The following is a 144,179-nucleotide window of genomic DNA, read 5'->3' as shown; positions in this document are numbered from 1 at the left end:
CCCCCACCCTCCCTGTAGTTTCCCCAATCGCACGAATTACTTGCTTTTACATTAATTCATCTGGGAAAAATTGCTTCTGTTTACAAACTTTTCTACATAAGAACCTGGTCACAGAACGAATTAAGTTCGTAAGCAGAGGAACCACTGTATTAGATTATCTCATAATTCCTATCACCCATCTCTTCCCACTTATGACTGTATGATTGTAACTTGTTGCTTGTATCCTTACCATTTATATTAATATTGATTGTTTCCTTGCTTATTTGTACCCTATGACAATCGTTAAGCGTTGTATCTCATGATTCTTGACAAATGTATCTTTTCTTTTATGTACACTGAGAGCATATGAACCAAAGACAAATTCCTTATGTGTCCAATCCCACTTGGTCAATAAAGAATTCTATTCCATTCCATTCCATTCCATTCTATTTTATTCTATTTAAAAGCTGCTGCAAAAAATCAATGCCACCAGATAAAGACTGAGTTCACCAATTATCACATTAATTATGAAGATAACCTGCTGAGCACGAAATCCAACCACACCTTCTATAACTTTGTAAATAACCAACCCAAAGTTCTGAGATCCATCCCACCCTTCAAAGGACCAAATGGTAAAGACTATAACGATGAAGCCATTAAAGCCAACCTCTTTAACATATTCTTCAGCTCAATCTTTGTAAACAGCAATGGCTCATGCCCGGACTTTTTGTTTTTCTCTCTCACTTTTCCTTTTAATAAAAAATATACTGTAACAGAATCATTTATAATCTGTATTGTAGCACCCTCTTGTGGCAAAATGACATAATGCCAATTCTTCAGCTCGGCTCACTAAAAATAACAAATGCAGGATTGTGTTTAATACAGCGATGGTGAACCTTTTTCTTCAGCTCAATCTTTGTAAACAGCAATGGCTCATGCCTGGACTTTTTGTCTTTCTCTCTCACTTTTCCTTTAAAAAAAAAAGTACTGTAACAGAATCATTTATAATCTGTATTGTAGCACCCTCTTGTGGCAAAATGACATAATGCCAATTCTTCAGCTCGGCTCACTTAATACAGTGATGGTGAACCTTTTTCTTCCTTGGGTGCCGAAAGAGCGTGGGCCTGTGCTAAACCCAAATACATCCGATACCACCACCAAACTATCAGCCCCAGGCCTGTTTTTAAAGCCTTTCGAAAGGCCGGGAGAGTGGTGGGAATCTCTGAGGGGAGTTGATTCCAGAGGACCGGAGCCACCCCAGAGAAGGCCCTTCCCCTTGGCACCGCAAGTTGGCATTGCTTGGCTGACAAGTTGTCAGAGAGCTGGTCATAAAGGGAACATGAGGCTCTGCCCACCTCTGTGCATAAGCAAAGCATTCTGTGCACGCATAAAGGGTAAAAGGACCCAAATGGCGGCATCTGAGCAGGGGGCGGAGCCTTGCGTGCCCTTCGCGCCTGGCTTTCTGACAAATAAATAAATTGAATTAGTGGGCTTCTTTGGAGCCTCAATCCCCATGGAGCTAGTACGGGAGCCACGAGTGGAAGGCAGCCTTTTCTACAGCATCCCCTTCTCCTCTTTGGATCACTCTGTGGGGGAGGGCTCTGCCTTTGTAGAAACTAGGTGGGCGGTTTGTACAGAGGATTGGTAGATGGGATGCATGGCCCTCTAGGATGGAGAGTGGGGCAAGAGAATGCTCCAAGTTTCGCTTGTCAAATCAAGCCAGATGGCAGAAGGAAACTCAAAGCATTGAGGGCTTCAGAAGGGCACAATGTGCTTCAGAATGTGCTGTTCCTGTCTCTAACAGTGAGTTATGTCAAGTTGGCGATGCCCAAGATTGGGTTCTGTATTCTTTTGCTGCCGTTTTTCTCAGGGTTGCACCATGGGCGTGCATGCACTTTGCAATCAAAAAAATAGTGTAAGCCTATAGTAATAATAATAATAATAATAATAATAATAATAATAATAATAATAATAATAATAATAATAAGCAGCTGTGGCGAGGGGGCCATTTGCCAGGTTTGCCTGGTGCACCAGTTGCGGCCCTATTTGGACCGGGAGTCACTGCTCACAGTCACTCATGCCCTCATCACCTCGAGGCTCAACTACTGTAATGCTCTCTACATGGGGCTACCTTTGAAGAGTGTTCGGAAACTTCAGATCGTGCAGAATGCAGCTGCGAGAGCTATCATGGGCTTTCCCAAATATGCTCATGTTACTCCAACACTCCGCAGTCTGCATTGGTTGCTGATCAGTTTCCAGTCACAATTCAAAGTGTTGGTAATCACCTATAAAGCGCTTCATGGCACCGGACCAGGTTATCTATGAGACCGCCTTCTGCCGCACGAATCCCAGCGACCGGTTAGGTCCCACAGAGTTGGCCTCCTCCAGGTCCTGTCAACTAAACAATGTCGTTTGGCAGGACCCAGAGGAAGAGCCTTCTCTGTGGCAGCTCTGACCCTCTGGAGTCAGCTCCCTCCAGAGATTAGAACTGCCCCCACCCTCCTTGCCTTTCGCAAACTCCTTAAAACCCACTTCTGTCGTCAAGCGTGGGGGAACTGAAACATCTCCCCCTGCCTATGTAGGGTTTGTGTGTGTGTGTGTGTGTGTGTGTATGATATGACTGTATGTATGTTTTTTATATATTGGGGTTTCTTGTTTTTTAGACTTTTTAAAATGTATTATTGTTATTTTAGATTCTAACTATTAGATTTGTCATTGTATATTGTTTTTACCATTGCTGTGAGCCGCCCCGAGTCTACGGAGAGGGGCGGCATACAAATCTAATAAATAACAACAACAACAATAACAACAACAACAACAGTAACAGTAACAGTAACAATAACAATAACAATAACAATTTATTAGACTTGTATGCCGCCCCTCTCTGAAGACCCGGGGTGGCATACATGTGTAAAAACAAAAAATAGCTTATGCGCAGAAGCAAAAATTAACCTATGCGCATGTGCAGAAGCAAAATCCAAGATGGCAGCGCCCACAGAGACACCGACAGAACTGACTCCATGACATCATTGTTAGGTTGCTAATGGTTCTAAAGAACTAGTTAGAACCGGCAGGAACCCACCTCTGGCCATGCCCACATAGTCACATGACCTCCCACCAAGGCACCCCCACCAAGCCATGCCCACAGAACTGGTGGCAAATTTTTTTAGATTTCACCACTGAAATTCCAGGCTATGGAATTGGGAAAGTCAGAGATAGAAAATATAAGCAATCCTGTTCCTATAAAAGCAAGCTCTTGGTGTGCCTAGCCCCAAGAAATATAATTTTACTAATGTTTAGACCAACAGATATATACACGCCAGTGTCCAAAGGAAATTATTTTCATTTCTAGGAATTCTTCCTTAGACAAGATGGTTCAAAACCCAGATAATTATAGGCTACAGAAAAATATTGCAGCTGTTATATGCTGACACTGTAAGGTATTTTAAGGATAGAAATACATGGGGTTTTTAAACTTACCTATTGGATTGTCAATAATGCACAAGGACTTTGGAAAATCCTTGACATAGCTAAATATTGTGCTTCAAATATTTGGCTGATTATTTTGTAGGGAAACATGTATGTACATATAAGAATGTGAATATAAACTATTCTGATCTGCACATGTTTCTGAATTGTAATTCCCTGGTAAACAGTGTGATCCTGGAGGACCTTATTAATCCACGAATAGCCTCCTAAGGGATTCACTGGAAGAAAATAAATGATTAATGAAGAATACAGTTAACCAATGTGCTTAACCCAGATGCAGTCTGTTTCTGGAAGTGATAGGACAACCTTTATGCCAATAGGTCTTTTGACAGCTGCCTCAATTTGAACCAGGGCGATTAGGGAACTGGAGACTAATGTCAGGATCAGGGCCCATCTGATATAATATTCCTAATTACAGAGAGAAGAATTGTAATCATTGTAATGACTTTAACAATGTAAAACTGCTTAGTCACAGTGAATATGCAGATTGTAATGTAATCTGATTGGCTGGCAAAAGTATATATACACAATGCACCTTTGTGTGGCTTGGTTTGAAGGTATGGTGGCTTAGTATGGCTTCAGGGCCGCCATCAGGAATTTTGGGGCCCCATACAGCCTAAGTGTCTGGGCCCCCCCGCCATTTTAAAACTATTTTAAGTCGCCAAGCCACTCCATCCCCCGGGGATCATTTTCCGCTTCACGCCAAGCGAGGCGGTCCCATAGGCCAGTGTTTCCCAACCTTGGCAACTTGAAGATATCTGGACTTCAACTCCCAGAATTCCCCAGCCAGCGAACGCTGGCTGGGGAATTCTGGGAGTTGAAATCCAGATATCTTCAAGTTGTCAAGGTTGGGAAGCACTGCCATAGGCTATTTCAGGAACTGGGTTAAGCCGATTGTGTGGACTCGTCCAGGAGAAAGAAAGAAGCGGGAGTGGCGAGGGAAAGAAAGAGCCTCCTGGCATCGGTCAGGCGGAGCGAGGCTTATTTACGGCTCCTTGGCACTTCTCCCTTCTTGGAAGAGGCCTTGTTGACAAAACTATGTGCTTTCTAGCGAGGGGAAAGGGGAGGGGGATCCCACACTCGGCAGCCACCGGCGAGGAGCTGGAAAGGACGAGGGGAGAGAAAAAGCAGGGTACCAGCAGTTGGGCGGGTGTCTTGAGGGGGCACTCCCATCTGGAAGGAAGGGAAGAAAGGCGAGGGCAAGCTATGAAGGAAGGAAGGAGGAAGGAAGGAAGGAAGGAAGGAAGGAATGGTAAAAGGGGCAATCAAGAGAGGAATGGGTGAATGAATGGACAGAGGGTGGGAAGGAAGGAAGGAAAGAGGGAAGGGACAGGAACAGAGGAAGGGTGCAAAGGAAGCAAGGAAAGGTGTGAAAGGGGAGAGTAAGAGAGGAAGGAGTGAAAGAAGGGAGTGAGGGAGGAAAGAAGGGAGGAAGGAGAAGGAAAGCAAGAAATGAAGGGAGGGAAGGAAGGAAAGAAAGAAAGAATGGGGGAAGGGACAAGAACAGAGGAAGGAAGCACAGAAACTTATGAAAGGGGAGAGTAAGAGAGGAAGGACTGAAGGAAGGGAGGGAAGGAAGAAGGTGGGAAGGAGAAAGAAAAGAAGAAATAGAGGAAGGGGAGGTAAAAGAGAGCAAGAAAAAGAGCAAGAAAGAAAGCAAGAAAGAAATAATGAAAGAGAAATAAAAAGAGAGAGGGGGAATGAAAGACATGGAAGGAGGGAAGGAAGGAGAGGAAGAAAGAGGAAGAAAGAAAGCAAGAGAAAGAAAAAAAGAATGAAAGAGCAAGTGAGAAAGAGAGAAAGAGAGAAAGAAAGAAAAAGAAACAAAAGAAAGAAGGAAAGAAGGAAAGAAAGAGAAAAGAAAGAAAGAGAATGAAAGAGCAATAAAAATAGAGAGGGGGAATGAAAGAAATAGAAGGAGGGAAGGAAGGAGAGAAAGCAAGAGAAAGAAAGAAAGCAAGAGAAAGAAAAAAAGAATGAAAGAGCAAGAGAGAAAGAGAGAAAGAAAAAGAAATGAAAGAAAGAAAGAAGGAAAGAAAGAAAGAAAGAGAAAAGAAAGAAAGAGAAAGAAAGAGAAATAAAAAAGAGAGGGGGAATGAAAGAAATGGAAGGAGGGAAGGAAGGAGAGAAAGAAAGAGAAAGAAAGAAAAAAGAATGAAAGAGCAAGAAAGAGAGAAAGAAAGAAAAAGAAAGAAAAGAAAGAAGGAAAGAAAGAAGGAAAGAGAAAAGAAAGAATGAATGAAAGAAAGAGAAATAAAAATAGAGAGCGGGAATGAAAGAAATGGAAGGGGGAAGGAAGGAGAGAAAGCAAGAGAAAGGAAGAAAGCAAGAGAAAGAAAAAAAGAATGAAAGAGCAAGAAAGAAAGAAAGAAAAAAAGAAAAAAAAGAATGAAAGAGCAAGAGAGCAAGAAAGAAAGAAAGAAAGAAAGAAAAAAAGAAAGAAAAAAAGAAAGGCAACTCCAAAGAAAGGCTCACTGAGCATGAAAAGAGGGTCCGAGATCTCCACTTGCCTCCCCCTCGTGCCTTGCCCTTCCCACCCGCCCGCCCGCGCGCACTTACCTGCTCCCAGCGCCAGCAGCAGGAATTCGAGTGAGTAAGCCCAAAAGAAGCCATTGGCTCCGGGTGGCGGGCGGTGTTCACGGCCCCCCCGAACCCCTGGCCCAGCACCTCCGGGGGCCTGCTGGCGGAGGTTGTGGACTCCCCAACTTTGGACATTTTCAAGAGGAGATTGGACTGTCATTTGGCTGGGGTGCTGTAGGATTTCCTGCTCAGGCAGGGGGTTGAACTTGATGACCTGTAAGGTCCCTTTCAACTAATAATAAATAAATAAATAAATAAAAATTATCTTCAAGACAACAGTTCCTGATATCCTGTCTGAGGCAGGCTGGCAAGCTGCTTTGGCTATTTGGGTGGGCTAGCTTTGGCAAAACGTTACTCCAACAGTTAAAACATATGAAGAATGGTTGCAGGAACTGGGCAAGGCTAGGCTAGTGAAAAGAAGGACCAGGGGAGACATGACAGAAGTGTCCCGATATTTGAAGGGCTGCCACAGAGAGGAAAACGTCAAGCTATTTTCCAAGGCACCTGAAGACCAGACAAGGAATAATGGATGGACCAAGGAGAGATTCAACCTAGAAATAAGGAAGAACTTTCCGTCAGTGACAACAATCAATCAATTCAATAGCTTTCCCTCAGAAGTTGTGGAGGCTTCACCACTGGAGGCTTTCAAGAAGAGATTGGACTGCCGTTTGTCAGAAATGGTGTAGGGCCATGATGGTGAACCTATGGCACGTGTGTCAGCTCCAGCGCTCAAGCACATGCTGGCCAACTGATTTTCAGCCCTGGGAAAGGCCGTTTCAGCTTTTGGATGCTTCAGGAAGCTTCCTTGAACCCTCTGGAGCAGTGTTTCCCAACCTTGGCCACTTGAAGATATTTGGACTTCAACTCCCAGAATTCTGCTGGCTAGGGAATTCTGGGAGTTGAAGTCCAAATATCTTCAAGTGGCCAAGGTTGGGAAACACTGCTCTGGAGTGCAAACCGGAAGTGCATTTTCTGAATTTTCTGAACTTCTGATTTGCTATTTTTTCATTGTCCCAGGCTTTAGTGAGGCCTTTGTGCATGTGTGCGGGGGGGGGGGAGGGAAGGGTTATGGGCATGTGTACAAATGCTAGCATACCAACACACACCCTTTTGTCATGCAAACCAAAAAAGGTTCGCCATCACTGCTGTAGGATCTCCTACTTGGGTGGGGGTTGGACTAGTTGACCTATAAGGTCCCTTCCAACTCTGTTGATCTGTACAATCTGAGATTCACTGGTCTGTCCTAATCCGAATCTGAACTTTGCAGGAGTATTTTTGATGAAAACAAAGCAAAAGGAATAAGTGGCATAAGTAGAACAATAATCCCAAATTAAATCAGGAACAGTTGACTACTGATAATAATAATAATAATAATAATAATAATAATAATAATAATAATAATAATAATAATAAATTTATTGTCATTGTCAAAACAACGAATTGTCATTGGCAACGAAAGTCGTGTGACACCCAAAGACCAGTCCCACCATACATAAAATCAGAATAGGTAAATTTAAAAATAGAATAAAAAATAGAATAAAATGTCCCACCACTACAAATTCCCCACCCTGATCCACTCAACCATCTACATGACAAACCGAGTAATATTGTCCAACAGTTCGCTGATGGTGACCCTTTAGTTCGTTGTTAAGTGCGAGTATAGCTCTGGGATAAAAACTATTCAGGAAACGTGTGGTCCGAGTTCTAATTGTTCTGTATCTTCTGCCAGAAGGCAACAGTTCAAAATGATTGTAGGCAGGATGAGAAGAGTCTTTGAGAATGTTATGCACCTTCCTAGAACAGCGAGATGTGAAGATGTCATCCAGGGTGGGTAGCTGGAACCCAATGATGTTCTGGGCAGTTTTAATAGTTCTCTGTAGAGTTTTTTTGTTCGCTACAGAGCTGCTCCCATACCAAGCTAGAATGCCGTATATCAAGACTCAGGAAGCACAGCCTCTTTTGTGCCTTCTTCACAAGCATGTTAACATTCATAGTCCATGAGAGGTCCTCTGAGATATAAGTGCCCAGAAATTTGAAACTACCAACCCTCTCCACCTCCTCGCCATTTATGTGCAATGGTGAATATACATCTTTCTACAACAAACTACAACAAACTTACAATGACTCCCCCCCATCTCCCTCCCCAAAGAAAGAGAGAGCAAAAAAACAGATCTAAATTGAACAAAGTTGTAAGAATTATAGCATTAGAAGCCAAGATAATTGGAAGTAATGATGGGGAACATTTTCATCATAGGGGAAATTAGTGAAAAATGTCTCACTGCATTTCAGTGTGCAAGTGATCTACATTTTTTCTTTTCTTTTAAAATATTTGTATTACTTTTCCACTTTTTAAAAAAGAAAACACAATAGTAAGTACGAAAGAAAATCAAAGAAAATTAAATTAATAATAGTATATATAGATATTAGCATTATATTAGCATTAAAGTCACTATATTTATATTATATTAATTATACACTAGACTATAATTTGTCTCAAGTACATAAATTAATACATGCTTTTTTCCATTAACAAAATAATTTCATATATACTTCAATGATTTATCATGCAGGCTACATTGCGCCCCCCACCCCAATTGTAAAGTCTAGATTTTATTTATTACATACTTCAAAATATTTAAGAAAGTAAAAATAATAAACAAATTAACATTATTAAAACAACTGTAAAGTGATTTACATTTTTAAAGGCATAGAGAATTTTGGGTTAAGATGTTTATATTCTCTTTGGTGGAGAGGAAACTGCTTGCCAAATTCTTTCCAATGTACCACTTATTTTACAATTGAGTCTGTCTATTATAGCTTCAATATATTCATTATCACAATAAATAAATAAACCCTATGGCAATGAAAAATGTTATTTTGGAGGGCAGAACACTATTAGATCATTGTTCTTTCCAAGCGACCATAGAGAACACATAAGGAATAGTCTTGATCTCATGGTCTGCTTTAGCCAAATGATTAATTTCAAAAAATTTAAACTATTTCAAAACATAGTTGAAGAAAAGCTGCTTTCTGTGGCCAGAAAATCCAATGGTGGGTTTCTACCGGTTCTACCTGGAAACAGGGTAGGTTTGCCATCACTGTCGTAAATGAAAGGGGTTGGCTTGACCTGCTCAAATAGTAAAAACTGTGTAATGAGTCCTAAGTACCAAATAGGAATCCAAATATCCATAAGAAAGAATATTAAGGAAGAGACAGAGTAGGGATTGACAGGTTGTTCTGTCGGGCTCTCTGGTAGACTCCTCCCGAAAAGTCACAGGTACAAATTTCAGACACACACACGTTTGAAAATTCAAAACAATGTTCTTTATAATGAAGATTCACTTAAACTAAGCCCTCTTTTGGTATAGCAAAGAGCCTCATCTCCAAACAAACTGGTAATTGGTACAAGTCCCTTATCAGTTGTGTGATACTTAGCTTGCAGCTGTGAGGTAATTCACAGTCCTTCTTCTTTCACAAAATGAAACACACTTTGCTCTGGTTTAGTTTCAAAGCGGGGAAAAAGCAGCACACAAAAGGTCAAACACAGCAAAGCAGGCACGAAACACAACAATCAGATAATCCTCCTCAATGGCCAAACCCACACACTGCTCTTTATAGCAGCCTCACTAATTACCACAGCCCCACCCAATCACAGGTGGCCTCATTTTTTTTGATAATAATCTCTCAGTTGTTGTTGCCTATGCATCGCTCTCCGCATGCGTGGCTGTATCATTAACTCTTGTTCTGAATCCAAGGAGGAGCTAGATAATTGATCTCCTTCTGAGCTGTCTGCCACACTCTCCTAATCCCTGTCACTCATGTCTTCTTGATCAGAGGAGCCTTCATCAGCAGATTCCACCGGGGGGGTGCAAAACAGGCCTGCAGCATGTGGATGTCTCCCCCATATCCACAGTCCTTGGGGCAGGAGCTGGGCCAGAGCTAACCACAACACAGGTGAATATATTATTTATATGCCATCAAGTTGATTTAAACTCCCAGCAAGCACATAGATACATTATTTTTTTCAATCTATGCAGAAGTCCAGGTTGGTCCCTAATGTGGTCATACATGCCTTGTCATTCATGAGGTAGTCATCATTCCTATACCTGAGTCTGTCCACCTTGTTACTGGTTCTCCTCCTTATGTCTTTTGTTTCACCTTCCCCAGCAGAAGAGCCTTCTCCAGAGAGCCACATCTTTGCATAATGTGTCTTGAGTAGGGGAATTTGAGCTCAGTCATTTCATTGCCAAGTGAAAATTGAGGTTGGTTAGTTCAATGATCCATCATTTGGAGCAGGAATACTTGTTAGTTATTCTTAGTTATTCTGTGAGTCTCCTGAATGAGAAAGTGGGTCAGGTCAGACTAGATGGCCACCAAGGTCCCTTCCCTCTCTATCATTCTGTAAGTCTCCTGAATGAGAAGGGGGTCAGATTAGATGGCCACCAAGGTCCCTTCCCTCTCTATCATTCTGTAAGTCTCCTGAATGAGAAGGGGGTCAGATTAGATGGCCACCAAGGTCCCTTCCCTCTCTATCATTCAATGTGTGTGTTTGTGTATGAAAGAGCAAACTGTCCCATTCTTTCCTTCCAAAGGTAGCATTTTGTAACAACCGTTCTGATTGGATGGTGGCGAAGTGTCCCATGTGGCCAAAAGGCTGTGGCTGAATTTAGATTTTTGTGGCCAAAGGGCTGGGGCCAAGAGCTAGGGGCCTTTGGGCGAGGGAGTGAAGGCAGCGGCCGATCAGCTGCTGCGGAGGAAAGAGCTTCATCCAACTGGCGGAGGCAAAAAGTCCCATTCCCTTCTTAGCCATAGCTCTAGATCCCCACCTTGCAGTATTGTCTCCAGGATTCATGAAGCTCATCACACCACATTAATCCTGAAGTTGTCAGCCAAGGCCACCTTCTCCCAAGATCACTTTGCATAGCAGTGGGGGGGAAATGTACAAAGGAAGCTTCTTTTTGCATATGCTCCATACAATTTTCTGGCGGGTATTATGGAATTGGTTTGCCATTGATTCTTCTTAGATATTTTTTTTCCCTTTCAACTTCCCAGTCTACAGTATCCTACATCCTTGGTAATTCCTAGTGGATTTATCTGGGTATGAATCAAGCTATTTGTTTGTTTGTTTGTTTGTTTGTTTGTTTGTTTGTTTGTTTAGTTAGTTAGTTAGTTAGTTAGTTAGTTAGTTAGTCAAACATGTATAGGATAGTAGTTTGTATAAACATAACATAAGTAAAAAGTAATGATAAAAAAGGACAATAGAACAATAGGACAAGAACAGTAGGCACAATGATGTGCTTATGCATGCTCCTTACAGACCTCTTAGAAACGGGGAGAGGTCAACTGTAGACAGTCTAAGGTTAAAGTTTTTGGAGTTTGGGGAAGAAACCATAGAGTCAGGTAGTGCATTCCAGGCATAGATCTCTCTATTGTTGAAGTCGTATTTTCTGCAGTTGAGTTTAGAATGGTTTACATTTAGTTTGAATCTATTATGTGCTTATGTATTGCTGTGGTTAAAGGTGATGTAGTCATTAACAGGAAGGATGTTTTCATGTATGATTTTATGAACTACAATTAGATCAGATCGGAGGCGACGAAGTTGTAAATTTTCTAATTGCAGTAGTGCAAGTCTGGTGGAATAAGATATTTTGTTGCGAGCGGAGGAGTGAAGGATTCTTCTTGTGAAATATTTCTGGACTCTCTTGATTGTATTAATATATCATATTCAATGGAGGCTCCAGACAGGTGAGCTGTATTCCAGAACTGGTCTGACAAATGTTTTATGCTTAGCTTTGTATGATCAGCAACATTTGGCTAACGTCAATTTTCCTGGTGAAGAGAACTCAGCTTTCATCTATGGTTATATGTATGCGCTTGTAGCCATACGGTGCTGGCTTGCAAAATTTATTCATATCTCATTTCTGAAAAGCAATTACTCAAGGTCTTTATATCCTGATGTATCCACACTGCAATTATGTTTCTCTTAGTTAATGGAGTCACTCTGGGAACGTTTGAGACAGAACGTAAGTTTCAGTAAAACGTGCTAAGTACACAGGGAAACACTTAGCTCAGAGATGTGATGGAAAGAACCATGTTGGATTTCACTGGGAAAAAAAGGCAGATAATTTATTTATTTTATTTATTTTGTCCAATGCACAATGAGGGCTTTAGTGGGTATATACATAGAAAAATACATGATGAAGGTTATAGAGGATATACTCATAGTAAAATATGTCTAAGAAATAATAGAAAAGAAGATATAGTAATAGAACATATCAATGAAAGAATAGAAAAAGAGATATAGGAATAGAAGAAAGGTATAGGAGATATAGGAGAGCAATAGGACAGGGAACGGAAGGCACTCTAGTGCACTTGTACTCGCCCCATACTGACTTCTTAGGAATCTTGATAGATCAACCATGGATAATCTAAGGGTAAAGTGTTGGGGGTTTGGGGATGACACTATGGAGTCCGGTAATGAGTTCCACGCTTCGACAACTCAGTTACTGAAGTCATATTTTTTACAGTCAAGTTTGGAGCGCTTAATATTACGTTTAAATCTGCTGTGTGCTCTTGTGTTGTTGTGGTTGAAGCTGAAGTAATCTCCGACAGGCAGGACGTTGCAGCATATGATCTTGTGGGCAATACTTAGATCATGTTTAAGGCGTCTTAGTTCTAAGCTTTCTTGGCCCAGGATTGAAAGTCTAATCTCGTAGGGTATTCTGTTTCGAGTGGAGGAATGAAGGGCTCTTCTGGTGAAATATCTTTGGACATTTTCAAGGGTGTTAATGGCTGAGATGCGATATGGGTTCCAAACAGATGAGCTGTATTCGAGGATGGGTCTGGCGAAAGTTTTGTAAGCTCTGGCAAGTAGTGAGAGATTGCCAGAGCAGAAGCTTTGTAGGATTAGGTTTACAACTCTTGAAGCCTTCTTGGCTATGTTGTTGCAGTGGGCTTTGGCACTTAAATCTTTTGTTATTAGTATACAGAGGTCTTTAACCGAGTGGGGGTTATCTGTGATAATTTGATTATTCAGTTCATATTTGGAGTTCAGATTCTTTTTCCCAATGTGTAGGACAGAGCATTTGCTAGTTGAGATTTGGAGTTGCCATGTGTTAGACCACTCAGAAACAGAGTTCAGGTCTTTTTGCAACACTCTGAATCTCTTGGAGCAGCAAAGAGACAAAGACAAATTTAAAACATGAAAAGAAAAAAAAGCCAATATTAAGATATAAATGAATTAGGTTGACCTGTGTAAAAAGACCCAGTGACAACCCTTCTTTTATAAGAATATTAAAAGCTGTTTTCTTGGTTGGTGCTGTTGGTGCTGTTTTCTTCCTCCAGGTACATTCTATTTCAGTGATGGCAAACCTACGGCACACGTGCCACAGGTAGCTCATGGAGCCATATCTCCAGCACACAAGTTGTTGCCCTAGCTCAGCTCCAGCAGGCATGTGCATGCTGGCCACCTGATTTTCGGCTTGTGTGGAGGCTCTAGGACAGTGATGGCAAACCTATTGCATGGGTGCCACAGGTGGCACGCGGAGCCATATCTACTGGCCCAAGAGCCATTGCCCTAGCTCAGCTCCAATGTGCATGTGTGTGACGGTCAGCTGAGTTTTGGCTCACACAGAGGCTCTGGGAGGGTGTTTTGACTTCCAGAGAGCCTCCGGGAGGATGGGGAGGGCGCTTTTATCCTCCCCTGGTCCCAGAGAAGCCTTTGGAGCCTGGGGAGGGCGAAACACGAGCCTACTGGGCCCACCAGAAGTTGGGAAATAGGCTGTTTCTGGCTTCTAGAGGGCCGCTGGGGAGCAGGGGAAGCTGCTTTCATCCTCCCCAGGCATTGGATTATGGGTGTGGGCACTCGTGCATGTGCAATAATATGCATACACACACTCTTTCGACAACTGAGGAAAAAAAGGTTCGCCATCACTGCTCTAGGAGGATGTTTTTGGCCTCTGGAAAACCTCAGGGGGGGCATTTCCTCCCCCCTCCTAAGGCTCCAAAAAAGCCTCTAGAATCTCCGGAGGGTAAAAAAATAGGCCTACCTGGCCCACCAGAAGTCATGAAATGGGGGCATGGGAGGCTCTTTTGTACATGACAGGGCATGGGCAGCAGATGTGTGTGTTTTGTGCACGTGTGTAGGTTTGAATTATGTGGTGCATTGAATTATATGTGCATTTAATTATGGGTTGGGCACTTATGCATATGCAATAATGCATGTGCGTGCGCTTTTGGAACCCATCACTGTTCTATTTGTATAGAATTGTGTACAAGTCTCAAATGATTTCTCCTACTGAAAGAAACCAGACTTCTGGCTGGTGCCCTTCAGTGGCGGGCAGCACCCGTTGCACCCAGGTGCGCGACTCTGGTAGGTTGGTGGCTGTTCATGTGTGCAACCAGTGAGATACCGGCAATTTTTGCCTTTTTTTTTTGCTTTCGCACATGCGCAGAAAAAAAGAAATAAGCGAAAATCACCCAAACCTCATGTGTGTGAGCGTCCTGATGCAAGCGAAATTTGGGCAAATTTCACCGCTTTTTTCTTTCCATGTATGCGCAGAAGCAAAAAATCAGCAAAAATTGCCAAAATCTTGCACGAGGATGCTCGTGCGCATGAAATGTAGGTGATTTTCGCCTATTTCTTGGCTTCTGCGCATTCATCCAAATTTATTTATTTGTTTATTTGTTTATTTGTTTATTTGTTTATTTGTTTATTGGTTTATTAGTTTATTGGTTTATTGGTTTATTGGTTTATTGGTTTATTGGTTTGTTTATTTATTGGTTTGTTTGTTTGTTTGTTTGTTATTCATTCATTCATTCGTTTGTTTGTTTGTTATTCATTCAGTTGTTCATTTGTTCGTTCATTTGTTCATTCTTTTGTTCATTCATTCATTCATTCATTCATTCATTCATTCATTTATTTGGATTCGTATGCCGCCCCTCTCTGAGAACTCGGGGTGGCTCACAGCATATATAGTAGACATAAAAATACAATAAATCCAATTAATACAATTAAAATGTTTTAAAAATTCTAAAACATTTTAAGAAAAACATTCATTAACATTCACCCAAAAAGTTACACTAAAAACATTCATTGGTCGGGGGAAGATCTAATTACCCCAGGCCTGGTGACAAAGATGAGTTTTTAAACTCTTTCGGAAGACAAGGAGGGTGGGGGCAGTGCGAATCTCCAGGGAGAGCTGATTCCAGAGGGCTGGGGCCCCCACAGAGAAGGCCCTTCCCCTAGGTCGCGCCAGCCAACATTGTCCCAACTCTGTGGGACTTGACCGGATGCTGGGATTTGTGCGGCAGAAGGTGGTCTCAGAGATAATCTCTTTCACGCATGGATGCTCACACGAGATTTCAGCAGGCAAATCTCATGCTAGCGTGCATGGAGCACACAGTCAGCACCGGTGGCTGGCAGGACATCACTGATGCCCTTGTGTTGGTACCTGAAAGTAGTAAAGTTTCCTTCAGTTCTGTGAGAAAGAGAGAGAGAGAGATTATTAAATCAACTGACCATGTCAAATATATAAAACTGATACAAAAATTCAAATAAACATAAAGGAAACAATATGACATGTTCATAAGAAGTCATCTTCCCTATAGTTAACCTCAATATGATCTAGATCAGTGTTTTTCAACCAGTGTGCCGTGGCACACTAGTGTGCCGCGAGACATGGTCAGGTGTGCCGCAAAGCTCAGAGAGAGAAAGAAAACAAGAGAAAGAAAAAGAAAAAAAGAGCAAGAGAGAGAGAAAGAAAACGAGAGAAAGCAAGCAAGAGAGAGAAAGCAAGCAAGAGAGAGAAAGCAAGCAAGAGAGAGAGAGAGAAAGAAAGAAAGCAAGAGAGAGAGAGAGAGAACAAGAGAGAAAGAAAGAAAGATAGAGAAAGAAAGAAAGCAAGAGAAAGAGAGAGAAAGACATAGAGGGAAGTAGGGAGGGAGAGAGAAAGGGCAAAAAAGAGGAAAGAAGGAAGAAAGAAAGAAAGAAAGAGGGATGGAGAGAGGAAAAAAAGAGGGAGAGAAAGAGGGAGAGAGAAATAGAGCGAAAGGGAGGAAGAGAGAGAATTTTTTTGTCCAAACTTTTTTAGCCCCCCCCCCCCCCTCAATGTGCCCCATGGCTTTGTAAATGTAAAAAATGTGCCGAGGCTCAAAAAAGGTTGAAAATCACTGATCTAGATCACTGTTTCCCAATCTTGGCAACTTGGCGATACCTGGACTTTAACTCCCAGAGTTGAACAGAGCCTTAACCATGATCTTAGTATTGCCCACAAGATCATATGCTGCAACATCCTGCCTGTCAACAACTACTTCAGCTTCAACCGCAATAACACAAGAGCACGCAACAGGTTCAAACTTAATATCAACCGCTCCAAACTTGACTGTAAAAAATATGACTTTAGCAATGGAGTTGTTGAAGCATGGAACTCATTACCAGACTCCGTGGTGTCAACCCCCAACATTTTTCCCTTAGACTTTCCACGGTTGACCTCTCCAGATTCCTTAGAGGTCAGTAAGGGGCGAGCATAAGTGCACTAGTGTGCCTTCCTTCCCCTGTCCAATTGTCTCTCCTATATTTTATATATCTTTTCTCCCATCCATATATCCTTCCTCTATTCTTCATTGATGTATTCTATTCTCATATCTCTTCTTCTATCCCTTCCCTGATATTTACTACTACACGTTTTTATTCTCCTTAACTTTCAATTTGTATTGGACAAAATAAATAAATAAAAATAAAATAAATAAAGTCCAAATATCTTCAAGTTGCCAAGGTTGGGAAACACTGATCTAGATGTTATGCCCTTTTCACAATGACTTTTAAAACGAAGAGTGAAGTCTTACTAGTGATTTGCAGGTTCATTGCCTGCAGGCGATAAAGTTATTGGATTGTGCCCCAAGTACCAATGATTATTAGAACATAACCAATATTGGATACAGTTAGGAATTCGGCAAGAATCAATGCTTTTTTTAAAAAGAAAGATAAGTTATTTTCTAATTCACTAAAGAGACATTGGCGTCCTAGACATAATTGCTTGGTCCCCTTGGAATTGCCTCTCTGTAAACATGCAGAGGCTTGCCCCAGAGAAGAGTCCATGGAGGAAGGGAGATTAGGTTTTCCCCTTGACGCGTGATTCCTTTTTTTTTTCCAAATCAACAAGTTGTATAATAGGTTGTGTAAGATCCAAAGATTCTGCCATGAAATGTAACGATTTCTGTATATTTTCTGCACTTGGCTTTGTAGGAAGTCGTATAGGTGCCACAAATCCCTTATGAAATGTTTTGCAAGAGCTTTGGAAGACAAGGTAAACAGTGTGTGTGTGTGTGTGTGTGTGTGTGTGTGTGACATATTGGGACACGGGAGAGATTACACAACGTTTTTATATAGAGAAGGAACATAGATGTCTGGCATCCACAGAGCAACAAGTGGAAAATAAGCTCTGCACTCATAGGAAAACAAAAGGCGGATCGGTTGATCGTTTCCTGAGGTCTGTTTGGAAAAGTTCTCCTAATATCAGTATTGCACATTCAGTCATCTTGACAAGTCATGTCTATAATCTTGTAAAGGTTTTATGTCATTTTCTATTGACTATATTTATTTATTTTTCCAGGTATATTATCTTGGTTGTGTGATGTACATTAGTCAACTATGTAGCTATTGATTATAAGAAGCAGGACCCTCAAAATAGCAATATCTATCTATCTATCTATCTATCTATCTATCTATCTATCTATCTATCTATCTATCTATCTATCTATCTATCTATTAGATTTGTATGCCACCCCTCTCCATAAACTTATATACCGCTTCATAGTGCTTTTATAGCCCTCTCTAAGAGATTTACAGAATCAGCCTATTGCCCCCAACAATATGGATCCTCATTTTGCCCAAGGATGAAAGGTTGAGGCAACCTTGAGCAGGCGCTGAGATTTGAACTACTGAACTACAGCCAGCAGTTAGCTGAAGTAGCCTGCAGTGCTGCACTCTAACCACTGGGCCACCCCGGCTCAAAGAAACAGCGACCCTCATTCAACCCAAGAAACATTATTCAGTATGGATTTAGACTGCTGAGATGGATAAATTATTGGATGGGCAGGCTTCATTACAATTATAAGTTGAGAACTGTAAAGTAGGATAGCAGATAACAGATCAACAGAGTAGGAAGGGACCTTGTAGGTGATCTAGTCCAACCCCCCTTACCCCGCTCAAGCAAGGCTGCCTGCGTTTCTTATCTAGATTGCCTGGCATCTAAGTCCACAGAGAAACCAAATAGCAATAGTGATTCCTAGTAGGCACAGAGCAGACAGTCCAGATTAATAACATTTGTTAATGTCAGCTCAAAACAAATATATGCATCTGGCATAAATATATGGATCTGGCCCTGATTTGGTTAAACCACCCCGGGTCTTTGGAGAAGGGTGGCATACAAATCTTAATAATAATAATAATAATAATAATAATAATAATAATAATAATAATATGCAGACTCTGTAAAGAAACAGATGAAACAATCGATCACATACTCAGCTGCTGCAAAAAGATTGCACAGTGACTACAAGCATAGACATGATGCTGTGGCACAGATGATCCACTGGAACTTGTGCCTGAACTACCATTTCCCAGTGGCAAAGAACTGGTGGGATCATAAGCCCGAAAAAGTGGTCGAAAATAAGCAAGCAAAACTACTGTGGGACTTCCGACTTCAGACTGACTGAATTCTGAAGCATAACACACCATACATCCTGATTGTGGAGAAAAAGAAAGTATGGATCATCGACATCGCAATCCCAGGGGACAGCAGAATTGAGGAGAAGCAGCTAGAGAAATTAGTGAAATATGAAGATCTAAAAATCGAGCTGCAACGACTCTGGCATAAGCCAGTGAAAGTGGTCCCAGTGGTACTTGGCACGCTGCGCGCAGTGCCAAAGGATCTCAGCGGACATTTGAAAACCATCGGAATTGACAAAATCTCCATCTGTCAATTGCAAAAGGCCGCTTTACTGGGATCGGCAAACATAATTCGCCGCTACGTCACTCAGTCTTAGGTGCTTGGGAAGAGCCCGACTGGTGATGAAATACGAAATCCAGCATAGTGATCTCGTTTGCTGTGTTGTATTGACATAATAATAATAATAATAATAATAATAATAATAATAATAATAATAATAATAATATTCAGCTTGCAATTTTATAATCTGTTGAGCCAAGAATGAGTCTTACTAAACTGAGTGATACTTTATATTTACTTACAAGATTATGTGGTACATTATCCTGGGTTTTGAAGGGTTTTTTTGCCCATATCATGGTAATAAGCTATTCTGACCTCTAATGTAATATTTATCTTGCAAGAAGTCGTTTCTTTTGCACTGATAGGTCTACAAAAATACGTACTTGACAAAACAAACACTGGACCAGAATATCTCTGAGACCGCCTGCTGCCGCACGAATCCCAGCGACCGATTAGGTCCCACAGGGTCCCGTCAACTAAATAATGTCGGCTGGCGGGCCCCAGGGGAAGAGCCTTCTCTGTGGCGGCCCTAGCCCTCTGGAATCAACTCCCCCCGGAGATTAGGACTGCCCCTACTCTCCTTGCCTTTCGTAAGCTCCTTAAGACCCACCTGTGTCGTCAGGCATGGGGGAACTGAGACATCTCCCCCGGGCATATACAATTTATGAATGGTATGTTTGTATGCATGTGTGTTTAGAAAATGGGGTCTTTTAAATATTTTTAAACAGAAATTTAGATTTGTTGTACATTGTTTTTTCACTTTGTTGTGAGCCGCCCCGAGTCTGTGGAGAGGGGTGGCATACAAATCTAAATAATAAATAATAAATAATAAAATAAATAATAAATATAATAACTGATTATGTTGCAAATAACCATAATCTGTATTTGAACAATCACATCTGAACACAAGGAAAGGAGAAATTCTTGCTGTTTGAAAGCAGCATCAAGAAGCCATATAAAGGCATTCTTCACAAATTCACACTAACCCTTATTAGTAAAAAACCATACAAAGGCGAAACATCTCTTTCCAGAATGCATTCTGCTCAGATTATAGGAATTATTTGAAAGGCGCCTTTTCCTCCTCCATAAGAACCAGCTTGCCACATTTTATTAAATCCTGCCCCTGGGTCTCCAATTATTTGCAAGAGTGAGCAAGCCAGCATTTATCTCCGTGTTGCCAAAAAAGGTTCACAGGCTGACCTTTGTAGACCAAGTCATCGATAAAAACAGCCTGGATCATTACGGTCCTGCTCTGTTGGCAACGTCACAAAAGCCTTTCAAAAACATCCCTCAAACATCTTAAAGAAATTCATCACAATGGCAAAGGCAAAATGTACACCCAGCCTCCCCCACTGACATTCTCCTCTAGCTGTCATGGTAGATTGTTACGTGAATTTCAAGAGAGAGAATTTCTAACATGCTGACCTAGTAGCCATGGCAACTATAGTGCTTATGATTATAAGTTATCCCAATGCTTTTTTGCATTGGCCACAGGGCCCTGATAATTTATATGACTCAGCTGCGTGGCTCAATGGAATGCACAGAAAATACTGCTTGAAGTTCCTGTCCCTTTATCTACCTATCTGTCTGTCTGTCTGTCTGTCTGTCTGTCTGTCTGTCTGTCTGTCTGTGTGCGTGTGTGTGTGTGTGTGTGTGTGTTTTCGTAGATTTTCATGGGTACAGGTATGACGGTCTTGGTATATTCGGGTTTCTTCCCGTGTAGGATTTAGAAATTTCTGGCAACGTTTCGACGAGGTCCCACTCGTCATCTTCAGGCTGGTGTTTCTGTCCTTGTTCTAGGGCGAACACAGCGAGACCTGAGCTGCCTTCCTTCTATAAATACTGGTGGCTGGGTGTGGTTTGATGGCTCAGCAATTGCCTGCTGTGTAGAAACTTCCTGGTGAGTCAGTGGGGTAACACCTGGGGTCGTTGATGTAACTGAGGTATGCTGATTAGTTAATGGTTGTGGATTAGGCGTGATATCCTGAGTAGTTGGAGCTTGCAGGCTACTTGATTGTTTTGCAATGTGTGTTCTGAGTCTGGTTTCAGTTTCTATGGCTGGGATATGTTTGAGGGTTGGTTTCCAGGTGTCTGGTAGGCGGGAGGTATCATCCCGCTTGTTCATATTTTGGGGAAGTTTCTATACAGCAGGCAATTGCTGAGCCATCAAACCACACCCAGCCACCAGTATTAGTAAAAATTTTGGTAGCCCTTCACTGTTAAAACCCATTGTGAATATTGGCCTAACCCAGTTAGGTCAGGAATGAGTAATCCAAGGTCTGCATGAGCCATCTGTATATGCTTTGTAGGTTAAGGCATCCATTTTATCTCCCAAGCTCTTTCTGCTCTATTGATATCAAGATGTCTCCGATTAGATCCTTCTGACTCACAGGAAGGGCACAAAGGAACAGTAGGCGCTTCTTGAAACATGTTGCTCACAATGACATTAGGTCACTTCTCCCCAACTATGAGTTTTTTTTATAGTTACTGGAATTGCAACTGTCAACTTTTTCAATCCAGAATTTCTGTGTATCTGTAGGCTGCCACATTGCAAAAGCTTGTCAAGGTCATTCCCAGACAGCCACTCCGGTTAAATCTCTGGTGCATTTCAGTGCTGGCGTCTTGAATAAAAAGTCTGGCTTATCAAAATTAAAATTCAACTTATTTTTAGAAAGGAGCTAAAATATTTTTTAGTCAGTCGCTTCTAGAAATACCTCATCCACATACAATATATATAAACTATAACTTATATGCAATATGCATTATATTCCACAATTTGTAATTGTATCTATAAGCGTGTGTGTGTGTTGCAACCTGGTATCATAAGGGAGGTGCTCCATTTCCTTTGCTATTCTTGTTGCCCTTTTTTTGCACCTTGAGGCCATGAGTGTTGAGATTGTCTCCAGCCAATATTATGAATGATTGAATTGGATGAATGTGTATAATTGTATTGGTTTTCTAACATTTTTAGTAATTGTGTATAATTATTTTTAAAGTAATTTAGATTTCTTTATATATATTGTTGCATTTATAACGTTGTACGGCACCCTGAGTCGTCTCGAGAAGGGTGGCATAGAAATCTTATATATATATATATATATATACATGTATGTATGTATGTATGTATGTATGTATGTATGTATGTATGTATGTATGTTTTCGTAGATTTTCACGGGTACAGGTATGACGGTCTTGGTATATTCGGGTTTCTTCCCATGTACGATTTAGACATTTCTGGCGACGTTTCGACGAGGTCCCACTCGTCATCTTCAGGCTGGTGTTTTTTTTTAAAAAAAGTGATTTTCAGGAACCACTTGAAAAATTGAGTTAGTTGCTTAATGCTCCCCCACTCCCCCACTCACCCAAAAAAGAATAAACTGTGGAAGCAGATGAAAATAAGATTTATTGTATCAGGCTTGTGGTGGTTATAAAAGGACAAGAGAAGAATATGGAGAATATGGGGGGTTAATTTTTTTTAAAAAATTCTGGGTCTTTTTTTCTTCTGTGCATGTGCAAAAGTTGAGTTTCCATCAGGTATAGCCATTTTTAATCCTCTACTCTCAGAATGGGGATTGGAAACTATCTAAATGCTGGATTGTAATTCCATAATTCCACCCATTGATCCAGACAATGGAAATTTAGGCCGTACCACAATTTCTGAGGAGCATAGATTTCTCATTTTTCATTTAACAGAGCAATTGGCAGAGCATTCTCTTTCCATTTCAGTTTTTCGTCAAACAATTGGAAACAAATTTCAGAATTCTGACAGCCCATGTCCTGATAATGATTTGAGATTGTGAAAGTTTAAAGGAATGAATATATACAGTATAAGCATAGATATCTGAGGGGTGATCAAAATTTACAAGATGGCTGACAAGGCATCAGAATGAAACGATGTCATCTTGCATATTTGACACCCTGCTGTCCTCTGCAGTGACTATTCTATTTGCATTTTGTATATATGTACATATAAATAGATATGTGTAGAATGCATTTCATATTAAATATTATTTCCTATTTCCTTCAATATTTTTATCTATTAAGAGTTAGCCTTAGGATAATTGTTGAACAGGAAATTCTTTCTGATGATTTCATCAATTCCAAATCTACTTAGAAAACAATTTTGACAGAGTATAATCAATCTTCTGTTCCTTATGCGATCAAATATAGAACACAGTAATCAAAACAAGCTGTTTTAAAACAGGTCATCTGCATTTTATTAAATTCAACATGGACATTAAATAATGGCTCCTTTCCAAGTATCTTTTCAAATAACATGAGGCATTTTCAATTTTATTGAATGCATAGTCCCAACCTATACAGAACAGCATAAACTTGAATGAATTAAAGGTTGTGTTTACTATCCTTAAAAGGCAAAGTGGCTAATTGTGGTGCATAAATCATTCATAAAATATGATGCGTAAAATACATTAATGCAGAGAGCTAGAAGACAATTTGACAAAGCCTTAGAACATCCAGTGAAAACTTCCTGATTAACTTACATCTGATTTAAGATGAACTTCACTCTCTATCAAATTTATATCTATTTTATAAGTCAGAGCTAACTCATTTTGACATTCAATTTCAAAAACTTTTACATACTTCTTTTTTTCTCTCTTAAGCAACTATTTTGAATATGTTTTCTTCATCAAGTATATTCCTTCTCTTTCCACAATGCATCATTAAAATATGTTTTATTCTGATGAAATTCCAAATATAGTTTATATGGAATATGAACCCCTGGTCATATTAGTTTGAACCAAGAACTTGTTACAAAATTTAGGACCACATAATTGGGTTTCTCTCTGAGCAGAAATGGGCAATTTGAGAAGTTGGAGAACTGCATTAGGCTCTGTTAACAACTTTATAGAATCACACAACTTCATGAGTGATGGATGAAGCCTCAACACATACCATAGATATACACAAGCTCAGTACCTTTCTCATCAAATTTTTAAAGGCATAGGGGCACAGTTGAAGTCTTTTAAAGTGCAGCTAAGGTTCCATACATAATTCCTATGTCTGGTGAATGATTCAGTTAATGGGAAATGTAAGAAAATAGCCATGGCTGTAAAAAAAATAAAATAATGATAGCTCATATTGTTGACTCGGGCCCCGAAGACACAGTGCAGATGGCTCCCCTTGCTTCAGGTACTCACAGACTCAGGGATTCAGAGTCATGAGAAGTACCAGGAAAAACACCAAAGATCCCAGGCAGGCAGTGAAGGTTTCCTACAGATATGGTCAGGTACAAAGAACTGGTAGAAAAATTTTGGTCAGGTACACAGAACCGGTAGAAAGATTTTGATTTTTTTTCTTCTTTTTTTCCCTTCTGGGCTCTGAGTATGTTTTTCCTATTGCAGTAAATGAGGTTGAATGTATATAATTTTAGAAGAGCTGTGTGTGTGTATGTGTTTACGTACACTTTATATAGTAAGTAAAATATATTTTTGTGTGCCTGTGTGTAATACGTATGGTATGTACACATATGGCAAAAAAACCATAGAATTAAATAGTATATTTTGGATGTTCAGTAATAGTAAATAGATAGGGAAATTGTATCTGATGTGAGGAGAGACCCGGCACCCTGACTCCAACCCAAACCCTTGACATGAGTGACATCAAGTTGACTACTTTTAACACAATCACATGACCTTTAAGCCACTCCAGTCACATGATCGTCAAGCCACTCCCACTTCATCACATGGTTGGCAAGCCACACCCACAAAATAAGCTATGCCCACAACGTGGTAGCAAATTTTTTTGTAGCCCTCACTGCAGGCAGGTCTTCTGACAACATGTAATATCTTTAGGGAAGCACCAAAAGGAACATCTTTAGCTACTTCTAGCAATCTTTACTTCCTCTTATCTTGTCTATGATGCACCAGCCTTTCTTTTTAAAAGGGCCCGTTTTTGTTCAGCTGAATAAATACGTAACCTTAAAGCAGTGGTGGGATTCAATTTTTTTTTATTACCAGTTCTGTAGGCATGACTAATTTGATTTGAGTCTGATTTAAATGATGTCCAGCTTAGGGGAGGATTACTTTATTATGGTGGACTTAGTGGTTGTTTTTATAATTTGATGTGTTTGCTGTTGTGTTTGTAATTTTAAATGCACGTAGCCTGCCCAGAATCTTTGCAGGTAGGTGAATGATAAAAATGTGTTTGGATTTAATTGATGTCCAGCTTAGGGGAGGGTTACTTTATTATGGTGGACTTAGCAGTTGCTTTTATAATTTGATGTGAGTTTGATTTAATTGGTGTCCAGCTTAGGGGAGGGTTACTTTATTATGGTGGACTTAGCAGTTGCTTTTATAATTTGATGTGCATTTGATTTAATTGATGTCCAGTTTAGGGGAGAGTTACTTTATTATGGTGGACTTATTGGTTGTTTTTATAATTTGATGTGAGTTTGATAATTGATGTCCAGTTTAGGGGAGAGTTACTTTATTATGGTGGACTTAGTGGTTGCTTTTATAATTTATGTGAGTTTGTTTTAATTGATGTCCAGCTTAGGGGAGGGTTACTTTATTATGGTGGACTCAGTGGGTTTTTTTTTAATTTGATGTGTTTGCTGTTGTGTTTGTAATTTTAAATGCCCAAAGTCTTTGGAGGTGGGTGAATGATAAAAGTGTAGAATAAATAAATCACCAAGGAAGGAAGAATGGCAACTTTTTATCCCAGATGGATGAATTAAAACAAATCAACAACAGCAACACCATTTCTTCTCCTATTCTAGAACTCCATTCATAACAACCTCCAGGAAGCTAATAAATGATGCTAGGGAGGATGAAGGAACTCCAGTCCACCTGGAAGGCATTAACAGCAGGCGGGGAAAACCTCAATTTCAACCAGTCTTTGACAAACAGCCAACCTGGTCCAAACCTACCTCACCACGCTGGTGCTTCTTTTGTTTTGCTCTGAGCAGGTTGCCAGTTTCCACAACGCGCTGCATCTGATGGCACCCCCCCCCCCCCAATCGCTCCCTCCTCCCGCACCTGCTCTTCTTCTGCTTCGGGGCTAATTAAACCAAAGGGTGCCCAAAGGGAGCTCCCTTTCTCTCTCTCCAGGCTTGCGCCCGCGCCAAAGAGCGGCGCTTAGGAAACTCCGCTCGGAGCTGGGGCGGCCCGAGGCTCCAAAAGGCCGCTCCAGCGGACAAGGACGAGCGACTTCCACCCTTTGCTTTGGCTCTTCTCCCCCCCCCCTCCCCAGTTTCCCTCCGCCTCGCTCGGTTGCCTCCGCCGGTCTTTTGTGTGCGAAAAATCAAGACGGCGAGGTGCCATCTGGGCTCCGGAGCGCCCTCCGTTTGGCGAGGCTGGAGATGGAACTCTACGGCAAGGTAAGAGCTCTTTTCCCCTCTGTTTAAAGGGAGGTCGAGGGGGGTCCAGCATCGATGAAACTACCCGAATTCCCACCCACCCTTCCCCGCATCAAGGGGCTGCCTCGATAGGTCGACGCTAAGCGAAGGAACGCGTTGATCTCTGCCGGCGGCAGCTTGCCTATCCAATGAAGCGTCTTCCCACCCCGAAGGCGCACGAATCGCAGGAAATCTTAATGGAGAAATGCAAGTTTGAATTAAGATTTTTTTTATAAAAGGGAGTTTGTCACCGCTTATATTGATGCAATGTAATATATTTGTGTAAGGTGGAGAAACGTTTTTTATTTAGAGGCTTATGAATCGATGGCGTTGTATAAGTTTTATAGAATGTTTTCTTAAGGGAAGAGAGATAAGAGCCTTCATTGAATGATCAACAGAAACATTTAAAAAAGTTATATATGTTTTATAATAAAACATACATAATTTTTTTCTTTTTCTGTTGATAATTCAATGGAGGCTCTTATCTCTTTTCCCTTAAGAAAACCTTGTTTTAGGGTTTGTAATTATGTATTGTTTTTAATGTTATGTTGGAGAAAAATAATAAAAATATATACCAAAGAATGGAAGGAAACCCATTTGGGGAATGATGGAGGTTTAATATCTGGCTTGAAAATGTGGGGAGTGGGCGAGGTCCACTTCACCTCCGGCTAGTCTAATGGAGAAACCCCGGGGGGGGGTGTTTCTCTCTCTTTCTCTCTCTCTGTGTGTGTGTGAGTGTGTGTGTGAAGGCCTTCCCACCACTACCACCACCTTCCGCAGAAAGTTCAGCCGTTAGTAGGCCAAGCAAAGACTTGCCCAACAGCTGGGAAACTAGAAAGCCGAGGAGACCCTTGTTTCCGTTTCCATGGAGCGATGGAACATTTGGAGAGGGAAGGAAAGGCCCGCGCGCGTCCCTGGGAGGCGTAGTTGCGGGGAAGCGAGGTTCCTCTTCGATTGGGTGGCAGCCCCAGCCGGGCTCCGACTACAATTCCCACAAATCGTTGCGATGGGGCGGAGAGTGTGGGGGGAGGGGGGGGTTGAGGAAGAACACCGTGGACAGCTCCCGTGCTGATCGGTCTGCTCCGGATCCCTTGACGGAGCGGCGGCGGAGCGCGTCGCTCGCTTGCTGTTGCTCCCGCCTTGAAGCCGGGCTTGCAGGCTTGGCTGGGCTTGTGGGCTCCGTCTGCTGCTTGGCTCCTAGCGGTAGTTAAATCCGCGAGGTTGGAAAGAAAGCAGAGAGAAAGAGAGAGAGAGAGAGAGAGAAAGAGAGAGAGGAAGAAAAGACGCGTGGTTGACCATGAGGCACGAAGCTGCTATGCAGGTGAGTGGCGCGTCAAAGGGGACATTCCTAAAATAATAATAATAATAATAATAATAATAATAATAATAATAATAATAATAATAATAATAATAATATATTAGATTTGTATGCCGCCCCTCTACGAAGGGGGGGGGGACTCGGGGCGCCTAACATTCACACGATCGGGGCGCGAGAAGACGGCGGAGGGGAGGGAAGGACTGCTGCGCGCAAAACAGGAACCCGCGGTTGAGTAATTCGGAGATCCCGTTTGCAAACAGGAGGGAGAGAAAAGGACGGACGGTACTCGCGCAAACATCGCGTGTTAAATGCCCATCGCAAACGTCGTGTGTTGGTTTTTTTCCCTGGTGTCTTTCTTCCTTCATTTGTTCTCTTTGGCTGACCGAGGGAGAGCGAGGCATTAACTCGGAGATTACTGAGGAATTCGGTAGCATTGAGGACTAATTGTAATTTGACAGAAGTGTCTTTTCAGCTGGCAACTCCATTTGCAAAGGCTGATTCAGGGCAAGAACCGAACGCCGCCGGTTGGCGTTTTAAAACCATAGAGAAAGAGGCTTCTACTCTTATTCTTTGTATATTGATCCTTTCCTCCCTCCCTCCCTCCCTTCCTACGTGAAGTCTCCGAATTCAGGTAGCCATCCTAAACCATTGCCTAGGAAGTCACACTTGAACGTAATAGGTCTAATTTCTGACTATATGTTATGCAAGATGCAGTCAGTTATACGTGTAGCCAAAAGGAAATCCAATCGGGCTGAATAGGCAAGTATAGTTTGCTGCCTTAATATTTTGTTAACATTATATATTGATGGACCTTTGATGAGTGATGGATCTGCTGCCAAATCTTGGCTGGGAAATTCTGGATGGCCACTAGATGGGAAAATAGTGTTAAAAGTTCCCATTATGTCTTTACTACTATCTAGTGGTCATTTGAATATTGCAGCCCAGCTCTGTGCTACTTAAGGTAAATCTTCCTAGAAGTCACTCTGACATTTGAATTATTAAATTTTCAAAACCTTATCTTTAATCATAGCTGCATTGAGGTAGGGAAAATTAAAATCTAATAAATATGGAGAAAGGGTATCTATTTTTAAATAATCATTGCTACTCTTGAAGTAAATAGCTTATTAAAATTGAGAATTAGCTTGATTATCCTTCCCAGGGAAGTCTTGTTTTACTTTTAAGCATGAAATTAAGCTCCATTTTTTAAAATTAATAAGACTGAGCATTTCTGCAGCCCAAAGATAAACTACATAATCTACATTCTATCTACTCCCATTTGGAAGTAAAATCCACTGGGACGTCAATGTAGACGTGCATAGGGATGTTTTGTTAATTTGTGTATTTTTATTGTATGGCTTACCTTAGTAGAGCATTGATTTTCAACCTTTTTTGAACCGCGGCACATTTTTTACATTTACAAAACCATGGGGCACATTGAGTGGAGGGGGGGGGGGGGCGGCTAAAAAAAGTTTGGACAAAAAAAAATCTCTCTTTTCCTCCCTTTCGCTCTATTTCTCTCTCCCTCCCTCTTTCTCTCCCTTCCTCTTTTTTCTCTCTCCATCCCTCTTTCTTTCTCTCTTCCTTCCTTCCTCTTTTTTGCTCTCTTTCTCTCTTCCTCCCTACCTCCCTCTGTCTTTCTCTCTCCCACCTTCCCTCCCTCTCTTTCTCTCGTTCTTTCTTTTTCTCTCCCTTTCTTTCTTTCTCTCTCTCTCTTGCTTTCTTTCTCTCCCTCTTTTGCTTTCTTTCTCTCTCTCTTGTTTTTTTCTATCTCTCTTGCTTGCTTGCCTTCTCTCTCTCTTGCTCTTTCTTTCTCTCTTGCTCTTTCTCTCTCTCTCGCTTTCTTTCTCTCTCTCTTTCTCTCTCTCTTGTTTTTTCCTCTCTCTGAGCTTTGCGGCACACCTGACCATGTCTCATGGCACACTGGTTGAAAAACACTGTAGTAGAGGTATCATATCTATTGACAAATATTGCTGTCTAGTAGACATTTTGCAACCAGATTAACAAAATATTACCAACTGCAGAATATTTACAAGATTTTAATTTGGCAAATGTGTTTCCCTAGGGACTGTTAATCTAAGGTCAAAATTCAATTTTTGTAACATAATTATTTCTTGTTTCCTGTCCCCCATACATAAGGTCTCTCTGTAGGGTGTGTTTGACTTAGAATTTGAACTGCAATAATTCACTCAGATTGATTGCTAGTGTTACATAATGAAATCTGTTTACCCCAGAAGTAATTATAAATATATCCATCTGTAAGAATTCAAAAGAACATGAACTCTTTATAAATGTGTGTGTATATATAAAATACATCTTCATAATATTAGGCTTTAAAAAAAAAAGGATTAGAATCCCAAATAAAATCATTACATATTTTAATAGTAAAAATGAAAGTTATAGGTTTATTTTGCTTCTGGATCAGTTACAAGAATTGCATTTATTCAGAAAACACATTGTTACATTATGATTTAGCTTTGAATAAATTTTGTAAGCTTGGGTTCTAAACAAAATTGTGGAGTTAATGTAGAACAAGAACATGGGTTTCATATGTCATTGAGTCTTCAGAGAAGGGCGGCATACAAATCTAAACACTAACACTAACACTAACACTAACACTAACACTAACACTAACAATAACAATAACAATAACAATAACAATAACAATAACAATAACAACATTGCTTTAAATATATACAGTGGAGTTTATCTCTATATCCTATAGCAGTGATGGGAAACCTTTTTTTGGCTCAGGGACAATAGTGTGAGTGCGTGTGCCCACACCCAAAATGCAATGCTCTCCCCCCACACATGCACATAACATCCACACTGCCCCCCTGTGCATGAGCTCAGGTTTCACTGAAGCCTCCAGACTTCCGATAGGCTTGTTGAGCCATTTTCACAGGCCCAAGGTTCGGGAAAACCTTCTGAAACCTGGGGAAAGCAAAAAAAGGCCCAACATGAACTTCCGGTTGGCCCGTTGACCTGTTTTTTGCCATTCCCAGGCTTAAGGAGGCTTTCCTGAAGGCTGGGGAGAGCAAAAACAGTCGAAAATCAGCTGGCCAGTATGCGCGTACCTGCTTGAGCTTATATTGGGCAACACCTCACATGCCCTCAGATATGGCTCTGCGTGCCATCTGTGGCACGCATGCCATAGGTTTGCCTTCACTGTCCTATAGGCTTAAAAGTCCCAAGTAAATTCATTGAAAATGGGAGAGAATCAAACAAGGTTAAGTAAAGAAGGATTCCATTGTGAGTAATTTAATTTGGTTTAGCTACAGTAAGTATTGGGATGAGACTATCAAGTAAAAGCCTTCAAAGGGGGGGCGGGCAGCTTTAAGGTATCTTTAAAAAATAATAATAATTTTTTAAAATTAGACATACACAAACAAAAACAAACATAAAAGAACATACATTTGGGATACTTACATCCCCATTTCTATCAGAAATTCAATCGGAGATAAATACATTTTTTAACCTTACAGTATTTCTGTTTTACGGTATCTTTCAAAGCAGGGACCTCCAACATTGGCAACTTTATGACTTGTGGACTTCAATTCCCAGAATTCTTCAGTCACCATGTACTTAATGACTGCCTGAGGAATTCTGGGAGTTGAAATCTACAAGTCATAAAATTGCTAAGGGTGGAGACTCCTGCTTTAAAGGAAATATGGAAATAAATCAAGATTTAGAAGCAGCAACACTAGGGAATAGTTTTTCGCTGAGCAGGATTGCTTTGGACCGCTAATTACAGCAAAATTGAATAAACAATAGATACTAAAGAAAACCAAAGAAGGATTTAGGAAGTGAAATCATACTGATGTTGCAATAATTTTACCTCTGAAGCTTCCACCACTAGTTAGAAATTAAATAGTACACCTTATTTATATTCAACATTGAAATCAACAATCTTATGGTAGTATCTTTTTCAAAAAAAACCCCAATTCTTCTGTTTTTGAAGATCCATCTGTTGGTTTTGATGAAGGGGATCTTTTTCTTCTGCAGACACGTATTGCTGCCATGACATTATGCAAAAAAAGTTTTTGCTGCTTCTCGAAGATGTACAAGTGCTGATTTTATATAAACCAGATGCAACAGAACTGTCAAAGCAAAGCTGCAAAAGGAAAGAGACTAATAATACAAATTTGCATGTCTGCTATGTAATTATAATTAGAGAGTATCAAGGATTCTCAGAAATACAAAAAAAATGTGCAATCATGCAAAGTACTTCTGATTAGCATCAAAACCCTCTCCCTCCTCCCAGTCCTTCTGCTGAAAATTAGACCTATCAAAACAGCACAGATACAATTCAGGACTATCTAGACCCATAACTTGAAAAATTGAGTCAATCTTCCTCAGAGTCCCAAAATAAAATACAGTGGCACCTCTACCTATGAATGCCTCTACTTGGGAACTTTTCTAGATAAGAACCAGGTGTTTAAGATTTTCCACTTACAAACCTGAGCCTCCGAAACTGTAACCAGAAAAGGCAGGGAGAAGCCTCTATGAGGCCTCTCTAGGAATCTCCTGGAGGAAACAGGGCCAGAAAAGGCAGGGAGAAGCCTCCATGGGGCCTCCGTAGGAATCTCTACCCTCTACCCTCCCTGTGGTTTCCCCAATCGCACGTATTATTTGCTTTTACATTGATTCCTATGGGAAAAATTGCTTCTTCTTACAAACTTTTCTACTTAAGAATCTGGTCACGGAATGAATTAAGTTCGTAAGTAGAGGTACCACTGTACCTCTACCACTTGAAGCCACTTGAAGTGGGCTGAATCAATCTGGCCAATTGCTTTGATTTACAAGGTTTTCCTCTGCGTGCACAAAGGGTGTGCGGAGGTCATTAAAATGTCCACTTTGATTTGACAATCTGCTTTGATAGTATTATTTGTAGTGTTATCAAACACTCTCTTGAAGATCTATCTAGCCATACTGAATTTGTTGATAATCATTCAAGCCTCAAGCTATTCCAGACTGTATTATGAGTTTGGACCAACAAGCACTTCTTTTCTTTAGTTCTGATGAAGGAGTAGCTACCTCAAATAGCTCATACCAGGCATTCATTAAAAAATATAGATGAGGAAAATCATTATCTGGGAGGCCCAGTTTTCACGAATGAGATCAGTATAATACTCTGAAACTTTCAGAATTGATTAGATAAATTTGCCTGCATTCATCTTTCTTTTTATCAGAAATTTTATATGTTCAAAATACACAGGGGATGACAGAACTAAAATGATCTGAGCTTTTCTCTCTCTGTGTTGCCAAGCTCATTCAAACATCTTCAGTCGGGATTTAAGCAGATCCAGAAATATGGAGAAGCAACATCACAAAAAAATCTATTGTACAAGTCATCAGGGATAAGCACCATTCTAATAATTTGGCATCACTGTCCTCATTGTGATCTTCTGGTGCTTAGAAAAGGAGGAGCTGAAGATGAATTGTCCTTCAGAAAAAAACTTGGAATACTGTGAATTATTGAATATGATGGGTGGAACTCAGGAAGTATAATGGTATGAGGGAAAGGCTTTGAGAGGTGGGGTGAGGAAGTGTTGCCTAGGGAATGGCCAGATAAGAGATGGCATAACCCACAACTGTGTAATGGACACAGAAAGATTTGGAAGCTAATATCTTGGGCTGTTATGGGAGTGGCAGGAGATTCGTACTTTCAGACTTACAAAATACTATTAATGTCGCTGTCAAATTTGTGCCTAATTGAAGAGGCCAGCACACCAGGGATGCTGTGTAGTAAGTATTCCATCATGCTCTGGAACAAACCTGGGGCCACACTGACTCCCAAATTGCAGAGGGTTGCATTTAAACGCTCCCAGGTATGTCTCTTTTGTTTGGGCTTCTGATGTGGCTTCATCCACAAGCAACTGCTGATATGCTTGGGCCAAATCAAGTTTGCAAAAAAAATTCCCATTTCCCAGAGAGTGCAATAGATGTTGCACAACAGGCATATGGTACACATTGGGCTGTAAGGCTTTGTTTGTGGTCCCTTTGTAGTCCATGCAGACTCAAATCAACCCACCCAGCTTCATTTGAGGTTACAATGGGGGTCTCCCACGTGGCATGCTCAACTGGTTCCAAGACTCCTTGGGTGATTAGTTTGTCCAGTTTTTTGTCCATTTTCGGTCAGAGAGTTAATGGGACTCTTCGGGGTTTAAGTCTAATATGGGTAAGTCGGGGATCTAGGTTAAATGATATGGGCTTGCCCTTATATTTGCCTAGACTCTCAAGTCACCCAAAAAATTGCCCTATCTGTCCCCCATGATGTGATGCAGCCCAATGATGCCAATGTTGAGTGTTTGAGCCATTCCACTCCCAACAGGATTGGTCTCTGTCCTTTAATGGTTAAGGGTAGCTTCCCTCTGAAGTCTTTGAAGCTAATCAGGACTTTGGCCGAGCACTCAAATGAGATTTCCCTGGAAATCATTTGGGGTTTAAGTTGCTTACTTGTGATGGTTGGCATAAATTGCTCCAGGGTTCCCCAGGCCATAATGGTGAATATGGAGCCAGTATCTAGCTCCATGTCGCATGGGAGTCCCTCAATGGCCACTGTGATATGAAAGTTCACCCCTTGTCTGGAGTCAGATTGACCCACAGTGGTTTGTTAGATTCCCTTGGTGTCTTGAGGGGTTTGGTCATCTCTTCAACTGTACTATTGTCCCCCTGGATGGTTCTGACTTTATCTCCCTGGTCCCTATGGGTAGTCTGGGTAGGAATGGAGCAGGCTGGTATAGGGATGGTGGTATGTCTCTTCAAGACTCTAACTATGTGGCCCTGCTTTTGGCAGCAGTGGCTAATGGCTTCTTTGAATTTGCAGGCTGCCCTGTTGTGACTCCCTAGGCAGCTGGAACACTTTGGCTGCCTTTGTTCAAAATCTCTGGGGCTCACCTGTCATCCTTGTTGGATGCAGTGCACATGATCATCATCCTCTCATTCCTCCTCTGCATCTGGAACCTCAGTCATCCAATCAGTCTGGGTGATGGGTGTGATGGATTCTGTTGGTTCTCTGGGTGTCATCTGCAGAGTTGTCCGATGATTCAGTGACTCTTGCTTCTTCAACCATATCTTTAAAAGTTGCTCCCCCTCCAGATCAGCAATTTCTTCTGTACATTGAGATCCCTCATACCTTACATAATCATATCCTTCATCATCTCCTCTGGATTTATGAACTTGCACTTGAATGCAATTTCCCAGAGTTTAGCCATGAAGTCATTGATTATTCACCTCTGTGTTGGCACAGATGGTAAAACTCATTTCTGCTGACCATCAGAAGGGCTGAAGGTTCATAGTGTTCTTGTAGCTTGGCTTGTAGGCTTGTCCAAGAGATGGACTTGATATCCGTTGGTGCCACCAAGGTCTGTGCCATCTTTTATGTTTGTAGCCTGTGATAGGTGAGGAATAGGTGAGCCCTCTTTTTGTTGTCCAGTAGATCCTGGAAGCCCTTTGCCTCCAGGAACATGAAAAAATGAGACATGTAGGTTCAACATTCTTCTGTCTTTGGATTGAAGAAGGCTCAAGATGGAGATGTTTGTGTAGTCATCCTCTAGTTTAGCTGGGCAAGTCAGTCCTTGCTTCTAAAATGGCTGCAGATGCCATGAGGTGACTTTGTCCTGAGTCCTTCGGGACTGGGTCGTATTAAATGAATGAATGAATGAATGAATGAATGGATAAATGGATAAATGAATAAATGAATAAATGACTAAATGAATGAATGAATGAATGAATAAATAAATAAATAAATAAATAAATAAATAAATAAATAATAAACAAATAAATAAATAATCTTCTTCAACCACATTAGTCGCCAGTGTTAAATTCTCACATAATTAAAGAGGTGAGTCACAAGAATAGTTCAACACTTTCATTGTCTATTAGCTATAACGATACAGATTGCCAGCAAGTTGCAAGGAAGCCACTTTTAAGGGCTTCCATGAAACCTGTTGGCCACTGACAGCAGTTTATTTCTCCCATCACTGGCTTAGGCAATCAGTGGCAGCTATGCAAATTTGTACTCTTTACATCAGTACGTAACAGTAGCCTTATAGTAAAGTAGAGTTGGAACATCTGGTTGTGTTTCATGTCTGTCTAGTTTACATGGGAAAGCTGACAGGAAGCTGCTTTTGATTAGGCATTGGCCAGGCTGAAAAGAGAAATAATGATTTGTATGAAGAGTCACAGTGATGTCACAAAAGTTTCCTTGGAGTCAGGAAATTTCACCACAATTAGCATTAGTTTCTGCATAATGAAGATTATGTAGGGGAGAATTTATGGGCTTTCAGAGATCAAAGATGCTCAGTATGAACCATGCAGCTATTAAAATTCAGAGGAAAATTGTTTTAATGAAAATGAACGGTGGATAAATAGTCTTCTGTGTGGCCTCTTTAATTCATAATGGCCACTTTGAAGAGAGCAGATATTGGTATAAGCCAGCATGCTTGCACTGGCCTCTTTGTGTGTGATAGAAGCTGACAGTCAGTGCAGTAGAACAACTGTCTCACTTGCCATATGAATACAGAATGTCTCCTTAGCAAAGTCAGCAACAAATGTTTTGTTCATTATCTACATTAGCTCAGACCTCTGGTGTATCTGGTAAGTACCTTCTACACCTTTGCCATCTACTTTTATTTATGAATGTTATGCGTGACTAAAAGATTATTCCTGTGGTAAAGAGTGTCCTAGGTCATAGAAGAATCTCTGGTTATGTTACAGAGAGTTCAGAGCAGTGGAACAATTACCAAAGTTGTACTACTGCTTGGAGGAACAATGGGTTACAAATGCATGGCAGTATTTGGCTCAAGTGACCAGATGTCCCGCTTTTGGTGGGACAGTCCCGCTTTTGAGCAATATGTCCCACACCCCACATTGTTTTTAAAAAGTCCTGATTTTTTAAAAATGGGACGTCTGGTCACCTTAAGCAAGGGGGAAGGGTCAGGTCAATCCATGACAGGCTTGGGCTTGGAGACGTTGGCCAGAGGAACACCACCTCCGATGTCCGATGGCCAAAGTCTGGCTGCGAGGAGGCAGCTCCAGGCTCCGCTGGTGACCGAGCGTGCTCCCTGAGTGAGAGGGGCCAGACCGTAAGAAAGACTGATGCCGAGCAGCTCTCCCACCACCGCAGATAGTGTGGCATTGGCTGGTGGCTCGGGTGCCTCCTCCTCACTTGGTTCCTGCCTCCTCTGCCGGCGCCGATCTCAGGAAGGTAGACGAAGCTCCACTAAACAAGTAGCAATCTCTCTCTCTTGTAAGTTTGGGGACCAACCAATCTGACCTCCAAGTTTGTTTCCCCCCCCCCACCTCTCTCCCAGCAATTGTTTCACCTAAGCATCAGTTGTTTTTGCAAGCTGGTTTCATTCAGAAGGGATCAGCTCCCCTTCTGGGATCCCTTAAATGCTCGGCACTTTCCAGAGCGTTTTTGCAGCCGGTTTGCATCTGGCAACCCCTTTGCCTTCTGCAGTAGGGATTGCCTGTAGTCTGCTGAAGAAACCTCTGGAGTTTAGATCTTCCTTTCCATGATCTTCACCTTCAAATTTGAGTAGCAGCTGGAGAAGAGGAGGAGGAGCCTCAGCCGGACATTACAACTTGCAGCTGGCAGGCGAGCACTGCATTCACAGTTTCGCTGCCACTCTGCTGTGCTTTGCTCCCACCGCCACCCTCCACATTGATGTCCCGCTTTACCAAGGTTATAATCTGGTCACTTTATATTTGGTGCTTTATTCCAACATATAGATATGAATTGAAACCTAAGCAGTAGGATCTCCATGCTAGAGGCACCAAGGGTGTCCAGAGATTTACAGTATTTCTTTTTATTTTTAAAAAATTCTCTAGTGATAAATCTAAGGGGACGAGGGACATCACTAATAAAGAAAGGAATAGTACACTAACTAAATATTGTGGGAGTATTTTCATGTAAACCTGGGTGGATCAGTGTTTTGTAATACAAAGAGTAGAATCCATGCAAAGGAATCCAGGTAGACCAGGGAATTCCAAATATTTGTAGAGGGGAGAGTAGAGGGGGAAAAACATTGCAAAGTGCCCTAGTGGGAACAATAACAGAAATATCTGACAATGGCTAAAAACAGGGGAATTAAAGAGAAATAGGGATTGATTCTAGTTGCACAAGACCAAACCTTAAGAACAAATACACACAAGTCTAGAATTGAGAAGAGAGTGACAAATAGAGAGAGAAGAGAGCAACCAAGATGATAAGGGGACTGGAAACTAAAACATACAAAGAGAGGTTGCAGGAACTGGGCATGGATAGTCTAGCAATTCAATTCAATTCAATTCAATTTATTAGATTTATATGCCACCCCTCTCCATAGACTCGGGGTGGCTCACAACAATAATAACACAATATATAACAAATCTAATAATTAAAAATAATTAAAAGTTGAAGTAGACCCAGAGACAGGGTTTGAGCAATCGGTACTTTTATTCAGCTCAGAGAATAAGTGACAGCTCAGCAAGGTAAAGTGACGATTCAGCGAGTACCGACTGGCTCTGCAGGGAGAAGCCGCTTCTTTTATACTTTTGCGGTTCCCGCCAAAGCGAGAGCCGGCCGCGTCTGAGCCAATCAGGAGCGACTTCCTGCTTGGGCTCAGACAGCGCTGGAAAAGAGGAACAAACTATTTACAGCGTTACAAGGTAGCCATTTCAGGATACAACACCCCTCCCCTCATAGTTGGACCCATCCATCAAGAAAGCCACGTGACGAAGTCGTCCAATCGGTGAGGCCTTCGAGACTCTCGCGCTGACCTGCGCAGTCCATTTTCTCCTTCGCCACTGACTGTGGAGGATGGCTCGCCGCTGTTCTCCCGGTGCGGCGGACTAGGCCTGGCGGGCCCAACGAAGGCCTCGGAGGACGAGGATGGCTCGGCGTCGCTGGATGGTTCCCCCTGGCCCGATAAGTCTCTCTGCGTGTTTCTTAGTTCGGGCAATGTATAAAAGTCTGTTGAGGGGGGAGAGTCCGAGTCAGCGGGTTGTTGTAATTGGTTTTCAGTTCGTTTCCGAATGTGGTCTATGTGTCGTTTCCACAAACGACCATCCTCCAGTTTAACAATATAAGTCTTGGGTGCATTTTGCTTAACAATAATTCCCTTCATCCAGTTTACATTTCCATCAAAGCATTTTACATATACATTTTGACCCAAATACATTTCTCTTTCTGGTTTTATGCACATTTGGTTATTATTCAAACAGAACCTTGGGTTTAACCTGTCTAGTGGTGACCTCAACTTTCTCCCCATCAATAACTCTGCAGGGCTTACATGTGTGTGCGAGTTAGGGGTAATGTGCTGGGTTAATAAGAATTGGTCCAAGTTCTGTTGCACATCTCCAGGGCCTGACCTGTGCAATGCCTCTTTTGCCACCCTTACGTAACGTTCTGCCAACCCGTTAGCCCAGGGCGAGTAAGGCGAGATGAGGGCATGTCTGACCCCCAGGCCATCTAGGAATAATTCGAATTGCCTGGCTGTTAGTTGTGGTCCATTGTCAGACACCAATAGATCAGGGCAACCATGGGATGCAAACAGTCTGCTCAATACCTTGATAGTGGCACTTGTGGTTATGTTGTTCATTGCTATTATTTCCAACCATTTGGAGAAAGCATCAACCACTATTAGGAAATACTGAGACCCCACTGGGCCAGCAAAATCAATGTGGATCCTAGACCAAGGGCCAGCAGGCTGTTCCCACTCAGCCGGAGTTGTTTTGGGGGGATTGGGCCTAGACTCTTGGCACGGGTCACACTTTGAAACCCAACTTTCAATATCAGCATCAAGCCCTGGCCACCATAAATGCCCCCTTGCTAGGCTCTTCATCCTGACAATCCCAGGATGGCCCACGTGTAACATTCTGAGTACCTTTTCCCTTAGGCGTTTGGGGATGATCACTCTATCCCCCCACAGCAAACAACCTTTTACATATGACAATTCAAGCCTTTTGTTCTTAAAATCACACAATTCAGGTTTAACAATATCATTTTGCCATCCCTTTAGAACACAGTTCACTACTTGTTTCAGGATTTGGTCTTGCTGCGTGTGTGCAGCTACCTCTTTTGCTGTGGTTAGTGGGTTTTCCTCGAGTTCTATCATTAGCACGTCTGTGGTTGGAACAGGGTCTTCTACCAAGTCTGCTATGGGGCATCTGCTGAGGCCGTCTGCATGATTGATTTCCTTCCCCCCCTTGTGGGTGAGCTCATACTGATACCCAGAGAGGAAAAGGGCCCATCTGATTAGTCTTGGAGACATAAAAGGTGGAGTGGGCTTGTTGGGGGCTAGCAGGCCTAGTAGGGGTTTGTGGTCAGTGACTAGCTCAAAATTTCTTCCAAAAATGTAATTGTGAAACTTCTTTACCCCTGCCACTAATGCCAGAGCCTCCTTGTCTAACTGGCTATAATTTCTCTCCGTGCTGGTCATGGTTCTTGAAAAAAATGCTATTGGGGCCTCTGTCTGATTAGGTAGAACGTGAGCTAGGACTCCTCCTATGCCGTACGGCGAAGCGTCGCACGTGAGCCTAATGGGTAGTGAGGCACTATATTGGACTACTACACTTTTAGAAGTTAGTAAATTTTTTATTTGAGCAAAGGCTTCACGTTCAATTTTCCCCCATGTCCAGCGGGCTTCCTTCTGGAGTAAACGATGGAGAGGCTCTGCTACTGTTGCCTTCTGCTTTAAAAAAACGGAATAAAAATTAAGGAGGCCCAAAAATGCTTGCAACTCACTCTTATCTCGTGGCTCTGGGGCTTCTCTAATTGCTCTCAGCTTCTCAGTTGTGGGGTGGATACCTTCCTTATCTATTTTATATCCTAGGAATTCAATACTGTTAGTTCCCCAGACACATTTATCAGGCTTGATTCGTAACCCTTTGTCCTGTAGCCTCTTAAGTACTTCCCTTATTCTTTTGTTCACTTGTTCCTGGTTTTCCCCTGCAATTAAGATGTCATCAAAATATGGGATGGCCCCATTTACCCCTGACAATAGGCGTTCCATGATGCTCTGGAATATCCCTGGGGCTATGCTCACCCCAAACTGTAACCTCGTGCATTTGAAAGCCCCCCTGTGCGTTACAATTGTTTGAGCGTTTGCTGTTTGTTCATCGACCGGAAGTTGCTGGTAAGCCTGCGCCAGGTCGATCTTTGCGAACCTTTTCCCCTCCCCCAGGGAGTGTAAGAGTTGTTGCACAACCGGAATGGGGTAGGGGTGGTGTTGGAGTGCCTTATTCAGGGTTGATTTGTAATCAGCGCAAACTCTTAAGGAGCCATCTGGCTTCAGGGGTGTCACTATGGGAGTTTCCCATGGCCCCTGTTCCACAGGGACCAAGATACCTTGACTAATGAGTTTGTCCAGCTGTAAGTCTAGCTTGGGGAGAAGCGGGAGGGGAACCCTGCGAGGTTTCAGTCTAACTGGTGGGACCTTGGGGTCAATAGAGAAAGATATGGGGGTTCCCTTATACAATCCTAAGGTGGGGCTGAACACTTCAGGGAACTCTTTCACAAAGTTAGGCATAATATCACAGTTTACATTACACACACCCGAAATTTCAATCCCCAACGGTTCCATCCATGCTAGCCCTAGCAGGGAGTGTTTGGCCCCCGTCACAATAAGCATGGGAAGGGTACATTTGACATTCTTAAATACAATAGGTACATTTGCAGTTCCCAGGACCGAGATTACCCCCCCTTGGAAGTCTCTGATCACCAAAGAGGTTTGAATTAGGTCAGCCTCAGACACATTAGGCATATATAGCTTAAATTTTTCCCAGGGCATGATGGTATATCTCGAACCCGTATCTAGCTCCATTGAGCAAGGCTGGTTATTTAGCAACAACGAGATAACAATTTTAGCCCCCTTTTTGGTTGCCGTGTTATTCACGGAATATTGAGAGTTACCTCTATTGTAGTCTCGGTTAGCGGTGGGGTAATTCCTTTGACCCGAGTTGCGGAACGGTCTCCTTTCTCGCGATTGGGGGTGGTGGTTTTGGGGTCGCTGGTATTGTTGTGTGGCAAAAGTTTCTTCTGGTGCCGTTGCCCTGCATGCGATGGCGATGTGGCCTCTCCGGTTGCAACGGCGGCAAGTGGTGTCGCGGAACGGGCATCGATGGCGCTGGTGATTTCCCCGGCAGCCCGCGCAGGGGGCTGGATGAGTAGCTCTAGGGTGTCTCGGTTGGTCTTGCAGGAGGAGGCAGTCGTCCCCGTTGCTAGTTAGCTGGCCGCGGACGTCTGTTCCCATGGCGCTGGGAGACTCGGCGTCGATTTTGGCAATGGTTTCTCGCCTTCCGTGCTCTTTTAATTCTCTTGCCGCTGCGTCGGCTGCTTCCGCGGTTTGCGCTAATTTGATTACGGTTTGTAGAGTCGGCTCATCTTCGGTGAGGAGTTTACTTCTCACTGTGTGGTTCTTCATGCCGAAAATCAAGGCGTCGGTGAGGCGAGCTTCCGGATCTTGAAACTTGCATTGAGCGAGTACCGTTCGAAGCCGCGTTGTGAATTGGCTTATCGACTCGGTTTCTCTCTGAGCCATCATGTGAAATTGATGCCGGTAAACCACGGCTGGTCTGGTTGGTTTAAAATGGCTCGCTAGTTTCTGTTGAAGGACGTCCCACGCTGTGGCTCTTGCTTGTTCTGGTTCGGTGAGAGTTTGGGCAAGTCTACGGATCTCTGCGCCGCAGTAGTTTAGAAAAATAGCCCGTCTGCGATCGGCTCCGGCGTCCTGCATTCCCGCCGCCTCGAGGAATATCTCGAAGGTGGCCATGTACTCGTCCCAAGTCATTTTCTCGGCATCGAAAAGTTCTGGAGCCTGGCCGATCTGGATTTTGTCCATGTTGCACGCGAAGTTCTTCCGTTCGTTCGTCGCCAGTGAAGTAGACCCAGAGACAGGGTTTGAGCAATCGGTACTTTTATTCAGCTCAGAGAATAAGTGACAGCTCAGCAAGGTAAAGTGACGATTCAGCGAGTACCGACTGGCTCTGCAGGGAGAAGCCGCTTCTTTTATACTTTTGCGGTTCCCGCCAAAGCGAGAGCCGGCCGCGTCTGAGCCAATCAGGAGCGACTTCCTGCTTGGGCTCAGACAGCGCTGGAAAAGAGGAACAAACTATTTACAGCGTTACAAGGTAGCCATTTCAGGATACAACAAAAGTCATTAAAAACCCCTTATTAAAAGAAAACATACACTCAAACATACCATACATAAACTGTATAGGCCCGGGGGAGATGTCTCCGTTCCCCCATGCCTGGTGGCAGAGGTGGGTTTTAAGAAGTTTACGAGAGACAAGGAGGGTGGGGGCTTCTCTAGCAAAGAGAAGGACCAGGGGAGACATGACAGCAGTGTTCCAATACTTGAGGAGGGGCTCAAGGCTGTTTTCCAAAGTACCAGAAGGCCAAACTAAGAATAATGGTTGGAACCAAACAGAGGTTCAACCTGGAAATAAGGAGGAACTTTCTGAGAGTAAGAGCGATCAACCAGTGGAACAGCTTGCCTATGGAGGTTGTGAGTGATCAAACAGTTGAGACTTTCAAGGGGAGATTGGACTGCCATTTGTCTGAAATGGTATGGGGACTCCTGCCTGAGCAGGGGTTGGACCAGATGACCTACAAGGTCCCTTGCAACTCTAGTAAAATAAATAAATAAACAAACAAACAAACAAACAAACAAACAAACAAATAAATAAATAAATAAATAAAAATAGTTTAATTACAAATAAAAATCTGGAACATGACATGTGGTAGACCAATGCATTAACAAGGAAACTTCTCTGTGCTCAACAAATCCCAAAACAAAATAAGTAATTGATGACCATTTTCAAAATATTGTCCTTTTCCAGCATTGAAAAAGAAGCTGAGGGATATAGAACATTTCAGGGATCCAGAAAAAATGGAAAATATTCTCAACTGACCATTCTGATCAATATTTGTTTAATGGTTAGGCATATCAATCATGTAAGTCACTTAATGAACAGCCCATTCTAATTACCTCAATGAAAAATATTCTTTGCAACATCCTAAATATCACTTCTAGATTCTGATTGTGGCTTATAGATTTTGAAATGGGTTTATAGATAACCATCCAATCATCCATAATTGTGTAGTCAGTTTCTGTCCAGGCATATAAAAGTCCAAACATAATTCAAACAGGCAAATGGATAGTTAATGCTTATTATTATAATTCAGCTCCATCCTGATATTCCCAAAACAGCTGTTAATCATTGGGAAAAATGCGTGAACATCACTCCTTTAAAATGAGAATAGTGTAGTTACAGTCCATGAATGAGAAGGAGTGTATTTCAGTGTAGTGATAACAATAGTAATTCCTGAATCTTGATATATAGAGAGAATTTTGCACTTGTCTGCAAGTAAAAGTCAAGCACCCCAATTTTGCAACAGTGAAAGCAGATGCTGCCAGTTAAGAACTGTTTTGAAAAAGGAGGCCGGGGGGATAAATTACACATAGAAGGACTGAAAAGCCTCAATAGCATTCTAAAAATATCACCACCTTGAAATTGTGCTTTATGTTGTAGCATTTGTACTGTAATAGCAGAAAAAGTCTGGTTTAAAGGCTGACAACAGGATACTTCATATCATTATCAATTATTCATCCTCATAAGTACAGTGATATTCTATTAGCTTTCTGCTGGACTGTGTTGTGGTTAGCTCTGGCCCAGCTCCTGCCCCAAGCAATGTGGAGGTGGATGTGGGGGAGACATCCACATGCCGCAGGCCTGTTTTGCTTCCAGTAGAATCTGTCTCCTCTGACCAAGGAAGCGCGAGTGACAGGGAAGGGGAGTTTGGCAGACAGCCCAGGAGGAGATCAATCATCTGTATCATCCCTGGATTCTGAACAAGAATTAATGACACATCCACGCAAGCGTAGAGTGATGCATAGGAGACAACAACTGAAGGATTATTACAAGAGAAAATGAGGCCACCTGTTGTTGGGTGGGGCTGCTGTAATTAGTGCTAGAGATAAAAGTGCAGCCTGGTGTGTTAGCCTCATGGCAGTTTATCTGATTCATTATTTCGTCAACATCATGGTTTTTTGCTGTTCAGGATTGTGTGTGTGGACTCTCTGGACTTTAGAATTGGACTCAATTTCCCAGTTATTGGGTGAGCAATTGGATTGCATTTCACCTGTGCCTTGTGTGTTCCAGAAAATCCCTTTGACATTTAAAAAGGGAGCTGTTTCTGTTTTTCTGTTTATAAAAACTTTTGGGTTTTCCTTTTATCGTTTGGTGTGTATCTTCCTGGACTAATTACCCTGTAATTATGGGCGATTGAAACACGCCAGCAGAACAAGGTTAAAATCTTCATTGGCGTAGGCAAGTTTAAGTCAGTTGCATCCATTCAGTTCAACTACCTTCCAAGGGTGTTACGAAGATAAAATGAGAGTAAAGAATAAACTATGGCTCCTAGGGCTACATGGAAGAAAGAAGGATATGAACGCTTTTAAGTTAATATGTTTTCTAAAATGCTGCTCAGAATTCCCACCTACCCTTTTCAAGGGCTGTGTTCTGTGTCAGGTTCAGTTCAGCCAGCTGCTTCAGAGAACAATGTAGCCCTGTCTGAAACTCAGCTGCCATATCATCTTTTAACTATTAATCATCTAATAATCCCTTACAGGGTGGAGTCTGAGCAACTGAATGGAGCTAGCAGAGGGTTTAATGGTCAGATGCCCTTCCTGTTGGCAATGCAGAGTTTTGTTCAGCAGATATTTATTTGTTTGTTTGTTTATTAGACTTCTATGTCACTTTTTCTTCAGACTCAGGGCGGCTCACAACAAGAATAGATACAGAACATATAGAAATCTAAGTCTAAAAACATTCTAAAACCCCAATATCTTAAGACCAGTCACTCACATTCATACATGTAAATTCATTCATCAGCTGAGGCTAGATATTAGACTTAGCGGTCCCAAGCCTGTCGGCAGAGATGAGTCTTGAACCTAGTGAAAGGCAAAGAGGGTGGGGGCGGTACAAATCTCTGGAGGGAGATGATGCTGCCACAGAGAAGGCTCTTCCCCTAGGCCCCGCCAGATGACATTGTCTAGATGGTGGGACCTGGAGAATGCACACTCTGTGGGACCTAATCAGCTGCTGGGATACATGAGGCAGAACACGGTCCCACTAGTATTCTGGTCCGATGCCATATAGGGCTTTATAGGTCATAACCAACACTTTGAATTGTGTCCAGAGACCAAGCGGCAGCCAATGCAACTCACAGAGTGCTGGAGAAACATGGTCATATCTCAAAAGGCCCATGACTGCTTGTGTGGTTGCATTTTGCACCACCTGAAATCTCTGAAAGTTCTTCAAAGGTAGCCCCGTGTAGAGAACATTGCAGTAGTCGAATCTCGAGGAGATATATACTCATTGTACCCAGACAGAGAAATATCTGTCTCTACTTAGGATCAAACTCACAGCCTTCTGATTTGCGAGGCAAGAACTCCACCTCTAGGCCACTGCAGCACTCTTTAAAGTAGCTGCCACATGATTCTGCTAAAAGATACAAATGCGGGATGCTCACACTCTAATGTGGTCCTTAGGTCTTTTGGATTAAATCCAAACCACTGGGCAGCCTATGACTTTATTTTATGAGCTTGTATGGCAGACCTATTCTTACCTAGACCTCCTCTATTTGAGTCTGTTTTGGCATTTGTACAAGGTGAAGTAGTCATCCTGTGTTGCTATACCACTTCTCCTTTGGTACAATATTAGCTGGATAACTGATATTAAGGAGGATGCATTTGATTTAGAAAAGAAACTATCTCCTTCAATACTTCCAACAGCTTTCTGAATTGTCAAGTCAGACTGACATTTGGATTCAGTCTAGTTTGTACACTCTTAATGGAGATCAAATTCCCTGACTGCCCATATTCCTGAACTGAAAAAAGCACCATGGGAGGTGTTTCTTATTATGTTTTCATTTAGGACTATTGATTGATATGTCAGAGTTGCGTTTAGAAGCTTCCTGCCCAGAAGTAGAAAGGATATCAGGAACTGGAGAGCTTTCAGAATGAAGACACTACAGCAGGAATTCTTCAGAAGACTTTTATTTCTTTTTAGTATCAAAACTATGCTCTTTATTCTATATTACACAACACCAAACAATCTTACTAGACAACTCTACCGCTACTAACCATAAACTACAACAAGTCACCACTGACCACAAGCCACACCTATCCAAAGGTTCATTACAGTATATACAGATCTTGACCAATCAGGTTGTAGGACATCCTGCTGATCCATCATGACTCAGCATTCTTTTTACTTTACACTAATTACAACTTTTTTCACTGCAACTGGAATATTATCTCAGGTACTAATCCTGACATGATATGTCGGAAGCCAAAGAAGATATAGATCATCATTGGGGGGAAAAATAAAAGACAGGAAGACATCTGACACCTGTAGCAACTGCAAGAAGTCCACATATCATCCATTAGAAAATAGTGTTTCTCAACCTTAATTAGCAGCTTTAAGATAGCTAGACTTCAACTTCCTGAATTTTCCAGTCAGTTAGAGGTTTACCACAATGTTCTGCTGCTTTTTAAAAAACATAAAACCAAATTCATTTCCATTATGGTGAAGAAGTTATTAGGATATTTTTCCCCCAACAGAGCAGAAATTCACATATTTAATGTGTAAGCTCAACAGTGGCAGGAATTAACCAAAGTTGAGTGAACATTCAGCAAGATCACATCAAAATACATGCTTTGAAGTTTCTATTGGCCAAGTTAGAATTCAGAATCTTTTGTCCTGGCAGATGTATACATTTATACATATTTACACAAATTTAAACCCTAAATATTCAGAGGCCATCTATTAGAAAGATTCATTTAACAATGGCAGCTATTTTTCTTAGTTGCACTTGGTAGCAATTTTCTAAATATAATTCTTCATTTGAACACATTTCATATATTTATTAACTGTATCAACAACAACTATAACGTACTATTTATTTATTTATTTATTCATTCAATTCATTCATTTCTATTTATATGCCATTCTGTGTCTTTGGAAATAGAAAGGCATATAAACTAAAGGTAAAAAAATAACGCAAGAATAAAATGCAATTGTAATCAACTGAAATTATGCTATATATAGCTATTGTGCCATACTTTCTCACCCTCCTGACCTTGCCCACTTTAAAAATTGCAACCCCAATACATTACTCAAAGCCAGCCCCCACAACCACACACACAAAAAATGCTGTGGTATGCATAGCATAGAGGGGAAGGCAGGATATCAATTTGATATACACTAATCCCTCATTTTTCATGGGGATGCGTTCCAAGACCACCCGTGAAAAATGAATTTCCGTGAAGTAGAGGAAATATATATTTTAATGTATCTAATGAGTATTTGGACTTTTAAAATCCACCCTTTGCATTAAACAGTCATTCTATAATGTTTCTCAGTTGGAACTACATGTGAGATCTACCACTTTTTAAATAGATTACAGTAGTACTGTAGAAGAATTTTATGATTTTTTAAATGGATTTAAAATTTTCAATGGATTTAATGGATTTAAGCCCCCTTTGAAAACCCATGAAGTACCGAATCCGCAAAAGATGAACCACGATGTAGCAAGGGATTACTGTAGTAAGATCATAATACAAGAGAAAATTCAGAAAATTCAGAAAATTTTCAAAGATTTCCCTCCCTGCTTTTTCAATTGCTTTGCCATTCCTTCTACTTTGGCCTAGGCACTAGAATTCTTCTCCTTTTCATAGCAATTGATTTTGATGGTTGTGCTCTATTTTAGGAATGCTTAAAAACACTTCTGTGAATATACACAATCATGGCCATTTGGACAACAGAATTAATTACCTTTGAAGAGTGTTCGGAAACTTCAGATCGTGCAGAATGCAGCTGCGAGAGCAATCATGGGCTTCCCTAGGTATGCCCATGTTACACCAACACTCCACAGTCTGCATTTGTTGCCGATCCAGTCACAATTCAAAGTGTTGGTTATGACCTATAAAGCCTTTCATGGCACCAGACCAGAATATCTGTGAGACCGCCTTCTGCAGCACGAATCCCAGCGGCCGGTTAGGTCCCACAGAGTTGGCCTTCTCCGGTTCCCATCGACTAAACAATGTCAGCTGGCGGGACCCAGGGGAAGAGCCTTCTCTGTGGCGGCTCCGACCCTCTGGAACCAGCTCCTCCCAGAGATTAGGATTGCCCCCACCTTCCTTGCCTTTCGTAAACTTCTTAAAACCCACCTCTGCCGTCAGGCATGGGGGAACTGAGACATCTCCCCTTGCCTATGTAGTTTTATGTATGGTATGTTTGTGTGTATGCTTTTTAAATAATGGGGCTTTTAGACTTTGTAATGTTAAATTGTTATTTTAGACTTTTAATATTAGATTTGTTATTGCATATTGTTTTATCACTGCTGTGAGCTGCCCCGAGCCTGCAGAGAGGGGCGGCATGCAAATGTATTAAATAATAATAATAATAATAATAATAATAATAATAATAATAATAATAATTAGCTCTGCTCCCTTGTGGAGGGGAAGGTTTCCACTGAAACCAAAATGTTCACTATAGTTATTGGTATTATAGTAAGATCTCCTTCAATTTATATGTAAATATCTGGGCACCTAGTGCTGAGAAGGCTGGTGAAAATATAAGTACTTTGGAGTTACGTGAAGCCAACATAACATTTAATCTAAAAAAAATTTCTCTCTTTCCTCATCTGCAATCTATAGATGGCATCTGCGCAAGATACCCGATATGGCCAAAAGGAAACATCAGATCAGAACTTTGATTATATGTTCAAACTTCTCATCATTGGTAACAGCAGCGTTGGAAAAACCTCCTTCTTATTCCGTTATGCTGATGATTCTTTTACCTCGGCTTTTGTAAGCACTGTTGGGATCGATTTCAAAGTGAAAACAGTCTTCAAAAATGAAAAAAGAATTAAGCTACAGATTTGGGTAAGCAAGCTTACTGTATATATGTATGTGCATGGTATATCTCTGCTACTCAGGTTTGTATATTAAATGTTAAAGGCAAGTTACTCTATTTCAGTGTTTCTTGGCAACTTTAAGACATCTGGACTTTAAATCCCAACATTCATACTAGATGGGGAATTCTGGGAGTTGATATCCACATTTCTTAAAGTTCCCAAGATTGAGAAACACATCTCTATTTTGATCTTTCTTCACAACTGGATTAATTACGTTGATCTTGATTATCCTTCCATTTTGCATTTGACCAGTCCAATCCCACCATTTGGTAGAGCGATGTGGGATGTGGTTGCTCTGAGCAAGGAATGAGGAGGGAAATAAGGAAATATAGAAGGATACATACCATATAGTTTGCCCAGTAAATGATGTCTTGTCCTCAGATGCTGGATGATTTTGCCCTAATAGCTACCTTAATGGAGGATTTATGAATTACTTGACCTACAGATAGAATGGAAAGCTACCATTTACTTTGTTCAGGAGCACTGTCTTCAAATAGCATTGAATCTGCCTTAGTTTGCTTCCATCTTAATTTCCATCTTCTGGAACCCATCCTTTTCTGATGGATGGGACAATCTGATGTTGATTACATATATATGACTCTGCTTTTAAAGGATTGGTGTTTGAGTGGCTCTGCTTATAGCTGCACAGAGCAAGGAAAATGAGTTTGAAGGAAATATTTGGGAATTATTACCTAAGGAAAAAGGGCTGAAGCATTTTATAAGTCCACAAATAAGATAACATTCAGATATTATTCAGGTAAACATTATCTAATTCATTGAAGTATAAGAAGAAAGAGGAAGTACAGCATGATCTGACTTGCAAGATTTTACAAATGTTTACTAGCATATTGCTAGATTTCCTAATAATATGAAGTAGGAGCCAGTAATCCTTCAGTTCCTGTTCTAGTCTTTAAATGGTGATGATCATGATGCCTGATATTATTCCTTTTCTTTTACTATTTAGGAAGAAAGAGAGCATATTTAACTCATATTGACTGGTTTACAGTTTTAGAGGTTTCGGTTTTTCATGACTTTCTCGTCTCACTGCTTTGAGACATTAGTTGTGGAAGTCATTAATATTTGTTTCCTGCAAATACACAAGCACATTAGAATGTAAAAGCTGGAACCTAGTCTTCCTATCTTACAGAATACCCTCTCTATTAACATGTGATGCTGTTGGCCCATCTTTAAAAATATCTCCTTCTCCCTAATCATCTGAAGGTAGAGTTCCAAAGCTAGAATTCTAAATATACAATACGAAGTTCGATTTATTTATATATGCACTTGAAATAAATGCTACAAATGAAACAATGGTGGGTTTCAGGTTTTTTTTTACTACTGGTTCTGTGACTGTGGTTTGGTGGGCATGACTTGATGGGCGTGGTAAGGGAAGGACACCGCAAAATCCCCATTTTCTCCCAATCAGCTGGGAATCAGGAGGCAGAGAATAGATTTGGGCGGGGCCAGTCAGAGATATACAGTGATACCTCGTCTTACAAAATGTGACAGCCAGGCGGCGGTGCTTCTTGGCGGCCTCCCGAACCCAAATGTCGAACCAGAACTTTTGCCGAACTTCCAGGTTCGGTGTTCGCGGCGGCGGGTTTGTAAGGTGAAAAAAGTTCATAAGAAGAGGCAAAAAAATTCCGAACCCCGGGTTCGTATCTCGAAAAGTTCGTATGACAAGGGGTTTGTATGACGAGGTACTACTGTATTGGATTGTCCATTTAATTTAATCAGAGTTGTTTAGAACTAAAAAGCTTAACAGGCATTTTCAGATAAATTGGTCAATTATTAGTTAATTAATATCCTAGTGTCTGGTCCTTCTTACTGCATCGTCCTGTGGGTTGCATGTAGTGATAGGCTGCCAAATTTTTTACTGCCACACTGTGGGTGTGGCTTATTTTTGGGGTGTGGCTTGATGGTCATGTGACTGGGTAGGAGTGGCTTGCATGCTATGTGACCAGGTGGGAGTGGCTCGACAATCATGTGACCAGGGTGGCTTAAAGGTCATGTCCCTGAGTGGGGGTGGCTTACCAACCAAGATAAATGTTCAAATAGGTGCTTGGACTCTTTCAGTTGATTAAGTCACATTATTTGAATAGCCACAAAAAGGACAAATGATAGACAGCATTATTTGTTGAGGAGCACAGTAACATTTTAAGGTTTTGTACTGAACCCACAACGTTCAGTATGATAACAGATTAGGAAAATAGCTCAATTTTCTTTAATTGCTATAAAAGTCCAGTTCTAGATAATGATTAAAATGATTAAAGCATTTATGTGTAAAAACATACTATTTAATTATTTCCTATTTTAACAGTAATTAGGGATCATACTATTAGAGAAAAAAGGACAATAAAAAACTATTAAGTATTCAATAAATAGTGCATAAACTTACTACCTCCCCCTACCTCACCCCAATTGGGGCAGGAGCCCACCACTGCTGCTGGGATGGGGTTGCATCCCAAAATGTGCCCAACAATTTGGTTGGAAGCAACAGGAAGATTCTGGTAGAGAAAATCAGTTGTTCTGCTCCTTTCTTGTGATACATAAGCACAGGCTAGCATTACATGTTGTACCATTCCTGATCTCTCTGTTCCTATCACTCCTGTATTCTGACTCATTAAGAACCACAACATTTATTATAAATTGGTGAAACATTTATTATAAATTGGTGAGTCTTTCTGACATTCTTTAAAGCCTCAGTGACTCATCAGGAGCTTTGCTGTATAGTCTTTTGGGAGGAAAAACAAGAAATTAAACATCAATAGACAGCATTGAGACACCATTGAAGTAAATAAGATTTCTAACAGCAATCAGGGCAAAAAAACATTGACTGTCCATTCAAGGAAATTTAAAACAATAAGCAATAATAAACTGAAGTTGCTATATACCTCATTAAAAACACCAGAATATTCACCAAGGGTTTCTGGACAAACAGAATTACAACTAGACCAGTGATGACGAACCTATTGGCATGGGTGCCACAGGTGGCACATGGAGCCATATCTGCTGGTACATGAGGTGTTGCCCTAGCTCAGCTCCAAGGTGCATATGTGTGCCGGCCAGCTGATTTTTGGCTCACACAGAAGCATTGGAGAGGGCATTTTTGGCTTCCAGAGAGCCTCCCGGGAGGATGGGGGAGAGCATTTTTACCTTCCCTGGCTCCAAGGAAGTCTTTGGAGTGCGAAACACAAGCCTGCTGGGCCCACCAGAAGTTGGGAAACAGGCCGTTTCTGGCCTCCAGAGGGCCTCCGGCTGGCAGAGGCAGCTGTTTTTGCCATCCCCAGGCATTGAATTATGGGTGTGGGGACTTGTGAATGTGCAATAGTGTGCGCACATGCTCTTTTGGCACCTGAGGAAAAAAATATTCGCCATCACTGACCTGGACCATGAAGCAGAAAATCTGTGTTGACTCAAATGATTCAGTTGAACAGCAATCTGTCCTGTAAATAGGGGTGGCTGACTTCATTCACTTTCACACAAATAGACCTAGCAGTCTTGAAAGTCTGCAAGTTCTTTTATAGCTCATCAAAGAGCTAAGGTAAAGAGAAAGGCATCAGTTTGATATGTCTGAAGTGGATGTATCAAACTGATACATTTATAAGACTGCCAGTGATGAAATTACCTATTCAAACCCAAAAGCTAGGGAGCAATTGCTTAATGTTTTATTTAATTTTTGAAGGGCATCCCGTGGCAAAATATTCTGGAAGTCCCATCCCAATGCATTCTGCTGGATCTTTCCTCTCCTAATTTTTTTCTATCCCCAACTTTCCACTGCCCTTACTCTTTCTGATTCTTTCTTTCTTCACCACTTACCTCTAGTGATGGGCGAACTGAACCCGCACAATTCAGGTCTGTACCAAATTTTGCGGTGTTCGGTATGCCGAACACGAACCCGAAATTTTTCCAAAGTTTGGGCAAAGTTCGGAGTCGTGTTCAGCATTTGGAGCTTTGACGTCACTGGCAGGTTGCTAAGGATGCCAAGGTGATTACTTCCTGGATTCCATGGAACCCAAACCCAAACCCGAACTTTTGCTGAACTTCTGGGTTCGGCATTCGGGAGAACGCCGAGAAGCCCCCCGCCTGTTTCAGAAGGTGACAGGTGGGCGGTGGTGCTTCTCGGTGGCCTCCTGAACCCGAAAAGTTCAGCAAAAGTTCGGGTTTGGGTTCGGGTTTGGGAGAATGCCGAGAAGCCCCCCGGCTGTTTTAAAAGGTGACAGCCGGGCGGCGGCACCCAGAGGAGCGCCATTTTGCGATCTGCGGCAGTTTCGTAAGTCGAAAAAAGTTCGTAAGAAGAGGCAAAAAATTTCCAAACCCCGGGTTCGTATCTTGAAATGTTCGTATCACGGGGGGTTCGTATCACGAGTTACCACTGTATCTCCATTTATTTTCATTTCATTTCATTTCATTTATTGGATTTATATGCCGCCCCTCTCCGAAAACTCGGGGCGGCTAACAACAGTCATGAACAATGTACGCACAGTGTTAGTTCCATTTTTCTTTTTTGATAATATTAATATTTTTGTTGTTCTTTCTGTGGAGCCGAGGGGGAGAATAATCAGCAAGAATAGACTGGCTCAGGCAGTTGTGGAAGTATTTAAGGAGAGAAAGAGAGAAATCCTTAACAAAAATATGTTGCAGAGGGGTTTTGCATTAGACTTTCCCCTTTCAGGAGAGGGAGGGAGAATGAAGCAAGATCTTTATGCAAGAATTGTGACTTCTAATTAAATTCACTCTTCAATTTATCTCTGGAAATATCCCATGGGAATACCATGTTGTGAAACCATTATGATTGTCAGGAAATGTTACTTTATTGATTGCAAAGAAATCTCAAAGCAAACTCTATTCCTTAATTTTTATGAAATGTCTATCCATTGCCCCGGAAGCAGAATAACGACGCGGAGACAGTAGCTGGAGTTTAATATAGGGTCACTTTATTAAATTAGCATAAATTTGAATATGTAATTTAAATAATGTAAATTTAAATAACGTAAAGGTAACCAAAGGACCTGCAGGGGCCAATAAACTAATGGGGCAGAAATTGCCTGTCAAAACATACATAGGCAACTATTGGGCATAACTCCTTGCTGAACTAGGTGAAGATAGCCACCTGCACCTGGATACGAGCCACGCCCATAAGCATGTGGGAGGAGCTCACCCTCCAATCCCGACGGGAAATTGGATAAGGTGAGTCCCATGGGCATCCCCCCTCCAATCCCCAGAGTTGCACCAACCTATAGTTCATGGGGAGAGGCGGCCCATCATCTTTGAAAAAAATGCCCAAAAGGAGAATGCACAGTTGCTCCTACTGCCCCTTTCCGCCCCTAACCTGCCAACCTCAGTGACCAAAAAGAAGCAAATTGATCAAAATGTATATCTACATCGTGCTGCACCCCCCTAACCAGTCCGTCCCTAACATCAGTATGGAATAGGTGAAAAAACGGCTGCACCCATAGGAGAGACCACAAAAAATTCTTATTCAGGCACGAGGCAACCCCATTAAGGCACACTGTATGATAGAGGAGGGCGGGCGGATGTTCGCATTCAGGATAGCCAAGGGAAAAGGAGGAAGTCACTTTGAGCTGCCCAGGAGGCAGTGCACCGACTTGGCATGCTGCCAAAAGCCGAACTTTCGATCCCAGCCCGAAGCCGGAGAACGTGGAAGGGCAAAGACGCATCTCTCCGCTCTGGGGCAGTTTTGGCCGGTGTTTACAACGCTGGCTATACATTTCTTGCTCTCTGAATTGTAATCTGCTGATTTTGGCTGCAGTAATCCAAGAAAGTGACAATACTATCCTTACTATCCTTAATTCAAAGAGAATAGTTTGACTGGGCTTGAGGTTGCTTACACGTAAATAAAAGGATGAGGCATCAAAGCTAAGCCTTGTTATAATAATTCTCAATATCTGAAGATGGAAACTGTATATACAATGATTTTTCAATCTTACCACTGCAGCTTACACCTGAAAGGGATTTAAGACATTGTAGTTATTTCATACAACAAGTTCAAGATCTTTATACTACAAATCCTAGACGTTCCTTGTAAAGTGACAATTAAGGTGTTTATAATACATTCATTTTATAAAGTATGGATAAAAGATGTTGGGATCACATTTCTCTAAATTCTTCTGTTTGTAGTGATGTTGCACAGTCTATGTAAATGCTAGCTTTGGAGTACGAAATAATTTTGTGATGCATAATAGCCATGGGTTAAATCTAAATCTTTAAAAACATACTTTTTCAGTGTTTACAAAATATAGAGATGTGTGGGGTCTATATTTATCAGACCTTACTAAAAAGCACTTGATAAAATTTCATAACAAGGATCATGTATTTCCTTCTTCCCATCTTTGCCCATGGAAAATATTGGCGATTGGACCTAATGTCACCCAGAGAATTTCCCTAGTTAAGATGGCATTAAAATTGAGTCATCCCATTGCCAGTCCAACATCTTGACTACTACAATATTAGAACAATACAGTATTGTTTTAATTACAAGTACATTGATGAATTGGACAAAGTCTTACCTTTCGTTTTATAGAATTATCTTTGTCCCTCTTCAGCCTTCCTTGATTTCAGAGTCAAATTAAATCCAACAGGAAAACATCATGAGAAAATTTATCTCATGGCTATTTTTGAAATTAAGAAGCATTGACAGAGAAACTGCAGAAGGATGTAGACAGAAGGAGTGCCTTAGGCTATCAATGCCCTCTCTTCACAAAAACCCAGTTCAAAGGATCTATGGCAGATGGAATAATTTATCATAGATATACAGTGATACCTCGTCTTACAAACGTCTCGTCATACGAACTTTTTAAGATACAAACCCGGGGTTTAATTTATTTATTTATTTATTTATTTATTATTTGGATTTGTATGCCGCCCCTCTCCGAAAACTCGGGGCGGCTCACAACAAGTGAAAAGACAATCCAATACATTAATCCAATTAATTAAAATATTATAAATTTAAGAAAAAACCCCTATACTAACATACACACACACACAAGCATACCATATATAAATTCAACGTGCCCAGGGGAAGATGTTTAGTTTCCCCATGCCTGACGGCAAAGGTGGGTTTTGAGGAGTTTACGGAAGGCAGGAAGAGTAGGGGCAGTCCTGATCTCCGGGGGGAGTTGGTTCCAGAGAGCCGGTGCCGCCACAGAGAAGGCTCTCCCCCTGGGGCCCGCCAACCGGCATTGTTTAGTTGACGGGACCCGGAGGAGGCCCACTCTGTGGGACCTAATCGGTCGCTGGGATTCGGATTAATATTTTTTTGCCTCTTCTTACAAACTATTTTCACCTTACAAACCCACCGCCGCCGCCAGGATGCCCCACCTCCAGACTTCCGTTGCCAGCGAAGCACCCGTTTTTGCGCTGCTGGGATTCCCCTGAGGCTCCCCTCCATGGGAAACATCACCTATGGACTTCCATGTTTTTGTGATGCTGCAGGGGAATCCCAGCAGAGGAATCCCAGCATTGCAAAAAGGAGCACTTTGCTGGCAACGGAAGTCTCGAGGTGGGGTTTCCCATGGAGGGGAGCCTCAGGAGAATCCCAGCAGCGCAAAAACGGGTGCTTCGGCTGGCAAAAGGGGTGGATTTTGGGCTTGCACGCATTAATCACTTTACCATTGATTCCTATGGGAAACATTGTTTCGTCTTACAAACTTTTCACCTTAAGAACCTCGTCCTGGAACCAATTAAGTTTGTAAGACACGGTACCACTGTATTCAGTAAAAGGGAGCCCACTAACTTTCCAGATAATTGACTTCAATTTTGAAATGCTCTTACTTTTAGGAAGTCCCCCCCCCCCCCCAATTTTCAGTGGACTCCCTTCAAATATTTGAAAAGTATTATCGTATTTTCCCTGCAATCTCCTCTTTCTCAAGATAAATATTTGTCTTTCTAAGTATCAGATTCGTGTTCCCTGAACCTGTTACAATTTCTCTGAATCCATACTGTATAGTGTCCAGAAGTGGATGCAGTACTTCAGAGAGGAACATTTAATGCAACCTAAAATTGAATTTGTTTCTTTGCAACCTCATCATACTGGTGGCATATAATTAATTTGCAATCACTTCTAGAATATTTTCTTCACAAGAACTATTACCAAATAGGGTATCTCCTGAACCATTTTGCATTTTCCACTTAAAATTCATTCTGTTATTTTCATTAAATTTCTCTAAATTGATTTGCATTTTTATGGCTTTAATATTGCTATGTATTTTATTTATGACTTTTAGGTAATTAATTAATCCACCAATATATGAATTAGCCATACATTTCATAAGTAATCACCCTAGGCATTAATAAAATTACTGAAGAGTAGAGTTTTGGCAGGACACTAGATACCTAAGACCCATTGGATGAGAAATGATTTATGAACAGATTTTGGATATCATTTATGAGCCAGCTATGCATTCATTTACTTATCATGCATTCAGCAAATACAATTAGATTGCTAAATATCATGATATACTTTGTCAAATGTATTACTGAGATGAAGATATAGCTATAGCATTTCCACAATCTATTACGAAACATATCCAATCCAATAAAAGAAAAATCAGGCAAATCCATTCTGATGTCTATTGTTTTCAATGTACTTACAGATCCATCTTTTTCAGTGGTGGATTGCTGCTGATTTGGACCAGTTTGCCTAAACCGGTGGCAGAAATGTCATCAGTCTGAAAACTATGAGATGTGTTAGGATAAGAAACAAGGAAAGGGGAAAGAGGGTCAAAGAGGAAATAGAAAGGGAGAGGAGAAGCAGCGGAGAGAAGTAGGAGGAATAGAGAAGTAGTAAGAAGGTAAAAGCAGGAGATTGAGATAGAGGAAGGGGGATGTAATGAAATGAAGAAAAACAGACTGATGAATAGGAGTTGAAAATAGGTGCACAATAGGATATTGACTTTTGGCTGAATAAAAATGTATAAATATGTATGTTATTGATATATTGTGGATATGTACATTGATATATAAATGTGAATTATGGAGAAAAAATGGCAAAAAATTACAAAAAAAGAGTCTCTATTCCCTCCCCACACCAGGGGAAGGATATTGCAAAATCCTAATTTCCTGCCTATCAGCTGGGACTCAGAAGGCAGAGAATAGATGGGGGTGGAGCCAGTGAGAGGTGGTATTTGCCGGTTCTCCAAACTACTCAGAATTTCCACAACCGCTTCTCCAGAATAGGTCAGAACTTGCTTAAACCCACCTCTGCTAAAATTGCATCTCTTCCTCAAGGAATCTCAAGGATCCCCATAGTATCCAAGTCTGACACATAGGCTTTAATACAAGTAGATACAAGTGGGGTGTTTTGGAGCCAAAGCTGCAAAGTGACATTTTAATGAGTCCGTGTTTTTATTAATAGATGTCAATTGCTCAAACAATGAACGTGACCAAACTGTAAGAAGAAATTTTGGCTACAGTTTAACCATAAAGGCAGCTCACAAACTCTATGAAAATAATCTCAAGAGTCTTACTTCTGCATTGCCTTATTTTTTGTGGAAACAATAAGTGAATTAGCCTGGCTGCGAGTTAGACTATTATTTATTATTATTATTATTTATTAGATTTATATGCCGCCCCTCTCCGAAGACTCGGGGCGGCTCACAGCAATAATAAAAACAATGTAAGACAAATCTAATAATTAAAAGTCAGTAAAAAAAAACCTTATTAAAAAGCAAAAATGAAGTTAAATACTAGTTAAATTGTCTGTAAAAGAAGCTGAGACTTCCAGCAACTGTTCTTTTTCTACTTCTCTTTGAAGTTCCCATTCAGGCGCCTGAGACCTATTAAGAGTCGAAGCGCGAAATGATTTCCTTATAGCTGGACTGGTTCTATGGTGTTTCTTTTTACATAGGGAGAGTTCTTCACTCAACTTTTGATTCTTCGCTTTTTCTCCCTCCCTCCTTGGAAGCTTGCAGCTACATTTTACTTTATTTAAATATGTTATTTTATTTATTTAAATTTAAATGGTGCATAAGCGCACCAGCGTACCTTACCGTTTCCTGTCCTAATGTTTCTCTCTTACTAGTATCATGTATACAAACATTGTTACAGCATTGTATACCACCAATACATTCTTGACTAAATAAATAAATAAATAAATAAATGAATGAATGAATAAATAAATAAATAAACATTTATGTAGCCACCCATCCTTCAGCTATTCTGTTGGATATTTGATGTGGTCTGTAGTATTGCCTCTTAAGAAATAGAAAAGCAGAGGCATAGCAGACAGTTCAGGAAAGTTCTTGCTGACATAACATCCTTGAAACCATTAAGTCTACATTTATTAGACCTATCCTTGCAGTTCCAAGATGCATTTAAAGTTGTACAGTGGTACCTCATCTTACGAATGCCTCTTCTAACGAACTTTTCATGATACGAACCCGGTGTTTAAGATTTTTTTGCCTCTTCTTCTGAACTATTTTCACCTTACGAACCCAAGCCGCTGCTACTGGTCTGAAGGGGTTTCTTTTCCCCCCCTTTTTTGAAGAAAGAAAAGGGAGGGGCGGCTTGGAGGGGGAAAGACTTTGCAATAACAAAAGTAGGAGAACAGTGTGCTTGCAGAGGCACTGAAAGGGTGTCTTTTGAAGAAAGAAAAGGGAGGGGCGCCCCCCTTGCCTTTCTTCCTTCCCACTCACCCTTTAGCCTAGCCTTGCTTCTTCCACCCGCCCCCTTTAGCTGCTCCTCCCTGCCCTCTGTTCACCTCCCTTCTAAAGTTTGGGATTTTCCTGAAGGATTTGCACACATTATTTGCTTTTACATTGATTCCTATGGGAAACATTGTTTCATCTTGCAAACTTTTCACCTTACGAACCTCCTCCTGGAACCAATTAAGTTCGTATCATGAGGTACCACTGTACTTCATTTAGAGATAGGTTTACTCTTGATTGATGTTCCAGTTTGATACCATCTCTTTAAATTTTGGAAAAATTATGCCCCCACCCATTATACTTCAGTGATTCACAGTGGCATCTGCCTTCACTGGTTCCAAATGTTATGCTGTTTCTCATAGCTTAAACATGTTTCTGCTTTCAGTAGGAATTGTACTTAGGAAGAATGACATCTTGACAGCCAGGGATCTCTAAGTTCTTAGCAATCTCGCTCTGACAGACACACACAGGTAAAACAAATCTATATAACAAAACTGTGTGTGAAGGGGCAAGATAGCAATTTTTCCCATTCCGCGTAGAGTGAAAACCAAGATATTTTTTCATTGCACATGTCCTTTGAGATCACAGACTGAATCAAAAGAGGGGGATTTCAGGAAACAGAACTACTTTTAAAAGCCACAGTCCCCATTAATCACAATGCGGTCTTAACCCATAATTGGAGGCTAGCTCCACCCATCTTGGAGAAGGAGCAAGATAGTCATTTTCCCCATTCTGCATAGAGTGAAACCCAATATATTTTTCCATTGCATGCCTCCTTTGAGGTCATGGACTGAATCAAAAGAAGGAGATTTCAGTAAACAGAACTACTTTTAAAAGCTACAGATTCAGTCCCCATTAATCACAATGCGGTCCTAACCCATACTTGAAGGCTAGCTCCACCCACCTTGGAGAAGGGGCAAGATAGCCATTTTCCCCATTCTGCATAGAGTGAAAACCAGGATATTTTTCCATTTCCAGAGACTGCTACAGTTCAGAGAAGAGAGGAATGAGTAAATATTTTCTGTAATTGCTTCTTGATAAGCTGGAAGGCGCATTGATCTTGATGTTCATTACCTGACCTCATCTTTTCAAGGCCATCAGAAGTAAATATGACTTCAAAATATTTTGGAGGCCTTTGAGAGTGGATACTGTCTGGGGTGAAAGTACTTTGGGCCCAGTGACTAGACCACTTTTCAGTTTAGAATTTGCTGAGTCATTTCTCTCGCTAGGAGAGACGATGGGAGGAAATGATTCAGTGGAAGAGCATCATATTAGGTAACAGATGCAATTTTCCAACATCCATTGGGTTTTTTCCCTTTGTTCTGCCTATTTGCTTAAATGGAAATAATTAGTTTTGTCCTCTTGATAGAGTGGAGCTACTATTTTCTGCCAGTTTACCATCTACAAAAAGTGATTTATTCTGCTAGGGCCACCTCAATTAAAGAAACTAATAATATTTTGTTCTAATTAAGGGTGGCTGTTCTGAGAAAACTCAACCCAGATAAGACGGAGTGGCTGTGGGTTTTGCCTCCCAGGGACAATTCCATCTGTCCGGCCATCACCCTGGGGGAGGAATTATTGACCCCCTCAGAGAGGGTCCGCAACTTGGGCGTCCTCCTCGATCCACAGCTCACATTAGAGAACCATCTTTCAGCTGTGGCGAGGGGGACGTTTGTCCAGGTTCGCCTGGTGCACCAGTTGCGGCCCTATTTGGACCGGGAGTCACTGCTCACAGTCACTCATGCCCTCATCACCTCGAGGTTTGACTACTGTAATGCTCTCTACATGGGGCTATCTTTGAAGAGTGTTCGGAAACTTCAGATCGTGCAGAATGCAGCTGCGAGAGCAATCATGGGCTTCCCTAGGTATACCCATGTTACACCAACACTCCACAGTCTGAACTGGTTGCTGGTCAGTTTCTGGTCACAATTCAAAGTGTTGGTTATGACCTATAAAGCCCTTCATGGCATCGGACCAGAATATGTCCGATACCGCCTTCTGCCGCATGAATCCCAGCGACCAGTTAGGTCCCACAGAGTTGGCCTTCTCCGGGTCCCAGCGACTAAACAATGTCATCTGGTGGGACTCAGGGGAAGAGCCTTCTCTGTGGCGGCCCCGACCCTCTGGAACCAGCTCCTCTGGAGATTAGGACTGCCCCCCCCTCCTTGCCTTTCGCAAACTGCTTAAAACCCACCTCTGCCATCAGGTATGGGGGAATTAAGACATCTCCCCCAGGCTTATATAGTTTTATGTATGGTATGCTTGTGTTGTATGTTTTTAAATAATGGGGTTTTTTTAGATATTTTTTAAATATTAGATTTGTTCATTGTACACTGTTTTATTATTGTTGTCAGCTGCCCCAATTCTGCGGAGAGGGGCGGCATACAAATCAAATCAAATCAAATCAATAAAAGAAAAAGATACATTTGTCAAGAATGATTGTCATAGGGGTCAAATAAGCAATGAAGAAACAATCAATATTGATAAAAATCTTAAGGATACAAGTAACAAGTTACAGTCATACAGTCATAAGTGGGAGGAAATGGGTGATAGGAATGATGAGAAAATACTGCTAGTAATAGTAGTGCAAACATAGTAAATAATTTGACAGTGTTGAAGGAATTATTTGTTTAGCAGAGTGATGGTGTTCGGGGGGAAACTGTTCTTGTGTCTAGTTGACTTGGTAAAGAATTCTAAATGGTGTCTGTAGTCTGCTATTTTTCTGGAAATCCATTCATATTCCCACACCATTCATCCCAAAGTGCATAGCCAAAAGCTTATGAAGATTCTCAGCTGTCCTGGTTCTGGTTGTCCGAAAGGTGCTTTTTCGGGAGCAACTGGACTTTTTTTTTCTTTGAAGACATTTCACCTCATCCAAGGAGCTTCTTCAGGGTCTTCAAAGAAACATAGAAACATAGAAGTCTGATGGCAGAAAAAGACCTCATGGTCCATCTAGTCTGCCCTTATACTATTTCCTGTATTTTATCTTACAATGGATATATCTTTATCCCAGGCATGTTTAAATTCAGTTACTGTGGATTTACCAACCACGTCTGCTGGAAGTTTGTTCCAAGGATCTACTACTCTTTCAGTAAAATAATATTTTCTCATGTTGCTTTTGATCTTTCCCCCAACTAACTTCAGATTGTGTCCCCTTGTTTGTGTGTTCACTTTCCTATTAAAAACACTTCCCTCCTGGCCCTTATTTAACCCTTTAACATATTTAAATGTTTCGATCATGTCCCCCCTTTTCCTTCTGAAAAATGAGAAAGTTCAGTTGCCCCCTGAAAAAGCACCTTTTGGACAACCATGACCTGGACGATTGAGAATCTCCATAGATATTTAGTGCTTTAGATTTAGCTGCTAAGTATAACTCATTATTTGTACAATAGAAGCTTCAATGGATCGTGCTGGAAAGCAGCCAGATCTCAAAATGATAAAAGGCCCACAAGGATTTGTGATATCTATCCTGTCGACTAAAAGGAAACAAAGCCTGAAACGGCTAAATTGTGATGAGCTCCCACTGGCACGCTACCCAAGCAGAGAGGCAATCAGGAGATCTGGAAAGAAAATGATCCACAGAAGAACTGAAAAATTCATTCATGTTTACACTGAATGGAGTTTCCTCTGGCAAACTTGCTCCCATCTCCTCTAGTTCTATTTGCTTATTATAATTTCCTTTGATTTCCAAAACCCATCCCTGAGTGACGCCAAGATTTCCTTCTAGTGCTGCTGCGCGCATGATTCATTTGACAATTAACTAATTGTAGATTTAGATGGAGAAAATTAACTGGACCAAACGGAAGATGTTGGCTGCTTTTCATCAATCTCAATTCCCAGCTTTGCAACAGAGAAGGAAAAAAAAACAGATTATTTATAAGTCTCTTAGGGACAATTTACCAAGTAATAAACAGGCATCAGTTTTTATATTGATGTTTTTGCATTTATTGTAGAATTTGGGGGTGGGTGGGTGATGAACCTATCTCCAGAAACCTAAGAAATATCCCTATATTTATTATTTATATTTATGCTATATTTATTTCTCAAACTTAGACATTCACCCAGTTCCATAAAGACTCTATATCAACCAGGTTTCTCAACCATGGCAGTAAGAAGTTCTAGGGACTTCAACTCCGAGTCTACGGAGAGGGGCGGCATACAAATCTAATAAATGAATGAATGAATGAATGAATGAATGAATGAATGAATGAATGATTGAATGAATGAACTCTCAGAATTATCCAAGCAATCATCGTGCCAAGATTGGAAACACTGCTCTACACACAGCACCAAACCTATATCAAGCATCTACTAAGATTGATAGAAAGGCTAACTATTAAGAAAGAAGTAAGATAGTACTCTTCTTTTAGGATGATTTAGAAGGCATTGTACTAAAATTTTCAACTATCTCAGAGTATTTAGTTTTATTATTCACAGAGAGAAGCTGAATGTTTCAAGATAGTCCCAACACCAGAATCATTGTGGTCAAAGTAGGGAAGGAATAATGGGAGAGATCTTAAGAAACTAGTGCAAATATGATGGAGCTTGCAGAAAAAATATAGTCATTTATTTATTTATTATTTGTTTTTGTCAAGTACACATTGGTAGTATACTAAGATATAACAATGTTTATCTACACGATACTAGTAAGAGAGAAACATTAGCATAGGGGACGGAAGGCACGCTGGTGCACTTATGCATGCCCCTTACTGACCTCTTAGGGAACGGGAGAGGTCAACAGTGGATAGTCTAAGGGTAAAGTTTTGGGGGTTAGGTGATCATACTACAGAATCAGGTAGTGAGTTCCATGCATCAACTATTTGGTTACTAAAGTCATATTTCCTGAGGTCGAGTTTGGTGTGGTTTACTTTAAGTTTGTATCTGTTGTGTGCTTGTGTGTTATTATTGAAGCTGAAGTAGTCATTGACAGGAAATAGTAGGTAGTAAGTAGTAGGAGGTAAGTATTAGTTAGCGTTGTGGTGAGCTCTGGCCCAGCTCCTGCCCCAAGGAATGTGGAGGTGGATGCAGGGGAGACATCCACATGCCGCAGGCCTGTTTTTCTCCCAGTAGAATCTGCCGACGAAGTCTCCTCTGACCAAGGAAGCATGAGTGACAGGGAAGAGGGGAGTTTGGCAGACAGCCCAGGAGGAGATCAGTCATCTGTATCATCCCTGGAGTTCTGAACAAGAACTAATGACATATCCATGCATGCGTAGAGTGATGCATAGGAGACAACAACTGAAGGATTATTACAAGAGAAAATGAGGCCACCTGTGGTTGGGTGGGGCTGCTGTAATTAGTGCTACAGATAAAAGTGCAGCCTGGTGTTTTAGCCTCATGGCAGTTTATCTGATTCGTCAAGATCGTGTTTTTTTGCTGTTCAGGATTGTGTGTGTGGACTCTCTGGACTTTAGAATTGGACTCAATTTCCCAGTTATTGGGTGAGCAATTGGACTGCATTTAACCTGTGCCTTGTGTGTACCAGAAAATCCCTTTGACATTTAAAAAGGGAGCTATTTCTTTTTTTTCTTTTTATAAAAACTTTTGGGTTTTCCTTTTATCATGTGGTGCGTGTCTTCCTGGACTAATTACCCTGTAATTACGGACGGTTGAGACACACCGGCAGAACAGTTAGTAGGTAGTAAGTAAATAGTAGGTAGTAATAGTAGGTAGTAAGTAGTCATTGAACATACAAAGGAAATTGAAGAAGGTGCGCCTGTATGAGGCAGTCATCAGAAATTGTACGGATTGTGTCAGAAAGGCTAAAACTCAGAATGTGATGAGGCATGCAAAAAATGCTCAAAGCAACAATGATTAGCCAGGGGGTAGCAAAGAAAAGCCAAGAAGTCTGCTGCCAAGAAGAAAGAGTGGATTAATGGCTAATGGCAAGAAATGTCTTAATTCAAATTTTACATCTGTCTTTTCTCAAAGGGAAACAAAGCCCTAACTGACCAGGGATGTAGCCCTAGTGAGTGAAGAGAAATACAGCTTGGACTAAAGTAGGAGACAGTAAAAGAACATCAAGCTCTATATCAGCAGCCCAAATAGCATCTGAGAAATAAATCAGATTCCAGTCCAATTATCTCATGCAAGGTTCGATTTATTATAGAAACATAGAAACATAGAAGACTGGTGGCAGAAAAAGACCTCATGGTCCATCTAGTCTGCCCTTATACTATTTTTGTATTTTATCTTAGGATGGATTTATGTTTATCCCAGGCATGTTTAAATTCAGTTACTGTGGATTTACCAACCATGTCTGCTGGAAGTTTGTTCCAAGCATCTACTAACTACTCTTTCAGTAAAATAATATTTTCTCATGTTGCTTTTGATCTTTTCCCCAACTAACTTCAGATTGTGTCCCCTTGTTCTTGTGTTCACTTTCCTATTAAAAGCACTTCCCTCCTGAACCTTATTTAACCCTTTGACATATTTAAATGTTTTGATCATGTCCCCCCTTTTCCTTCTGTCCGCCAGACTATACAGATCGAGTTCATTATCAGCCATGTTGGTCACACTGTTGCCATCCCAATACTAACATCCTTCCAGTACCCCACCCAGGTTAAGGTTCATCCCCCATCCTCACACCCACAAGTTCATCACGAGGACCAGTCCGAGTTCAGGGATTTCACCGACCACCTCCTTACATCCGCTGGTGCAGAACAAAGGATGACCTTGGACTCTAAGAAAGGAATTTGTTGTGGCTAGTAACTTTCCCTCTCATTCAACTACCCCTCCCAGTTCCCATGATACTATTCTACTGTGGCAGGCCAAAGTCTCTAACTCCAACTGATGGCTTAAGCCTGACACTCCAATTCAAAGGCAATCAGAGCAATGGTGGGTTCAATTTTTTTTTTACTACTGGTTTTATGGGCGTGGCTTGGTGGGCATGGCATGGCTTGGTGGGTGTGGCTTAGTGGGCGTAGCAGATAAAGGATTCTGTAAAATCTCCATTCCCACACTGCTCCAGGAGAAGTTTACTGCAAAATCCCTATTTCCTCCAAATCAGCTAAGACTCAGGAGGTCGAGAATAGATGAAGGCAGGGCTGGTCAAAGGTGGTATTTACTAGTTCTCAAAATTTCTGCTACTGGTTCGCCATCTGTTGAATCTCACCTCTGAATGAGAGGTATCCACAACTCAGGGTGGAGTGGAACCAAACACTAGGCGCAACTGTGCATCAAAGCTCTGCCTTTTCTATATGCATAAAGTCATATGCACACATAGATACAAGGAGGTGGAGAATATTCCTGATCCATAGCCTGATGGAGCCAATAATCCTTAAAAAAAGAAGGCAAAATCATTAATTGTAATATTTTTTTAGAACTGTTGGAAAACCAATCAAGTTCCAGGAGACAGACAACAGTAAATGTCCTTATCTCCAAGAAAGCAGAGACTAATATTAAACTGTTCATTATCAAATCTGTAGAAGACACAAAACCTAGAAGGGTGGCTTTAGAAGAAAATGGAAACGTTCAAAAAGATCAAGATAGACTTGACCATTAGACTGAAACAGGATGGAATTTACCAGGGAAAATGGTAATGTCCTGCATTTGGAGAGGAAACAAAAATTGAAAGACATAAGTGTGGGATAAAGCAGGCAAGGTTTCACAGTACAGTGAATGTTTTTGTAACTTGCAGGTTAGACAGAGCTACCAATATGATTATAACTTTTAAAAAGCAAATATTATTTTTGAAAAGTATTTATTTATTATTTATTATTTGTTATTTGTTATTTGTTATTTGTTATTTGTTATTTGTTATTTGTTATTTGTTGTTTGTTGTTTGTTGTTTGTTGTTTGTTGTTTATTATTTATTATTTATTATTTATTATTTATTATTTATTATTTATTATTTATTATTTATTATTTATTATTTATTATTTATTATTTATTATTTATTATTTATTATTTATTATTTATTATTTATTATTTATTATTTATTATTTATTATTTATTATTTATTATTTATTATTTATTATTTATTATTTATTTATTCATTCATTCATTCATTCATTCATTCATTCATTCATTCATTCATTCATTTATTCGATTTGTATGCCGCCCCTCTCCGTAGACTCGGGGTGGCTCACAACAATGACAAAGACAATGTAAGAACAAATCTAATAATTTAAAAATAAAAACCCCATTATTAAAAGCAAACAAACACACAAACATACCATGTATAAACTGTATAGGCCTGGGGGAGATGTCTCAGTTCCCCCATGCCTGATGGCAGAGATGAGTCTTAAGAACTTTACGAAAGGCAAGGAGGGTGGGGGCAGTTCTAATCTCCGGGGAGAGCTGGTTCCAGAGGGTCGGGGCTGCCACAGAGAAGGCTCTTTCCCTGGGTCCCGCCAAACGACATTGTTTAGTCGACGTGACCCGAAGAAGGCCAACTCTGTGGAACCTAACCAGTCGCTGGGATTCGTGCGACAGAAGGCGGTCCCCGGGTTATTCTGGTCCGATGCCATGAAGAGCTTTATAGGTCATAACTAACACTTTGAATTGTGACCGGAAATTGATCAGCAACCAATGCAGACTGCAGAGTGTTGGTGTAACATGGGCATGCCTAGGGCATACCCAGTATTAGCTGCAAGAGCATATAATTCAGATCACAGTAAGTAATAATCCCACCCTATGCTACCATGGTCTGTTCCCTTCACTGACAGTCTTTAAACGGAGACAGAATTTAGATCAGGGGTCTCCAACTTTGGCAACTTTAAGACTTGTGAACTTCAACTCCCAGAATTCTCCAGCCAGCTTTGTTATAAAACTGGCAAAATGCATAAATATGGATGCATTTCAAAATAGATTGTTTTAAACTGTTCCAGAACAAGGAAGAAATGAGGGAGATTGATACCCTTCCATTCTAATAATGAAAGCCCAGCCGTGAACAATCTGGGGAGGTTATTTGCTCTGCAGGCAGAACAATGTTGTGCAGGACTGAAAGGCAAATATGCAAGATGGGAGAAATTCCTCAGGGAAGGAAGGCAGACTCATACTTAAAATTCAGCCTCATTTCAGATGCAACATATAAATATAGCACAAGCACTAATCAAAACAAGGTCCTGAATCTCTTGAACAACAGTATAAGCAAGCTCTGAATGTTCCAGAGCTGTAATGAATGATAACAATAGTCCCTGCCTCAACAAGGTCAGGAAAAAGTCCCAAATTCAATTACTCAGATTGGTTTTTATGGATTATGCTAAAAGAGTTTTAGTGCACTTAATCAATATACGGTTCGAGTTGTGTGTGTTTTTTAAAGTCCTCGATTGATAAGATTCTTTTTATTTTATATGAGTTTTTAAATTAAGTGGGGAAAAAGGGGTAACTGCAAATCATTTGGACGCAAGATTTGGATTAAAAAGGGAGCAGCTGCCCAGTTTGGAGGGGAGGAAGGTGGCTGAGAATTATAAACAAGTCCTCTTGCAGCTTAAGCAAGATAAATTGAGGGGGACCACATCACGGCTGGCAGGATTTTCCTTTCCCCAGGGCAACTGGCAGAGAAATATAAAATAAGATAGAAATGTCAATAAATCATGTGACTCAAGAAACAAAGAGTAAGCAGACAGATTACCAGCCATCTTTACTGGAAGCAGATATAACCGAGGCAGGCCATTGCCATCACCAGCAGTGACCCTTCCAAAATTAGAAGCAATTATTCCTGCTTCTAATACTATGTACTGACTTTGACCAAAACCAGATTTCAGAACTAAGTAGATAGTTTTCTGTCTTTGTTCTAACATTGGATTATCATTATGTTTCTGACCTCTTCTTTTGAAGCATATAAAGCTGGTTTACAATTTTTTATGGAAGCGAAGACCAGGGACTTTGTCCTTTATGTTTGTGTAACAATCAGATCCTAGCGCTACCCCTTAAAAAGATCACTGGCTTTTTATCTGAAACATGGTATGAATATTTCCACAAAAAGATGTATCATCACTACAAATTGTGTTATTAGAATGAATATAATACAGTGGTACCTCTACCTAAGAACGCCTCTACTTACAAACTTTTCTAGATGGGAACTGAGTTTTCACAATTTCTTTGCCTCTTCTCAGTAGCCATTTTCCACTTACAAACCTGAGCCTCTGAAACTGTAACCGGAAAAGGCAGGGAGAAACCTCTGTGGAGCCTCTCTAGGAATCTCCTGGGAGGAAACAGTGCTGGAATAGGCAGGGAGAAGCCTCCATGGGGCCTCTCTAGGAATCTCCTGGGAGGAAACAGGGCCTCCACCCTCCCTGTGGTTTCCCCAATCGCATGCATTGTTTGCTTTTACATTGATTCCTATGAGAAAAATTGCTGCTTCTTAGAAATTTTTCCTACTTAAGAACCTGGTCATGGAACGAATTAAGTTTGTAAGTAGAGGTACCACTTTATTAAGCAATATTTAAAAACCAAAAGATTTAAAGCAGTGGATTCTGAACCTTGGAGTCGAGACCCCTTTGGGGGTCGAATGACCACTTCACAGGGGTTGCCTTGCATTGGCATTCTTCAATCTCAAAAGACCATGGTATCATGTTCTGGATTCCCCAGTGCATGAAGCCTGGGTAGCTTAGTATGGGTAGGTAGAGATCACCTAAGACCATGGGAAAAGACAAATTTCACATTAGGAACTAAAGCTTCTATTCTAGCACCTTGGAGCATATTTTTACAATCTGACCAATCAGGCATTTACAGTAGGGGCATCCCTCTGACCTTCCTGCCAACCAGCTTAAAGCTCTGTTGGGAGAATTGGCGCTAGACTTATGGTTGGGGATCACCACAACATGAGGAACTGTATTAAGGGGTCACAGCATTAGAAAGGTTGAGAACCACTGATTTAAAAGAACCAAAAATTAAACATATAGTAATGTCTATGTTTTTTGGAGGGGTGGGTGGGTTGAGAACATGTTTCTTCATCTAAATAGCTGTAGCTTGTTGGCAATCATCTCTTTACACTGAAACATTAGAAAATTGCAACCCTTTCAGGCATTTTGAAGGAGAAAGCTATTGTAAACTTCTCAGTATTCAGGAGTGGTATCCAATGGGACTACCTCCAGAACAATTCCAACCAAGCTATTTCTAGAGCTCTGCAAAGGGCATGGAGGTGGTTTGAATAGCCTATGGACTTATTATTATTATTATTATTATTATTATTATTATTATTATTATTATTATTTATTAGATTTGTATGCCGCCCCTCTCTGTAGACTCGGAGCGGCTCACAACAGTGATAAAAACAATACATGGTAACAAATCTAATAATTAAAATCTAAAATAAGAGTTTTATATTACAAAGTCTAAAAAAGAAACCCCCAATAGATAAAATACATACACACAGTCATATCATACACAAAATTACATAGGCAAGGGGGGGATGTCTCAGTTCCCCCAAGCCTGGCGACAGAGGTGGGTTTTAAGGAGTTTACAAAAGGCAAGGAGGGTGGGGGCAGTCCTAATCTCTGGGAGGAGTCGATTCCAGAGGGTCGGAGCCACCACAAAGAAGGCTCTTCCCCTGAGTCCCTCCAGATGACATTGTTTAGTCGACGGGACCCGGAGAAGACCAACTCTGTGGGACGTAACTGGCGGCTGGGATTCTTGCGGCAGAAGGCGGTCTCGCAGATATCCTGGTCCGGTGCCATGAAGGGCTTTATAGGCCATAACCAACACTTTGAATTGTGACCGAAAACTGATCGGCAACCAATGCAGACTGCGGAGTGTTGGTGTAACATAGGCATACTTAGGAAAGCCCATGATTGCTTTCGCAGCTGCATTCTGCACGATCTGAAGTTTCCGAACACTTTTCAAAGGTAGCCCCATGTAGAGAGCGTTACAATAGTCGAACCTCGAGGTGATGAGGGCATGAGTGACTGTGAGCAATGACTTCCAGTCCAGATAGGGCCGCAACTGGTGCACCAGGCGAACCTGGGCAAATGCCCCCCTCACCACAGCTGAAAGTGAGGACTTCCATACACTGTGAGCAAGACTTTGCTCAATGTCAGATACTAGATGACATTGAAAATGGATAGATCCACTGTTAATCTTAAACCCTGAGATGAGCCCCCAATGCATCTTTTGCAAAGAAACTTAGGGCTGGAATTATTTGATGCTCTTATTAGCTGGGGCATGAAAGAATCTAATGCATAATTGGTGCCGTAAATAGAATCAAGAATCTTAACTGCTACCTTAGGTGACAAGCAATAGACTGATTCAAAAAGATATTATTAGATAGTGTGATAAACACCCTAGACACAACAATTCCCAAAGTGATACTGACCCTATATGAATCTGAGCAATTTTATGTCTGAAGAATTGTACAACATTGTACAATTCATAACATAGTTGAACACCGGTGGTATCAAAGCATTGCTCAAAGAATTAGCGACTTGGTTATCTATAAAACAGCTCTAAACGTTTCCTGGGATGGTTTTCTATTAACACAATGATGGAAGAAATATGTTTTCTCCTCTCTGATTCTTGTAATGTCGACCTTATTAATAAACCCACTAATAAGCCTTATTCTGTACTACTACTGCATTATATTTACAATGTGCCTTGTTCCAAATGTTCCATGACTAAGCAAATTGCCTGTCCTCATGTTTTCTCCACAGCCATAACAATATCCCGAAACATTATAGGCGCCAAGATAGCACAGAGGTTGCTAAGGAGCTATTATATTAACTATTTGGGATAATTCGTTGTTCCTATTTCAACAGGTCAGTCATTGTAATGTAAAGGCAATGTCAGATATGAGAAATCTCAGCCCACAAAACAGAAACAGAATTTGAGAAAGCATTTCAGATGTGACCTTCCCTACTTCTTTTGAGGATAAAGACAAGGAGGGGAGGGGAACATTGAGAGTTGCAAGGTTGATGTCAACACTTCAAAGTAGACTAGACCATTACAACTACTTTTATTATAGAATAGAATAGAATTCTTTTTGGCCAAATGTGATTGGACACACAAGGAATTTGTCATTGGTGCATATGCTCTCAGTGTACATAAAAGAAAGGATACATTGGTCATGAGGTACAATGATTGTCATAGGGTACAAATAAGCAATCAGGAAGCAATCAGTATTAACATAAATCATAAGGATACAAGGAGCAAGTTACAGTCATACAGACATAAGTGGGAGGAGATGGGTGATAGGAACAATGAGAAGACTAATAGTAATACCCTGTTTCCCCGATAGTAAGACACCCCCGATTGTAAGACATATCAGGGATTTCAGGGGGGTCGGCTAATATAAGCCGTACCCCGAAAGTAAGACATATGTCTTACTTTCGGGGAAACACGGGGGTATTGCTGGGGGGGAGCCCGATGACGTCGCTTCCAAGCTCCCCGCATGCCCCTCACCTTCGCCTCGCCACGGCGCCACCGCCTCTTCCCCGGCTTGGCAAAGCAAAGGACGGCGCTGGTCCGAAGCGAGCCGAGCGGGCGGCGGCTTGCAGCGAAGGCCGACCAGCTCCGAGGCGAGCGGCCGGAGCTGCACCCTCCTTCGCCCGCCTCCTTTCCGGCAGGCAGGTGGGGCTGCCCAACTGCGCAGAGTGGCTCCTCCCCTCCAGACACACGCTTCCCCGACACGCATCTGTGGCTCCACGTGTGCACGCCGCTTGGAGCCTTGAGGTTGAACTTGGAAAAGGGCTCACGAGGCTCCTGTCCCGCGGCTGCCCTTCTGGACTCTGGGGAGATGCCTTCGGGAACGCGACCCTTTCAATTTTTTTCCAATGTAAGACATACCCCGAAAGTAAGACATAGTGGGGCTTTTGGGGGTAAAAAGAAAGTAAGACACTGTCTTACTTTCGGGGAAACACGGTAGTAATGCAGCCTTAGTGAATAGTTTGACAGTAGTGAGGGGATTATTTGTTTAGCAGCGTGATGGCATTCAGGAAAAAAATATTCTTGTATCTAGTTGTTGTTCTGTCGGGCTCTCTGGTAGACTCCTCCCAAAATTTCACAGGTACAAATTTCAGACACACACACGTTTGAAAATTCAAAACAATGTTCTTTATAATGAAAATTCACTTAACCGAGCACTCATCTCCACACAAACTGGTAATTTGTACAAGTCCCTTATCAGTTCTGTGATACTTAGCTTGCAGCTGTGAGGCAATTCACAGTTCTTCTTCTTTCACAAAGTGACAGACACTTTGCTCTGGTTTAGTTTCAAAGCGGGGGAAAAGCAGCACACAAAAGGTCAAAGTCAGTAAAGCAGTCACGAAACACAACGATCAGATAATCCTCCACAATGGCCAAACCCACAGGCTGCTATTTATAGCAACCTCACTAATTACCACAGCCCCACCCAACCACAGGTGGCCTCATTTTCTTTGATAATAATATCTCCGTTGTTGTTGCCTATGCATCGCTCTCCGCATGCATGGCTGTATCATTAACTCTTATTCTGAATCCAAGGAGGAGCTAGATAATTGATCTCCTTCTGAGCTGTCTGCCACACTCTCCTCCTCCCTGTCACTCATGTCTTCTTGGTCAGAGGAGCCTTCCTCAGCAGATTCCACTGGGGGCAAAACAGGCCTGTAGCATATCGATGTCTCCCCTACATCCACAGTCCTTGGGGCAGGAGCTGGGCCAGAGCTAACCACAACAGTTGTCTTAGTTGCTTTGCTGGCTGAGGAATTCTGGGAGTTGAAATCCAGAAGTCTTAAAGTTACCAAGTTTGGAGAGCCCTGTTCTATAACATCATTTTGGGAGTGGGATTTGAAACAATTTATGTCCAGGATATGAAGGGTTCTGGTAATACAATTTTGTATCTTCATGAAGCTACCCCCAAAAATTATTTCATAGAAATTACAGAAATGCCATCCTGCATGTAGTTCTATGATTGCTTGTGAATCTTTTCTGTTGCTATGGCACAAACAGAAATAGAGTGTTGGAGAGATACATGCCTGGGCAAGCCCATGACTGCTCGCGCGGCTGCGTTCTGCACAATTTGCGTTTCCGAATGCTCTTCAGAGGTAGCCACATGTAGAGAGCATTGTAGTAGTCAAACCTCGATGTGATAAGGGCATGAGTGACTGTGAGTAGAGACTCCCTGTCCAAATAGGGCCATAACTGGTGTACCAGGCAAACCTAGGCAAATGCCCTCCTTGCCACAGCCGAAAGATGATGGTCCAAAGTCAGTTGTGGATCGAGGAGGATGCCCAAGTTGTGAACCCTCTCTGAGGGGTCAGAAGTCCCCCCCCCCCCAGGTGATGGACAGACAGATGGAAGTGTCCTTGGGAGGCAGCACCCACAGCAACTCCATCTTTCGGGGTTGAGTTTGAGCCTGTTAGCCCCCATCCAGAGGAACAGATTTATCTCCTAGGTTACTGTATATTTCAGAGAACTAGAGCATAAAGTTTCTTATCTGCTTCTTCAGAAAGCAGAAGTGGACTTTAAATTAGAGATTAGATTCCAATTTAACACTATGAGAGACTTCTTAATTCTGAAAATAATCAGTGTGAAAATGGGATTATTATTAGTCGAAGGTGAGCACTGCATTTCTTTGGATTTTTATTTTAATTTTATTGTAGATAAGCCTAGTGTTAGATAGGGCGAACAGAAGAGAGCGGACTCAGAGCCCTTTATTCGACAACTCTGTACAATCTATCAGTCGGCTTGTCTGACAGTTTGCCTTTTTATAGAGAACTGTCAGACTGCTCCTCCAATCAGGTTGGCTTATTTTCATGCCGGAACGGTGGACCTGATTGACACCTTTTTAACTGACTCTGAATATCTAACAGCTAGCATATTATATCTGTTGTTATAGATTGCTGTAACGTTTGATTTCCTGCACCAAGCTTTGGGAATTGGGATAACCAATAATCCAAAATTGCATGACTGGATCCCAGGAACATGCTCACATATGATGTGGTTTGTTCAACTTTGGCTAAATGCCAATAATAATAATAATAATAATAATAATAATAATAATAATAGAACAAAGCATTACATGGACAGTTCTTGGAGAAGATTGAAGGCAAAGTGGATGGAAAAGACCTGGTCATGGCTTACAAGTGGAACACTCAAAAAGGAGACAGAAGGACTAATACTGGCGGCACAAGAACAGGCCATTAGAACAAATGCTCTCAAAGCCAGGATTGAAAAATCAACAGACGATCCAAAGTGCAGACTCTGTAAAGAAATAGATGAAACAATTGATCACATACTCAGCTGCTGCAAAAAGATTGCACAGACTGACTACAAGCATAGACATGATGCTGTGGCACAGATGATCCACTGGAACTTGTGCCGGAACTACCATTTACCAGTGGCAAAGAACTGGTGGGATCATAAGCCCGAAAAAGTGGTCAAAAATGAGCAAGCAAAACTACTGTGGGACTTCCAACTTCAGACTGACCGAATTCCGAAGCATAACACACCAGACATTGTGATCATGGAGAAAAAGAAAGTATGGATCATCGACATCGCAATCCCAGGAGACAGCAGAATTGAGGAGAAGCAGCTAGAGAAATTATTGAAATATGAAGATCTAAAAATCGAGTTGCAACGATTCTGGCATAACCCCATGAAAGTGGTCCCAGTGGTACTTGGCACACTGGGCGCAGTACCAAAGGATCTCAGCGGACATTTGAAAACCATTGGAATTGACAAAATCTCCATCTGTCAAATTGCAAAAGGCTGCTTTACTGGGATTGGCAAACATAATTCGCCGCTACATCACGCAGTCCTAGGTGCTTGGGAAGCGCCCAACTGGTGATGAAATACGAAATCCAGCATAGTGATCTCGTTTGCTGAGTTGTACTGACATACTGCTGATAATGATGATAATAATAATAATAATAATAATAATAATAATAATAATAATAATAATAATAATAATAATAATAGAATTGGAAGGGACCTTGGAAGTCTTCTAGTCCAACCCCCTGCTTGGGCAGGAAACCCTACACTACTTCAGACAGATGGTTTTCTTCTTAAAACATGAATCCAACCATTAATGTTTCCTACTTATCAATATGAGAAACTGGGTCTTGTGCCATAAAACTGTCAGTAAATCTTGACTAAACGCTTTCTGTTAACTAAGGATTTTAAGCAAAGCATGAAATATTTTGGAATTGGCAAATTATTAAACCAAGGAGTAATTGCTGATACACAAACCTGTTGTTGATAGGGATGCTGGTGCCTTGTGAGCAGTTTTGGTCTTGAGAGGAATTTGCTTATGAGCAAGCTTTCTTGAGGTTGAATTATCAGGCTGTAGTCCTATATACTGTATATTTATAATCAAATTGTCAGGCTCTAGATCTATATTTGTTTATAAGAAAACTCACTAGTGCAGCAAAACCTACAGACTTACATTTGAGTAAACAACCATCTGATTTAGGGTAAAGATTAGATTCTTCTAGCTTTTTATTTGAACATGAATCATCACTACATACCTAACAGTCACCATTATCAAAGGATATTTTATTATGCACTTTCTGTATAGCGTATATCTATAGCTACAATTATAATAACTGACTGGCTGACTGGTACCAAAGCAAAGAAAAAGCTCTTCCAAAAACCTTTATGCATTTTCACCACTCAACCAGGAAAAAGACGGATTGCCATGGTAACATCATAATGGAAAAATAGGGCACGTTTTTATCAATATTTGTCAGGCTTACTGTATGACGTTAGATTTTTGCTCAGAAAATCACTCTGAAAGTAGAAAGAGACCATTTCCGAGTTAGGATAATCTGATCAGTGGGTAAATTAGCATCAATGAACAAGCAAGATTGAATTGATAACCTAACTGGTTTTCCATAGAAACCTATGTCAAGATTTAATGAAAAAAAATCAGGATAAATTTTTAGTAAGAAATATGGAATTAATTATTCTGAATGGTCTATTAGCATAATAGCTAGACATGCAACATGCAACAAAAGGACTACGAAGTTCACTGAGCAGGGAAATTGATGGGAAAATGTTAGCATAGTAAATGAAGTCATGTTTAATTGCATTAATGTTCACACTAGTTCTCAACATGGTTCTAATAAATTATGAATATATCAGTTGTCATTACGGCATTTTGTCATAAATGAAATTTAAGTACTTAGTTATTTTTTTCAGAAATACTTGTGTATGGACTATCTACTATGAAGTTTCCCCACGTTCATCAATTGTAATGAACTTGTCATTCATGACAATGGACTCTGCAATATAGTGGACATTTTCTTCTTATGATTACATTTGTTTAATGTTGTAGCAACAATTCATGCATATGAATGCAATAATTGGGACAGAGAGGATATATAATCCATAAAGCCTATTTAAATGTGCATCAAGGAAAAATGAATGTAAAGCCTATTGAACAGATTTATATAAGCAATGCTGTATTTTGGGGGAGTCTTTATTCTGTAACTAGATAAAACTGCAGTTAGACAAAACTGCCTCAAGACAAACCAAAGTCATTTGTTTATTCTGTACCATCCAGATGTTTGGATTACAATTCCTTCATCCTCCAGTAACGTAGCCCTGGGTGCAAAACACAGCTTCCCATACAGTACTTTATTTTTAAAAAATTCAACTGACCTCTTTATGTAAAAAGAAATTCTATAAAGAGTGAACTGCAGCTAAGATATCTTTTACACAGCATCTAAAGTTTGTATGTTGGAATCAGGTCAATCCGTGATTTGTCTCATCATGTGAGATCCTCCAACCAAGTATCTCTCTCACCAACCAGTGTGACAGTATAAACCAGCATCCAACTATGGCCGCTCATCATATTCCTTGGGGCTTTACAGAGTCATCACAGCATCATCCTTCTGAACATAAATTAAAAGAAATGTGACTGATGACCAAGTAACACGATGCTCCAAAGCTGGAAGATGGGCATTCCACCCAGTGGGAACAATGTGCTACACCAAATTATTTTCCTCTATCACACAATACTAGGATGAGGGGGCACTCCCTAAAGCTTATAGGTTTGTGAGGACAAATAAAAGGAAATATTTCTTCACCCAGAGGGTTGTTGGTTTATGGAATTCACTTCCAGAAAAGGTTGTGACAGCTGTCAGCTTGGATAGCTTCAAGGCAGGATTAGACAGATTCATGGATGCCAAGTGTATCGATGGTTATTGAAACGGATGTCCAAGTGCTGCCTCTATGTTGGTTGAGGCAGGTAGGATTCCCTTGGGTAACATTTGTTGGGGGTCAAGGGAAAGGGAGGGTTTTGCCTTCTCTTTCTGCTCAAGATCCCCATGGACAATTGGTGGGCCACTGTGTGACACAGAATGCTGGACTCCATGGGCTTTGATTCAGCATAGCTCTTCTTATGTTCTTATGTTCTTCCCTCCAGGGGACGAACATAAGAACGTTTGCTTCAATGGAGAAGCAAATGCCTTTGCCAACACTCTATTTGTAATTTGCCCCAAAATTCAGTCAACATCAAATATGTTGATAGATAAATATGGCTGGAAGCCTATTTTCTAATGGGCATTTGAGCATATTTGGGCTTATCATTTCATGTTGAAATTCACCTTTTATTTATCGGTTGAAAATAAATAACAGTTGAAGCAATGGAAGCTAACAATGGTTTCAAGATCCACGATCTGAAGTAACTTAGTTCCAGCATTTGCCCAGATATTAGATTAGATTAGATTAGATTTATTGGATTTATATGCTGCCCCTCTCCGCAGACTCGGGGCGGCTCACAACAATAGCAAAAAACAGTACATAGTGACAAATCCAATGCCCACCAATCCAATTACAATTTTAAGTTAAGAAATTCATAAAACAATCCCAATATATATAAAAACCAAGCACACGATCAATCAAACAGCAAAACAACATGGGCAAGGGGGAGATGTTTTAGTTCCCCATGCCTGACGGCAGAGGTGGGTTTTAAGGAGTTTACAAAAGGCAAGGAGGGTGGGGGCAATCCTAATCTCAGGGGGGAGCTGGTTCCAAAGGGTCGGAGCCACCACAGAGAAGGCTCTTCCCCTGGGTCCCGCCAGACGACATTGTTTAGTCGACGGGACCCGAAGAAGGCCGACTCTGTGGGACCTAACCGGTCGCTGGGATTCGTGCGGCAGAAGGTGGTCCCGAAGATATTCTGGTCCGGTGCCATGAAGAGCTTTATAACCAACACTTTGAATTGTGACCGGAAACTGATCAGCAACCAATGCAGACTGTGGAGTGTTGGAGTGATATAACTATCAAACAGTGGAAAATGTTTTGGGCCCCTGAAATGTTATGGGACTGCTGTAAATGTTAAATTTCACTGACATTAACTATTGATGTTTCATGGTTTTAGGATACAGCAGGTCAAGAGAGGTATAGGACAATTACTACAGCCTATTATCGGGGCGCTATGGGCTTCATTTTAATGTATGACATCACCAATGAAGAATCTTTCAATGCTGTACAAGACTGGTAAGTAAAATTTATTTATTTAGGAATACATTGGAAATAAAGGATAGTTGACCTGACTAACCATACAGTATTTCGACTATTGTTATAATAACAACAAGTTGGTTTGGGTAAAGGTGCCTTTCTTTATTAACTCAAATCTGATTTTGAGAATGATTTATTCTGGATTAAGCTGTGCTTCATGCCAACTGCAAAACTTTAAAAGTTTCTACCCCTTATTAGTGACCAATTCAAATGTCTTCATAACAATGTAAGAAGTGCTCTGCTGGATTGGACCTTTGACTCAACTAGTCCAAGCAGTGTATTCTCACAGCAGTCAATCAACTACACAAGGAAGCCTATTAGTTTTCTAGCAAAGGATCTTCAGAGGTAATCACAGTGCCATTGAGGCTAACAGACCTTGATTCCATGACTTTCATGAAGTGGTGCCACCCCTTTTTTTTAAGCCAGGGAAGCAGGTAGCCAGCATCACATCTTGTAGTAGCGATTTCAAAAGTTTAATTGTTCATTTAAGATTGAAAAACATCCTTTTGTCCTCATCCTCCCAAGATTCTGTTTCACTGAGTTCTAATTCTTTGGGAAGAGGGAAAGGAAATAGCTTTTCCTTGTCCACTTTGTTTGTTTGTATCCCTCCTTTATTGTTTTTGCAAATAACTCAAGGTGATTAACAGATCCAACACATCTTCCTCCTCCTGTTTTTGCCATGATAACAGCCCTGTGAAGTGAGTTGGGCTGGGAGAGAGTGAATGACCTAATTATTTTCTGTTACACCCTTCCCCCCAGGAAGAAGTAAACATTTTGGGCACTCCAAACTCTCCACCAGGATGATTGTTTACAATATCTGGCACATTTTTGCTGAAAAATTTCAAGCGGCTTATTAGCGTGATTGGGGTGTAATGTGTTTAAGTGACGCCTTATTTATTTGGCTTCATGTGTCCACTGCCAACATTTTCAGACACAGTAAACACTCCGGTCTTGCCTCGTCTCTCACCGTAGTCACAATGAAGACAAGTACTACATACACTTCATCATATTTCCTCATCTTAGCTTTCGGGAGACTTAACATTTGTCTCATTATCTCCGTCTCTCTCCTCCTTTCTTTTCATCCCTGTTAAATATTTTTCCATGGTGCCTCTTAATGATTTGTTATATGCATGTCACATGTCCTACTCTATGTGCTATTGTTCTCTGCAAAACCTCCTACTCTCTGTGGCAACAAAAGCATGTGCCTCAGGATCATGTGTCCCCTTGGCATTGCTCTGCACCCCCTCGGGGGTCCACCCCACTATTTGAGAAACAGTGGCCTAAGGGTGGAAGGCTCCGCCCACCTGCCCAGCATGCTTCTGCACAAAAGCGTCACATGCATGCGAAGCGGTAGCAAAGAGTTTTAGAACCCACTACTGATGGATACCCACTGATTCCTGGAAAATTCCTAACTAAAATCTCATAGGGCTTTTGGCAAAAAAATTCAGAAGAGGTTTGCCCTTGATGTTTTTCCTTCTGGGTTATTATATGATTTTCAACCTACAGCAGATATTTTCCAAGGACAGAAATTCCACCTTCAGCTCAGCACTATAGGATGTTGTCCAGTTCAGGTACTGTAAATCCAGATTTATTTGTCAACCTGCCAATGGTGACATTGTTGCTTCCATCATTTAGAAGAGATGTCACAAAATCAAGCTTTAATATAGGAACTTTCTAACCCAGCTTCTTTGTTGTCATTCTACCTCCCAAACCATCTTCTATACAGTGGAACCCCGACATAAGAGCTGCTCTACTTAAGAGCAACTCGAGATAAGAGCTGGGAGGGGAGAGATATTTTTGTTCTACTTACAAGCCCAAATTCGAGATACAAGCGCCAAGGAGCTGTCTCCTGAAGCCAAATGCTAACTTCCGCGTTCGGCTTCAGGAGACAGCTGCGAAGCGGCGCGCGTGTTTTAAAAGGTTGCAGCCGGCCTGGGGGGCTCGGGGGGGGGCTTGCAGCTTTCTTTCTTGCTCTTTTTCTTTCTCTCTTTTACCTTCCCTTCCTCTATTTCTTCTTTTCTTTCTCCTTCCCACCTTCTTCCCTCCCTCCCTCCCTTCACTCATTCCTCTCTTACTCTCCCCTTTCATAAGTTTCCTTGCTTCCTTCCTCTGTTCCTGTCCCTTCCCCCTTTCTTTCTTTCTTTCTTTCTTTCTTTCTTTCTTGCTCTTTTTCTTTCTCTCTTTTACCTTCCCTTCCTCTATTTCTTCTTTTCTTTCTCCTTCCCACCTTCTTCCCTCCCTCCCTTCACTCATTCCGCTCTTACTCTCCCCTTTCATAAGTTTCCTTGCTTCCTTCCTCTGTTCCTGTCCCTTCCCTCTTTCCTTCCTTCCTTCCCACCCTCCGTCCATTCATTCACCCATTCCTCTCTTGATCGCTTAAAGCCGGTCCCTGGTGCAAAAAGGGTTGGGGACCTCTGTCCTACAGGATTGGGTGGCAGAGAAGTTGAACATATGTAAATTTAAAAGTTTAAGAAAGTTTACAAGTTAAGTGAAAGAAACTTCATTATTCATTTATATGTACATGTACATTTCTTCATTAAAAACATATCTTTCTGCATAATTTAGACTAACTTTGTGAGTTTTTTGAGGGCTGGAACCAATTAAAATTATTTACATTAATTCCTATGGGGAAAAGTCGTTCGAGATAAGAGCTGCTCGACTTAAGAGCCCAGGTCCGGGACGAATTAAACTCGTATCTTGAGGTACCACTGTACTTCAAATTTAGTTTTCAAATGACAATATTTAAAACTTGTCTTTTGATTAGATACCCTTTCGCTTATTTTATTAAAAGCATGTGTACCCCAGAAGACATTTTCCTATGCTGGGAAAAAAGCACTCTCGGCTTTATAACTATCAATCACAGAACATTCTTGTTCCATTAATATTTTAAGATTTACATCTTTGCTTCCCATTGATTATTTATAGAATTGAATCCAATGCTTCACGAGTACAGAGCAACAAGGTAGACTATTCTGTGATTGTGGAAAACTTGGAAAAAACTATCATAGTACTTGAAGAGGCCCTTGGTTTTATTTCTGACAGATCTTATTCATAGAGATCAGGGGTGGGCTACTACCCAGAATGACAAGAGCGCTGTTCTGGCAGCAGCAACGGAGTGCATAGGCCTGCTCCGTTACTGTTGGGTATGCACATGCCGTGCACATGCAGCTGGCTCAATTCCGGTAAAAATTACCAGTATTTTGCTTCTGCACATGCTGGTAGCATGGCGAGTGGATGGGAGCCGGCAGCTCCCATCGCTCGTGCTGGCACAGGGGGTGGTGTGGCTATGGCTGACAGTGTGGCATGTGGCTCAGGGGTGGCAGGCCTGGGGGCGGCGCAGCACGGTGGTTTTTACCTTATTTTGTCGGTCGCGAGCAACCAGCAGCTCTTATCTCCAATTTCTGGGGTTTTTTGCTTCTATGCATGCGCAGAAGCAAAAAAAAAAAAACCCTGGAAATTATGTGTGTGTGTGTGTGTTTGTGCAAGATTTGGCTTCTGTGCATGCACAGAAGTTGAATCCCATGCCAAGTACAGGCGCATGCACAGGGGTGCGCTCCCGGCGTGTTCCGGTAAGGCTAAAATTGGTAGCCTGCCCCTGATAGATAGATCCTTATTTTTAAAGAAAACCTTGGAAGTCATCAAATCCAATCTAGTCCAACCTAAAGTTCAATCCAGAAAATCTAGAAGCTATGGGCAATTTTCACTAGAGGTCTGCCTGGTCTTTGTCGGAAGACCTTTTGTAATCAGCAGCTAACAGTTGCACAGAATACAGAATAACAGAATTAGAAGGGACACTGGAGATCTTCTAGTACAATCCTCTACCCAAGCAAGAGCCCCTCCCTTGTTTAAATCTGGAATAATGGCTATCCAATCTCCTCTTGAAAATCTTCAGTGTTGAAGCACCCACAACTTCTGAAAGCCAACCATTCCATTGATTAATTGTTCTCACTGTCAAGAAATTTCTTCTAAGTTTTAGGTTGGATCTCTTTTTGACAAATTGCTATCCACTACATCTTGTCTTACCCCCAAGTGCTTTGGAGAATAGATTGTCACCCTCTTTCTTCCAATACCCTTTCAAATATTGAAAGATTACTATCATATCACAAACACACACACAGTCTTCTCTTCATTCCAGCAGACGTGGTTGTTAAATCCACAGTAACTGAATTTAAACATGCCCGGGATAAACATATATCCATCCTAAGATAAAATACAGAAAAAAGTATAAGGGCAGACTAGAGGTATCATGAGGTCTTTTTCTGCCGTCAGTCTTCTATGTTTCTATGTTTCTATTAGACTAGAAAGAGTCAATTCCTGAAACAAACCATTCTATGTTTTAGACGCAAATCCCTTAATTATCTTTTTTCACTCTTTTCTGCATTTTTTCTAGAGTCTTAACATCATTATTGTATCATGATAACCAGAACTGGATGCAGCATTACAGTTTTGGTCTTACCAAGACAGTATATGCCTTGTTTCCCCCAAAATAAACATCCCCTGATAATAAGCCCAATTGGGCTTTTGAGTACATGGCAATAAGGTTAAGTGCTTATTTCAGGGTTCAAAAAAGATATAAGACAGTGTCTTATTTTGGGGGAAAAATGGTACTGATAGTAACACTTCACATGATTGTGATGCTATTTCTCTCTTGATACCTAGTGCTGAATTATACATTAATGATTCAAAAGAAGATACTTGCCCTGAAGCATTTCCTCCAAGAATTGTCAATCCACTTGTTCCATCTCATTCTCATCTTTTAAAAAAATTGTTGGATTTTTTTTCTTGTTAAAAAAAGAGAGAAGACACAAACAGTACTACTGTACTAAAGTGTGCAACATTTTCATCGTGTAATCAAGAAAATGTTTTATAGCAAATGGGGGTGGTCATTACAAGTTATATCAATTTTTAATACCGGTTCAATGTTTCGTCCAAATATTTTAGCATAGTTGCTATATTTATTTCACATATGCAAGGAGGAAAATGTATGAGATTGTTTAAATTGTTTTTAACTATTGGATTTGTATTGTTTTGTTGTTGTAAGCCGCTCCGAGTCTCCGGAGAGGGACGGCATACAAAACTATTTATGTTTGTTTGTTTGTTTGTTTGTTTGTTTGTTTGTTTGTTTGTTTGTTTGTTTATTTATTTATTTATTTATTTATTTATTTATTTATTTATTTATTTATTTATTTATTTATTAGATTTGTACGGCGCCCCTCTCCGTAGACTCGGGGCGGCTAACAACAATAATAAGACAATATAAACAAATCTAATATTTAAGTTAATTTAAAAAACCCTAATTTAAGAGACCAATCATACATACAGACATACCATGCATAAATTTTATAAGCCAAGGGGGAAGGGAATATCTCAGTTCCCCCATGCCTGACAACAGAGGTGGGTTTTAAGGTGCTTACGAAAGGCAAGGAGGGTGAGGGCAACTCTGATCTCTGGGGGGAGTTGGTTCCAGAGGGTCAGGGCCACCACAGAGAAGGCTTCTCCCCTGGGTCCCGCCAAACGGCATTGTTTACTCGATGGGACCCGGAGAAGGCCAACTCTGTGGGACTTAACTGGTCGCTGGGATTCATGCGGCAGAAGACGGTCCCAGAGATATTCTGGTCCGATGCCATGAAAGGCTTTGTAGGTCATAACCAACACTTTGAATTGTGACTGGAAACCGATCGGCAACCAATGCAGACTGCGGAGTGTTGGTGTGACATGGGCATATTTAGGAAAGCCCATGATGGCTCTCGCAGCTGCATTCTGCACGATCTGAAGTTTCTGAACACTTTTCAAAGGTAGCCTCATGTAGAGAATTAATAATGATGATGATGATGATGATGATGATGATTACATAATGTATACTAGGGTAAGTTTCATTTCTTTTTCTTTTCTCCCATCTTTCATTTCTCTTCATTTCTTCTGCTCAATACCTATCACTCCTTTTCTGTACTTTGCCTAAATTGTTTATCCTAAAAGGAAAGAATGGTCATGACTGTGTGTGAAATATCAAGTCAAACAAAACCAAACAAAAAGCAAAACAGCGTCTTGGTTTCAAAGTCACGCAAGCTGTTTGTGCCTTTCTAACCCTCAGATACAATTTGATTGTATCTTCTGAAGTTCTTAATTCTGCATCTAAATTATAGCTAAGCTTCATTCTTATGGTTCCATTACTTTCTACTTAATTTCTCATTGTCTTTACTGTCTAAAAACGGGCCTAGGTTATCACAATTAAAACACCATTTGTGGCCTATTCTATCTTGGCTTGTAATTGTTAGCTCCCATTAGAGCAATGTGATTCCCCCCCCCCCTTCCTCTTTTAGTAGATATGCAAAAGTGCTGGGGGCGGGGGACTCACATTTTTTTAGCATTGCCTCAAGTACATTTTAAGCTTCAAACTTCCATGCTGCTGAGTCCTATATATAACGTCTGCAAGCACCATATAATTGGAACTGCTGGATTTGATTTACTTCCACTAATTACTTTAACCAAATTCAAACATGAAATAAATGAATGCCAAGAGCCATTTCATGCTGCTCTCGTGTACATTATTGAATTAGTTCTGGCGTAGATGACATGGCAGCTGTTAACTCTTTACATGCTGCTCTGCACTGTGTACATTTGCCTGTGTTCTGTATTGTCTTGAGAAAATTGATAGAATAGAATAGAAATTTTTATTGGCCAAGTGTGATTGGACACACAAGGAATTTGTCTTGGTGCATATGCTCTCTCAGCGTACATAAAATAAAATATACATTTGTCAAGAATCATGTGGTACAACACTTAATGATTGTCATAGGGGTCAAATAAGCAACGAAGAAGCAATATTAATAAAAATCTTAGGATATAAGCAACAAGTTACAGTCATACAGTCAACATGGGAGGAAATGGGTGAAAGGAATGATGAGAAAAACTAATAGAATAGAAGTGCAGATTTAATAGAAAGTCTGACAGTGTTGAGGGAATTATTTGTTTAGTAGAATGATAGCGTTTGGAAAAAAAACTGTTCTTGTGTCTAGTTGTCTTGGTGTGCAGTGCTCTGTAGTGACGTTTTGAGGGTAGGAGTTGATGTTGCTGCTTATTAACTTGGTGGCTCGGCACATCTGACCCGCCTTTTCAGAAAGTTGCATATGAGATGGTTACAAGCAGGCAGGGAAGATGCTTGAAAAAAAATCTCCTACTTTGCGTTTCCAGCTTGTGAGAAAACAATTTCTATACTCACATTGTTCTTAGTTGCAAAGTCGTGTCAGACCCATTGTGTGACCCCATAGACAATGTTCCTTCAGTCCTTCCTGTTCTCTACCATCCTCTAGAGCAGTGTTTCCCAACCTTGGCAACTGGAAGATATCTGGACTTCAACTCCCAGAATTCCCCAGCCAGCATTTGCTGGCTGGGGAATTCTGGGAGTTGAAGTCCAAATATCTTCCAGTTGCCAAGGTTTGGAAACACTGCTCTAGAGCAGTGTTTCCCAACCTTTTTTTGGCCATGTCCCACCCTAGCATCTCTAAAATCCTGATGCCCCCCCCCATGACATATAATTCTAACTATTCAAAAGGCAAATTACTACGCATGCAGAGGAAGCCTAAAAGGCCATTAACTTGGTTTAAAAATTAAATTGCCCCCCTCTGAAGCATGGGAACCAGGGCTCTAGAGTCTATTTAAGCTCACACCTACTGCTTCAGTGACTCCATCCAGCCAACTATTCTCTGCCATCTTCTTCTTCTTTTGCCCCCAGTCTTTCCCAGCATTCGACTCTTCTCCAGTGAGTCCTTCCTTCTCATTAGGTGGCCAAAGCATTTGAATTTCATCTTCAGGATCTGGCCTTTCCAAGAGCAGACAGGGCTGATCTCCTCTAAAACTGACCAATTTGATTGCCTTGCAGTTCAAGGGACTCACAAGAGTCTTCTCCAGACCTCCTTCAAAGGTCTCAATTCTTTTAGCTCTCTGTCTTTCTTATGGTCCAACTTTCACCGCCATACACTGCAACTGGAAATTCCCAGTTACAATACTCACATATGATTCTATTTTATAGAATAGCTATATGTCAATGTAATATAGCTATACAGACAAAATGTAAATGTATATAGCTATACAAACATTTTTTTAAAGAAAAAAATTGAAATACTGTAGTGTTTCTAAGGGTGAATCCTGGGAAGGGGGAGGGAGGATACTATAGATCAGTGATGGCGAACCTATGGCATGGGTGCCACAAGTGGCACATGGAGCTATATCTGCTGGCACGCGAGCCATTACCCTAGCTCAGCTCCAAAATGCATGTGTGTGCCAGCCAGCTGGAATTTGGCTCACACAGAGGCTCTGGGAGGTCATTTTTGGCTTCCAGTGAGCCCCCAGGGGGATGGGAGAGGGCGTTTTTACCCTCTTGGCTCCAGGGAAGCTTTTGGAGCCTGGGGAGGGCGAAACATGATCCTACTGGGCCCACCAGTTGGGAAAGAGGCCATTTCTGGCTCCCCAGAGGGCCTCTGGGGGTGAAGGAAGCTGTTTTCACCCTCCACAGGCATTGAGTTATGGGTGTGGGCACTCACGCATGCACAATAGTGCACCTGCGTACCCTTTCGGCATCCAAGAAAACAAAGGTTCACCATCACTGCTTTAGATGCACACAATCAGCTTCACAACTGGCTGTAAATTATATCAGTCCTTATGTAAACTAATTGTAAAACAGTTTTTGAATGAAAGCACTTAAGAGTGTCTAGATTGTTTTCGGAAGCTTGAGCATGAGATCAGTAGGCAAAAGCAGTTTACTAGCCCATAAACTGATTGTTTTAAGAGAAATTACTCTGGTATTTAGCACCTTTCTCCTTAGACTCAGGGCGGCTTACAACATGTTAGCAATAGCACTTTTTAACAGAGCCAGCATATTGCCCCCACAATCCAGGTCCTCTTTTTACCCACCTCGGAAGGATGGAAGGCTGAGTCAACCTTGAGCCGGTGATGAGATTTGAACCGCTGACCTCTTTGCTAAACCAACCATTGGCATGGCCAGCCTTTGACACATCCATCCCTGATCTTTATGAACAGTCAAGAAATCTGTAATGTAGAAATATAAAGACACTTCAAGCCATGATCCTGCTAACCTGGAGTTATCTGTAACTAATTTCAAGAGCATGTATATTCAAACAGGCACACAGAAAACGCAGGTGGACCTTTCTTGTGTCAAGATAGAACATTATGTACTGAAAACAATTGTGATTTTTTTTTCTCCATCTGACAGAGACATAGACAGATGGAGATTGGTTTTGTTGAGCAACTAAAGAGGTTAAAAACCAACCCCACATTTACTTTCATGATTCATTCTAGGCATATTGCAAGGTCTAAAACAGCTTCTGCTGCTGCTAATTGACCATTAAATAAAGTCTGATAGTCTTTATCAACTGTTCTACCCAATTAAAGCAAAAAGACCAGATTTTAGGTTGCTGGTTTGGTTTTGCTATTTTGCATTTTGCATGCTATTAAATTGTAGTTGTGGTATTCAGTGTTGTAAAATATATATATATAATAAAATTTAAATTTCAGAAGTAACTATTTCCATATGAATCTTCATGGAAAGCATCATGAGAATTTTTTTTATATCCATGCCAATTCCTTTCCTAAATCCCCTAAGCCTAAATCCATGTAAAATGTAAATTTTTGCATTATGGCTTTCTAGCCTAAATTATATTTGGAATATGTGCAACCGCTATCCTGAAGGGAAAGTCTGTGTAGTGTGTTAAGCAAATGATTGTAAGTTGAGGACTACCTGTAGACAATATTGTGAAGAGGGACGTCCTGGAGAATAATAAAGTACAGCAGATGGAAAGAAAACTCTACGTGTTCAATGATGAAGAACGGTTGAAAAACATTGTGGAAACATTGGAGCAACGGGTTGAGGCGCAACCCAATCTTTAAAGATTATATGTTAAATTACTAACATAGATTGGGGGAGGTTGGGGGGGGGGCTATAGATTAATTTTTTTGTATTGGATTTTAAACAAAATTGTTGTAGCACTAGGAAATTTAAAAGAAACCTCTATTTGTCAATAGTTATTTAGCAAACTAGATATACTATATTCTTGAGTTTAAAGTAAAAAATATAATCTAAAAATATGAAAAAAGTAACTCCAAATAGACTTATGGCAAGAATTCCTAGTTTATTACACTAAGTAGGAGGGCTGTGTAGAATATTAATTCATTAGCCAATACTTTTTCTATTAGTTTTTTAAATTGTTATATTTAGTATATTTCTCATTAACATTTCATCCTGATTAGGCAAATATTCTGAGCTACCTTCCTCAACCTGATGCTTTCCCATAGTGTGATTAGAAGAGTTGTGGACTATGAAAAGCTATTCTTACAGGATAATTAAACCTGCATTTCTTGCTTTTAATAATGGGGGTTTTAGTGTTTTTTAAATTATTAGATTTGTTCTTACATTGTCTTTGTTATTGTTGTGAGCTGCCCTGAGTCTATGGAGAGGGGCGGCATACAAATCTAATAAATAATAATAATAATAATAATAATAATAATATTCTCAGTTATGGTATAGGAATCATAAGGGTAAGCTGGTAGTATTCCAGAGAATGTAGAACAGGAGTATTTTTCCATTCCAATAAATTCATCTCTGGGGAAAGCTTTACAGTCTGATTAATGTAGACTAGGTCATTTCATTGCTAGGTCAAACATGACTCCATTGTGAAATACTTTAGCAGCCTCTGGGAAATTTTTCATATTAAAACTGTCATGCTGCAGTAACTATGATTACAAGCTATGAAAGAGTGCTTTGTTTTACATTTGTTTTATATCTTGTAATAAAAGCTGTAGCTGTAAGAGCTCCAGTAAAGAAAAAATATGTAGATTTCTAATTTTCTGCAGCCAGAGTTCTTTACTGAAAGAGATCACATAAACTTTGCAAACTTGGCTGCATCGTAAGAAAAGATATCAGCTTTAAATATAAAGCTCTGATTGAAAGGAAATTTTGAAGGCTATTCTAAAAGTTCCATTTCTAGATCCAAGATTAATATAAAATATATGAAGAGTGGCATGAGTGCATATCCCACCTGGCAATTTATGTGCATTCATTTTGGAAAATTATGATTTGCTGAATCTTCATATCTGTTCTGCCGGCGTGTTTCAACCACCCGTAATTACAGGGTAATTAGTCCAGGAAGACACACACCACACAATAAAAGGAAAACCTAAAAGTTTTTATAAACAGAAAAACAGAAACAGCTCCCTTTTTAAATGTCAAAGGGATTTTCTGGTACACAGAAAGCACAGGTTAAATGCAATCCATTTGCTCACCCAATAACTGAGAAATTGAGTCCAATTCTAAAGTCCAGAGAGTCCACACACAATCTTGAACAGCACACAAACCACGATCTTGACGAAACAATGAATCAGATAAACTGCCACAAGGGTAAACCAGCACGCTATTCTTTTTATCTGTAGCATTAATTACAGCAGCCCCACCCAACCACAGGTGGCCTCATTTTCTCTTGTAATAATCCTTCAGTTGTTGTCTCCAATTCATCACTCTATGCACACGTGGATGTGTCATTAATTCTTGTTCAGAATCCAAGGATGATACAGATGATTGATCTCCTCCTGGGCTGTCTGCCAAATTACCCTCTTCCCTGTCACTCACGCTTCCTTGATCAGAGGAGGCTTCGTCGGCAGATTCCGTCGGGAGCAAAACAGGCCTGCAGCATGTGGATGTTTCCCCCACATTCACCTGCACATTCCTTGGGGCAGGAGCTGGTCCAGAGCTAACCACAACACATATCTAAGGCCTGCATGCACATAAACACAACACACAGCATTTAGGACACATTTTCTCCCTCTTAGTGATGTGTGATATTTTCAGCCTTTTGAAAGTAAGGATTAGGGTTAAACTAATAGACAGTTTTTCACGGCAAACTCTAGTTTCCAAGATTTAGTTTGTGTGTCAATCAAAATTATAAGCATTGACAACCTTGAGTGGGCATTTCATAATAAACCATTTCCAGACAGTTTCAGATCCCCCTTTACTTACTTATTTAAATAAGGTTGAACTGAGTGTGCGATAATCATCAAGAATGTTTTCAGAAAATGTTCCCTAATTAACAGTTGGAAAAAAAAAGGTATGATGAGGGGACTCAGAGGATTCTATCATTTCCAGCAGTGTCTAGCACAATAAAATTAGCATTTCCAGGTTTGCAGCACGGATAATCAGGGAAGGGGGGAAATGCCTTTACCGAAAATATATGAACTCTCAATTGAACTTGCAGGTTTCTGAAGGACTACAGAAATCTCAGAGAGACATTTTTGTTTTTAAATAGAGATAGCACTTAACACTTAGGCTTATATGTACTGTCCACAGTGCTTTTTAGAACTCTTTGAGTGGTTTACAATGTCATTATATTCAGGGGCAGATTCCCAGCTTTGTTTTTCCTGCGTGAGTACGCATACATACATCCCAGTGTGTTTTTGCTTCTGCACATGTGAGGAAGCAAAATCTCATGAGGGGACATGCGTGCGTGTGAGATTTCAGCGGCTTTTTGCTTCCATGCATGCGCAGAAGCAAAAAACCACCAAAATCTCACATGCTTGTGTTCCACTGATGAGATTTTGCTTCCTACACATGTGCAAAAGCAAAAACACACTGGGATGTGTGTACGCGCATGCACGCAGGAAAAGGAAAAGCATGCTGAGATATGCACATGTGTGTACAGGAGAACAGAAGCTGTGTGTGCAACACGGCTTTTGCTACCGGTGTGCCATCCTTATCTGTACCGGTAGCAACCCAATACTGATTATATTGCCCACCCCTCCAACAATCTGGGTCCTCATTTCACCAACCTCAGAAGAGTGGAAGGCTGAGTATTATTATTATTATTATTATTATTATTATTATTATTATCATCATCATCATCATCATCATCATCATCATCATCATCATGTCAATACAACACAGCAAATGAGATCACTATGCTGGATTTCGTATTTCATCACCAGTCGGGCATTTCCCAAGCACCTAGGACTGCGTGATGTAGCAGCGAATTATGTTTGCCGATCCCAGTAAAGCGGCCTTTTGCAATTGACAGATGGAGATTTTGTCAATTCCAATGGTTTTCAAATGTCCGCTGAGATCCTTTGGCACTGCGCCCAGCGTGCCAAGTTGTTGTTGTTGTTGTTGTTGTTGTTATTATTATTATTATTATTATTATTATTATTATTATTAATTAGATTTGTATGCCGCCCCTTTCCGCAGACTCGGGGCGGCTGACAACAATAATAAAGAACAATGTACAGTACAAATCTAATACTTAAAAATATCTAAAAACCCATAATTTAAAAAACATACACACAGCATACCAAGCATAAATTATATAGGCCTGGGGGAGATGTCTCAGTTCCCCCATACCTGACGGCAGAGGTGGGTCGATGGGACCCGGAGAAGGCCCACTCTGTGGGACCTAACTGGTCGCTGGGATTCGTGCAGCAGAAGGCGGTCCCGGAGATATTCTGGTCCGGTGCCATGAAGGGCTATATAGATCATAACCAACACTTTGAATTGTGATCGGCAACCAATGCAGACTGCGGAGTGTTGGTGAAACATGGGCATGCCTAGGGAAGCCCATGATTGCTCTCGCAGCTGCATTCTGCACGGTCTGAAGTTTCCAAACACTCTTCAAAGGTAGCCTCATGTAGAGAACGTTACAGTAGTCGAACCTCAAGGTGATGAGGGCATGAGTGACTGTGAGCAGTGACTCCCAGTCCAAATAGGGCCGCAGCTGGTGCACCAGTTCATAATAAACCTTGAGCCCATCAGAATTGAACTCCAGGCTAACTCCAGAGTGCATTTTAACTACTGCGCCACCAGGATTATTCTTCTTTTATTTAGAGATGAGAGTGAAACAAGGAAACAGGTATAAACATTGCAATTAATGATTAATATATTTATTCAAGTTGCTTCTCTGCAAAATCTAGTGCCCATTTCAAGTTCTAAGCCTTTCACAAAAGGACATTTGTAATGAACACTTTTCAAATAGAGTAAATTGATGCACATACAAAACAATAACTGTCATGCTTGCAGGAAACATTAATAAGTGTACAGTGCTTCCCACAAAAGAAAGAAACATAAAAATGGTGGCATTGGTTATATAGATGAATGAATGAATGAATGAATGAATGAATGAATGAATGAATGAATGAGTTTGTTTGTTTGTTATTTTATTTCTATGCCACCCTTCTCCTGAGTCTCAGGGTGGCTTACAACAAGACAAATACAAATATGTAAGAAATCTAACATTTAAAAATTCTAAAGAGAGAAAAACATCAAACTTAAAAGACATATAAAATCTAAATAATTCCTATTCTAAAACCCCAGATCATATAAAAACCAATCATCAACATTCATCTTAACATACATAATAGACTCAATCATGGGCCAGGATAGATGTTAAAATTCAAAATTAAATAGTTCAGTGTTCAGATTTTTAAAAATTACACTCTGGCTCTACAAAGTATAAATTGATTTATAAAGGCAACTATCAGCTAACGTTTTAGTGTGCATTGCCTTAGATCCATAAAAATAAAGCTTGGGGCATTATGACATTAGTATTTATAGAATATTTAAGGAAGAACAACCAACAATCACAGCAATCTGTCACAATTTATCCAAGTAGAAGAGTAATTATATATGATAGCAATCAGTAAAGCACAACTTCATTCTGCTCACTTCAATAGATGCTGAACATGTTGCAATACATTTCTAAGAATCTAGAACAATCACTTTGATTGACAATACTAAAATGTAAGCGCAGTTGAGGACAATACAATCCCTGGATTATAATATCAGACTCCAGAGCTATGATATCCTCAAATCAAAAGTGAAGGGCTGTCTTAGTAAGAACTATCTGTGTTTTCCAGAAGAATGAGGAAAAAACAGTAGATATTCTTTTATGTAGAATTCCAGGCGCCTAGTATCATCACCAAGGTGTTTTTAGCCTTAGTAACAGCAGTTATCTCAATAATTTCTTTGGTTCATTTCAAATCAAGAAGAGTATTGATTGATGTGCTACATAAGATTATGACCATGACTGTGAAAGTCTAGGTGATAACACTGCTAACTTAATTGCCAGGATAATAAATCAGAATGAATCTACTCTGGCAGCATCTTTTTCTGACTAACTATTTTTATTAAAAGAGATTAGCTTCCCTGAGGTGAAGCTTATGCCTTTTAATAAAATTTATTGATCTGAAAAGGTACCACCAGAGTTCTCCTGGATTTTTGCTCTCCACACAACTCTCCAAAATAAAGTACTAGCAGGGTAGAAATCTATGTCCTTTCAGCTGTTCATAAATGAAATTTCCCAGCATCTCTCAGAAATATGGTTGATGATTATGTAGGAATAATAATAATAATAATAATAATAATAATAATAATAATAATAATAATAATTTATTAGATTTGTATGCCGCCCCTCTCCGAAGACTCGGGGCGGCTCACAACAAGCGATAAAACAATATTGTACAGGAATAGCATTTAGCAATAGCATTTAGACTTGTATGCCACCTCACAGTGCTTTATAGGGGTGTATAGAATCTACAATCTGGCTCCTCACTTTACCGACCTCAGCAGCATGAAGGCTGAGTCAACCTTGAGCTGGTGAAAATTGAACTGCTTCCAGTCAACAGCATTATCCTGCAACATTGAATTCTAATCACTGTGCCACTACAGTAGCTTAGCAACGTACAAAAGTCACAGATTGTCTAGCCTTCCAATGGAAAATAAATCTCAGTAAATCTCAGTTCAGATTACAGTGTTCCCTTGATTTTCGCGGGTTCGAACTTCGCGAAAAGTCTATACCACGGTTTTTCAAAAATATTAATTAAAAAATGCTTTGTGGGTTTTTTTCCTATACCATGGTTTTCCCCGCCTGGTGACGTCATATGTCATCGCCAAACTTTCGTCTGCCTTTAATAAATATTTTTTTTAATAAACTTTAATAAATAAACATGGTGAGTAATAATCTAAATGGTTGCTAAAGGAATGGGAAATTGCAATTTAGGGGTTTAAAGTGTTAAGGGAAGGCTTGTGATACTGTTCATAACCAAAAAATAGTGTATTTACTTCCGCGTCTCTACTTCGTGGAAATTCGACTTTCATGGGCGGTCTCGGAACGCATCCCCCACGAAAATCGAGGGAACACTGTATATCTCTATACAGTCAAACCTGAACCTGAAATTACATGTGAAAATATATTCATTTCAGAGGTTAATTTATATGATTTTTTTTCGATATAGGACTCTGAAAATTATTTTATAATTTTCTAAAAAACACCCTTACCCAAATTCATGTCTACTTAAAATAGTGTTTGCAATGAAATAACAGGATGATTAAAGAAGTATCAGATTCCGATTTGCCAACGCCGTTGGGCTCATGATATTTTATGAGGCCACAATGCATTTAACTCTGATTTTCATTTTTTAAAAAAAGTTTACATCTTTGTTTCTGGCACGCGTGTGCGCATGATGATCAGCTGTCCTTCCTGCACATGGCAGTGCTGAAAACTGGTGCGTGAATGTGCTGCCAAGCTGATTATCAGGTGCGTATGCATGCTATAACTCGGAGGTTTGGCTTTTCTGGAGCGCTATCCCTTCGTGGGCACAGCAGTGCCAAAACCTGGCCTGCGCATACATGCAGCCAGCTGATTGTCGGGTGTGCTATAAACTGGAAGTTCAGCTTTTCTGGAGTGTGGTCCCGACAAGTGCATGTGATGTTTTCCATGCGAACTTTTCCATGCAACTAGGTCCTGAAAAAGTTCACACATTATTGGTCTAATCCGGTGATGGCGAACCTATGACACAAGTGCCACAGGTGTCATGCAGAACCATTTCTGCTGGTATGTGAGCCATTTATTTATTTGTTTGTTTGTTTGTTTGTCTGTCTGTCTATCTATCTATCTATCTATCTATCTATCTATCTATCTATCTATCTATCTATCTGTCTATCTATCTATTTTGTATGCCGCCCCTCTTCGTAGACTAGCTCAGCTCCGTTGCCCTAGCTCAGTTCCAATGTGCATGTGTGTGCCGGCCAGTTGATTTTTGGCTCTCACAGACCCTGGGAAGGCATTTTTGGCTTCCAGAGACACCCTGGGGGGATGTGGGAGTGCGTTTTTACCCTCCTCCAGCTCCCAGGAAGCCTTTGAAGCCTGGAGAGTTTTCCAACTTCTGGGCCCACCAGAAGTTGCAAAACAAGCAATTTCCAGCCTCCAGAGGGTCTCCGGTGGACAGGGGAAGCTGTTTTTGTCGTCTCCAGGCATTGAATTATGGGTGTGGGTACTCACGCATGCACAATAGCACACGCACATGCTCTTTTGGTACCCAAGGAAAAAAAGGATCACCATCACTGGTCAAATCTATCATCATGATGAATACCTGTCAGGCCAGAAATGCCTTTGGGGGAAACATTTGTTGGCTGTTTATGGACCATTGTATTTTCAAGATGTATTTTTTTTTTATTACTGATTAAAACAAATACATTTGGTACAAAATAAAATGTGAATCCATCATATTTTCCCCCCTGCATATATCTTATGTGGAGGTTGAGGAATTAGATAACTCCCAAGAGAAGAAGAAAGCACAAAATAATAATGAAAAGTTGGGGCAAATGTCTTTCTTTCCATAATATGGCATCTTAAATCCTTGTAACAACCCAGGGAGTCGGGAGGAGGGAGAGAGGCCAACATTCTGCATCATATGATGCTGGATTCCAAGCTTGTTTCCAAGGTAACCAATCTCATCATTTAGCAGGCTCTGCCTTGGTGTCACCTGTTTCCGATGAATTTGATTGTTTCCATTCCCAGATTCTTGGAATTATATTTTCCTTTCCTTTATTTAAATATATACTGTATATATATAAACACATTTCTCTAGATTTTCCTTTGCTACTTAAAAATAAAAGCAAATAGAAAGCAAGTTAATGTTTGCACTATTCAGTGGTCACTAGCTTGTGATGGTAACTAACACTTAAACAAATTGCTTTTCTAGGAAAGGTGGATTAATCTTGGCACTGTTCAGGGCTCTCCATTTTCTGGCTCCGAATACTTTCCTTTGTTCTGCATTTAAATGGCTGCTGGAGAAAACAACTTTATTTTAAAGAGAATAAGATATTATCAATAAAGGATGAATGGCTATTGCAACATGACAAAGGCCAGTCACACAATCGTATTGTTAGTTTGCTGGGGCTCTGCTGATAAATAATGGCCAGGTGTTGCTGTTCCTAACACACATCCACACACATGTGTGTGTTTTTGTAGATTTTCATGGGTACAGTGATCCCTCATTTTTCGTGGGGGATGCGTTCCATGACCACCCATGAAAAATGAATTTCCGTGAAGTAGAGGAAAGATATTTTTTATGTATTTAATGATTATTTGGACTTTTAAAACCCACCCTTTGCATTAAACAGTCATTCTATAATGTTTCTCAGCAGGAACTACATGTGATATCCTACAAGTTTCTTTAATAGAGTACAGTAGTACTGTAGAAAAAGTTTATGAATCTTTAATGGATTTTAAATTTTCAATGGATTTAATGGATTTAAGCCCCCTTTGAAAACCCGTGAAGTAGCGAATCCGCCAAAGATGAACTGCGAAGTAGTGAGGGATTACTGTATTTGTATGTAGATTATTCTGAGTTTAGGTTTTTCCCCATGTAATATTTTGAGTGTCTTTGTGACATTTCGACGAAATCACATTCGCCGAAATGTCGCAAAGGCACTCAAAATGTTACACGGAGAAAAACCCAAACTGAGAACAATCTACATATGTGTGTGTGTGTGTGTGTGTGTATAAATATAGGCAATCTAAGTTCTCCAGGGACACATGGAATGAATTCATTTTTAAAGTTCTACAGTCCTAACCAACCAAAATTGCTGAAAGTCAGCAACATAGTTTCTCATTTATTTGGGATGACCCAAAAAAAAAGGAAAATTGAAAGAAGGTCTAAACTAACTTTAGCAACAATAAAAAAGGCATTTTGCTTCTACTGAAACATGCATTTTTTTAAAAAGGAATAGTCAATTTGCCCACATCTATGTTCATTGCATCTTGACATTACCAACTTGGCCAATGGGATTTTTATCCCTACTCTCAAGACCAAACACAACTAAGGAAATAAAACCAAATCTGTAAATTACTGCATGGTCTCTTAAAGTAAAAGATGAATTCCACTGTTCCTATTTTGAGCACAGATTTGTAAGATCGCTTTATTTTATATATTTGTCGATGGTAGGCACAATGATGTACGCTCCTTACAGACCTCTTAGAAATGTGGTGAGATCAGCTGTAGCGTCTAAGATTAAGTTTTGGGGGTTTGGGGAAGAAACCACAGAATCGGGTAGTGTGTTAGTTCATATAGCTTCTATATGAACTTCCTTCAGCTACAAGCAGGAGATGCTTCGCAGTGGTAGAGATACAAATAGAATGGTAAGGTTCTGAGGGACATTAGTGGTTTTCTAGTCTAACCCCATTCCCAAGACAGGAGTCCCTATGCTGTTGTGGTTAGCTCTGGCCCAGATCCTGCCCCAAGGAATGTGCAGGTGGATGTGGGGGAAACATCCACATGCCGCAGGCCTGTTTTGCTCCCAATGGAATCTGCTGATGAAGCCTCCTCTGACCAAGGCAGCATGAGTGACAGGGAAGAGGGGAGTTTGGCAGACAGCCCAAGAGGAGATCAATCATCTGTATCATCTTTGGATTCTGAACAAGAATTAATGACACATCCACGCATGCGTAGAGTGATGCATAGGAGACAACAACTAAAGGATTATTACAAGAGAAAATGAGGCCACCTGTGGTTGGGTGGGGCTCCAGTAATTAGGGCTGCTGCTGTAAATAGCAGCATGTGGGTTTGGCTGTTGTGGAAGAGTATCTAATCGCAGTTCGTCAGGAATCCTGGGTTGCTGGTTGCTGGACTTTGCTTGTTGATTTTTCACGCCTTTGAAAACAAAGCAGAGCAACGTGTGTGTGTGTGTGTGTGTGTCACTTTGTTGGAAGAAGAAGGTGTGTGAAGTTTCTTCACAGCTGCTAGCTAAGTACTTAATGACTGCTTAAGGTTAATTGTACAGACTAACCAGTTGTTTTAAGATGAGTGTCCTTTGCAATACAAAAGAGTGCTTAGTTTATTTTGACTTTTGGGATAAAGAACATTGTTTTGAATTTTCAAACGTGTGTGTGTCTGAAATTTGTACCCTTGAATTTTCGGGAGGCTCCTACCAGAGAGCCTGGCAGAACATATGCATCCTGGACAAATATTAAAATCCATCAATGATGGAGCACACATGACTCCAGGAGGCAAGGGTTTCCATTAAATAATTGTTCTTACTGTGAATAAATAAATCCTTAGTTTCAGGTTGGTTGTTCCTCTGACAAGCTTCCACCCATTGCTTATTATCCTATCCTCTGGTAAATCAACACACTTTTCTCTATGATGGTCCTTCAAGTGTTGGAAGATGGCTGCCCTTATCTCTACTAAGACTTCTCTTTGTTTGGTTAAACATACCTAGTTCTCTTAGCTGTTCCGGATATAGTTTAGCCTCCAGTTACCTTATCAGCTTTGCTCCTCTCCTTTCTAGAGCCTCAGCATCTTTTTGGTAGTGTGGTACCCAAAACCAGACACAATATTCCAAGTGTGGTCTTATTAGCGCAGTATAGAGTGGAACTATCACTTGTCGTGATTTTGATGCTAGGCCTCTGTTGATGCAGCCTTGGGCAATAATCCATATTGATTGCAAGCTGTAGGATGTGGTTGCAGAAAAGGTAAATGCAGCTGTTGGTTACATCAACATAATTTCTATCAACTAGGCATCAATATTATTTCCCAATAGTCTTTCTGAGAAAGATACGAAGAAGAGCATTTAAAGATGACCAGGGCATTAGAAACTATAAAGAGGATTGAAACTATTGGATGTCATGTAGCCTTGTCAGATGCTACAGCTTTTCTATCCTGCTCTACGGAGTAGAGAGTTGGTCTCTGATAGAAAGCCACTTGAAGAGATTAGAAGCATTTGAAACATGGATTTACAGATGGCTGTTACATATAAGATGGGTTGGTTAACCTTGCTGTTCTGTTCGGGTCGTATGTGACCCGAAGCCAAGTTTGAGTCCCTGTAAAAATTTTTCCCTGCATATCTGAAACTTGAAATTTCATGACTTTTCATCATTTCAGGGGTTCTCTCTATGAGAATTTTTTTGGGGGGTGGGGGGTTTCTTTCTTGCTGAAAAACAAAAAGTCACACTTCTTCTGTTTCCGGGTCACCCTGACCCGGACCGAAAACTCTTCATTTGAAGTGCTTATGTTTGGTCAATTTGAATACTTTTTTCACTTGGAAAGTAGTCTGAACATATCTGCACACAATGATATGAAAATTGAAATGAAAAAAGTAATTAGGAAAGTGAACACAAGAACAAGGGGACACAATCTGAAGTTAGTTGGGGGAAAGATCAAAAGCAACATGAGAAAATATTATTTTACTGAAAGAGTAGTAGATCCTTGGAACAAACTTCCAGCAGATGTGGTAGATAAATCCACAGTAACTGAATTTAAACATGCCTGGGATAAACATATATCCATCCTAAGATAAAATACAGAAAATAGTATAAGGGTAGACTAGATAGACCATGAGGTCTTTTTCTGCCGTCAGACTTCTATGTTTCTATGTTTCTAATTCTTATTGGTTTATTTTGCTGATAGAATGCATGCCCCCCCCCCATTTTTGTGAAATATTTTTCAATTTATGGATAGTTTTGCTTGCAAAATGTGTTCAATTTTACTAAAGTTGGTGTGGGATTGGTAGTTTGAACATTTCTGAATATAAGAAAAATATAAATGAACTGAAAGAAATATTTCTTATTGGTTGTTTACAATCATAAATAAGCCTCCCCCCCCCCCCCGGCTGCTTGCAAACATTTTCACTTTATATTTACGCAGGCTTCAAATCCGAAATATTTTTAATATCTTATGCATTCATTTACTCATTTTAACATGGCTGATCATCATAAAAATATTTGTGAGGGTGGGGGAAAAAATTTTCTGGGCAAAAAAAAAAATCACGTTGACTCTGTTTCGGGTCATATAGACCCGGACCAAAATGATTTTTTTTAGGTACTTGAATTTGGTCTTTTTGAAAACTTTTTCCACTGGAAAACTAGTTTGAACATTTATGAACATAATGATATGAAAATTGAACTGAAAAATTGAGGCTTATATTTTTATTTTGATCAAAAAGCCCCTCCCCCCCATGCTTTCTGAATTTTTTGTCAATTTATATTTTTTTAGGCTACAAATCTCTAAGGAATATTCCCCCAAAAGTTTTGATATACTAAACTGAACAATCCTAAACATAAGAAAAATAGAAATTAACTGAAAAAAATGATTCTTATTGGTTTATTTTTGAATATAAGACCATATTGTCTTATACTGGAGTATAAGCCTACTCGAGTATAAGCCTATTTGAGTATAAGCATGGGGGCCCATTTATGAGCAAAATAAACCAATAAGGATAATTTTTTTCAGTTCAATTTTCATATCATTATGTTCAGAAATGTTCAAGCTACCAATCCCACACCAACTTTAGTAAAATAGAATGCATTTTGTAGGCAAAATTACCAATAAACCTAAAAGAAAATCACAAAAACGGGGGGGGAAGCACATTTATGTGCAAAATAAACCAATAAGGATTGATTTTTTCAGTTCAATTTTCATTCCATTGTGTGCAGAAATGTTCAAACTTGTTTCCAGGTGAAAAAAGCTTTCAAAAACACCAAATATAATTACCTAAAATGATCAATTTGCAGTCCGGATCAAATAGACCCGGGAACATAAGATTAGGGAGTTTTTTCGAACTGAACAGCAGGGTTAAATCAGAAATGAGGAGGTAAAACAATGGGAAAGCCAAGGAAAATCATCAAAACCTTTAAAAAATGAAATTTAGAATATTTTGGATATGTGATGGGACACCTGGAAAAATATGGCATACTTCACTTTTAATCCTCCAGGGAAAGATTGAAGGCAAATGAGGTCCAGGCAGGGCTTCAAAACAGGGGTGAAATTCAATTTTTCCCTACTGGTTCTGTGGGCATGACTTGGTAGGCATGGCAGGGAAAGTATATTACAAAATCTTTATTCCCATCCTACTCCAGGGGAAGGATACTGCAAAATCTCCATTCCCACCCCATTCTAGGGGGAAGGATATTGCAAAATCTCCATCCCCACTCCAATCTGGGGCCAGCCAGAGGTGGGATTTGCTGGTTCTCTGATCTACTCAAACTTTTTGCTACCAATTCTCCAGAACCTGTCATAACTGCTGAATTTCATCCCTTCGTCAAAATCTAAGTGACTGATTTGGACAAAACTCATCAGTACTTTTTTGTGTGGCTATGGATAAAACTAGGTTCACCAATATGATCGCCAATGTCCAATGATGGATATGGCACAAGAAGAAGAAGTCATCTAGCCTTGACAAAAGAAAACTGAGAGGGAATATAGTTGTAGTTTTCAAATATCTGAAAGGTTGTTTCGTAGTAGAAGGTCAAAGATGTTCTCTTTCATTCCACAAAAATGGATATAAACTACAGGGGAAAAAACAGATTCTGTTTTAATTTTTTAAAAAGAACCTAATTTCCTAACAGAATAGTTAATAAAGTAGAATCAATTATCCAGAGAGAGTAGGTGGCCCTTGGCAATATTCCATGTTGCCAGCTGTGAGTGTAGATATCTTTCCACACAATAACTCGACAATGGTGTGAAGCTTAATTGACCACAAAGTCATTACTTCCAAATTTCCAATCAACAGCAATAGTGTAATAAACCCTGCTTCATCACAGGGCTGAATTATTTTTTGTATGAAACAGATGGCCACTCAATAAAATTGTGACCAGAACACATCCCCTACGGGTTAAACTAAGTCCACATCTATTTATTTTTACAGAACAAAACACCTGCAATGAGAAAGGCACTTAGTGCATATACTATTTATCTTTTCTCTGCCAAAGTATTTTGAAGGTTGGAAGTATAATTTTTTTAAAAAACAATCAAGGAACAAACTCTTATTCAAAAGATTTAGATGGGGATTTATTTCAATCTGTTATATCTGTGTCTACAATTCCAAGTTTTGATGTTGCCTTCATGAATGATTTACATCACCACTACCACCCCGAAGTCTATGGAGATTCTCAGTCATCCATGGTTGTCCCATAGATTATTATTATTTATTATTATTATTTATTGGATGTGTATGCCGCCCCTCTCCACAGACTCGGGGCGGCTAACAACAGTGCTAAAACAACATGAACAATCCAATTAATAAAAACAACTAAAAAACCCTTATTATAAAAAACCAAACATACACACACAAACATACCATGCATAACTTGTAATAGCCTAGGGGGAAAGGTTAACTTAACTCCCTCATGCCTGGCGACAAAGGTGGGTCTTAAGTAATTTGCGAAAGACAAGGAGGGTGGGGGCCATTCTAATCTCTGGGGGGAGTTGGTTCCAGAGGGCCGGGGCCGCCACAGAGAAGGCTCTTCCCCTGGGCCCCGCCAAACGACATTGTTTGGTCGACGGGACCCGGAGAAAGCCAACTCTGTGGGACCTTATCGGCCGCTGGGATTCGTGCGGTAGCAGGCAGTTCCGGATGTATTCTGGCCCAATGCCATGTAGGGCTTTAAAGGTCATTACCAACACTTTGAATTGTGACCGGAAATCGATCGGCAGCCAGATGCTTTTTTCAGGAGGCAACTGGACTTTCTTATTTTTTCTTTGAAGATGTTTCGCTTCTCATCCAAGATGCTTCTGTGACTGGACGATGGGGAATGGAGGGATTTCTTCCATTCTTCATCGTCCAGTCAGAACTGAAGAAGCTTCTTGCATGTCTTCCCTCCACGTCATGCCTCACTAAATAGCAAACTATTTCTTACTCATAACAACATAAGAAGAGCCATGCTGAATCAGGCCAAAGCCCATCAAGTCCAGCATTCTGTGTCACACAGTGGCCCACCAATTGTACATCGGGATCTTGAGCAGAAAGAGAAGGCAAAACCCTCCCATTCCTTTGACCCCCAACAAATAACAATAACAATAATCAGAAGGGGCATCTTCCAGGGGGACTCTTTGTCCCCATTGCTATTCATCATCGCTACAATCCTGCTGTCACTCATCCTACAGAAAACAAACCTAGGCTACCAAACTGCTAGGAATTCACCAAAAATTTCACACCTGCTGTATATGGATGACCTGAAGTTGTACGGAAAATCAGAAACTTGAGGTACAGTCACTAACCAACACTGTGAGAATCTTCAGCAATGACATCAGCATGGAGTTTGGCCTGGAAAAGTGTGCCACAGTGGCAGTGAAAAAGGGGGAAATCACTGAAAGTGAGGGCATTGAAATGCCAAATGGTCAAACCATCAAGTGCCACCAGCCAGAAGCCTACAGATACTTGGGCATCTTGCAGCTGGATAATATCATGCATGGCCATGTGAAAACTGTGATCAGCAAAGAGTACATCCAGAGGACCAGAAAATTTTTGAAGAGCAAACTGAATGTTGGCAACACTATCAAGGCTATAAATACTTGGGCCATACCTGTCATTAGATACACAGCTGGCATAGTGAACTTCACTCAAGCAGAGCTGGACAACTTGGACAGGAAAACCAGAAAATTAATGACGATCCATCATGCACTATACCCCCGCAGTGACGTTGACAGGCTGTATTTACCAAGGAAAATAGGCAGCAGAGGACTTTTACAAGTGAAACAGACAGTGGAAGAAGAGAAGCATGCATTAGCTGATTATGCAAAGGAAAGCAAAGAGTCAGCTTTGATGGAGGTCAACAATAGGAAGCTTCTCAAGGCGAAGCAAACTAAGGACCAGTACAGAAAAACTGTAACTCAATGTTGTATGGACAGTTGGCAGAACAAAGCATTGCATGGCCAGTTCTTGGAGAAGATTGAAGGCAAAGTGGATAAAGAAAAGACCTGGTCATGGCTTAAAAGTGGAACACTCAAAAGGGAGACAGAAGGACTGATACTGGCGGCACAAGAACAGGCCATTAGAAAAAATGCCGTCAAAGCCAGAATTGAAAAATCAACAGGCGATCCAAAGTGCAGACTCTGTAAAGAAACAGATTAAACAATCTATCACATACTCAGCTGCTGCAAAAAGATCGCACAGACTGACTACAAGCATAGATATGATGCTGTGGCATAGATGATCCACTGGAACTTGTGCCGGAACTATCATTTACCAGTGGCAAAGAACTGGTGGGATCATAAGCCCGAAAAAGTGGTCAAAAATGAGCAAACAAAACTACTGTGGGACTTCTGACTTCAGACTGACCGAATTCTGAAGCATAACACACCAGACATCCTGATTGTGGAGAAAAAGAAAGTATGGATCATTGACATCGCAATCCTGGGGCATAGCAGAATTGAGGAGAAGCAGCTAGAGAAATTAGTGAAATACGAAGATCTAAAAATCGAGCTGCAACGACTCTGGCATAAGCCAGTGAAAGTGGTCCCAGTGGTACTTGGCACGCTGGGCGCAGTGCCAAAAGATCTCAGCAGACATTTGAAAACCATCGGAATTGACAAAATCTCCATCTGTCAATTGCAAAAGGCCACTTTACTGGGATCGGCAAACATAATTAGCCGCGACATCACGCAGTCCTAGGTGCTTGGGAAGCGCCCGACTGGTGATGAAATACAAAATCCAGCATAGTGATCTTGTTTATTGTGTTGTATTGACATAATAATAATAATAATAATAATAATAATAATAATAATAATAATAATAATAATAATATTAATAATAATAATAATAGTTATTTGTATGCCACCCCTCTCTGAGGACAAGGGAATCCTGCCTGTCTCAACCAGCATAGAGGTGGCACATGGACATCCATTTCAATAACCACCAAATACACTTGGCACCCATGAATCTGTCTAATCCTGCCTTGAAGCTATCAAGGCTGACAGCTGTCATGACCTCTTCTGGAAGTGAATTCCATAAACCAACGACCCTCTGGGTGAAGAAATATTTCCCCTTATTTTTCCTCGCTTTCTTACCTATGAGCTTTAGGGAGTGCCCCCTCGTCCTAGTATTGTGTGATAGAGAAAAGAATTTTTCTCTATCCACCTTTTCTATCCCATGCATGATTTTATACACTTCGATCAAGTCACCCCTTAAACACCATCTTTCAAGGCTGAAAAGACCAAGGCGTTGCAACCTGGTTTCATAAGGGAGGTGCTCCATTTCCTTGATCATACTTGTTGCCTTTTTTTTCACCTTTTCCACTTCCATTATATCCTTCTTGAGGTGAGGTGACCAGAACTGTACACAGTACTCCAAGTGTGGTCTCACCATCAATTTGTGCAGAGGCAATACAATACTTACTGACTTATTTTCGATTCTCTTCCTAATTATGCCAAGCATGGAATTTGCTTTTTTTTTTACTGCTGCTGCGCACTGGGTTGACATCTTCATTGAGCTGTCCGCCAAAACCTCAAGATCCCTTTCTTGGGTTGTCTCAGAAAACTTGGTCCCCATCAGTTGGTAGGTATAATTGGGTTCTTTGCCCCAATATGCATAATTTTGCACTTGTTTAGATTAAGATGCATTTGCCACTTCGTTGCTCACTCACTCAATTTCGAGAGATCCTTCTGGAGCTCCCGACAATCAGTTTCACTTTTCACTACCCAGAACAATTTAGTGTCATCAACAAACTTTGCTACTTCACTATTTACTTCTACATCCAGAAGAAGGGTGTTCTTAATCTCCTATTCCATTATCTTAGTTGGCAGTTTGAAGAATCCCCCTTGTCTTATAATTCTCTTTGATTGCTCCCAATGCTACATTCGTCTGTTTGTCATTCACTGACTGCCATATTGGGACTAAATATATAGCCTATGAAAAGAAGTTGATGATACCATAGTGATTAATCTAGTTACATACCATGTCATACCATTTTTGAGAGGATGGCTTCTGGCAGGCATTTCTACCCACATGTTAGGTATACAGACATGTATGTTGCAGAGGAAGAGGTATGCAGGAATGGTTTAACTAGAACTGGCTTTTCACTTTCACAAGCAGTCATTGCCTGGTTTGCATATATTAATAGGATTTTCTGTGTCACCTGCATTTTCTGTGTCGCATGAGGCAAGTACAACTTTCCTCTCTTTCCATTTTACTTTCTAAAGAATAGGATAGAATAGAATAGAATAGAATAAAATAGAATTCTTTATTGGCCAAATGTGATTGGACACACAAGGAATTTGTTTTTATTTATTTATTCATTCATTCATTCATTCATTCACTTATTTATTTATTTATTTAATTCATTTGTCCAATACACAAATACATAGGAAGAAAAATAGACATGTAGTAATATCTATAAGGGTAAAGTGAACTTAGAGGAGAGGATATATGAAAGAAAGAAAATATATATGATAAGTGAGAGAAAGGAAAGAAAATTGGACAGGGGACGAAAGGCACACCAGTGCACTGATGTACGCCCCTTACTGGCCTCTTAGGAACCTGAAGAAGTCAATCGTGGAGAGTCTAAGGGAGAAATGTTGGGGGTTAGGGGTTGACACAATTGAGTCCAGTAAATGAGTTCCACGCTTCGATAACTCGATTGTTGAAATCATATTTTTTACAGTCAAGTTTGGAGCGGTTCGTATTAAGTTTGAATCTGTTGCGTGCTCTTGTGTTATTGCGGTTGAAGCTGAAGTAGTCATTGACGGGTAGGATGTTGCAGCATATGATCTTGTGGGCAATACTCAAATCGTGTTTTAGGCGCCATAGTTCTAGGCTTTCTAGGCCCAGGATTGTTAGTCTATTTTCATAGGATATTCTGTTTCGAGTGGAGGAGTGAAGGGCTCTTCTGGTGAAATATCTTTGGACATTTTCAAGGGTGTTGATGTCTGAGATGTGGTATGGGTTCCAGACAGATGAGCAGTAGTCTGGGATGGGTCTGGCAAAAGTTTTGTAGGCTCTTGTGAGTAGTGTGAGATTGCCTGAGCAGAAGCTGCGTAGGATCAGGTTAACAACTCTAGAAGCTTTTTTTGCGATATTGTTGCAGTGGGCTTTAGCACTTAGGTCATTCAATATTAGTATTCCAAGGTTTTTTACTGAGTGTGGGTTGGCAGTGAGAGATTGTTTATTCAGTTCGTATGTGCGGTTTGGATTCTTTTTGCCGATGTGGAGGGACAATCGAGAATATTCTGTCATATTGCATTATATCTGGCTTGGAAACATTACTGCTTCAGAGAAGAAGGCGGTGCAGGGAGTGATGAGGATGACAGAAAAGATTATTGGTAGTTCACTTCCTTCTGTTCAGGACATAGCACGTAAGCACTGCTTGAGCAGGGTCCACAGAATTGTCTGGGATGCTACATATGCCCTTCACAACCTGTTTTCCTTGTTACCTTCTGGGGGAAAGCTTTGTGGTATCAGAAGCAGAACATCTACATTTGGTCACAGTTTTGTTCCACACAGCATCAACCTTGTGAACTCTCAGTTTTAATATTTATGTCTTTATATGTTAGTGTATAGATATAAGAGCCAGGGTGGCACAATGGTTGGAGTGCAGCACTGCAGGCTACGTCAGCTAACTGCTAGCTGTAATTCAGCAGTCCAAATCTCACCACGAGTTCAAGGTTGACTCAGCCTTCCATCCTTCTGAGGTGGGTCAAAGGAGGACCCAGATTGTTGGAAGTAATATGCTGATTCTGTAAACCACTTTGAGAGGGCTGTAAAAGCACCATGAAGTGGTATATAAGTCTAAATGCTATTCCTAACCGGGGAGTAGACTAGTTCCCTGGAAAAATGAGGACCCAGATTGTTGGGGGCAATATGCTGATTCTATAAACCGCTTAGAGAAGGTTGTTAAAGCACTATAAAGTGGTATATAAGTCTAATTGCTATTGCTATATAGCATATCAATATATAGAATAGAACAGAACAGAATTCGTTATTGGCCAAGGGTGATTGGAAACAGAAGGAATTTGATGTTGGTGCATATGCTTTCAGTGTACATAAAAGAAAATATATATTTGTCAAGAATCATGAGGTACAACATTAATTGTCATATGTGTTATGTATGTGTGCATGTTTGAGAGACGGCCACAGAATTTAATGTGTGCCAGTGTTCACAGGGAAAAAAATGACAAAAATTATCTTATTGTTTTTATCTATTGTTCTCTTTGTGGGGATCATTTTAAACTCTTCTGATAAATACAATAGATTATGTTCATCTGAAATAACTTCTACTACATTCTATCATTTAAACTGGCAGCCCAACAGTTTGTATCGGCCAAATATCTTTAACCCCTCCACTTGCTATCTTCCCAGCATGTTGAGGTTCAGCTCCCATATAACCTACACATCGGCAAAAAGAATCAGAACTTCAAATACAAACTTAATAAACAAATTATCACAGATAATCCCCACTTGGTCAAGGACGTCAGGATACTAATAACTAAAGATCTAAGTGCCAAAGCCCACTGCAACAACATCGCTAAGAAGGCCTCAAGAGTTGTTAATCTAATCCTACGTAGCTTCTGCTCTGGAAATCTCACACTGCTTACCAGAGTTTACAAAACTTTCGCCAGACCCATCCTCGAATACAGCTCATCTGTTTGGAACCCATATCGCATCTCAGACATTAACACCCTTGAAAATGTTCAAAGATACATCACAAGAAGAGCCCTTCATTCCTCCACTCGAAACAGAATACCCTACGAAACTAGACTTACAATCCTGGGTCTTGAAAGTTTAGAACTACGACGCCTTAAACATTATCTAAGTATTGCCCACAAGATCATATGTTGCAATGTCCTGCCTGTCAAAGACTACTTCAGCTTCAACCACAACAACACAAGAGCACACAACAGATTCAAGCTTAACATTAACCGCTCCAAACTTGACTGTAAAAAATATGACTTTAGTAATCGGGTTGTTGAAGCGTGGAACTCATTACCAGACTCCGTAATATCATCCCCTAACCCCCAACATTTTACCCTTAGACTATCCACGGGTGACCTCTCCAGATTCCTAAGAGATCAGTAAGGGGCGTACATAAGTGCATTAGTGTGCCTTCCATCCCCTGTCCTATAGTCTCTCCTATATCTCGTATTTCTTCTCTACTATATCCTCTCTATAACCTTCATTGTGTATTATTGTGTATTGGACAAAATAAATAAATAAATAAATAAATAAATAAAAATATTCATAGTCCTGGAGAAGGACTCTGGATAGGGGAAGTCTTGGATACGATATGCTTCTTAATTCCACTCCAGGATTTAGGGGGTGCCCTGAAGTATCATAAAGTGATCCGATTTAAGCAACTCATAATAGGGTAACATTAGAAGTTGATATCTGAACGGCACAGCAAAATTCTGAGTTGAAGGCAATATCTTTCACTACCAATGTAACTTGAGATGTTGCCACCCCAACAGTTGGCAAGAGCCTTGAGCTTTTCTTGTGTTGGACAACATTATAATAGCTTCAGGCTGTTGAATTTCAATTTCAGGCTCCAACAACTTACCTCTAGGTTGCCAAGTTTGCAATGATGCATACTGGTCTGGATTGGAATATGGCTTTCCTGGTGCCAGCTTCATTCTGACTTACAGCTGTTTTCATAAGATATGAGAACTAGTCAATTTGCATTATTTATTATTCATGATATGGTGGTAGGGATCTTTCTAATCTTGCAGCATTATTATTGCAATTTATTACTGACTTTTGATTATGATTATAAATGTTGATTGGTGTTCCCTTACAAGTTAATGTGGCTCTCTGGAAGTATAGTTATTCTCTATTATTTAAAAGAAGATATAATAGCACTGGGCCTCTTCAGATCAAGCATTTATTTTAAAAAGCTTCTTCATTATGTTAAGTTGTCTAGAACAATAATAAAGCAGTCTTTAAAAATAAGTCTAATAATTTGAATATTCTATGGCATTTATAGTTATTGACTTACCTCCTTGCAGCAAACAACAAACAGCCACTTTCAGCAGAGTCTGATTAGAGCAAGAAAATAAAAATCTGTCTTTGCCTCTCCCTGCCAGCAATTTGCCTCCTTGCAGCTTTAGTTTCATGTTCATTTTAGCACATGGGCTTGCCTGCAGCTTCAATCAATCAGCTTCTGGTTGGGAGGCTGATAACACTAGGGAACAATTTGAAACACAATTTCTATTGAGTTTGATTTTTGAGCATTTTTATAGTTAATTAGGCATGCTGGTTTCAAAACTATAATTAATTTTCTTCTATCATGTCAAGTTTTTTCTCTACACCTAATATATATAATATAGTTAATCAGGCAACATGACCATCAAATTACATTTTTTACATAGCCGTTTTGCTAACTTCCCGGGAAATCTTGGTGCAGTCAGTGATGAGCAGGGTGAGCGATTCCACCAAGATTTGAAGGTCAAATCTTGGTATCAAAGTAGATGAGATGTACATATTGATGGCTGACTATTGTTGGAGCATCAAGCGAGAACATCCATAGATTAAAAACTCCAGAAAAAGCTATAAGTGAAAAAAATTATCGTAATATGTATAATTACCATTCAATTAAAAAACAACTATTTGTATGAACACAATTTAACTTGCAGTCACTATTACAGCCTTTGTATGAATAAAATTATTCTCTGTAAACAGTATACTGTATTTGGTAAGTTTTTACTTTCCTTTCCTTTATATGCGCAATTTGTATGACTTTTGAGGGTATCCTGTAGCTTAAAAAGTTGACATGATAGACAAAAACTGTGGTTATTTTTGGATCCAGAGGCCAATAGTTAGTTGAAAACAAGTCACAGATTTAAGACAAAGAAATTGCTGTTCTCCAGTGTAATCAGTTGCTTGTGCTAATCAGGCTCTACACTGTTTGCTGCAAGGAGGTAAATTGCTGGGAGGCAGAGACCAAAGGGTGGGGGTGGCTGAGTGGGGCTACATTTGGTGTATAAGATGCACTTATGTTTTCACCCATTTTTGGGGGGGGGGGGTAAAAAGGTGTGTCTTATACTCCAAAAATACCGTAGTTAATGTGTACAGTGTATCCAGTGAAGGGCTACCAAAATTTTTACTACCACACTGTGGGCGTGGCTTATTTATTTATTTATTTATTTATTTATTTATTCATTCATTCATTCATTCATTCATTCATTCATTCATTCATTCATTCATTCATTCATTCATTCATTCATTGATTGATTGATTGATTTATTTATTTATTTATTTATTTATTTATTTATTTATTTATTTATTTATTTATTTATTTATTTATTTATTTATTTATTTATTTATTTAATTTATTTATTTATTTATTTATTTATTTATTTATTTATTGATTGATTGATTGATTGATTGATTGATTGATTGATTGATTGATTGGATTTGTATGCCGCCCCTCTCCAGAGACTCGGGGCGGCTAACAGCGACAATAAAACAGTGTACAATAGTATTTTGGTATTGATGATTAAAAATCAATTAATATAAAAACCAAACATACATACATACATACATACCATGCATAGAATTGTAAAGGCCTAGGGGGAAAGAGGATCTCAATTCCCCTATGCCTGGTGGAAGAGGTGGGTTTTAAGTTGTTTACGAAAGGCAAGGAGGGTGGGGGCAGTTCTAATCTCTGGGGGAAGTTGGTTCCAGAGGGCTGGGGCCACCACAGAGAAGGCTCTTCCCCTGAGTCCCGCCAGGCGACATTGCTTAGTTGACGGGACCCGGAGAAGATCCACTCTGTGGGACCTAACTGGTCGCTGGGATTCATGCAGCAGAAGGCGGTCCCTGAGGTAATCTGGTCCAGTGCCATGAAGGGCTTTATAGGTGATGACCAACACTTTGAATTGTGACCGGAAACTGATCGGCAGCCAATGCAGACTGCGACCGACCAGAGAGGTATGAGGAGAACCACTGAAGAACAGTGCCTCCCACTCCCAACCCCTGTAGTCGGTGCAGAAGGATACCTTATGCAGAACACCCTACATTTATTTATTTATTCATTCATTCATTCATTTATTTATTTATTTATTTATTGGATTTGTATGCCGCCCCTCTCCGTAGACTCGGGGTGGCTAACAACAATAATAAAAAACCATCATATAAATCCAATATTAAAACAACTAAAAAACCTTATTGTAAAAACCAAACATCCATACAAACAAAGATAACATGCATAAATTGTAAAGGCCTAGGGGGAAAGAATATCTCAGTTCCCCCATGCCTGACGGCAGAGGTGGGTTTTAAGGAGCTTACGAAAGGCAAGGAGGGTGGGGGCAATTCTAATCTCCAGGGGGAGTTGGTTCCAGAGGGCCGGGGCTGCCACAGAGAAGGCTTTTCCCCTGGGCCCCGCCAAATGACATTGTCTTGTTGACGGGACCCGGAGAAGGCCCACTCTGTGGGACCTAACCGGTCGCTGGGATTCATGCGGCAGAAGGCAGTCTCGTAGATACCCTGGTCCGGTGCCATGAAGGGCTTTATAGGTGATGACCAACACTTTGAATTGTGACCGGAAACTGATCGGCAGCCAATGCAGACTGCGGAGTGTTAGTGTTACAGGGACATTTTTGGGAAAGCCCATGATAGCTCTCGCAGCTGCATTCTGCATGATCTGAAGTTTCCGAACACTTTTCAAAGGTAGCCCCATGTAGAGAGCATTACAGTAGTCGAACCTCGAGGTGATGAGGGCATGAGTGACTGTGAGGAGTGACTCCCGGTCCAAATAGGGCTGCAACTGGTGCACCAGGCGAACCTGGGCAAACGCCCCCTCGCCACAGCTGAAAGATGTTTCTCTAATGTTTCTCAACATCTTTCAGTGCAAATTGGTTGTTCTGGGGTGGAGCTTCATTTTCGCTACCCCACTGCGTTCCCCCCCAATCCGGGCAGTAGCTGCATATAACAAATTTCTTTTATTTTAAAATATTTTTTACAAAATCTTGTTGGGCTGCTTTGCTAGCTGTCCAAGACCAAATGCAAACCCTGGGACGCAGGTTAGACACACCTGGACTAGACCTGGTGTGTCAGCTAGAGTGGGCTACTGCTATTTTACGTGACATTTTCAAAAGTCTTTTCTTTTGTGTGTGTGGGGAGGGGGAGGTTTCTGCATTCTTTTTTTTTTTTTAAGAATCCATTGTTCCCACTGAGACAAATCAGTTTGAGCAGCCCTAAGATTAATTGCATACCAGAAGGCTGACAATAGGTAGTGTGTGTGGAGCAAAGGACACAACTGATGTAATGGCACAACAAAGAATAGCAATGCAATACCAAAAGCTTAACGCCGTATTATAAAATATTGTTTCCTTCTTCTGCACAGTGGCCTTGCAGCCGAGTCATTTTAATTTTCAGTGCCTAACCTGCCTAGAAAGATGACAGCAGGAAAATAGATGCACATTTTTTAAGGGGGAAAAAAAAAGTAAGCTGCTCGTTTCTAATCTGCACACACTTAATCCATCCTACTTTGCATGCTGCTCCACGCCGTCTTCTTCTTGCCATATAAGGACTCTGTGGCATCTTCCCGCTGCACCCTGCCTCTCTTGAAAACAGCCCAAAATGGCTTTGTTATCTTCCATGTCTATGCTTTAGGCCCCACTCTGTTCTGGCTTCTATGTACCACAGCATTCGTTTTCCTTCATTCATGGCTTCCTGCAGGTAAGTCAAATTCAGGTTCTTCACTTCTTTCTGCATCTCCTGAGAAGCTTTTCTTTATTTGATGCCCCTTCTATTGTTGCTGTCTCACATCCCCCTCCTCCCCTACCCCGCTCCCAAACAAATAAAAGGAAGAGAATGAACAAACAATTCTGTTTGAAGATGATTTATTTTTATTTTTTAAAAATGTGATGCATTGAATGGCAAAACAAAGCATGTTGATCGGAATTCTGTTTGAAATATTCTGCGTATAAAATCCCAAAGAGAATCCTCAATGCCTCTCTATTTTCTTTAACATGTTCTTGGGATTCACAGCAGAATGTTGTATGCAGTATTTTATCATAGAAAGGAAGCAATGTGTTTGTTGTAGTTTGCATTACAATTCCAGCTATATTCATACATGGTTCAGTCGTTGCGTACGTAGCATGCAGTAAGTGCAGGGATGATTCATGGGGCTTCCTGCGTTAACTTCCTACCGTATATACAATTTCTGTATAGGTTTTATTGTGTTTATTTTACCTTTCCATTTTTTTTCATACTGAGTCGTATACTAGATTTGGGTCACAGAAACAGAAGCAAAACAAAAAGAACACTCCTGGGGAAAATAGCATTGCTATCTCTGTTGAGGATTAGTTTGAGTGAACTGCTTTGTTGATGTCATCATAGTGTTAAGTCTTTTGCTCTAATACTTAGAATTGCCAGGTCTACGGATTCTGAAACCAGGGGTGGCATCTGGGAATGGAAGAGTCCACTGCCACTGTGACTTGAAAATAAAAAGCACTCAGAGTGATGTGCAGCTAAACCCTCTTTTTTGGCCTACTTTTATATTCAAAGGTATACTTCTTCCACATGTCTCAGTATTTACCTGTTGGCCATTAAATCTGTTGGCCTAAAGGAGAAAGCCAGAACAGGCAACAAAATAAAAAGCCTCCTTAAGCGCCACCGAAAGGCTCCTCTGGCATCCCAGAAAAGCGCGGGATGGCCAGGATTAAAGGGGGCATGGCAGGAAACTGGCCAGGCCATCTGCCGCTCTTGAATTCCTGGGAAATTTTTCCTGGGCTCAGGTTCTTAAGTAGAAAATGGTTCTTAAGAAGAGGCAAAAAAAATCTTGAAACCCGGTTCATATCTAGAAAAGTTCTTAAGTAGAGACGTTCTTAGGTAGAGGTACCACTATATTTGAAAGAACTAATACTGAAAAAAAGGACGCCACTAAAAAAAGAGGGGGAAGGAAATGGGACATTGAGAAAATAATGTTCACATCTTGATTTACTGATTTCTGGCCCTAAGATTAAATTGTTTTCCATAAGCTTGCAAAATAATAATAATAATAATAATAATAATAATAATAATAATAATAATAATAATAATAATAATAATAATAACAACATTCAAGCTACATGCAAATGTCAAGTGAATACGGTTTAGCCTAGGTTGTATTCAGTGATGGCCTGCTACTGGAACAGTAAGGTACTATGTTCTGCTAGCCATTTTCAGGATAAGAACATAAGAACATAAGAAGAGCCATGTTGAATCAGGCCAAAGCCCATCAAGTCCAACATTGTGTCACACAGTGGCCCACCAATTGTCCATGGGGATCTTGAGCAGAAAGGGAAGGCAAAACCCTCCCTTTCCCTTGACCCCCAACAAATGGTACTCAAGGGAATCCTTCCTGTCTCAACCAACATAGAGGCGGCACATAGACATCCATTTCAATAACCATCGATACACTTGGCATCCATGAATCTGTCTAATCCTGCCTTGAAGCTATCCAGGCTGACAGCTGTCGCGACCTCTTCTGGAAGTGAATTCCATAAACCAATGACCCTCTGGGTGAAGAAATATTTCCCTTGATTTGTCCTCACTTTCTTACCTATGAGCTTTAGGGAGTGCCCCCTCGTCCTAGTATGCGTGATAGAGAAAAGAATTTTTCTCTACCCACCCTTTCTATCCCATGCATGATTTTATACACTTCAATCAAGTCACCCCTTAAAAACTGTCTTTCAAGGCTGAAGAGACCAAGGCATTGCAACCTGGTTTCATAAGGGAGGTGCTCCATTTCCTTGATCATTCTTGTTGCTTTTTTTGCACCTTTTCCAGTTCCATTATATCCTTCTTAAAGTGAGGTGACCAGAATTGTACAGAGTACTCCAAGTGTGGTCTCAACTGCACGCCCCAACACACGCATGCGTGCCACTGTGTGAGATTTGGCTTCTGCGAATGTACAGCAAGCGAAATATCTCATGAAAACGCTCACGCGAGCGAGATTTCAGTGTGCACACACAGGTAGCACCAAAGACGGCAGACCTTCGCTGGTTCTTTTAGCCTGTCTTGTGTATTTAGAAAGCTTTACAGCTGGGCCTCCAGGACTTATCTTTCATGCACAGGAACATCTGTGATGTATGGGAGAAATGTTGAGATGATAGTATTAGTCGTGCACAAATGGCTACACATCTTAAAGAAAAGCTGCATCTCTCCTGCTTTCCCTGTCCTCTCGGCTCATTCAGAATTGGCCTTACCATAAGGCAAAGCCAATTTGGTTCAAGGTAATCTACAGTAGTGTTTCCCAACCTTGGCCACTTGAGGATATTTGGACTTCAACTCCCAGAATTCCCCAGCCAGCATCTGCTGGCTGGGGAATTCTGGGAGTTGAAGTCCAAATATCTTCAAGTGGCCAAGGTTGGGAAATACAGTGATACCTTGTCTTACAAACTTAATTGGGTCCGGGACGAGGTTCTTAAGGTGAAAAGTTTGTAAGACGAAACAATGTTTACCATAGGAATCAATGGGAAAGCGATTAATGCGTGCAAGCCCAAAATTCACCCCTTTTGCCAGTCGAAGCGCCCGTTTTTGCTCTGCTGGGATTTCACTGAGGCTCCCCTCCATGGAAAACCCCACCTCTGGACTGTGTTTTTGCAATGCTGCGATTTCACTGAGGGTCTCCTCGCTGGGAAACCCTACCTCCGGACCTCCACTGCCAGCGAAGTGCCAATTTTTGCACTGCTGGGATTCCCCTACTGGGATTCCCCTGCAGCATCACAAAAACACAGAAGTTCAGAGGTGGAGTTTCCCATGGAGGGGAGCCTCAGGGGAATCCCAGCAGTGCAAAAACGGGTGCTTCGCTGGCAACCGAAGTCTGGAGGCAGGGCATCCCAGTGGTGGCGGTGGGTTTGTAAGGTGAAAATAGTTTGTAAGAAGAGGCAAAAAAATCTTAAACTCTGGGTTTGTATCTCGAAAACTTTGTATGACGAGGCGTTTGTAAGACGAGGTATCACTGTACTGATCTACAGTATGTGTAAGTGGAAGAGGAATGGGAGGGGAGAGAGAGCAGAAGGACCCAGAGGGTGGAAATACGTTGTGATTTTGGTGTGTATGTATTTTGTCTGCTCCAGATGCACAGAAATGTTAGAGTGCTGTGTTGGAGGGAAGAGACCACAAAAGATCTAACAGGCAGACAGGAGAGTTGGTGATGGGCTTAAGAAAACAATTGTTGAACCATTATACCATTTTTACATAATTGTACGTTGTATTTTGTGCTAATAGCTTAGTACAGTGATGGCGAACCTATGGCACGGGTGCCACAGATGGCACATAGAGCCATATCTGCTGGCACACAAGCCATTGCCCTAGCTCAGCTCCAATGTACATATGCATGCCGGCCAGTTGATTTTTGGCTCACCCACAGGTTATGGGAGGACATTTTTAGCTTACAGAGGGTCTCCTGGAGAATGGGGGAGGGTTCCAGGGAAGCCTCTAGAGCCCGGGGAGAGAGAGAAATGGGCCACTGGGTCAAGTGACCAGATTTTAAGATTGGAAAAGAGGGACACCATTGGGGGGGGGGGGGGCTAAAAAAAGTTTAGCAAAAAAAATTGCAAAAAAAATTCTTTCTCTCCCTCTCTCTCTCTCTCCCTCCCCCTTTCTTACTCCCTTCATCCCTTCTCTCTCTTTTTTCTCCCTTTTTCTCTCTCTTCTTTCCTCCTTGTCCCTCCTTCCCTCCCTCTCGCTCTCTTTTTCTCTCTCTTCCTTCTCTTTTTTTTCTCTCTCTTCCTTCCTCCCTTTCTCTATTTCACAATAAGGAATAGCACAGGTATAATTACTGTATTCTATTACTTTTACATGCAACATATACAGCATTTACCTAATCAACCAAGAATTTTCATATAACTGAATGTGGTGGATATTCCTTTGCAAGAAAATATCAATTTTCACAAACTGTCTCCTCAATTCTGAATCTTTAATTAGTATTTGTTTCAATTCAGGGTGTGTTCTGAATTCTCCTACTGCCGGTTCGCTCAGGGATGTGCCGTGCAGGCACACATGGTTTGCGCACACACATACAGTGTTCCCTCAATTTTCGCGGGTTCTAAGTTCATGAATAGCCTATACCACGGTTTTTCAAAAAATATTAATTAAAAAATACTTCGCGGTTTTTTTCCTATACCATGGTTTTTCCCACCCGATGACGTCATATGTCATCACTAAACTAATAATTTTTGCAAATAAATAACAAAAAAAAAATTATTGTTAATAAATAATTATGTTTATAAATATCAGGATCACTAAGTGTCTTATTCAATGGTGAGTACCAGTAATAATGGTGAATAAATGGTTGTTAAGTGTTGTGATTCCGTCCGAGGCCCCTCAGGGAACGGCTGATCTTCTGTCGGTTTCCTGCTCAGAGGGGGAGGATGAGGAACAGGAGGTGCAGGCAGACGAGGAGGAGGAATCTCAGGCTGAGGAAGAGGGGGAACAGCCAGAGGCCCCCAAGAGGGAGCTCTCCCCAGCAAGCAGCCTGGATTCCGTAGAGGAAAATGCACAAGCAATAATCGATCTGCGACAGAGAAGAGCAACACAAAGAAGGGACCAATTAGCTAGGTACTTTCAGCACTAAAGAGGCAACAGCTGGGTTTGGGTGTGGTGCTCTCTGGAAAGGCTAAAAGGCAGACCCACCCTTCCTGGCTTGTGGAGTATTATCTTTGGGAGTCCTGGGACCTGGCTGTGCTTTTTGGCGTCTTGTGACTTTGAATACTGAAACCTTGGGGGAAAAAGGTGGGGGGTCTTATTCTCTCCAGTGGTGGGTGTGCCAGCAAGAAGGCTGCTGTATTGTCTGGACATCAGGACTCTGCTGTAAAGTCTCATAACCTGCCTGTGGGGAAGAACAGGTTTTTCTCTGTGTTTCTTTTTCAAGCTATAAAGTACTTTTGCTTTTACCAGCATGTCTGGCTGTTTTTTCCAGTTGGTGTTGAGGTCTGGGGGCACCCAGACAGAACATTAAGGGAATGGGAAATGGTAATTTAGGGGTTTAAATTGTTAAGGGAAGGCTTGTGATACTGTCCATAGCCAAAAATTGTGTATTTACTTCCGCATCTCTACTTCGCGGAAATTCAACTTTCGCAGGCGGTCTCGGAACGCATCCCCCGCGAAAATCGAGGGAACACTGTACTCATGAGTTATATTTTTAAAAAAGCTTCTATGTATGAGCAGAAGAAAAAAACAAGATGGTGGTGCCTATGGCGCCACTGAGAGAACAGGCTTGGGGGCATGGCAGGGCTTGGTTGCTGCCGGTTCTAATGACCCAGGCCACCCAGTTGCTAACAATTCTATAGAACCAGGCCAAACCAGTAGGAACTCACCTCAGATTCAATTCCACTACCTCATGACAACCTCTGCTGCCGAATTTGTCATTACTTTAGAGACAGTATTTCAAAGTAGACTAAGAAAGAAGCAAAGTTTTTGAAGCTAAGCCTAGACATTACATGCAGGGTACTGAAACAATACTCTTTTTGTGGTGTCAAATAAGGTTTTAAAATATTTCTTTGGGAATTCTTTGACAAAATCCAGAAAATAAATTATGCTGAAGCCGCAGACAGCAGAACTAATTGGAGTCTGCTTAGTGTTTGTGTCTTTCAGGACAAAATTCTACCAAACAATTATATTGGTTGGGAAGGAAGAGAGGGAGGGGGAGGGAGGGAGGGAAGGGAGGGAGGGAGGGAGGGAGGGAGGGAGGGAGGGAGGGAGGGAGGAAGGAGAAGGTCAATGAATTTTTGCCAATCATTTCCACCAAAGAAGGCCATGGGAGAAAATTGGTATCTGTGTCATTGGTCCTAAATGCACATTTGGCCATTCATAAGTCCATTTTCAGACAGTTAAATTTATATGCAGAATAATAAAACTGAACTGGAAATATAATAAATTAAATACATAAAAGCTTCATATTTTATTGCATTTGCAAGTGGCCTTTAATTAATATTACAGAACATAGAATACAGAATAACAGAGTTGCAAAGGGATCTTGGAGGTCTTCTAATCCAACCCTCTACCCAAGAAGGAGACACTATGACACTACCAATCTCTTCTTAAAAACCTCCAGTGTTGGAGCACCCACAACTTCTGAAGGCAAGACGTTCCATTGAGTAATTCTCACCATCAGGAAACTTCATTTTAATTCTAAATATTATCTCTCTTTGATAGGTTTCTATCTGTTATGTCTTGCCTTGCCCTCATGTCCTTTGGATAATAGATTGTCTCTTTCTTTTTTGTATATATCTCAGAGTCTTGTTGGGTTTGAAAGGCATAGGACTCCAGTAAATACATGAAATATTTCTTCAGCACAGTTGGCCAAACTCCTACCCTCAAAACATCAATATAGAGCACCTCACACCAAGAGAACTAGACACAAGAACAGTTTTTCCCAAATGCCATCACTCTGCTAAACAAATAATTCCCTCAACACTGTCAAACTATTTACTAAGTCTGCACTACTATTACTATTAGTTTTTTTCTCATCATTCCCATGACCTAATTCCTCCCACATGACTGTATGACTGTAACTTGTTGCTTGTATCCTTAAGATTTTTTTATTAATATTGATTTTTTTCCTGATGGCTTATTTGATCCATATGACAATCATTAAGTGTTGTACCTCATGATTTTTGTCAAATGTATCTTTTCTTTTATATACACTGAGAGCATATGCACTAAAGACAAATTTCTTGTGTGTCCAATCACACTTGGCCAATAAAGAATTATATTATATTATATTATATTATATTATATTATTATATTATATTATATTATATTATATTATATTATATTATATTATATTATATTATATTATATTATAATATATTATATTATATTATATTATATTATATTATATTATATTATATTATATTATATTATATTATATTATATTATATTATATTATATTATATTATATTATATTATATTATATTATATTATATTATATTATATTATATTATATTATATTATATTATATTATATTATAGTATATTATATTACAGTGGTCCCTCGACTTGCGCGTTCTCGATTAGCGCGAAACGCTGCAACGCGGTTTTTCAAAAAATATTATTTAAAAAAATAAAATATTAAAAAATAATTTTTTTTTAATTCTGTTCCCTGAATGGAGACCGCCGGCCGCTCAATCGGGCCGGCAGGGAACAGAATGGAGCCTTCCGCGGCGGGGCTGGGGGAGCCGAGCCCAGCCCCGTGACATTCGCTTTCCTGCCACCCGCAGCCGAGTGATCGTGGGCTCCTTCGCAACCTCAGAGAGCTTCCTGGTTTTCGTGAGCTTTCATGCCCAGGAAGCTCTCCGAGGTTGCGAAGGAGCCCAGGATCACTCGGCTGCGGGTGGCAGGAAAGCGAATGTCACGGGGCTGGGCTCGGCTCCCCCAGCCCCGCCGCGGAAGGCTCCATTCTGTTCCCTGAATGGAGACCGCCGGCCGCTCAATCGGGCCGGCAGGGAACAGAATGGAGCGTTCCGCGGCGGGGCTGGGGGAGCCGAGCCCAGCCCCGTGACATTCGCTTTCCTGCCACCCGATTGAGCGGCCGGCGGTCTCCATTCAGGGAACAGAATGGAGCCTTCCGCGGCGGGGCTGGTAGGAGGGGAGCCGAGGGGATAACCGAGCCCAGCCCCGTGGGATTCGCCTTCCTCCTGCTTGCAGCCGAGTGATCGTGGGCTCCTTCGCAACCTCAGAGAGCTTCCTGGTTTTCGTGAGCTTTCATGCCCAGGAAGCTCTCCGAGGTTGCGAAGGTTACATCTTCCGCTGCCAGCCAGGCCATGCTGGCGGCAGCGGAACAATCGCTGGCTGTCAACTTTTCTTTTTAAAACTGGGCAGGAGCTGACTTGCCTCCCCAGTGCTAAAAAGAAAAGTTGACAGCCAGCGCTGCGAAACCTTCTTGCGACACCTCTCTTCTTCCCCCCCTCCCTCTCAGGCAACCCATTCACATGCCATTAACTTGCACTGAGCAAGAGACGCACCCTTCTCCCCATCTCGTCGCGCGCGGGTGGGCGTGGTAGACAAAAGACTGCCGCTATTCCAGAGGGGGCATTCCGATTTTCGAAAGAGATGGGAAAGGGGCGGGGCGGCTCGAGTCACGTGACCCGGAGCGCTCCCGGCGAAATGAATGACTTTTTAAAAAGGGGGGTTCAGGCTCAGGAGGACCACGGAAAGCTGCGAAGATGGCGGCGTCGGCGTTTGGCGGCAGGGGAATTCTGGCGGCTGGTCTCCTTCGCAGTCACGTGGCCATCGTGACGGGCGGAGGCACGGGCACCGGCAAGGCTATCGCTGCTGAGTTGCTGCATCTCGGTGGGCAACGGAGCTCCCAAAGGAGAGAGCCGAGTAGCCTCTCTGGCAGCGGGCTGATTTCTCCTCCCTTGAGGGAATGGGAGAGGTGGAAGGATCGAAGCTGCCAGGTTACAGACTCTCCTGCGAGGCCTTCCTCCCTGTTATGGATGGTAGCTTTAGGACTTGGACAAGAGTGACAGGATGTCTCTGGAGATTCTCAGTCTTCCATGGTTGTCCCAAAAGTGCTTTCTTTCAAAAGGCAACTGGACTTTCTTGATTACAGTGATCTCTCGAGGGGCGAGGTGGGGGAGAACGGGAGGCTCAGCATTCCGTCAGCCGCAGCGCTGGCTGTCAACTTTTCTTTTTAAAACTGGGCAGGAGCTGACTTGCCTCCCCAGTGCTAAAAAGAAAAGTTGACAGCCAGCACTGCGACTGACGGAATGCTGAGCCTCCCGTTCTCCCCCACCTCGCCCCTCCGGTTTCGGCGTTCGGCAATGGAGTCCGGCGCTGGGGCCATGCGGGGCCGCTCATCCAGGGGGGCGTGGACTGGCAAGCGGCAAGCGGCAAGTGATCTGGCGGGAAGACCAAGGGAAGGTTCCTTCAGCCGCCCAACACCTGATCCGCTCCGCAGCGCGGCAGCAGCGAGGAGCCGAAGATGGGGTTTCCCCTTTGCCTTTACCCCATCTTCGGCTCCTCGCTGCTTCCGCGCTGCGGAGCAGATCAGCTGTTGGGCGGCTGAAGGAATCTTCCCTTGGTCTTCCCCGCCGCCCACACGCAAACTCCACCATCTGCGCATGTGCGGCCATGAAAAAAATGGCGCACATGCGCAGATGGTGGTTTTACTTCCGCATCCAGTATAACGCGGAAATCGGTTAGCGCGGGAGGTCTTGGAACGTAACCCCCGCGCTAATCGAGAGATCACTGTATATTATATTATATTATATTATATTATATTATAATATATCCTATCCTATTCTAAAGAATTCTATTATGCACACGTATTTAAAGATAGCTTAGGATTCTTTTTAGTGTCCATCTTCAAACTGATCCCTAGAAGCTTGCCCACGTGCATCATACATGAATCTGTTCTTCATAAAATGTACTTTTCATATGGGATGGATCTGTTCATAATAAAATACCAGTCTTCATCTGGTAAAAGCTCTGCATGTGACCTAGAATAAACAGAACTCATTTGAAACAGGAGATGTCCTAATCTAATTTTCTTGGAACATCACCTCAGGCTGAACATAAACAAACACACACCCCTCCAAAAAAAACCGCACACAATTTCCAAAAAAACAAGGGGAGATGTTTTACATGGTATTATTGCACCCAATTTCAATTTTAAATTTTCACTCCAGATAAGGAACTTTTGCACAAAGAAAATCAAAAGCAGTGAACAAACCAGCCGGTGATATAGAAACAAATACTCTGAACAAATTTATCCCTCTGGTTTCTCAGAAAATTAGATCTTCTCTGAAACATATTTTTAATTTTACCTCATTCTTATTTATTTAGAAAGTTTTTATTGTGGTTTTGAAGTTAGATTGTTATAAACAGGCAGAGGAGGCAGTGATATATTATTCTTTTATTTTTTATTATACTTCTTTCCATTTCTTTGCAGTGTCTCTGATTACATATATTCCTCATCTGTAACAGGGCCACAGGCTAAGCATGAGAAAGCAACCTGGTGCAGCAGTCAAATGGGATAATACATAGGCTGCATTAATAGAGTCATGGTATCAGGTCACAAAGACTGATAATACCAATCATATCAGCTAAGGAGTTTGGAGACTTTTTAATTAAAGAAACTGGATACATTTAGAATAAGAATAGAAATATTCAATTCAATTCAATTCAATTTATTAGATTTGTATGCCGTCCCGCTCTGAAGACTCAGGGCGGCTCACAACAACGATAAAAACAATATTACAATGGCACAAATCTAATATTAAAAATAACTAAAAACCCTATCATAATTAAAAACCAAGCAGCACATACATACCAAACATAAATAATAATGAGCCTGGGGGAAGATGTCTCAAATCCCCCATGCCTGGCGGTATAGGTGGGTCTTAAGTAGTTTACGAAAGGCAAGGAGGGTGGAGGCAGTTCTAATCTTCGGGGGGAGTTGATTCCAGAGGGCCGGGGCCACCACAGAGAAGGCTCTTCCCCTGGGGCCCACCAGACGACATTGTTTAGTCGACGGGACACGGAGAAGGCCAACTCTGTGGGACCTTATCGGCCGCTGGGATTCGTGCGGTAACAGGCGGTTCCGGAGGACAGAACAGAATAGAATAGAATTTTATTGGCCAAGTGTGGTTGAATATACAAGGATTTTGTCTTGGTGCATGCGATCTCGGTGTACATAAAAGAAAAGATAAGTTCATCAAGAATAACAAGGTATAAAGTTTGGAGAGATGTTTAGCCTAAAGGAGAGAAAGATATGGAGACTGCAACTTGATAGCAGTCTTCTAATACTTTAAGGACTGTGATAGGGAAGAAGGTGTAGATTTATTTTCCATAGCATCTGAGGTTAACAAAAGACTCAGTGGGTGGGAGCTTCACACAGGGAGATCCAAACTCAAAATAAAAAGGAATGTCATGGACCTGAGAACTATTATGCAGTAGAAGAACCTGCCTCCTGGAGTTGTGAGTGTTCCATCATTGGGGATTTTCAAACAAAGTTTGGAGAGACATTTGCCTGGAATAATATGAGGATTCCTCTGCAGGGCTTAGACAACAGTTCTGTGATTTCCTGTGATAAAATGGTTGTACCTACTTGCTCAAATTTTCAAAACAAATGCAGTGCTATTGGTTATGAATGAAAAATGGAAGTTTTCAGACTGGGATAAGCCCAGCGGTGGGCTAGGAGCCGGAACGCTAAATTAAGCTCGCCGCTGCAGCTCGCAAGTGTTTGTGGGGCCAGTGCGATTTTGCTTCTTCACCTGTGGAGGTAGAAAAACCATACACGAAGTCGCAAGGAAAACCTCTCTGAAACACGGGCGCACCTCCAGCTCTGTCCGCGATTTCCACAGGTGCAGAAGCAAATCGTGCTGGCCCCGCAAGCACTTATGAGCCACCGCAGCCAGCTCAATTTAGCATTCCAGCTCAAAGCCCACCACTGGATAAGCCTCACCTATAGATAGGGTCTTCTGCTTGGATAGTGTTGTGTTTGGGCCTGGGCCAGCCGTTGCTCCCACAGATGGGAGAGACGCGACACAAAGTGAATGCGAAAGCCTAGCTGACAGCCAGGAAGATGTGGCAGCCAGCCAGGAAGATGTGGCAGCCAGCCAGGAGGACAAGGCCACTGGGAGGCAGGATTCAGCAGAAAGCCCAGGGGATTTAGCATGCAGTCCCTCAGACAGTCTTTCATCCCTGGGTTCTTCTGCAGATCAATATATTGATCTGCATAGCCGAAGAGCTATGCAAAGAAGGGATCACTTTAAGGAGTATTACAAGTCATTATAGGAGCACCTGGGCTGGGTGTGGTTCTTATACTGAGGGCTGGGTGTGGTTCCCTTAATGAGGGCTAAAGGGATAAAAGGGAACAAAGGCCAAGGCAAACTGGCTGTTTATCTGTGTTATTTTGTGGTTCCTGCTCTGAAGTTTCTGTTCCGTGCCGTTGGAGTTTTCAACCCAGCTTTTTCAGACAAGTGGGAGGTGAAAACTCTGGGACTTGCTGTTTGCTCCAAAGATTCAAAACGACTCCTGAAATGTCTTTGCTCATTCCAGGTTGTCTTTGTTTGTTTTTTCCTGTGTTTTTGTATGCGGCTGAAGTAAGCCTTGCATTGTTTTCGGACACTATGAACTGTTTTGAGTAACCCTTTTTTGTTTATTTAATACAAGTTTGCTGATTAGCAGAGCACGTGTGTGTTTGATTTCTTCTCCTTGGACTGTTACACATTGCCTGAGCCAGTCAGACATAACAGATAGGGTGGGGTGGGGTTGGATTAGGTGATCTGCAAGGTCCCTTCCAACTCTGTTAGTCTGTTGAAAGTTCTTTGGGATCATGAATTAGAAAATTCAATTGACATATGATCATTCATTTAATGATAGTTCAAAAATTATGGCAGCTTTGGGAAAAAATGACTTGTGACCCATCGTCAAAGTTATGACCCTCAAATATGCACCCTACAATCATGTGATAGCAATTCAAGCTCTTTGCAATCAGCTCACATTTATGAGGGTTGCAGCATCTTGCAATAATGTAATTATGATTTGCAATCTTCCCAGCCAGCTTCCAATCAAACAAAGTCAATTAGAGAAGCAGGATTCATTTAACAATCATGTGATTTGCTTGCAATGATCATGATTAAAAATATGGTCATAAAATCAGGTCAATGACATGATGACGCTCTTAATGACTGCATCATTCTGGTTACAATTGTTTTCGTAAGTCAAAAACTGCCTGTAAGTGCATATAATACCCTACGAGACTAGACTTTCAATCCTGGGCTAGAAAGTTTAGAACTAAGATGCCTTAAACAAGATCTAAATATTGCCCACAAGATCATATGCTGCAACGTCCTGCCTGTCAGCGACTACTTCAGCTTCAACTACAACAACACAAGAGCACACAACAGATTTAAACTTAATATTAACCGCTCCAAACTTGACTATAAAAAATATGACTTCAGTAACCGAGTTGTCGAAGCATGGAACTCATTACCGGACTCCGTAGTATCATCCCGTAACCCCCAACACTTTACCCTTATATTATCTATGGTTGACTTATCCAGATTCCTAAGAGGTCAGTAAGGGGCGAGTACAATTGCACTAGAGTGCCTTCCGTCCCCTGTCCTATTGCTCTCCTATATCTCCTATACCTTTATTCTATTCCTATATCTCTTCTTCTATTCTTTCATTGATATGTTCTATTACTATACCTTCTTTTCTATTATTTCTTAGATATATTTTACTATGAGTATCTCCTCTATAACCTTCATCATGTATTTTACTATGTGTATACAGATATATACCCACTAAAACCCTCATTGTGTATTGGGCAAAATAAATAAATAAAGAAAGAAAATGTTAGTTCTTCTATGAACTGCATTTTGCTGTTGTCCAAGTCTGTATAAAGGTAAAATCAGTTCTTGTAAATTTGCTGATCCATTAACGGATTTGTTTTCTTTCTCTGTCTCCCATAAGGTCAACCCAAATAAAAACGTATTCTTGGGACAATGCCCAGGTTATTTTGGTCGGCAATAAATGTGACATGGAAGAGGAACGTGTAATCTCTGCTGACAGAGGCAAACATTTAGCAGAGCAACTTGGTAAGAAAAGTCCTGACAGCATGGAATTCTATAAACCATTCTGGAGAAGGCTGCCCATCCTTCTCCATAATTGTCTGGATTAGAACTTCTGAAGGAAGTTTAGACATGCATAGTGTAATGTGCCTAGTTCTCCTGAGAGCCCAAGAAAATGAACTGAAAAATATATGGCTGCCAAAATAGATCAAACAGTATATAATTTCCAATATATGTTAAATTAGTTATTTGAGATTGGAATGATTCTGATTTCCTATGCCATACTATGCTGCTATTTTTCAAAGGGAACACAACGGGCTACAAGAATGGTGGAAGGTCTTAAGCATAAAACGTATCAGGAAAGACTTCATGAACTCAATCTGTATAGTCTGGAGGACAGAAGGAAAAGGGGGGACATGATCGAAACATTTAAATATGTTAAAGGGTTAAATAAGGTCCAGGAGGGAAGTGTTTTTAATAGGAAAGTGAACACAAGGACAAGGGGACACAATCTGAAGTTAGTTGAGGGAAAGATCAAAAGCAACATGAGAAAATATTACTTTACTGAAAGAGTAGTAGATCCTTGGAACGAACTTCCAGCAGACGTGGTAGATAAATCCACAGTAACTGAATTTAAACATGACTGGGATAAACATATATATCCATCCTAAGATAAAATACAGAAAATAGTATAAGGGCAGACTAGATGGACCATGAGGTCTTTTTCTGCCGTCAGACTTCTATGTTTCTATGTAATAAAGATGCCAGCTAAAGAGATATTGAATGTCTTAGTATTTTCTCCACCCATAAATAGTTGTCTAGTACTTAATCTTCATCAAAAGAACTTTACAATGTATCCCATTCAACAAGTATAGTAGAGGAAGCTTCTCGGTAGAGATTTGTATTCTTCGAGTAATGGAGGATTGGCTACCAAAATTTTGTGTGGGCGTGGCTTATGAAGAATGCCCTGCATTTTCTTTCATCTTTCAGTGCAAATTGGGTGCTCTGGGGTGGAGCTCCATTTTCGCTACCTCACTGCGCCCCCCCCCCCCCAATCCGGGAAGCAGCCCACCCCTGCTTTGGATCCTTGTTAAATGAACTGTCCTTAAATGGGAGACTAAATATATACTATATTTACCTTATTGGTTTCCTTAGTTCTTTCAGTTACATTACTGTTTTCAGCTGCAGTCTATAAATCTTATTCAAAAGAGAGATGACTAAAGTTTGTATAGAGCGCTGGTGAGACCACATTTGGAATACTGTGTTCAGTTCTGGAGACCTCACCTACAAAAAGATATTGACAAAATTGAACGGGTACAAAGACGGGCTACAAGAATGGTGGAAGGTCTTAAGCATAAAACGTATCAGGAAAGACTTAATGAACTCAATCTGTATAGTCTGGAGGATGGAAGGGAAAGAGGGGACATGATCAAAACATTTAAATATGTTAAAGGGCTAAATAAGGTTCAGGAGGGAAGTGTTTTTAATAGGAAAGTGAACACAAGAACAAGGGGCCACAATGTTTGGTTAGTTGGGGGAAAGATCAGAAGCAATGTGAGAAAATATTATTTTACTGAAAGAGTAGTAAACGCTTGGAACAAACTTCCAGCAGACGTGGTTGGTAAATCCACAGTAACTGAATTTAAACATGCCTGGGATAAACATATATCCATCCTAAGATAAAAATACAGGAAATAGCATAAGGGCAGACTAGATGGACCATGTGGTCTTTTTCTGCCGTCAATCTTCTATGTTTCTATGTTTGATGATACCAGTGTTTTGGGTCTCTTTCACTAGGTTTTGAGTTCTTTGAGACAAGTGCCAAGGACAACGTCAACGTCAAGCAGACTTTTGAACGGCTTGTGGATATCATCTGCGACAAAATGTCTGAAAGTCTGGAGACCGATCCTGCTATCGCTGCTGGTAAACAGAACACAAGGCTAAAGGAGACCCTTCCACCACAACAACCCACTTGTGGTTGTTAATAACATCATTGTCAACCAAGGCAACTCCATTGTGTTCTTTGGCCAATAGAGTATTTACCTAGGTCTATATATGCCTTTATTTATAATGTCTTACTGGTTCATTTCAGAGGAGTATACCTCTTCTTTAATGTCCACTCCTGGTAAAAGATGTATTCAGAGTTACAAATGTGTAAAGAAAGGACACTCTAATTTCTCTGCATTTGGCCTCAACACTTAGACGGCTGCTTGTCTTCTCCGTGACCTTTCCTTTCTTCCTTCTAAATCTATCGCTGCTTCAGCTGGTGCTGTGACCTCCGTCACAAATTCTGCCTGGTTTTGACTCTTCCATCACCCATTTTCAGTTATTGCTCTTTATTCCAGGGCAATGACCAAGTAGCTCAGAAATATGACTTCTATTATTCAGCATTCTGAATCAACATAAAGAACTGCTGAAGGGTAGGAATGCGATTCTGCAAATGCAACCAATAAGTAGTCCTCGACATAGAACCACAATTGCAACCAGACCTTCCACTGCTAAGTGATGCAGAGGGAGTTGTGTCTGGTTTTATTAACCCTTTCCCCACAGTCATTAAGTGCATCATGTGATCATTAAGCAAATCTCCCTTTTCCCATTGACTTGGCTTATTAGAAACCTTCTGAGAAAGTCACCAATAGCGATTAAGTGACCATGAGAAGTTGCAACCTTCATAAATACATACCGGTTGCCAAGTGCCTGAATTTTGACCATGTGATTGCAAGGATGCTGAGGCAGTTGTAAGACCAAGGACCAGTTCAAATTTTGAATGGTTTTTAAACAAATGGTTGTAAGTTGAGGACTACCTATATATTGTTGTGAGCCGCCCCGAGTTTGCGGAGAGGGGCGGCATATAAATCCAATAAATCTAATCTAATCTAATCTAATCTATATTTTAAATAACTTGCCAGAAGATGAGTGGCTCCATGTAACAGGGATCTGGCACTTTTAGAGGAATTATGTGGTGTCCCTAAATAATTACAACCATGCCATGCTCTCATTTTCATCATAAGTGAGGTCATCTACCCAAAGCCAAGATACACAAGTTCAGAAACAGGCTTTGCAAAAACCTTGCTGCCTGCCTACTTCTAACTGGATTTTTTTCATCAGCACTGATTATCTGACAAGGTCCCATCCATCATTAGGCCAGAATTTGTCCTTGCAGTCCTTCTAAAACCTTAAATGTGATTCCCAGAATCCCTCCAAAAATGTCCATCATATTATGGTTCTTAATGTGTCTGAGTTAGAAAATTATTATATACTTTACATCTAGGGCAATTTCATTGCTTGCATGTTTTTCATTATCATCATTCAGTTAAAATTATATTAAATTTAATGTTTGTTTTGGTTGGCCATTTCTTTGATCTGGTCCACCAATTCATTGTAGTTCACCATCGAATCCCAGGTAAAGTGGACCCATAGCCAAACACTATTGCACAGTGTTTGGCTTATTTAGATCTTTATTTATTTATTCAGTTTCGTTAAGAAAAACCAATATATGTTCTGTACTGATCACATGAAGACAATAGTTAAGGAAGGTAGACAGATTGGAGGAAGTCTGTACAAAGCAGACAAAACCCTGTTAAAATTGTCAATGTGATTCAGGGAAAATTAATCCAATTTTATTCCAATGTTCAAATCAAATTAATTATGTGTATTCCAATTGCAATGTAGAAACCATTTGGAGAAAACTTCTAAATCATCTGAAAAGATTTAGAGAATTCCAATCTGATTCAAATAGTCCTGCATCATTTGGAAAATAATTTTAATCCAGATGTCCATGTGCAAATAATAAAATGTAACAGGGCTTGCTTATTTCTTTCCCCATAGTACCTGTTCTCATTAGATAAAAGGAGACAGCAAGATTCTTTCTGCAGATATCTGGATTCTTATAGCATCTAAGGAGACTGCAAAAAGATATTATGAGATTTCAGAATTTTTGCATATTATCTCAGGGGATTTGATCTGGGGCATCTTTTTTTAAAAAAATCATTCAAAATAGGGATTCACACTATCATATTAAATGCACAATGGTGCCTGATATCTCAAAAGCAGGTGCTGCCCCCTACCTGCACTATTCAAAATACTTTTAAGATTTCCAATACAGTTTGTATGTTTATTTTCATATCAAACACAGTCATATAAAATTAAAATGCAGTCAATCTTTAAAGGGCTTAGCAAGTTCATTCAAAACAACTCTTCACAAGTACATATAATACCTGACCGATGACAAACTGCAGGTAGTAGATACAAATAGCATCAATACACGAAGAGCATAATAATAAGAAAGTGATTTAGATATCTTTTCATATCAGTTTTATATCCATGAAATCTATGGTCTTTAAATGATTTTTTAAATATTGTCCCTGTGGAATATACTTGGTCATTAAAAAAAAAAATTTGTTAAATCTTTTAGTTTTCTAAAAGTGCAGCCAAACCTACCAGCATGCTGCTGCTGAAGATATCTGTTTTATAGTGGTAGTCATTTATTAATTGTTTAGACTTACAGCCTTAGCACATCTCATTTTTTATTGCCATAGAAGCTCTCCAACAAGTTTAGGTCAGCAGCTTCAAAATTTCCTTTTTTCCTTTATGTTGGCCATTGCATGGTCCTAAAATATTGTGAGGACCACCATTTAGAAACAAGAGCTAACAAGGTAGTAGCTGTGACTATAATGTGGTCTTATGTGAAACTCTTATGTATTTAAAGACCACCCTCATAATTTCAATGCAATGCACCCTCATAACATCTATTCTAAAGGAATATTACAACATTGGAGACTCATCAATTGAAGAACTGCTTTTCTGGTTCCTAAAACTAGATTCCCCATTCGTCATGGTAAAATAAATTTTCTCTTCTTATAACGTTTTGTTTTTCCTTTCCATTCCACATTCATTGGTCTCATCGGGAGCTATATAAAAAATATTGACTGAATTGTTAGCTTTTAGCAGTAATTTGACCCTGATTATTTTCTTGCAACTTTTAAGGAGATTATCTAAATTTGGATGGTTTCTGATTACTATTATTATCATTAACAACAAGACAAGTTATTCAACAATCACAAAAAATAGACTGTATCAAATTGTTATGAAATCTCTGGATGAATTTACCAGGGCAATGTGCCAAATATTTTAATTATAATCCCCTGTGCCAAGATATTTACTTCCCACTATGTTAATTAGTTCTCTTTCTGGAAGTGGGAAGCAATTTTATCTCAGCCTGCATGTTCCAACTTTACCAGTGCTTTGGGTCAAAAGCCTTCAAATTAGTGTGGCTCCCAAATAAATATAGCATATTTAACATTCTTCATTGCATCATATTTTAAATATGGATTAAATTCCAAGTTGATTGATCAAGAGTAATAGATAGAAATTAAAAATATAGTGAATTGCAAGGGAATACCTTCTGTATATCTTATTGTTGTTGCTACAAAAGGAGAATAAGATTTAACCCAATTTATCCAATGTATAGATGAAGTTCTAGAATTTCTGGCCAATGTAACCATGGATGCATATTATTAGGGGAGGCATATATATTTTGGCCCTGCTTATTTATTTATATATATATAAATGTGGATTTACATATTTATATATATTATTTATATATATATAAATGTGGATTTACAGCAGCACGAAGCTTACAACTTCAGCCTGATGATGGTGAATGTGATTTCACCGAAACGTGGCATAGACATGCAAACTATTACACAGGTCAAAACCCGAACTCAGAACAATCTACATACATATACCTGTGAAAATCTACGAAAACATATATATATGTTAATTTTCAAATTCAGCAAAAAAACAACAACATATGACACACACACACACACACACATATACATACACACACACACACACAAAAGTACCCTTATTAATAGCCTCTCTCTCTCTCTTTTCCCCCACTTCAAATTGGTGCCCAGATAATTAAAATGTGTGTATCTGGGACTAAGCTCCTTAAATGCTAAGAAACTATTACAAAAATATGCAATATAACAATGAGGAGCATTTGGATATTCAATGTCCATACTTTCTACATAGTTCAGGCAACCCCTACACCACTACTATTATCGTCTTCTTGTCTTAACTGGCCCAAATGTCTCAGAGCATCCTTTGATTTTGGCCTCTCCCTGGCCCACTAATATATATATATATATTAAGGTAAAAACTATGTTGCGAGGGAGGAGAGTTTTACTCCAGAACAAGGGTGTCAAACTGGTGGCCTGTGGATCGGATATGTTACATGCAGGCCACGCCCATCCCAGCTCTGCAAATGGGAAAAAACACCATGAAATGTCATGTGATGGCAATGCAATGCGGCGAGTTTGACATCCGTGCTCTAGAATAAATGCAACGATCTAATCCAAATCAAAACCTAAGAGAAGGGGAGGTGAAAATTAATGTTTTGTTTATCCACTGTGATCCCGAATTGACCACCAGTTTCTTCAATTTACATAGCCAAGTGACAACTTTGGGCTGGTTCAGACTGGAATGTAGAAATTAGCTATTTTTTTAAAAGTGAATGTAGGTTAGACTTCATGGAAGTGGTAAATATGTGTGTAGGTTGCGCCACTTCAGCCTGTAGTGGAGTCTTTTATATGCATGATATTTACAATTCTTCCTAATATACATTATCTGGTACGCAACTTTCTGAGGTATGTTATATGCATTCCATGTACAAGTGACATACATTCCAAAGAAGGGTATAATCCACAGGATAATTTCATCTTTTTTTCAAATAAAGAGCAGGTTGTTGATTTATGTAAAGGTTACAGACCAAATTAAATCACTAGCTGAAACAATAGGAATGAGTTGGCAATTGTTTCACGATTCCTAGTGAACAACTGTCTCTAGTCTAGATAGAATCTTTTAAATGTGCTGAAATCATTTAAGAATATATACAACAAGATTACAAAAATATTAAACTGAAGTTTAGAAAACCGGATAGTAACCAATATTTTGCTTCTTCATTGTTACGGAATTGTGGTAGAGATTTTGTGAGCAAAAAAGAGGAGGAAATGAGAAAAGCAATGTTTAATCAAGAAATTTAATTACGGAAATTGCAGTAAATTATACTCCTAAGTGTTTTGCTCCTTGCAGGAGCAAAATATTTCTTCATAAAATCTCCTTTTGCAGGTAATTTTGCCACAGATGTGTGAATCAAACACTGACATTATCCATAAACATGTAATGCAAACAGAACCTATCAATGGTCTTACATATCTTATCAATAAATTGATAATTTGGCATTTGAATTCACTTTATGAAATTACAAATGTGCTTGGTCCTTTTGTGTACCATTAATTCAAGACAGCACATGAACAAAAAGCAAAAAATAAATGTAAAAAACTCATATATAAAACTATTTGCTTGATGTCCAAAATGCAGAATAGCTTAGTCTGTCCTTTCTATCAGAATGTTTCCTTTCTCTTACCTGCATTGTATGTGACTGTTAATGGAACCATTTATACTTTCATATTTATACAGAGGGCTTTTCCAAATGGTTAATAATGCAACGGAACGTATTTTCTGCAGGATTAATTATCTATGTTGGCAAAGTGCTTTCCAACCGGGATTGTATATTTCCCTGACATTCAAGAAACTACTGTTCCTGGAAAACTGAGATTCTTTTTCTATATGCTACCTGAATTACAAAAATATTGTATATACCATAGATTCCTATATGATCGTGCTAATGACATCACAAAAGAAGAGTGGCACAGGTAACTTACTGCTCTGGGTGGTAAGTTTGATTGGTCCATTATTAAGGTAAGAAGGAGAGAGCTTGCAAAAGAGCTAGAAGTGATTAAACTGTTCTTCCCAATCCACTGCAAATATTTAGACCTGGCTTTGAAAGTTCTCCATGGACATTGCCTTGCCACTCTGAAATCATGTTCACTTCTTGTAGTTAATCCTTATTTGGGAAGATCCGAGCGTTCTTTCATCTTTCTTTAATACAGTAGTACCCCTAGATACGAGCATAATTCGTTCCAGAAGGGAGCTTGTATGTCGAGCAACTCGTATCTGGAACAAATAGCTTTAGACCTTGTTTTTCCCCTCCGAGATAACCAAAAGCAAGGATTCTTGCGCCACCTAGTGGATGCTCGGCTAGTATCCCGAATTTGAGCTCAGGACTGGAACAGAAATTTCTCTCCCCTCGTGGCTCATATCTTGAAATACTTGCATGTGGAGCAGCTCGTATCTAGAGGTACTACTGTACTCTCCTCCATTTTAAGTGAAATGGTTTTGCATTTTTGTGAACTTAATTAGCTTTCAATACACTCAGAGGTGGGCTGCTAAGGTGGAACGGTGGCGTGTGCTCACCCCTGTGGCTCTGACTGCTAGCAGACTCCAGTGCAATTCTGCTACTGCACCTGGGCAGGTAGCAAAATCACGCGCGGACATGCAGGTGCACACAGTTCCACCTTAGCAGCCCACCTCTGAGTACACTGCACAGCACAGCCTCCCTTGACCTAACATCTTTCAGCTACCATTCACCAGCAAGCAAGCATGCTGGCTGGAGATATTTTAGCCCAGTGCCACTAAATGGCACCTGGTCAGGGACGTCTGACATGGAACACTACCTGAATAGTTAGATCTACAGTATGTGGCCTTTCCAGAGCTTGAATCTGAAAGATTCAATTTTTTTCTTTCTGGTCAGATCAGCTCTGATACATCCAGCTGTACTGCCTGCACCTTACTTATTTTAAGAATGAAGTGCTGTAGCGCACTATGTCCACTGGAGTTTGCTCCTAACTTGCAACCTTCTTGGAATGTCATGGTTTCTAAGAAATGTAACAGTGGTGCAAGATTCATGTCCGTTTGATGTCTGTTTTTGTCAATCACAGTTATTAGAGCTAGTTTTCAATGTAGATTGAAGTTCTGTTTTTCCTGTCAAGTACCAATATATTTTCATTTGAATATGGATCAAATGATGTAATTGCTTCTGTGATGGCAAAATCTACATATATCCCCGTCCAAATTGTGCTAGAGACATCCAGTAAAATCTGGACTGAACTCTGAATTATCCTCTACAAACCCATGTTGAACTGTCCTCAGCTTGAACTTTTGTCTGTTGACACAAGCCTTGTGGCAACTATGAATGTTGATTTTGTCAAACCAGTGCTATTATGGAATGACAAGATCCCAAGGGTCTTTTTGTAGATTTTGCTTGTTTTTGATATGGGCAGATTCTCATATATTTGTATGTATATTAGAAAGGCCAAAAACATTCGCATCTCAGGTAGCTTTGGTTACTCATAAAACATACATTCATTCAATTCATAAGTTACTAAAAAGTTTAGAGCAGGGGTGGGCATTGGGCCATGAACGCCCCTCCAGCCTCCAATCAGACATGTCTAACTTAGATGATGATAAAGACATATTGGAAGTCACAGGAATATGGCCAACCTTGGATCTGTAACCAATAGAACAGAGGTCCCCAACCGCCGGTCCGCGGACCGGGACCGGGCCGTTGGAGCTTTTCAGCCGGTCCGCGGCGCCAGGGCCCCCTCGGCCTTTCCGCATCACCAGCGGCGCTCCCCCCGCCAGCCAGCCAAGCCCCGCGCCCGCCGGAACCGGCTCCTCGCTCTCCCCCCGCCGCCCGCCGCGTTTGCAGGAGGTGGGGAGGGTTGGGCGGCCCGCCAAGGCCAGGAGGGACGCCGCTGCCCCCCCCCTCCTTCCCTCTCTCCGCCCGCCGCTGCGCCTCCTTGACAACGAGAGGAAATGCCGGCAAAGGCTTTCCTCAGCGGAGGCCGGCGAAGGTGATATTGAATGTCGGGGGAGAACGGGTATTTGCACGCGCTCCCTATCTCCCTGCTAGCCCACTCGGAATATTCAAAATAAGAAAAACCTTTGCCGGCGAAGGCTTTTCTTATTTTGAATATTCCGAGTGGGCTAGCAGGGGGATAGGGAGCGCTTGCAGCCGCCCGTTCTCCCCCGACATTCAATATCACCTTCGCCGGCCCCGCCTCTCCTCCAAACCCCCTTGCTGAGAGCCCGGGGCGAAAGTGCTCTCGCAAAGGTGAGGCGGGCAGGGCGTGCGCGCGTCATCGCTGAGAAGAATGGAGAGAGAACGAGAGTGAGTGAGAGCAACAGACAGCAAGATAGAGAGAAAGTGAGAAAGAGAGAGTGAGAAAGGGGGGGGAGAGAAAGAGATAGCAAGAGAGAGAACAAGAGAGAGAAAGAGCGTGAGAAAGAAAACAAGAAAGAGTGAGAGAGAGAGAAAGCAAAAGAGACAGAAAGAAAACAAGAGAGAGAAAGTGAGAAGAAGAGAGAGAAAGAGGGGGAGAGAGAGAGAAAGAGAGAGGGGGGAGAGAGAGAAAGAGAGGGAGAGGGAGAAAGAGAGAGGGAGAGGGGGGAGAGATAGCAAGAGAGGGAGAGGGAAAGGGGGAGAGAGGGGGAGAGAAAGAGAGAGGGAGAGAGAGAGGAGATAAAGGAAGAGGAGAGAGAGAAAGGAAGAGAAAGAAAGAAAGAGGGATAGAAAGAGAGAGAGAGTGAGAGATGCTCAGTGAGCCTTTCTTTGAAGTTGCCTTTCTTTCTTTCTCTTTCTTGCTTTCTTTCTTGCTCTTTTTCTTTCTCTCTTTTACCTTCCCTTCCTCTATTTCTTCTTTTCTTTCTCCTTCCTACCTTCTTCCCTTACTCTCCCCTTTCATAAGTTTCCTTGCTTCCTTCCTCTGTTCCTGTCCCTTCCCCCTTTCTTTCTTTCTTTCTTTCCTTCCTTTCCTCCCTCCATTTCTTGCTTTCCTTTTCCTTCCTCCCTTCCTTCCTCCCTCATTCCCTTCTTTCACTCCTTCCTCTCTTACTCTCCCCTTTCACACCTTTCCTTGCTTCCTTTGCACCCTTCTTTTGTTCCTGTCCCTTCCCTCTTTCCTTCCTTCCTTCCCACCCTCCGTCCATTCATTCACCCATTCCTCTCTTGATCGCCCCTTTTACGGCGCCGCTGACAGCTAGCTCTCCCCCCCCCCCCTCACCGGGCCATGGAAAACTGGTCTAGCTTAAAGCCGGTCCCTGGTGCCAAAAAGGTTGGGGACCTCTGCAATAGAACACCGTTTCCCAAACACAGCAAAAAGCTTTGTACTAACAGCTTTGGGAATCAGAAATACTATGCTGAATTCCAACATAATCCCCATAATTATAACTGGCCAAATGTTTATTTATTTCATGTAAATAGGTCAGTCATATTTCACACCCATTCCTCACCTCCCACAGACAAGTAGGGGGGATTTTTTAATTGTTGTTTTTAGTTTTACCTTTGAAAAAATTGAATTCAAAATGCTCATTTCAGGTTAAGAGAACTTTGTTTTTATCACTGCTAAAGCTTATTTAAGTGCTCAAGTCTCACTTTACCAAATATATTTTATTTCTCATGGCAACACATTTCCCTTCTCGGTTTAGTGGTGACAATCTCTGTACAGTTCCAGTTCCCCTCCTTTCTATTCTCCGGTCCTCTTGTCTCTTCTGCTATGTGGAACTTGCCAAGAAATTCATCTTGTCACTAGCAAGTGCCTGTAGTAATTTCCCAACCTGTACAATCTATATTTCCAGTGGCAGCAGAATGGCAGGTTCCTGAATACGGGATCCACTTGGCATTTTAAAGGAGAGACTGACCTTAACTTTTTGACCACCTAATCTCTCTTTCCAAACTCATGAAACTGATACTAGGGTTTGCTCACCACCTAACCATGATGATTTGGCAGGAATGGGGAATCCTGACACGTACCTTGCAAACTAGTGTTAAATAGAAACCTGTGCTGTGATTCCTGTTCAACATATCGTGAATAACGTCAGCTAATGTGTTGTGATTCAGTTGGACTGTCGAAATGTATATACTCCTTAATAGTGTTTGTGTAACTGAAATGTCTTAAATGTTGCATGAAGATGTTACTTAAAAATAGATTTCTTTTCTATTTTTTGAACACCTCAAATCTGAGGGATCTTGGGCCAATCAGTGCAATATTTAACGACCTACTCAGTGTATATAAACTTGTGTGGAAGAGAGAGTTGTGTTGAATGTATGAGATGCCTCCACTTGTTGGTTAATGACTGTGTGGTTTATTTCAACAATTTCTATTAGCTGTCCAGTGTCTGATAGTCATGTGTGTATCATACAAATGCTATTAATGGTGTTGTGCAAAAAATATTTTATTCCTAATTCTGTTAAATTATTTTTCTTATATGAGATAATTATATAAATATATATACACCCACACACACGTATTGAAATGTCCATGTTTCCTTCTTTGCAATTGCATGTTAATTTTACTTCTAGAACTATCTTTAAAACAAGATTGTGCTAAAAATAAAAAAAGTGAAGAACGTTTTTAGTTGAACCAGCTCAAATGTTTCTCCATCAGTTTGTGCTTGCTAATCTGGTGCGCTCATGGGTTTCAAATAAAGTTTCAAGTACATTTCTTCAGAAAGATTGTGAAGATTGTTATATACACTGCTCAAAAAAATAAAGGGAACCCTCAAAGAACACATCCTAGATCTGAATGAATGAAATATTCTCATTGAATACTTTGTTCTGTACAAAGTTGAATGTGCTGACAACCTATGATTGTCAATCAGTGTTGCTTCCTAAGTGAACAGTTTGATTTCCCAGAAGTTTGATTTACTTGGAGTTATATTGTGTTGTTTAAGTATTTCCTTTATTTTTTTTAGCAGTATATATTAAGTCTTCTAGCTTATCCCCACTGAAAAAATATTTTTAGCTCCTATCCTACACCTATCTTCATACTACATATTTTCTTCAAATGTAAATTTACAGAATTCTCACCAATATTTGCGCTGAATTTTTGGACATGACATCCACACTTCTGAAAAATGCTTGCATTGGGTAAATCTCCTGTACTCTAAAACAGAGGTCTCCAACCTTGGCACCTTTAAGACTTGTGGACTTCAACTCCCAGAGTTTATCAACCAGTTTTGCTGAGTTGAAATCCACAAGTCCTAAAGTTTAGTTTGTTTGTTTGTTTGTTTGTTTGTTTGTTTGTTTGTTCATTTATCCGTTTATCCGTTTATCCGTTTATCCGTTTATCCGTTTATCCGTTTATCCGTTTATCCGTTTATCCGTTTATCCATTTATTCGTTTATTCGTTTATTCGTTTATTCGTTTATTCGTTTATTCGTTTATTCGTTTATCCGTTTATCCGTTTATCCGTTTATCCGTTTATCCGTTTATCCGTTTATCCATTTATCCGTTTATCCGTTTATCCGTTTATTCGTTTATTCGTTTATTCGTTTATTCGTTTATTCATTTATAAAAGGAGATAGATCAATGATAGACAATCTAAGGTTAAAGATTTTGGGGTTTGGGGAAGAAACCAGAGTCAGGTAATGCATTCTAGGCATTGATCACGCTATTGCTGAAATTGTATTTTCTGCAGTCTAGTTTGGAGCAGTTTACATTTAGTTTGTATCTATTATGTGCTTGTGTGTTGTTACGATTGAAAGTGAAGTAGTCACTAACAGGAGGGACACTTTGGTGTATGATTTTATGAACTACAGATCGGAAGCGACATAGATGTAAAGTTGCCAAGGTTGAAGACCCCTGGTCTAAAATACCATTATGCAAGAGCCCGGGTGGCGCAGCAGGTAGAGTGCTGTACTGCATGCCACTGAAGCTGACTGTAGATCTGCAGGTTAGCAGTTCAAATCTCACTACCAGCTCAAGGTTGACTCAGCCTTCCATCTTTCCGAGGTGGGTAAAATGAGGACCCAGATTGTGGGGGCAATATGCTGGCTCTATTAAAAAATGCTATTGCTAACATGTTGTAAGCTGCCCTGAGTCTAAGGCATAAAAATTGAATGAATGAACGAACAAACAAACAAACAAACAAATCTTAGGTCACATTCTATTGGAATAAAACTTGCCTTCAGATGAA

General features: G+C 40.8%; 1 protein-coding gene across 2 annotated transcripts; it reads left to right on the top strand.

The window, feature by feature from the left end:
• The first annotated feature begins 26,329 nt into the window (after positions 1–26,329).
• On the top strand, positions 26,330–132,621 carry RAB3C (RAB3C, member RAS oncogene family). Of its 2 annotated transcripts, none has more exons than XM_070736368.1 (5): positions 26,330–26,397; positions 49,444–49,671; positions 80,613–80,731; positions 130,199–130,323; positions 132,094–132,621. In XM_070736368.1, exons 1-5 carry the CDS (start codon positions 26,380–26,382, stop codon positions 132,279–132,281), a joined length of 678 nt encoding a protein of 225 aa, XP_070592469.1. In that variant the 5' UTR covers positions 26,330–26,379; the 3' UTR covers positions 132,282–132,621. The 2 variants fall into 2 exon arrangements, with proteins under 2 accessions (XP_070592469.1, XP_070592468.1); XM_070736367.1 differs by lacking the exon at positions 26,330–26,397 and adding an exon at positions 27,674–27,736.
• The last annotated feature ends 11,558 nt before the right edge of the window (positions 132,622–144,179 follow it).

The sequence above is a fragment of the Erythrolamprus reginae genome, chromosome 2, assembly GCF_031021105.1.
Source record: "Erythrolamprus reginae isolate rEryReg1 chromosome 2, rEryReg1.hap1, whole genome shotgun sequence".
Classification (NCBI taxonomy): Eukaryota; Metazoa; Chordata; class Lepidosauria; order Squamata; family Dipsadidae; genus Erythrolamprus; species Erythrolamprus reginae.
Note: the sequence above shows the minus strand (reverse complement) of the source record. Positions and strands in the feature narration are given on the sequence as shown.

Bases quoted from the DNA above. Each gene is read 5' to 3' on its own strand.
- RAB3C (XM_070736367.1), top strand. From the start codon at position 27,713: ATGAGGCACGAAGCTGCTATGCAG. The intron at 27,737-49,443 runs GTGAGTGGCGCG...TGCAATCTATAG, and splicing joins GGCACGAAGCTGCTATGCAG to ATGGCATCTGCGCAAGATAC. The intron at 49,672-80,612 runs GTAAGCAAGCTT...TCATGGTTTTAG, and splicing joins GAATTAAGCTACAGATTTGG to GATACAGCAGGTCAAGAGAG.